The 124,676-nt window shown below is 43.7% G+C and overlaps 2 protein-coding genes across 2 annotated transcripts in view; one reads left to right on the forward strand and one right to left on the reverse strand.

Moving 5' to 3' along the window:
• The window catches only part of ATAD3A (ATPase family AAA domain containing 3A), a 100,513-nt gene extending 85,223 nt beyond the window's left edge, over positions 1–15,290 (forward strand). The window contains exon 16 of the mRNA XM_040428041.1: positions 14,742–15,290. Coding sequence (XP_040283975.1) covers positions 14,742–14,921 — 180 coding nt within the window. The 3' untranslated portion in view covers positions 14,922–15,290. The remainder of the gene's footprint in view (positions 1–14,741) is intronic.
• A 39,862-nt stretch (positions 15,291–55,152) lies between these two features.
• On the reverse strand, positions 55,153–121,625 carry TMEM240 (transmembrane protein 240). Its single transcript, XM_040428064.1, has 4 exons — positions 121,512–121,625; positions 120,497–120,603; positions 73,338–73,546; positions 55,153–55,301 (listed from the first exon to the last, which is right to left on the reverse strand). The coding sequence occupies exons 1-4, from the start codon at positions 121,566–121,568 to the stop codon at positions 55,153–55,155; spliced, it is 522 nt and encodes a 173-aa protein (XP_040283998.1). The 5' UTR covers positions 121,569–121,625.
• Positions 121,626–124,676: the final 3,051 nt, after the last annotated feature.

Below are 124,676 nucleotides of genomic sequence, written 5' to 3' on the forward strand. Positions count from 1 at the left end.
AGGGAGCAGGAGTCCTCAATGCTACTGCATTGAATGAAAGCGTTTGCATTGACTCTCCCCGCAGGCCGTCTTGCCTTTTGTCAGTATTTGCTTGATTGTGAGAAGCCTTTTTTTTTTTTTTTCTCCTCCTGACATTGTAGCCTCTGCAGCAGATCCGCAGTTCATGGGTGCAACTACAGAATGAAACCAGGCCTAATAGCGTCCCCTGTATTGGTGTATGACACTTTTTCTTGGCTTCTATCCATTTCAGTGGAGAGGTAGCATGCAGAGGTCACTCTACATTTTTTTTCAGAAGAGTAAAAATACTCCTCTTAGCATTTTGAAGGAGTGTTTTTAACCAAGGAGGAGTATGAAAGTTGCATTAATTCAAATAAATAATACGTAGGCCTACATAATGCTAAGAGGTTGCTGTTTGTGCAGGGAAATTATTAATAGTCTACTCTATAACTGTCTTCCATGCATAAATAGCAAATTTTAGACAATTTTGCATTTATCGGACAGAAGATAAGACCGAATCCCTAGCTTTCTTGAAGCACCATATCTTTCACTCAGGAACCAGAGCAGTAGAGCGTACAAAAGCAGTGGTGGTCTGGTGGCAATGCATGGCGAAGTGACCTCAGTGATGGGATGGAGATAGGAGCAGACTGGGAACTTAAAGTGGCCCTGGAAAAAATAAACTAAAAGTGGCCCTTTTGCAGTGGCTCCAAATTGATGGAAGGCAGGGCCAACACAAGTAGGCAGGGTCAGCAATACCATATTGTGGCACATTATACCACCCCAACAGAGCCAAATACCACAGCCCATGACAAAATACATCCCCAGAAACTTCCGGCAGCGAGGAGGGCTCAGGCAGCGCCCTGGGCACCAGGAAATTTCCCTGCAAGGTCTATGGCCAATCCGCCCGTGGATGTAGGAACGCAGAGTACCTAATGCTATGCCCCCTGCTCCTAGTCGCCTCCCCAACAAGTGTCTTTCATGAGTGTGCACATCAGTGATTCACGTATACTGTCTGTGGTCTCCGCTGGCTGCTCACTTATCCATTGACTGTAATCTATTTATATTACTCACTTACGGTATATAGCACTGACCTATTTCTCTGCAGTAAAGAGGCAGGGTGTTGTGTCCTTGGCTATATTCTTTATAGTTCAAGCTGCCCCCCCCCTTCCCCTTTCTGGGTTCTTGGTGTGTAGAACCTCCTATGCATTATGGCAGATGTGTGTCGGGGACCTTGCTTCATTCAGTCCAGCTGCACAGTCTCTGCAGGATGCAATTTATTGTATTTTTTTTATTACCACCACATGCTGCCCACCTCATAGCGCACTATAGTGTGTCTGTCCAGTTACAGTACTATTTAAACTGGAACCTGGCACCTCACTAATAAAATGGCAAAGTAGAGGTCTGCTGCACATGTGCCAGACGGGAGACCCAAGAGCCCCATACTGTGATTGGCCATAGTGGTAACTATGTTGAGTTGCCCACTGTAATAACTGCAAAAGTGGTCCACCAGGAATCTGCCTGGCTGGGCATATGGTTAGCCCAGGCCTGTCGGTAATTGTCAGTAATCGACACAGACTCATCCAGGCCATGAGGCCAATCATGTGCAGTCCACCAGCGGGAGGGCAGCCTGCTTCTTAGAGGACGTCTGGAGACTAGATGCATGTCAGTAAAGGCCTTGGAGCCTGCTGGACTGGTTGTTCGGCCATCTACAAGATGGAGTGGTGTGGCAGGCGCAGGCAGAAGACTGGAGGTGGGCCAGAACCAACAGCTAAGTGAGAGGCTGCCATGTTTGTTCCAACCACACAGAACACTGATTGTGGCCAGCGTCAGGACTCGAGGAGGAATCCTGTGTACTTAGGTGGCCGCTAGACTAGGCAGTTAGAGTAAATTATGCAATGTAAAGTGGCCAGGATGGGTGACCCACCCACCAGGAATCTGCCCAGTAGGGCCTGCCATTCACTGTGTGCTCATCAAGGGGATGGAAAAACTCATGCGTATTAATATGCTTGAGACTTTTTTTCAAAGCAAAAAGTTGGGAGTACTTTGCACCAAATTTAGCAACCAGCACTCATTGTTTGCTAAATTTGGTGCATCTAGAAATGCTCTATATTTTTTGGAGTGAATTTACAACTCTTTTTTTGGGACTTTTTTTTTTTTTTTTCTTGAAGGGGTTCTCCGGGAATTAAGAAAATGAAAATACTTAAATATTACTTTATTATAAATATATTCTCAAATACCTTTGATTATTTATAATGGCTTGTTTTGTCTGGGGAGCAATCATCAGGGGACACAAAATGGCCACTGTCCTATTAGTTCACAGAAAACCTGTCCTGATCACACATGAGGACAAGTTACTTCACAACACTGAGGTGAAGAGCTGCCTCATCCCCTTCTCTGCTCTGCTTGTCAGGGATTATCCTGAATACAGATGATAAGAACTTTAGCTGAATCTCTGGGGAATTTAGTTCATGAGGAGACATGAAGTACAGAGAGGACGGACAGGACAGACTGTGGTAATGGAGACTGTAAACAAGTGCTGCTGCTCATTAGCCACACCTCATCCTCCCCTCATGTATCCTCATCATCTCCATTCACACAGAGATTCACCTGTATTCAGGATCATGATTCCTGACAAGCAGAGCAGAGAGTAGGATGAGGCAGCACTATGGCTCATTGTGGTGAAGTCGCTTGTCCTCCTTTGTGATTTAGGACAGGTTTTGTGTGTACTAATAGGACAGCAGCCATTTTATTTTTCCTAATGATTGCTCCCTAGACAAAAGCCAGTCTAAGTAATGAAAAATATTTGTATATATTTATTATAAAATAATATTTATTTATTTATTTATTTATTACTATTTTTTATTCCTGGAGAACCCCTTTAAAGTCTCCATGACAAATCGGGAGTGAAACTCGCATGGGTTCCTGCACACACAAATTTGCCCTGGCATATTTTGGATCTGTCAGAATAACCCCATGCATTTTTTCAGGGCACCTATCAATTTTTTTATTTTTTGCATTTTAAAAGGATTTAGCAGTTTGTTTGCCCACTTGTGATTTCTTCATGGGGTTTTTCCCTTATAGAGAAGGTAGTGTGAAAATGCCTAAAAAAACACCAAGAGCTCCAGCCTGCTGCGTCTTAGAAAAGATGCCTCCTAAGGAACAAAAATGCTAAGAGCAAAAAAAAGTTGTGTCCGTTATTTCATATTTCCCACAGACCTTCAGCTAACATTTAAAGTTTGCTTCTTCTTTTTTTAAACACAAAAAAGCAGATGCAACAAACGCTGGTAAAAACACAAAAGTGAAGAAAAAAGCAACCTAAAAATATAAAAAGGCTAAGCTTGTAAGTCGTAATTCTGGATTGCAGGACGTGATAAATCTGTTCTTTCCCTTTCTTGAAAATAAGGAGCCCAACCCTAAAAATCAGCCCCCTACCATTATCCTTCCTCCTAGATTTACAGCATCCACTATGTAGGTAGGGATTTATAGACATTACTTAAAATGGCGTCTTGTTATCGTAGGAAAGGATGTTGATTCTAATATTGCTAATTCAAGAGCATTAAAGGTTCAGGGTGCGAAACCTGCAGGTAATGGATTACACCAATTTATATCCACGCCGGAGAGAACCTAGATGTGCCGCTAAATGCTGCATTATTTAGTAGCTCCTAGAGAATCGCGGAACACATGGCCACCTGTGCGTCCAGCAGCGAGCGGAATCTGTCCTGGTAAACGCAGGAACTCTGTCACTGTAACCTCCCCTCCTAGTCCTCCGCTGAGAGGGTAACCTTGTTAAAGGGTATCTCGCCTTCCAGCTTGGCTCAAGACTTGCTTTGTCAGCCAAGTCTGCGGAAATGGGTTAACGTGTCCGCGGGGGGAGATAAAAAGTATGAATATGAATGAGGCGGGATGCTGGTTTTTAGTACGCCAGCAGCTCTCAGCAGGGACAACCGCTCGCGCGCTCTCCCTCTCTTCCTCCGTCATCTTTTCTCATTCCTCTTCCCATTCCCAACACCCCCCCCCCCCCCTCTTTTTCACCTCCCCTGACAGGCAGGGACCCCGCAGCTTGGCTATTTTTAGAAAGTCATTCAGAAAAGCAGCCAAGCGCAGAGCATCGCAGTATTCGGCGGCGAGGTGCAGGGGTTTGGTGATGACTTGTGAGGGATGAACACTTTAAAGGTATTAAGCACGGGTGTTAATGCAGCCAGACACTGCAGCACCTCCAATAAATAGAGGAATTAACCCTTTTGTTGCTGCCTGAGGGTGAATGGCGACTTTCTAATCCATATCCCCCCCCCCCCCCCTTCCCGGTCTCACTAGTCCTTGCCCTATCTTTGCTGACATGGAAAATTTCAAGGGCATGGTGCTGCGTGGAGAAGAAAGTCGCAGGATAACCTTGACGAGCGTGGCTAAAACGCAGTGAAGAATAATCTTGACGAGTCTTTGCTGTATCGTGGTTATTTTTTTTTTTTTTTTTTTTTTTACGTTTTGATTTTCCTAGTTTTTAAACCTGCGTCGCTTTGACGTCAATCATTCGATGAAGATAAACCTCTTCACGCTTGGACGTGTTTGAGGACATATTAAAGGCACAGTAAATATCAGTCATTAAGGAGTTTGTGCTGAAGGCGGTTGTAGGAGATTAGAAAAAAAAAGGGAGTCCGCTCCTCATACTGCCAGAAATGACACCGCTTGTCCTTGGGCTTTGTGTGGTATCGCAGCTCAGCCCCGTGGACCGAGAAGGCCCAGGTTTGCTGCAGTTTTTGGAATATGTTGGTGTTATGGAAATAAAAGATTGATTATTATTAGATGGAGGTTTTCTGACTGCAGGGTTTTGTTTGTCGTCTGTTACCATGGAGATGCATAGAAAGTTTTCATCGGGTCATATTGCAGCATTTGATTATAGAGGCAGTAAGGCATTTAAAAAAAAAGTTGTGAAGGTATGCCTAGCCTTCAGGAATTATATTCTGTTTCTGGGAAATCTGGATGACCTCCAATATAGCAGCCATTTGTCCCGGAAGCCAAGTTTGTCATGTTATGCAGGAGCTGAAGATTTCCCTGCATTAAAGGGGTTCTGCAGTTTTTTTAAACTGATTATCTATCCTCTGGATAGATTATCTCTATCTGATCGGCGGGGGTCCCCCGAGTGTCAGACCCCCGCCGATCAGATGCTGATGATCTATCCAGCCGATAGATCATCAGTTTAAAAAAAACTGCAGAACCCCTTTAACGAGGCAGATTGTGGATGCCATATTGGTGGCTCAGTGGTTAGCAGCAATGGGTCCAAATCCAAAAAAGGATGACATCTGCATAGAGCAGGGGTGCTCAACTTGCGGCCCTCCAGCTGTTGCAAAACGACAACTCCCAGCATGCCTGGACAGCCTACAGCTATCAACCTACAGCAGGGCATGGTGGGAGTTGTAGTTTTAGAACAGCTGGAAGGCCGTATGTATGCTCTCCCTTGTGCTTGTTACGTTCCACAGGTAAGGACTTGGTTTACATAGCCGTTGGTAGAGCTCCCCCATATGTGTTGTCACCCACCTTTTTCTATACCCCATAAAATAAACACTTGCGTAAGTTGGCCATACCCATAAAATAACTGTTGGGAGACTCCTATCTCTCCCTCATCTATACATAGAGCTGCTGCCAGACAACTGGTGTTATCTCCCCAAGAACAAAGGGATTGGGCATGTTGAGATCCAACAGCCCAATCGTTATGTTCCCCAAAAGCAGAGTTCGAAGGCCCTTATACAAATTAGATGGTTGGCTGGTCCTGCTGAAATTACCATGTCCACCTGATACACATCTCAAATGTATGGCGGCTTTATATTCTCCATATTCTGCAGTTTCTACAGGGCTGAAAAGTCTGCGCATTTTGAGGTGTGACACAGGCTTAGTTAGCCCAACCCTTGAAACGCATTGCCTTTTTTCAGTAGACCTGTTCCGGCCAGCTGCCATTGGTTGACCTCTCTTGATGACAACTCATCCGGTTCCTTAAGTTTTTCTTGCATATTTCTGCCACAGTTTATTGAATCACCTTGGTCGACACAACAATCGTACCATTAGCTGTGCCGTGAAGGTCCAGGTAAAATAGAAATACACCGTACACCTCAGAGGGGCAGCAGCTAAGTGGTTTAGACAGGAATTGGTGATATTTTTGAGTTGGTAATCCCTAGTACCCGGTATGGGTTATGGCTCATTTGTTCTATAACATTCAATATGTTTTACACTTGCATATCTTTGTGTTCTTTTTTTCACCTGTCCTATAATCACTGCCTCTGTCCACTGAACCATCAGGCGATACTACTCTGGGCTGGATCAGAATAAAGCTCAGCATCATAATGGCCTCCAGCTGTTTTGCAGATTCTGTTCAGTTTTAGATAAAAACATGCAGTTGTGTCTATGTAATGGATGCCTTCAGCGCTTCTCCTTGCCATTTGTAAATGTTTAATGGCAATTAATTTTTAAACGCACGATTAATAATTGAGACTGAAAACACCATTTACATGCTGGGTAGTAATGAAGACTTCTGCCGACTTTCTTATATCCCCTTGTTTTGTTCAGATATTGTTTGGTTTTGGTAGATTTTTTATATATATATAATATTTTTTTTTTATGTAGTCCCCTATTATGTGTAGTAAAGGGGTGCAGTTATTTTGTGAACTCAGAGGGTTTGAGATTATTAAAGCCCCTGCTTGATACAGCAAAACCAGACATATCATACAAATACATGTAGTCAACCAAAACATAGCCGCTTTTTTCGAAAAACAGCACCACGCCTGTCCACAGGGTGGGTCTGGTACTGCAGCTCAGCCATACGAGCAGCCATTTCAGTGGAGCTATACTGCAGTGCCATGGACAACCCATGGACAGGTGTGTCTAAAAGAAAGCAGCCATGTTTTTCTAATCCTGTACAAGGCCTGCGCATCATGCCGAGGGCTGGCTGTGTCCCCCATGTGTCTAGTGATCATTGCATTTAATGCACATTCAGACACCTCTCTAAATGTCTCCAAGAGAAGAGTAGGAACGTAAACTAGGGGTCATAGGAAAGGGAGTATTGCTGCAGGATCAGACAGTGCATGTTTTTCCGTGGTGTGTAACCAAGGAGATGCATAGGTCTGCATAGTAGCTGTGCACCCAAAACGGTAGGAGATAGTTTGCAAATAGTTGCCTACTTGGTCATATCCTTTAAAATCAAACTGCAAACGAGCTGCATGCATTCAAGATGGTGTCAATGTACCCCTTGACGTACATAACAACAATACAGGTTATTCCCATTGCTTGAGACCCTGTCAGGGTGGAGTCGCACATAATGTGTTTTGGGGAAAAATGCCTTGTTTTTTATTATATTTTTTTTAAACAAAAATGCTGTGGCCAGATGTTCACTGAAAGTCGGGAAATTAGGTAGCGCACTACAAACGTCCTTTTATTTTTTATTTTTTTCGATCCATGGAATTATTTCCAGACGTCTATGGAAAAAAAAGCGTGTGTGAACTAAGGCTACTTTCACACTTGCGCTTGATCGGATCCGTTCTGAACGGATCCGATCATATTAATGCAGACGGAGGCTCCGTTCAGTACGGATCCGTCTGCATTAATAACTTAGAAAAATTTCTAAGTGCGAAAGTAGCCTGAGCGGATCCGTTCAGACTTTCAATGTAAAGTCAATGGGGGACGGATCCGCTTGAAGATTGAGCCATATGGTGTCATCTTCAAGCGGATCCGTTCCCATTGACTTACATTGTAAGTCTGGACGGATCCGCACGCCTCCGCACGGCCAGGCGGACACCCGAACGCTGCAAGCAGCGTTCAGCTGTCCGCCTGGCCGTGCGGAGGCGAGCGGAGCGGAGGCTGAACGCCGCCAGACTGATGCAGTCTGAGCGGATCCGCATCCATTCAGACTGCATCAGGGCTGGACGGAAGCGTTCTGCTCCGCTCGTGAGCCCCTTCAAACGGAGCTCACGAGCGGACAGCAGAACGCTAGTGTGAAAGTAGCCTAAGCCTTACTAGAGTTCGATTACTGAATAATTTCTTATTTCTCTCTTAATAACCAAGCCATGGTGCTAAATTATTCTGTGGTTTCTGTAGCTACCCAAGATCAGGGATAAGTCCCCCTCACTCAAGCCGGCCAGACACCTGTCCTCAGACCTGGAAGGAGATTCTGGAACGTTCTTCCAACCTGGTTTCCTATGAAACAATTGAAATGGTTCATTTTTTGTATGAAACCATGACTCGGTGGTCCCCACGTCGGTACTCTCATCCGGGTGCAACCTATAGTTCATTGCAAGCGTTAACTGGTCAGTGGAGTCCGCGGTCTGGTCCCGTAACCTCTGGACTCGCCGTACTCCACCCTGTTAGGTATTCTCATGTTCCTTGAATGCTTCTCTTCGTTCCTATGACCTTCAGCCGGAGATGAGAGGAGGGAGAACTCTCCCTTTCCATTTAATCTACATTACACAGCCGCTGCTCTGGAAAATCCCTCAAGAAGGCATTTTGTGGGGAGGGTGGGCATTCACCTGCCAGCTGCCGGAGTCAAACGGCTTACACAGAATTGCTGTCGAATGTGAATGCTCCAACTTCCCCAGCATTCATGAATAGAAATGGGGCTTCATTAGCTTCAGCATGTGTTCACTTTTACTGCCTGCACAGCTCATCTTTCCCTCATTAACCCCTTCAGGGTCTTCAGTATCTCAACATAGCTTGGAATGAATAGTCCAAAAAAGCCCAGTTGCCCGGGGCCCTATCTCTAGTGTGGAATTATTGGTTAGGATCTAGAGGTCTGATGTGTATTACCTTTCTATAGAATTCAGTAAGGTGTAGGACTTTATTCGATGGATGTTAAGGGCATTTCTTCTTACTATTCTAGGTCCATGTCCCTGTACGTAGGGGGCAGTATAAACGCAAGTTTGTTTTGGGATGGATAAGATATGGGTGGAATGGAACCGTGTTTCTGTGAACTAGAAATACGGACAGCAGCAGCTCCCTTTGTGGTGCCCTTCCATGAACGCCATTTTTGCTCAGTGTTTTTTAAAATTTTGAACACATGTACTGTCTTCGGTAGTCCCATAGAGTTAGATCTAAGCAGTAGGGTGCGTGCTCGACCTGCCACCCCAACAGGCCAGGGAAACAAGACGCCCCGTTCTCTTCCAGGTGTCCGACCTCCTCCAATCTGTTCGATATCACCATGTACTAAAGATAGGGGATAACTTTAAAACTTGACACAACCCTTTTAACTGGACACCCTTTTGTGAAGTTGCAGTCCTGAATTTCTTCATTTGTAGATAATTTGTCTAACCATGGATTCATGTAGATTGTACAGGTGTTTAGCAATGCTTTTGTAGCCTGTATGTGTCTCCATAACACACCTTCTGAGGTATTCTGAAAGTTCTCACTAACCAATGATTCTTTAGAAGACCAGATTTGACAGTAACCAGGCTTTGTGTGCCTTTATTTCATGGACAAAACACCTGTTCCAATCATATGTCCTTAAAGGTATTATCTAAGATGCCGCACTGGCCGGTACTTCCATCCTCATGTGACATACATTCGGCACATGATTCCAGCCCAGGATTAAAACCTGCAATTTAAATCTCACATTAACATTTGCCAGTTAGCTCTTGGATACTTAATTGACACAGAGGTTCACTTAATTTTCTCCCTTCACTGCAGATGTTTACTCAGTGTGCACAAGAAGACCTCAGTACACCCGACCGTATGTATTTTGTGGTCCGAAAATTGTGTATCCACAAAATACAGATACCATTCGTGTTGCATCCACGTTTTTTTGCAGACACATTGACTTCAGTGGGTCTGTGGACATGTTCTTTCTTTTTACAGAATGTTCTATATTTTTGCAGAAAGGACATACGGAGGCGGGTGTCCGCAAAATGTGGACCATGGACCGTTAAAGTCAGTGGGTCCACAAAAACCATTTTCGGACGGCATACGGACCTGTCATAAATTGTTGAAATCATGACCTGGTGAGTCATGATTTCAAGAATTTATGACAGACAACATCCGTATTTTGTGGATACACGATTTGCGGAGTGCAAAACAGATACGGTTGTGTGCATGGGTCTAATAAACTGTTTGTGGTGTGTGTTACTAGTTTTTTGTTTTTTTTATTGTACGTCTATAATTGTGACTTTGATAACATTCAGACCAGTTAATACAGAAATCCAGGAAATGCCATAGGGTTCACTTACTTTTTCTTGCAGCTTAATGTCCCTCAAGAGCTAGAATTGAAGGTTATGTAGGAGCACTATGAATCACATGCCCAATGATTGGAGAAAAGTGCTGATGGTGCACTCCTCCAGCTCAGCCACCCCACCATCTAATTCGGATGGACAGCGGACTCTTAGCACCTGGTCTAACTCTATGTGTTGTCTCTGACATAGACCAGTAGAGTTCAGTAGTCACTTCCCTGACCGTTCCCAATGTCTGAATGCAGTATGGTGCTACTTGAGCCCATTTCAGCTCCTCGGTCCTTCACCTTTTCTCATGTTCTTGCTGCAGCCATTGTGAAGGTAGAGAAGATGTGCAGCCCGTAAAAGTGACACACATCACACCGATACACTACACTGGGTACAAACACCTATTTTCAGCTTGGAAAGACTTGTCACTTCATTTCTGTATCATTCGTGACCCGAAGCTGAATGCACACAGTCAGCAGGAGCCCCCCCACTCCACTGACATTAGGAGAAGTGAAGAGAGACGCTAAGATAATGGGAGACATATTAACGAAAACTATCCCACTGAGAGTGGAAGTGTCAGCAGACCCGCCAGACAGTCTGTGCATGGTGATGTGACATGTTCATCATTCTGGAGATTGGCTCTCAGTATGAAGAAATGCATTCAAATGGGAAATCAAGCTGAAATATGGGTCTAATGCAGTCCTAGAGGTATCCACCCTGACAAGCCGGGCTCGATTACCATCTATGTGTAAATGTAGCCTTAAAGAGGGCGGTCACCTCTCCTGACCTGTCTGATTTAGGGTACTTTCACACTAGCGTGGCTGGATTCCGGCAGGCAGTTCCGTCGATCCAGCAATTTGTATGCAAACGGATACCATTTATACACTGATCCAGATGTGGATCCGTCTCACAAATGCATTGCAATACCGGATCCGTCTCTCCGGTTGTCATCCGGAAAAACGGATACGGTATTTATCTTTTTCACATTTGTAAAAGTCTGCGCATGCGCAGACTGCAAAACCGGATCTGTTTTTCCGGAACACTTAGGGCAGGATCCGGCATTAATGCATTTTATTGTAAAATAATGTCTGATCCGGCATTTCGGCAAGTGTTCCAGAATTTTGGACGGAGAAACTACCGCAGCATGTTGCAGTATTTTCTCCATCCAAAAACCGTACAGTTACTGAGCTGATACATCCTGATCGGATTGCTCTCCATTCAGAATGCATTAGGATAAAACTAATCAGTTTTTTTTCCGGTATTGAGCCCCTAGGACGGAACTCAATACTGGAAAAGAAAAACGCTAGTGTGAAAGTACTCTTAGAAAATACTTGCATTTTCCATGGAAAAACAATTCTGGAGCATCTTTTCTATTGTGCCATTGCTCTATTATTCCTTCTGGAAATGTATGAATAAATTGCCCAGTGGGTGGTACCATTCCCATGTCAATGACATTGTCAGCAATGATTGGACAGGGTAACAATACTCCTTTAAGGACCATAATGCATGGTAGCATAATATGGCATGTAAATTACTCCTGGAGGGGAGAATAAATTGGGTTAAAAATATTCTAAATTTTTCAACCCAGCACCTGGATCTGAATACTTTCGTAGTTTCATGTAATTAAAAATTTGATCTAGCCAGTGAGCTATTCAATATAATGTCAGCATAGCGCCACCTGCTGTTTGTTCTTTTCCTTCTTTGTCCACCTCACTGAGAAGGTCGCACATGCCTAGTTGAAATCTTCATCTGACACCAGCTATATCTTCTATAAGAAGCTGTGCCAGTTCCCTCTGAGCTGCCAGCCTAAAATAAATCTAGCAGAGAAATGTGTAAAGGGCTGGTTCAAGCTTTGTTAGAGATTGTCACCTACTATATATTGTCTAATTTTCATTTTTTACATCAATCCTAGGATAACCCCTTTAAGATGAGTAGTTTACATTACAATGGTCATCCATACTACAGCCAGCGTATGTCACCATGCTTTCCTAGACTCCCTCACCTTGTATCACTGCTTGATGCAGCTTATCACCATTCAGGGGTCTGGGAAAGCTGGGTAAAGACCCCCTAGTAGCTGTAATGGTGACTCACTTTTCCCGAAGCAGTGTAAGTAAAATGTCAAATTTGTAGGGTGCCGCAGCCTGTATTTATAGTCCTTCTTTTAGATGGTTTTCAATTTGTGTTACAGAAGTACGACTCCCAGCATCTGGCTCTCAGGGCATGCTGTGAGTTGTAGTTCCACAAGATTGGAGATCACCATTTTAGGGTGGTCCGTGCCGTCCTGGTTATGTTTTCTCCATTGTTCCGCAGGCTGCGGAGGGCTGGGTGGGTGACACTTTTATTTCCATATTAAATAATAGCTTTTGACCTGGAATGATTCATGGGGGGACGGGGCGAGCAGCAGGCGCTGAATCCTCCTGTGACACCGTCATTTACATGATGAAGTGAGGGGAGATCTGCACAAATCATTCCTCTCCGTTTTCTTGCAGCGACTGTTATTTCAGTATAAATGTGCCGCAGTTAGATACTGATTAAAGGGTCGTATGTCTCACGTCCGCACTTCACAATGGGACTGAAAAGGGTCATCACATCCTTCTGTGGACCCCGCTTTTTTTGTCCCCCGGGGTTCAGTTCATGCTGCTAAGACCCCCCTGTGATCAGTTGTTATCGAAATGATAACTTTGCAGCCGGAGAAAACGGTCATAATTTTAGGCTATGTTCACATTGCAGATTATTACACGCCGAGAACTGCATGGTGTCTGCGCTGAAACCACCTCCCATTGTTTTCTATGGGAGTCTACACCACCGTTCATGCAGTTGCGGACTATATATGTGTGGCTTTCTAGACTGTGCCAGGAATAGACATGTCCATTCTTGGCGCTCTTTCCTTGCGGACACCATGGGAAAAAACTGCAGCTGGAGTCTGCTCCTGATTGAGCTCCATTCATTTGGGGTTGACCGTGAGCGGCTGTCCGGCACTGAAATTGAAAAATGAGGCAGATACTGTGACGCCATATAAACGTAGCCTTGAAGGAACACTTCAGGAAAAACTGATACTGTGTTATCCCAAGTGCAGGGCCAGAGGGGGCGGAGCATGACACATATAATCCAAAAAATACCAGAGAGAAAAGACATGTGCTGCCCCTTGAAGGTCATCTCTAGCTTTAAGACATCGCAGTGGTTTTTCTGGGGTTTCTTTACATTTCCGATGGTCCCCACTTACATATAGTGTGCAGTGTGATACAGCTGTACATAACCGTGCGCTCTATAGCTGCACCTACTGCAGCTGGGATTTACAAAAATAATTTCCATGCGCTCTTTTAGGGAATTCTGGTTTAATAGAGAGGTCTTTTGTTCCAGATCCTCATCTATAGTCCAGACTAGAGAGCAGCCAAGATTGTCTCTTGCTCTGGAGGACCTGTCCTTGTCTACATTACACAGACGATTGATTGAGTTGAGTGGGCACTGTGTAATGCTTCATTTCCCCTATGGTGGTGCTGCAATGAAACTGAACTGCCAGGATTCCCCACAGATCACTGGAGGTTCCAGCAGGGGGACCATTCGAACATGTAGAGATTGTCCAAATTGGCGAACTACTTTAAGGCCAAAGGCGAGCATGTTAAATGCAAGAAACTTGCTACGTGTTGCAGTGCGAGTTCCCGTTCTGACCGCCGCTCCTCTGACAGAATCGCGCAGCATTATAATGCTTTATAGTGCTGTGTGTCCCTGCTAGACCTGTATCTACTGAATTACACTGACGGCAGAGGAGCGGAGGTCAGAATGGAAACTCACACTTCAACACGCAGCGAGTTTCTCACATTGAACGCACTCATCTATGTCTGCCCTGCGGGTGGATTGACACATGGCAGATTTTTTGCAAAAATTTCTGCGACTGTCCCTCTTCTTTTGAATGGGGATTGTGGCCGTCCAGTTTCTGCATCAAAGCATGCTTCATTTGAGTTCACCTTTTAAAGGGATTGTCTGAGTAGTACCGATGACCTATCCTCAGTCACTCCTGCCGATCGGCTGTTCGAGGAGTCTATGGCGCTCCAGTGAGCACCATGGTCTCCGCAGCTTTCAGAGTATGACACCGTCCTTTTATATAGCGGCTGTGCTTGGTATTGCAGCTGAGCCCCATTCACTTGAATTGGACTGAACTGTGCCTAGTCCATGTGACCGAGAGGCTGCGGCACTCATGTAGCACCGCTGCCTCTTCAAGCAGCTGATGGGCATCTCGCCAGGGCACTCCTCCGTGACACATGCCCAAGACTGCATCAGATCGGGTTCACATTGTCATTTCCGCTTTTCGGTTCCATCATAGGAAAATGATGGCGTGCTGGAGCCATCACATGTGGTCCCCGAAGGACCGCTTTGACATTTATTGGGGTCTATTTGGTTCTGTCATGGTTACCGTAAAAATAGGGCTGCATGCAAATGTGACCGAATTTGTGACAGGCTCAGAATGGAGCATCCAATGCAGATGTGAACACAGCCTAAGGTGTCTGTCCTATATATGTTGTCTATATGGTTATGTAACCATTTATATCGTATGTATTCCAGGCTGCAGCATATGCCTCAGAAGATGGTGTTTTGACAGAAGCCATGATTGATGCCCGCGTGGCCGATGCTATCCGGCAGCACCAACAGAAGATGGAATGGCTGAAAGCAGAGGGCAAGGAAGAGGGGAAGGAGCCTGGAAGAAACCCTCTCATTCCTCATTTGGAGGGGACACCTGTATGAAAGGTCTAGGTGGCCACTCAAGGGCCTCAGCTTCGTGACACACGAGATTTGCCTATCACTGCACATAGCCTATATCTGCGAGGACAAAGTGGAGCAATGGCCGCCTCCTAGTCCAGGAGGTTACAGTCCGGCAGAGGCTACAGTTCTTCCATTCAGGAAACCGCCATATCATCTTCACCATTCATTCCCTAATGAACTTGTCTTTATAATTTTTTTACTTGTTTTAGGGTACCCATAATTATTAATGTCTAAAAATGTCCGACGATCATTTTAAACCTGAGTGAAGCTGCTGCAGAAAAGTGATCTCTTGGTGAATGTAGAGAATATGTCATTGTTACATGCGTATATATATAAAGATGATGAACTCGGCTGTCCAGAGTTCTTTATTATTCTGTGTATGTAGTGTGCTGCCCAGTAGGACCTAAAGGCTATGTACACCATCGCGGGCATTTTACTCATTTTGGGCTAAAAATGTATTTTCACTTGATCTTTATTAAAATTATTCAGCCATTCTGTGGGAAAGGGTTAAAGGGGTTTTCTGATATTTTGATACTGATGATCTATCCTCAGGATAGGCCATCAGTATCTGATTGGTGGGAGTCCAACACCCGGGACTCCCGCCGATCAGCTTTTTGAGAAGGCACCAGCACTCCTGTCAGCGCTGAAGTTTTCTCGCAGCTTACCAAGCTGACCGCCGTATATTGTGTAGCGGCTGTGCTTGGTATCGCGCTCAGCCCCATTCACTTCAATGGGGCTTAGCGCAATACCAAGCACAGCCGCTATACAATGTACGGCACTGTTCTTTGTAAGCAGGGAGAAGGCCCGCTAACAGGAGCGCCAGTGACTTCTCCAACAGCTGATCGTCGGGGGTCCCAGGTGTCTGACTCCCACCGATCAGACACTGATGACCTATCCTGAGGATAGATAATCAGTATCAACATTTCCGAAAACCCGTTTAACTGTTTGTCTAGCTGTGTGAATTGTACTTTCGCTTTGTGCCCGTTATGTGATAAACCTTCTCTAAATTACTAAAAGGTCATAAACACTTATTTAAGCCACAGTCTTATCAGTAAGATGAGAATTGAGCTATAATGAGTGTTTAGAAGGTCAGCAATAAGGAGCCGTCAGCTGAGCTGCCTGACGGAACAAGGTAAAAATACAGTGCCTGCTACTAGAGAATCTCAAGGCTGTATAGAAAAAGGGGCTCAAAATTTTTACTAAAGACCAATTGAAAAACGGATTATTTTTTTTAGCTAAAAATAAGTACAGTGCAATAATAATAAAAAAAAGCCCCCAAATGTGTACATAGGGGAGATTCCACATGTTCTAACCATGGCATAATTGGACTGATCACATCTATTGCCCAAACTCTGTAATGTATCTGCTTTTCCAATTCTGTGTCGAAGAGCTGATTTTGCAGTACAAAGCTATGAAGGGGTATACTTCTTATACAGAAGAAGCTCATCCTTACAGACTTGCTTAAATGCAGAATTGTAAACTGCCTCCTCCATCTAATCTCTTCACAGCTTTTGCAGTACAGTGTTTGAACACTTAAAGGGAGTCTGTCAGTAGTTTCGATCATGCTAAACTACTGACAGAACTAGGTAGGGGCTGGGGAGAGCAGGACAAACATAACTTTTGTCGAGCTTTTATCAGTAAGCAGTCTGAATATGAACTTTTTATTATACTAGGTTCTGCTTCTGCAAATGCACTGGAGGCGGAGCTTCACTGTGAAGTGCTCTGGGCATTCAGCTGTTTCACAGCCCCTCCCCTCTGCTGTAAAACATCCAATCAGGAGAGCACTACAGCCATCAATCAGAGGAGGAGTTGTGAATGTACTCAATGCAGAGAGCACTGCACTTGCTCCAAAAGACTATACGCTCCATCTAAGGAGGTAGGGATTCTAGGCTGTCGCACGCTATTGACTGCACTGCACATGTGCTTAGACTAGCAGGTGCTTAGCAGCTGACCTCAAAGGATAGACACGTGCCGTCAAAGGGGACAGGGCTACATGGAGGAAGTCACGTGATTGGCAGATGAAGCGTCATGCCAACTGTGTAGTCTGGATGGTTGTGGTCATGTGACTGGGGGTCAGAAAGGGAAGTTGGAGTCCAAAGTGGAAATACTTTATTATTAGTAAGTGAATTGTTTTAGGGAGACCTAATTATATCACAGGTATATAGTTTGATATAACTGCACAACCCCTTTAAAAAGTATCACTTGGTTATACCCACTGAATCTCAGATTGAAAAGCTCATATCCTTAATCTAAACCAGGGATGCTCAACGTGTGGCCCTCCAGCTGTTGCAATACTACAACTCCCAGCATGCCTAATGGCTGTAGGCTGTCCAGGCATGCTGGGAATTGTAGTTTTGCAACAGCTGGAGGGCTGCAGGCTGGGCATCCCTGATCTAAACTGATCATTTTACCTGCTCCTGTACAACATAGACGGTTCTCGGATGTTCAGTCCTAATTTAAAGGAGACATTAGAAACCAGTGATCAATGTCGTATCATATATATGCAGTGTTACATAAAGTGCAAAGTGAATAAATAAATAATAAAGTGCATATATACATTGTAATGAGGTATAGAACTCAATAAAAACATCAAATCAAGGGGCGGAGACCCGAGAACAAGGAACCCAACAGGTGGATCCAATATGTTGCAGACTGTAGCGCCATTTTTGGCGTCTAGAAAGTCACAGTGCGCATACTCCAGGGGACGGCATGGGTGCGCGGAAACAGGAACAAAACACGCAGTGAGGAACCGCGCATGCGCACCTCAGAACTGTTCCACGCATCGCCATCTTTAATGAGGTTTCTATCAGAATTGCGTGCATGCGCACCGAAACAATGAGATGATGCCGCCATATTGGACTCAGGCGGGCTGCCCAAATGCTAAATACGAGCCGTGATGGAACTCATGTGGCTCCGACAGAACTGCTCACATTACCACCACACATAGGGGAGGACACACCTCCTAAGGGGGATGAAACCTTCCCAAACTCGGCACCCGAGACCAACGTGCACAATGCATATTGAATAAGTGTGCCTGGTGGTATCAGTGTATCACAGTTGAATCAGGGAATCTCCTGACGGGAAGAACAGATGTATGTGCAAGATATTATATTATAACCACACCTGGAATAAAGGCACAGTAACCAATAAAAAAAAACGTAGAAAAAAACATATATGTAGATCCAGCCGCTGGGCACTCTAGTTCCCGCTTCCCATATCTCTAATTCACTGTTCCAGATAACTGAAGAGAAAAGAGAAAAAAAATTACTTTTCCAGACACAATATATCAATATCTGTGTTCAAACTCAACCATTTCACAGGGGTAGGACCAAGCAGAAAAAGTAGAGGAAAAGGGGCAAGCCACCCCTCAAACAGCACTCCATGGATTATACAGGGAGTGCAGAATTATTAGGCAAGTTGTATTTTTGAGGATTAATTTTATTATTGAACAACAACCATGTTCTCAATGAACCCAAAAAACTCATTAATATCAAAGCTGAATATTTTTGGAAGTAGTTTTTAGTTTGTTTTTAGTTTTAGCTATTTTAGGGGGATATCTGTGTGTGCAGGTGACTATTACTGTGCATAATTATTAGGCAACTTAACAAAAAACAAATATATACCCATTTCAATTATTTATTTTTACCAGTGAAACCAATATAACATCTCAACATTCACAAATATACATTTCTGACATTCAAAAACAAATCAGTGACCAATGTAGCCACCTTTCTTTGCAAGGACACTCAAAAGCCTGCCATCCATGGATTCTGTCAGTGTTTTGATCTGTTCACCATCAACATTGCGTGCAGCAGCAACCACAGCCTCCCAGACACTGTTCAGAGAGGTGTACTGTTTTCCCTCCTTGTAAATCTCACATTTGATGATGGACCACAGGTTCTCAATGGGGTTCAGATCAGGTGAACAAGGAGGCCATGTCATTAGATTTTCTTCTTTTATACCCTTTCTTGCCAGCCACGCTGTGGAGTACTTGGACGCGTGTGATGGAGCATTGTCCTGCATGAAAATCATGTTTTTCTTGAAGGATGCAGACTTCTTCCTGTACCACTGCTTGAAGAAGGTGTCTTCCAGAAACTGGCAGTAGGACTGGGAGTTGAGCTTGACTCCATCCTCAACCCGAAAAGGCCCCACAAGCTCATCTTTGATGATACCAGCCCAAACCAGTACTCCACCTCCACCTTGCTGGCGTCTGAGTCGGACTGGAGCTCTCTGCCCTTTACCAATCCAGCCACGGGCCCATCCATCTGGCCCATCAAGACTCACTCTCATTTCATCAGTCCATAAAACCTTAGAAAAATCAGTCTTGAGATATTTCTTGGCCCAGTCTTGACGTTTCAGCTTGTGTGTCTTGTTCAGTGGTGGTCGTCTTTCAGCCTTTCTTACCTTGGCCATGTCTCTGAGTATTGCACACCTTGTGCTTTTGGGCACTCCAGTGATGTTGCAGCTCTGAAATATGGCCAAACTGGTGGCAAGTGGCATCTTGGCAGCTGCACGCTTGACTTTTCTCAGTTCATGGGCAGTTATTTTGCGCCTTGGTTTTTCCACACGCTTCTTGCGACCCTGTTGACTATTTTGAATGAAACGCTTGATTGTTCGATGATCACGCTTCAGAAGCTTTGCAATTTTAAGAGTGCTGCATCCCTCTGCAAGATATCTCACTATTTTTGATTTTTCTGAGCCTGTCAAGTCCTTCTTTTGACCCATTTTGCCAAAGGAAAGGAAGTTGCCTATTAATTATGCACACCTAATATAGGGTGTTGATGTCATTAGACCACACCCCTTCTCATTACAGAGATGCACATCACCTAATATGCTTAATTGGTAGTAGGCTTTCGAGCCTATACAGCTTGGAGTAAGACAACATGCATAAAGAGGATGATGTGGTCAAAATACTCATTTGCCTAATAATTCTGCACGCAGTGTATTCAATGTTCTCCAACGTACAAAAGTTTGCAAGGGCATATCAAAACATAAATAACAAAATTAGAATCGCAAGTAGGATAGTGTTGAATCGGAAAAGACACCCCCCTTTTCCGATTCAACACTATCTTATTTGCAATTCTAATTTTGTTATTTATGTTTTGACATGCCCTTGCAAACTTTTGTACGTTGGAGGGACGTCCACTGACCTCAAAACCCGTCTTAACAACCATCGCTACACGATCCGCAAAAAGCGGTCTGATTTACCAGTACCGAAACATTTCCTGGATCTGGAGCACAGTGAACGTGATCTGAAATGTTGGATCATGGATCATGTCCCCTTACCCAGGAGAGGCGGCAATAGATTAACGTTGTTGAAAAAAAGAGAAATGTATTGGATACACACACTCAATTGTCTCAAACCCTTTGGCCTCAACATTGAATATAATCCATGGAGTGTTGTTTGAGGGATGGCTTGCCCCTTTTCCTCTACTTTTTCTGCTCGGTCCTACCCCTGTGAAATGGTTGAGTTTGAACACAGATATTGATATATTATGTCTGGAAAAGTAATTTTTTTCTCTTCAGTTATCTGGAACAGGGAATTGGAGATATAGGAAACGGGAACTAGCGTGCCCAGCGGCTGGATCTACAAATATGTTTTTTTCTATGGTTTTTTATTGGTTACTGTGCCTTTATTCCAGGTGTGGTTATAATATAATATCTTGCACATACATCTGTTCTTCCCGTCAGGAGATTCCCTGATTCAACTGTGATACACTGATACCACCAGGCACACTTATTCAATATGCATTGTGCATGTTGGTCTCAGGTGCCGAGTTTGGGAAGGTTTCATCCCCCTTAGGAGGTGTGTCCTCCCCTATGTGTGGTGGTAACGTGAGCAGTTCTGTCGGAGCCACATGAGTTCCATCACGGCTCGTATTTAGCATTTGGGCAGCCCGCCTGAGTCCAATATGGCGGCATCATCTCATTGTTTCTGTGCGCATGCACACAATTCTATCCGATAGAAACCTCATTAAAGATGGCGATGCGTGGAACAGTTCTGAGGTGCGCATGCGCGGTTCCTCACTGCGTGTTGCTTCCTGTTTCCGCGTACCCATGCCGTCCCCTGGAGTATGCGCACTGTGACTTTCTAGACGCCGAAAATGGCGCTACAGTCTGCAACATATTGGATCCTGTTGGGTATGCCTATAGGTTCCTTGTTCTCGGGTCTCCGCCCCTTGATTTGATTTTTTTTGATGTTTTTATTGAGTTCTATACCTCATTACAATGTATATATGCACTTTATTATTTATTTGTTTATTCACTTTGCACTTCATGTAACACTGCATATATATGATACGACATTGATCACTGGTTTCTAATGAAATACACTGCGTGCAGAATTATTAGGCAAATGAGTATTTTGACCACATCATCCTCTTTATGCATGTTGTCTTACTCCAAGCTGTATAGGCTCGAAAGCCTACTACCAATTAAGCATATTAGGTGATGTGCATCTCTGTAATGAGAAGGGGTGTGGTCTAATGACATCAACACCCTATATTAGGTGTGCATAATTATTAGGCAACTTCCTTTCCTTTGGCAAAATGGGTCAAAAGAAGGACTTGACAGGCTCAGAAAAGTCAAAAATAGTGAGATATCTTGCAGAGGGATGCAGCACTCTTAAAATTGCAAAGCTTCTGAAGCGTGATCATCGAACAATCAAGCGTTTCATTCAAAATAGTCAACAGGGTCGCAAGAAGCGTGTGGAAAAACCAAGGCGCAAAATAACTGCCCATGAACTGAGAAAAGTCAAGCGTGCAGCTGCCAAGATGCCACTTGCCACCAGTTTGGCCATATTTCAGAGCTGCAACATCACTGGAGTGCCCAAAAGCACAAGGTGTGCAATACTCAGAGACATGGCCAAGGTAAGAAAGGCTGAAAGACGACCACCACTGAACAAGACACACAAGCTGAAACGTCAAGACTGGGCCAAGAAATATCTCAAGACTGATTTTTCTAAGGTTTTATGGACTGATGAAATGAGAGTGAGTCTTGATGGGCCAGATGGATGGGCCCGTGGCTGGATTGGTAAAGGGCAGAGAGCTCCAGTCCGACTCAGACGCCAGCAAGGTGGAGGTGGAGTACTGGTTTGGGCTGGTATCATCAAAGATGAGCTTGTGGGGCCTTTTCGGGTTGAGGATGGAGTCAAGCTCAACTCCCAGTCCTACTGCCAGTTTCTGGAAGACACCTTCTTCAAGCAGTGGTACAGGAAGAAGTCTGCATCCTTCAAGAAAAACATGATTTTCATGCAGGACAATGCTCCATCACACGCGTCCAAGTACTCCACAGCGTGGCTGGCAAGAAAGGGTATAAAAGAAGAAAATCTAATGACATGGCCTCCTTGTTCACCTGATCTGAACCTCATTGAGAACCTGTGGTCCATCATCAAATGTGAGATTTACAAGGAGGGAAAACAGTACACCTCTCTGAACAGTGTCTGGGAGGCTGTGGTTGCTGCGGCACGCAATGTTGATGGTGAACAGATCAAAACACTGACAGAATCCATGAATGGCAGGCTTTTGAGTGTCCTTGCAAAGAAAGGTGGCTATATTGGTCACTGATTTGTTTTTGTTTTGTTTTTGAATGTCAGAAATGTATATTTGTGAATGTTGAGATGTTATATTGGTTTCACTGGTAAAAATAAATAATTGAAATGGGTATATATTTGTTTTTTGTTAAGTTGCCTAATAATTATGCACAGTAATAGTCACCTGCACACACAGATATCCCCCTAAAATAGCTAAAACTAAAAACAAACTAAAAACTACTTCCAAAAATATTCAGCTTTGATATTAATGAGTTTTTTGGGTTCATTGAGAACATGGTTGTTGTTCAATAATAAAATTAATCCTCAAAAATACAACTTGCCTAATAATTCTGCACTCCCTGTATAGTATTTTTATTTGTATATTGATCAATTATGAATTGTACACAGCTTTTTGGCATCATGTTCACTGATTAGATGAATTGTTTGGCTTATATATTGGTCACTTGCACTTGTGTTCAATGCTTGAGAAAGGCTCTATTGTTGAGCCGAAGCGTTGTTTCCTTTTTGCCACATGGGTGAATAAATCTTTGGTTTTTTACCTGGAGTGCTGTCCGATTATTTATAATCGCACACACTGCATAGACAAAAATATTGGGACACCTACATATTATACCCACAGGATCTTTTATGGCATACCATTCATTCTATATCCATAGGCAGTATTATGGAGTTGGCCTCCCCTTTGCCGATAAAACCTCTTCCACTTTCTACCAGACACCGATGTTGGATGAGAGGGTCTGCAGTTCATCCCAAAGGTGTTTGATAGAGTTGAGGTCAGGACTCTGTGCAGCCAGTCAAGTTCTTCCTCACCAGACTCTTTATGGACCTAGCTTTGTGCTCTGGGGCACAGCCATGCTGGAACAGAAAAGGGTCTTCCCCAAACTGTTCACACAAAGTTGGAAGCATACAATTGTCCAAAATTTCTTGGCATACTGTTTCCCTTCACTGGAACTAAGGGGCCGAGGCCAACCCCTGAAAATCAACCTCCTCAGCATTATCCCTACACCACCAAACCTTACAGTTGGCACAGTGCAGGCAGGTAACGTTCTGACATTCACCAAATCCAGACTCTTCCGTCAAATTGCCAGATAGAGAAGTGTGATTCATCAGAACACGTTTCCACTGCTCCAGAATCCAGTGGTCACTTGCTTTACACCACGCCACCCAAGGCTTGGCATTGTGCTTGCTGATGTAAGGCTTGCATGCAGCTGCTGGGCAATGGAAACTCATGCCCCCAGTTCACAGGGAGGTTTGGATTCTGCAGTTATTCAGGCACCAGAGCATTGGTGACTTTTATGCACTATGGAGGAGATTTATGAAAACGTGTATAGTAGAACTGGCTTAGTTTTCCCATAGCAACCAATCAGATTCCACCTTTCATTTTCCAAAGGAGTTTTGAAAAATGAAAGGCATAATCTGATTGGTTGGTTGGGGTCCTGAGCAGAGGGGACAGCCCCTTGGTGCTCCAGAAGGTTGAGTTTGAATGAATTAGATTCAGTTAGCCCATCATGGGAGTCTACTGTATGTTCTTCCCTCCTACCTCTGCACCAGTGATGTTCAACCCCTGAAGGAAGGGATATTCTGCAGATGTCTACATGAATAGGATGCTTATTACTTTGTGTGTATGATGCAGAAAGAACATCTGCCAGATCATGGTAAAACTGTGCAGCAATTGACTCAATTTCTCTTTATTGTTTATCACGCTATTCCCTGACTTAGATTTTTCTGAGATCATGAAGCTTCCTATGTCAAAGACCAACAGACATGAAAATGTTTTAGATTAAAAAAAGATTGTTCCCTAAAATACACATTCACATATTCTACCCGGACCCTAAAAATGCATTTCTCTCTGGAGGACCCAACATTTGAGTGCAGCTCATTGATCTCAGCCAGAACTGTGTAATGCTTCATTTGTCCTGCGGTGGTGTTGCAGATAAATTAAACACTTCCTGCCAGGACCCCCACAGATCACAGTTGATTGCTCGGGGGGGTTGGGAGGGTATTGGCAGCAGCAGGACAACCCGTGTTCAAGTTATCATTAGGAGACCCTTCTAACAGTAAGTGATTGTCCAACGAGAAGAACCCCTCCTCTATTTCTCCATTATATCCTGGATTCTGGAAGAGAGTGCCAACTTTTACTGTTTGCACTCGTGATGTCACCGAGCTGTTCTAAGAGGATCCTGAATGGCAATTGTCAATATGCAGCAATACCAGACTGAGAAAGTAGTTGAAAGTAGTAGATTGCCTGGGATAGCAGGGCCACAACCCCTATGCCAACTTCAGTGGCAGACACTTAAGTTGTCACCAAGCTTTCTCAGAAAAAGCTTTTTAACCACATGAAGGAATAATTTTTATTTGCTTAGTATATTTAAATTTACCTTAAAATTCACTTATGGCTTGTGTCATCTTATGTCCTTAGTGATTTCTATTACTCATGCCTGTATGTATACTGGATTTTCTCAGTCGATTGCAGGAAACTCATGACTGTAATTCCCCCTCCCCCACGCACTGCCCAAATACTCATCCGCATTCAGACAGCGCTGCCAAATGAAGACAAATCTCTTTATTAACACCGGTATCGGCCCTGGATTCCTGGCCTTCAAGACACATTGCTCATCTAACCCCTACACAAGTCTTTCTGGCATCTTATTTCATGCCCCAGTGGCTGGTGAGCGGCAGATCAAGTTGGTTAGGGTGACAACTAAATGAATCCGGCTCTTATTTTCAGAAAACCTTGCCAACAATTTCACTTTTCTTTTTTTTTGTAGCGTCATAACAGGCGACTTTAAGGAGATGTGTACCACCACCAGAGAGCATTAGGGTATATGTACAGTATATGCCTGCCCTCCCCCTCCTGCCTTATAGTGTTGAGGTTACATATGTGCATTTATTTCATTTTTTAAATGATTTGTGTTGTTTGGCCTCCTGCACACGACCATGTAAATTTCCAGTGTATGGATGTGTAATTACCCATAAATGTCTCTAGGCCTATACGGCACTATCTTATGCCTCCTTCATATGGAGTGAACATCCCACACTCCATTAGACACCATATGACAGACATATAAGCACTTTGTGCCGCCATACAGACTTGTACCCATTGACTGGAGTCCTAATATGGCCAACTTGAGGCTGAGAATTATCGCTTTGCAAGAAAGCATGTATACGTGTAGGAAACGGACAGAGAGGCTGCTGGGCCTGGTCTGAGAGAGCTATCTTGACTGGCCCCAGGAGTCAGGGTTGCTGGGGGGTGCCCCGTTAAAATTTGCTGTGAGGCTCAGTCAGTTCTAGTGACGCCACTAACATCAGCACAAAGCTCTCCAACCCTAACCATTTGCTGAAATATGTCCGCCTAGAGTTCAGATGTAACACACAAAATGGGGTGACAAGCGACAGTTTTCAAATTAAGTGGCCACATAATTTTGCTGGGAAACCGCAAAATCACGCAGCCAAAACAATTGGCGGCATGGTTATTGGTGCCCTGTGTGGCTTTACTACCGAGCAGGGGCGTAGCTAGAAATGCATGGGCCCCATAGCAAAAATAATTTTATGCCCCCCCCCCCCCAGTGCCATCCACAGATCCCCCTCCCCTAAACAGTGCCATCCACAGATCCCCCTCCCCTAAACAGTGCCATTCACAGATCCCCCTCCCCTAAATAGTGCCATCCACAGATCCCTCTCCCCTAAACAGTACCATCCACAGATCCCCCTCCCCTAAACAGTGCCATCCACAGATCTCCCTCCCCTAAATAGTGCCATCCACAGATCTCCCTCCCCTAAATAGTGCCATCCACAGATCCCTCTCCCCTAAACAGTGCCATCCACAGATCCCCCTCCCCTAAACACTGCCATCCACAGATCCCCCTCCCCTAAATAGTGCCATCCACAGATCCCTCTCCCCTAAACAGTGCCATCCACAGATCCCCCTCCCCTAAATAGTGCCATCCACAGATCCCTCTCCCCTAAACAGTGCCATCCACAGATCCCCCTCCCCTAAATAGTGCCATCCACAGATCTCCCTCCCCTAAACAGTGCCATCCACAGATCCCTCTCCCCTAAACAGTGCCATCCACAGATCCCCCTCCCCTAAACAGTGCCATCCACAGATCCCCCTCCCCTAAACAGTGCCATCCACAGATCCCCCTCCCCTAAACAGTGCCATCCACAGATCCCCCTCCCCTAAACAGTGCCATCCACAGATCCCCCAGCCCCCTCCCCTAAATAGTGCCATCCACAGATCCCCTCCCCTAAATAGTGCCATCCACAGATCCCTCTCCCCTAAACAGTGCCATCCACAGATCCCCCTCCCCTAAATAGTGCCATCCACAGATCCCTCTCCCCTAAACAGTGCCATCCACAGATCCACCTCCCCTAAACAGTGCCATCCACAGATCCCCCTCCCCATAATAGTGCCATCCACAGATCTCCCTCCTCTAAATAGTGCCATCCACAGATCCCTCTCCCCTAAACAGTGCCATCCACAGATCCCCCTCCCCTAAACAGTGCCATCCATAGACCCCCCCTCCCCTAAACAGTGCCATCCACAGATCCCCCTCCCCTAAACAGTGCCATCCACAGATCCCCCGGCCCCCTCCCCTAAATAGTGCCATCCACAGATGCCTCTCCCCTAAACAGTGCCATCCACAGATCCCTCTCCCCTAAATAGTGCAATCCACAGATCCCCCTCCCCTAAACAGTGCCATCCACAGATCCCTCTCCCCTAAACAGTGCCATCCACAGATCCCCCTCCCCTAAACAGTGCCATCCACAGATCCCCCTCCCCTAAACAGTGCCATCCACAGATCCCCCTCCCCTAAACAGTGCCATCCACAGATCCCCCTCCCCTAAATAGTGCCATCCACAGATCCCCCTCCCCTAAATAGTGCCATCCACAGATCCCTCTCCCCTAAACAGTGCCATCCACAGATCCCCCTCCCCTAAATAGTGCCATCCACAGATCTCTCTCCCCTAAACAGTGCCATCCACAGATCCCCCTCCCCTAAATAGTGCCATCCACAGATCCCTCTCCCCTAAACAGTGCCATCCACAGATCCCCCTCCCCTAAACAGTGCCATCCACAGATCCCCCTCCCCTAAATAGTGTCATCCACAGATCTCCCTCCCCTAAATAGTGCCATCCACAGATCCCTCTCCCCTAAACAGTGCCATCCACAGATCCCCCTCCCCTAAACAGTGCCATCCACAGACCCCCCTCCCCTAAACAGTGCCATCCACAGATCCCCCTCCCCTAAATAGTGCCATCCACAGATGCCTCTCCCCTAAACAGTGCCATCCACAGATCCCCCTCCTCTAAATAGTGCCATCCACAGATCCCCCTCCCCTAAACAGTGCCATCCACAGATCCCTCTCCCCTAAACAGTGCCATCCACAGATCCCCCTCCCCTAAACAGTGCCATCCACAGATCCCCCTCCCCTAAACAGTGCCATCCACAGATCCCCCTCCCCTAAACAGTGCCATCCACAGATCCCCCTCCCCTAAATAGTGCCATCCACAGATCCCCCTCCCCTAAATAGTGCCATCCACAGATCCCTCTCCCCTAAACAGTGCCATCCACAGATCCCCCTCCCCTAAACAGTGCCATCCACAGATCCCCCTCCCCTAAATAGTGCCATCCACAGATCCCTCTCCCCTAAACAGTGCCATCAACAGATCCCCCTCCCCTAAATAGTGCCATCCACAGATCCCTCTCCCCTAAACAGTGCCATCCACAGATCCCCCTCCCCTAAACAGTGCCATCCACAGATCCCCCTCCCCTAAATAGTGTCATCCACAGATCTCCCTCCCCTAAATAGTGCCATCCACAGATCCCTCTCCCCTAAACAGTGCCATCCACAGATCCCCCTCCCCTAAACAGTGCCATCCACAGATCCCCCTCCCCTAAACAGTGCCATCCACAGATCCCCCTCCCCTAAACAGTGCCATCCACAGATCCCCCGGCCCCCTCCCCTAAATAGTGCCATCCACAGATGCCTCTCCCCTAAACAGTGCCATCCACAGATCCCCCTCCCCTAAATAGTGCCATCCACAGATCCCCCTCCCCTAAACAGTGCCATCCACAAATACCTCTCCCCTAAACAGTGCCATCCACAGATCCCCCTCCCCTAAACAGTGCCATCCACAGATCCCCCTCCCCTAAACAGTGCCATCCACAGATCCCCCTCCCCTGAATAGTGCCATCCACAGATCCCCCTCCCCTAAATAGTGCCATCCACAGATCCCTCTCCCCTAAACAGTGCCATCCACAGATTCCCCCTCCCCTAAACAGTGCCATCCACAGATCCCCCTCCCCTAAATAGTGCCATCCACAGATCCCCCTCCCCTAAACAGTGCCATCCACAGATTCCCCTCCCCTAAACAGTGCCATCCACAGATCCCCCTCCCCTAAACAGTGCCATCCACAGATCCCCCTCCCCTAAACAGTGCCATCCACAGATCTCCCTCCCCTAAATAGTGCCATCCACAGATCCCCCTCCCCTAAACAGTGCGATCCACAGATCCCCCTCCCCGACCCTCACAGGAGCACATTTATAAACTAATTAGTAACTTGAACTTTAATCATTGACATTGCTGAATGCTGATCTCTTTACTTGCATTGGATACCTTACTCTGTCTTAGCTCTGGTAACGGTACAGCAGGCAGTGCGGGCGGCGCTCACTCACTGAGGAGGAGCAGGCGCGTGACGTCAGTGAGTGAGCGCCGCCCGCACTGCCTGCTGTACCGTTACCAGAGCTAAGACAGAGTAAGGTATCCAATGCAAGTAAAGAGATCAGCATTCAGCAATGTCAATGATTAAAGTTCAAGTTACTAATTAGTTTATAAATGTGCTCCTGTGAGCGGCGTGGCCCTGTATATTCTAACCCCCAGGTAAGCGTGCCTGTCACCATGGGAACGCCTGGGGGTTAGAATATACCATCGGATTTGAGTTTTCACGCTCTCACTGAGAGCGTGAAAACTCAGAAACGATGGTATATTCTAACCTCCAGGCAAGCGTCCCCGTCACCATGTGAACGCCTGGGGGTTAGAATATGATCGGATCTTCCTTACTCAGTGGCCTGGCTGGAGCCTCCCCAGCCTCTGTGTCGGCCCGGCCCTGCGTGCACCCTGCTCCAGTCCAGTCCTGACTCCTCCCCAGCCAAGCCTGATCCGCAGACTGCCCGCACCCCGCCCACTACACTAGTGTAGTGGGCGGGCGGTCCGCGGCTCGGGCCTGGCTGCCTGTTTGTAGTGTGTGTGTGTAAAAAATAAATAAAAAAATCAACAGAAGGCGGCCCGGACGGGACCCCAGTGGCGTAGGGCCCCATAGCCACTGCTATGGTTGCTATGGCGATCCCTACGCCACTGCTACCGAGGATTGTCTAGAATAGATTCACCTGTAGCGGTAAGAAGCATGAGGGTATGGCTACATATGGTGGCCACCATGCGGCTGGGAAATATTCGGCAGTATTTTTTTTCTTTCTTAGCTTTGGCCATGTGGTAACCTACAAAACTGTGCATCAATTAGCCATGAACATAATACAAAATCTGCTTCTAATACGCTAGTAGAATACCGCCGTGGCTGCACAGTTTGCCACTCATCATAGCTGCCACATGTGGCTGCACTCTATTGTATGTAAACACAATTGTGGTCATTTACAAACATTTTTATGTCAGTTTTTGGTGTAAAAATTGTTGCAAGACATCTTTTTGCTACTTTTTTAACGTCCGTGTGTTGTTGCGCAGTGCTCACCACTTGGGATTGGCGAGGGCATGCAAGGGGCCAGGACATCAGCCCTGGAAAATTATACTAACGTTAACTCCTGGAAACAGATAAATGCTGGAGTAAAACTACTCCAGTCAGGAGCTGTAGTAGTATTTACTCCTGGCGCATGGACTGTCGGCGCACACCTTGTCATAAATGAGGTAAATCCTTCGGCCGAACAGAGGGGAAACAAAGAACGGTGTAAAAAGACAGGTTTTTTTAAGTGACCCCCAATCTTTCCCATTCCCTAGCAACAATCTTTTCAGTGGTGTGGCTATACAAAGTATACTAGAATGTTTCAGAATTTTTTACTATGCAATTACTGAGCTTTATTCAGAATAAAACGTAAAAACTTGTTCAGTGTGGAGACAGTTATAGTATGACCATCCACCATGCCACCCTCCTGACTGGCACTGGCTCTTTCGTTCCACTTTGTAGAAATTGAGTTATGTGCATAGTGGTTATTCTTTCCCCTTACCTAATTTCGGTCTCCACCCTTGTATTGTAGTGGGGCTAGACAACATCTCTACGCTTGAAAATATACAATGGGCTCCTTAACCTCTTCAAGACATAGTCAATTTCAAAGGGGTTTTCCGAGACTTAAATACTGATGACCTATCCTCTGGATAGGTCATCAGTAGGTTTGAGCGAATCGGGTTCGGATCAACCTACTTTCCGATGTTTCAGCAAATATCGTGAGACTTTGTCTCGCCTCTATCACGTGTCAATTAGTTTATTCGCATAAATTACTGTATCAAAATACTAAGCCGAACTCGGATTTGTGCCTCATTAACGAAGCAGAGTTCAGCTTCGTATTTTGATACAGTAATTTAGGCGAATAAACTAACTGACGTGATAGAGGCGAGACGAAGTAAGTCACCGTGATATTTGCCTTAACCCTCAGTATGCCGTGGAAGGAGGGAGTGTGGAAGGAGGGAGCTCCCCACGTCCCTGTCCCCATCGGGTCCCTGTGCTGCTGTGACGGGGACCCGATGGCTGGGATGGCAGCCCGATGCCTTCCGTAGGCATCCTGGCTGCCTTCCCTGTTAGCCTGGGAGATACAGCCCCCTGGATCTCACAGGCAGGAAGCTGTAAGTGTATTACAGTAATACACTTACAGCCAATGCATTACAATACAGATGTATTGTAATGCATTGGAGAGGGGATCAGACCCCCAAAAGTTGGGGGGGGGGGGAGTAAAAATAAATAAAAATAAAATAAAGTTTTGCATAATAAAAAAAAAAGCATTCTTTTCCCATAATTAAGTAATAAAAAATGTTTAAAAAATATTTAAAAAAAAGAAAAGTTGACAAATTAGGCTGTGTTCACACGGGCGAGATTTCCGCGCGGGTGCAATGCGGTAGGTGAACGTATTGCACCCGCACTGAATCCCGACCCATTCATTTCTATGGGGCTGTTCAGATGAGCAGTGATTTTCACGCATCACTTGTGCGTTGCGTGAAAATCGCAGCATGCTCTATATTCTGCGTTTTTCACGCAACGCAGGCCCCATAGAAGTGAATGGGGTTGCGTGAAAATCGCAAGCATCCGCAAGCAAGTGCGGATTCGGTGCGATTTTCACGCACGGTTGCTAGGAGACGATCGGGATGGAAACCCGATCATTATTATTTTCCCTTATAACATGGTTATAAGGGAAAATAATAGCATTCTGAATACAGAATGCATAGTAAAACAGCGCTGGAGGGGTTAAAAAAATGTTATAATAATTTAACTCACCTTAGTCCACTTGATCGCGCAGACCAGCATCTCGTTCTGTCTCCTTTGCTGAACAGGACCTGGGGTGAGCATTCATTACATGAACAGGACCTTTGGTGACGTCACTCTGGTCATCACATGATCCATCACATGATCTTTTACCATGGTGATAGATCATGTGATGACCGGAGTGACGTCACCAAAGGTCCTGTTCATGTAATGAATGCTCACCACAGGTCCTGTTCAGCAAAGGAGACAGAAGGAGATGCCGGTCTGCGCGATCAAGTGGACTAAGGTGAGTTAAATTATTATTTTTATTTTTTTTACCCCTCCAGCGCTGTTTTACTATGCATTCTGTATTCAGAATGCTATTATTTTCCCTTATAACCATGTTATAAGGGAAAATAATTCAATCTACAGAACACCGATCTCAAGCCCGAACTTCTGTGAAGAAGTTCGGGTTTGGGTACCAAACATGCGCGATTTTTCTCACGCGAGTGCAAAACGCATTACAATGTTTTGCACTCGCGTGGAAAAATCGCTGGGTGTTCCCGTAACGCACCCGCACATTCTCCCGCAACGCCCGTGTGAACCCAGCCTTAGGTATCAACCGGCTCTATAAAAATATCACATCATCCACCCCGTCAGGTGAACGCTGTAAAAAAAAAACACGGTACCAAAACATCCATTTTTTGGTCACCTTCCCTCGCAAAAAAGTGTAATACCAAGCGATCAAAAAGTCAAATCAAACCGTCATCTCATCCCGCAAAAAATGAGACCCTACATAAGACAATCAATAAATAAAAAAAAATAGCTCTAAAAAAATGGCAACACAAAAACATTATATTTTTCTTTTGAAAAATGCTTTTACTGAGTAAAACTTAACAAAATAAAAAAAATAGACACATTAGGTATCGCCCCGTCCGTAACAATCTGCTCTATAAAAATATCACATGTGCATGAGGCCTAAGACAAACACTCAAAAAAGGAAAAAAATATGGCTCTCAGAAAATGGCAACAACAAAAGATATGTTTCTTGTCAAAAATGCTTTTACTGTGTAAAACTTAACGAAAATAAAAATAATAGGCATATTAGGTATCACCCGTGTCTGAAACAACCTGCTCTATAAAAATATCACATGACCTACCCAGTCAGGTGAACGCTGAAAAAATAAATAAATAAAAACTGTGCCAGAACAGTCATTTTTTGTCACCTCGCCTTACAAAATGCGCAATATCGAGTGATCAAAAAGTCTTATGTAACCCAAAATGGTTCCAATAAAAGCGTCACCTCATTCCACAAAAAATGCAATTTGCAAACCACAAAAATGGCTACAGCCATGTGCATGAGCCCTAAAAAACATATTTCTGATCCGTGTCTGTTCCGCATTTTTAGCATATCGCATATGGACCCTTTTATTTCTATGGGTCCGCAAAATAATGGATATCATCCATGTGCTGGCCACATCTGTGTTACACACAAGAATATACATTTTTATAGCAGGTCCCACGAAAAATAGCAGGATGCACACGGACCGTATCCATATTTTGAGGACCGTGTGCAGGAGGCCTGAACGTCATTAACAATCAGCTCTTTTAGATACAGGTAGCATGGTGCAAACGCTCATGACATTCTTCACCCACTTGGGGGCAGAGGAAGTGGCAGGGGATATCTAGCCACATGTCTGTGGAGTGGACTATATTGCTATCAGGGATGCACCTAGCCTTTCTGCTGCCTGTGATCGCTTCACCTGGCCTCATTGGTGGTGCACCCCTGATTGCTATGTCCAATTAACACAGTGATGACTGAATTTCTAGAATTATGAATACAGTCAAATCATATTTTACACATATTTAGCGTGCCGTTTTTTCCGGATCCGTTGTTCCGTTTTTTGTTTCCGTTGTGTTTCCGTTTCGGTTCCGTTTTTCCATATGGCATATACAGTATACAGTAATTACATAGAAAAAATTGGGCTGGGCATAACATTTTCAATAGATGGTTCCGCAAAAAAAGGAACGGATACGGAAGACATATGGATGCATTTCCGTATGTGTTCCATTTTTTTTGCCGACCCATTGACTTGAATGGAGCCACGGAACGTGATTTGCGGGCAATAATAGGACATGTTCTATCTTTCAACGGAAAAACGGAAATACGGAAACAGAATGCATACGGAGTACATTCCGTTTTTTTTTGCAGAACCATTGAAATGAATGGTTCCATATACGAACCGTATACGGAACACAAAAAACGGCCCATAAACGGGGAAAAAAACGGTTGTGTGAAAGAGGCCATAAGCTGATAGTTCTATGTTCTCTACAGAACTCTATGACATCTAAATTGAATCTGCTTCTTAGGCCTCTTTCACACTACCGTTTTTTTTTTTCGTTTTGCGGGCCGTTTTTTTGCGTTCCATATACGGTCTGTATACGTAACCATTCATTTCAATGGTTCCGGGGGAAAAAACGGAATGTACTCCGTATGCATTCCGTTTCCGTTTTTCCATTTTTCCGTTCCGTTGTCCTATTATTGCCCGCAAATCATGTTCCGTGGCTCCATTCAAGTCAATGGGTCCGCAAAAAAAACGGAACACATACAGAAATGCATCCATAAGTCTTCCGTATCCGTTCCGTTTTTGCGGAACCATCTATTGAAAATGTTATGACCAGACCAATTTTTTCTATGTAATTACTGTATATGCCATACGGAAAAACGGACCGCAAAACACTGAAATAGCCATACGGTAGTGTGAAAGAGGCCTTAAAGGGAACCTGTCACCGGGATTTTGTGTATAGGGCTGAGGACATGGGTTGCTAGATGGCCGCTAGCACATCCACAATACCCAGTCCCCATACCTCTGTGTGCTTTTATTGTGTAAAAAAAACCGATTTGATACATATGCAAATTAACCTGTGATGAGTCGTCTACGTGAGATGAGTCAGGGACAGGACTCATCTCAGGTTAATTTGCATATGTATCAAATCGTTTTTTTTTTTACACAATAAAAGCACACAGAGCTATGGGGACTGGGTATTGCGGATGTGCTAGCGGCCATCTAGCAACCCATGTTCTCAGCTCTATACACAAAATCCCGGTGACAGGTTCCTTTAAAGGGCTGTGCAGCATTAGAAAAACAGCGCCACACCTGTCCACAGGTCATATGTGGTATTGCAGCTCAGCCACCAATGGAACTAAGCTGCAATACCAGACACAACCCATGGACAGGAGTGGCGCTGATTCTAGAAGAAAGCAGCCTTGTTTTTATGATCCTGCACAGACCCCTCCAATCTGTTTCACTCCAGCTGCTGTGAGACTACAACTCCCAGCATGCCCTGATAGGTATACAGCCACAATTTGAAGACCACTGATGTAATGATTGTCTAGATAAAGTGAAAGTGTGGTAAAGTGTCCCATGAACCTTTATATTTTCCTCTTTTAATTTAGTAAACCACAAGTAACAATAAAACCACAGACATCCAAAGAGCAAAAACCTCTTTTTATTACGGTCACATTTCCACGTGGTTTTGTTTGAACAATAGTTTGTTTCGGGCAAGTTCTTACAGCATTGAGGTTATTCCTATCACACGTCTTCCTGCGCCCACGTCCTTTCCACATGTGGGGCGCCGCTGGATTCAGAAGAGAAGGACAGACATGGTCATCAGTAACTTTAGAGGGACAATAAAGTTCAATGAACAAGAAGAGTCACGCTTTCCATTCCTGCCGTAAAACGATGCGTTCTTCCGCCATTTGTAAAGTGCTGTTCTGGGAAATCCCTGTTCGTGTTGGTTCCCCTTTAACCCTATATTTTTCACATGGGATTAACCAAAATAACAGTTGGGTATAAAAACATGCAGGTTAATCAATGGGACCTTAGCTTCTATTCCTTTCACGTGGACTAACGAGTATCAGGGCCTACTTTACATTAGGGCTGTTTGCACCAGATCATTACATTTATTCACATCCATTTCCCAGTAAAGGGCGTGAAACTGATGGGATTATTGGGACACGGCAACAATAATTTCTTATTTGCCATGAAGGTAATTAATAAAGTCTACTAAATTGATTTAAATGGATTAAAGCAGGGAAGACCAACCTGCGGTCCTCAAGCTGTTGCAAAACTACATCTCCCAACATGCCCTGAGAGCTGTAGACTGTCCTGGTATGCTGGGAGTTGTCGTTTTGCAACAGCTGGAGGACCGCAGGTTGTGCATCCCTGGCTTAAAGGAACACTGCAGGTACAACCAACTGATGCATTGTGTTGTGCCTAGTGCAGGGCCTGAGGGGGCGGAGCATGACACCTTTTCTGTTCTATAAGTCCCAGCATCATGTACCACCTCCTCGGGCCCTGCTCTAGGCATAATATAATATATCACTTTTTCCTTTAAGAGTGAAGTAATTGCTGGATTTTTTGTTAGATCCGTCTCTCTATCCGACATCATTCCTATTTGTTCTAACACGTGGCCTTCAGATCTTCTCAGTGATGCCCTAAAATCGTTCATCCCATTCCAAGATCATCAAAGGTATACATTCTGGGTGGCTCCATCCCTCTTCCTTAGGGCTCATGCACACAAACATATTTTTGTCAGTGTCCGTTCCATTTTTTTTGCGGCGCGTATGCAGAACCAATTATTTCAACGGGGCTGCATAAAAACGGAAATGATCCTGTATCCATGTGTCCCCAAGTCCGTTCCACAAAAAAATAGAACATGCCTTATTCTTGTCCATTTTGCAGACAAGGACAGGCATTGTTAGAATGGACTCCCCCCCCCCCCCCCCCAAAAAAAAAAAACGATGTAACACACACTTCACACAGATGTCCTCAGTTTTTTTTGCGGATCCGTGTTTTGCAGACCACAAAATACATACGGTCTTGTGCATGAGCCCTTAGGCATTTCCTATACATAAAAAAAAAATTAATCACAGAATAGAGTGGCCTTACTGGGAGGAAATGCTTAAACCCCAAATACTGTAGCGTATTTAAACCCGGGGGAGCAGATCCTTCACAAGTGATCCGTTGCTAACGGCAATCCCCAGCAAAAATGCATACAATGGAGGATGCCGGTAGCGGACCACATGTACCACAAAAACATCCTACACAAGATGAAATAATGTGTGGATGAAAATATAAGAGTAAATAGATCACTGCAGATGGTGAACCACACTAATATACAACCATTTGCAGTGATCTATCTCCTATACATAATTCCATGAAACAATGGAGGGGAGTCCAGGCCAAGGGTTATCTCTATAAAGAGGAGTGAGGGATGGGAGGGTATGAACATAAAGGTCCTCCCTTTACCAGCAAGCAGAGGCGCAGCCCCTTCAGGGGGTCTTATTTTTGTTTTCGCTGTGGTGCATAGTAAAAATACTAAATATTACTCGCTAATCCCCTTATGAAAAATTGTCTAGAAGGAAAACTGTCTTTGTTGCCCATAGCAACCAATGGCAATTCAGCTTTCATTTTTTAAGAGTAGAATTGGAAATGAAAGCTGTGCTCTGATTGGTTACTATGGAAAACAGACAGTTTTCCTTTTAGGCCCTGTTCATACTGTGGATTTTACAAAGGCAAAATTTGCCACGTATTTCGCAGCAGAAACCCATTTGTTTTCTATCACGGTTTTTCAATGTGAATGTCATTGACCTACTTCCATTGAATGGAGCTAAGTCGCGAGAAGACACCTACCCCAGTTTCCAGCGATGTCCGTCCAGACATCGCACCAACAAAGGACATGTCCTTTATTGAATCAATCAGAGCTATAAACCACGGCCACATGAACTGCAACAGGCCCTGGCTGTCCATAGCAACCAATCAGATCGATCCTTTCATTTTTCTAAGGAGCTCTCAAAAATGAAAGGTGGAATTTGATTGGTTGCTATGGGCAACTAAGCCAGTTTTTCTGTACACCCGTTTTGATAAATCTCCTTCTCTGTGTGAACAAGGCCTTAGACAGTTTTCATACATCTGCCTATCATGCATTCACGAAAGCTCAGCAGTTGATCCGTACAGGGATGACCAAGAATAGTATGCAAAAACAAAACCATCCATAACTAAAGGAAATCCCTACCCACACTTCTGATCTCCTTCTTCCCAGGATCTCTCATCAGAGGCCATATCGGCTAATTAGAAGTGACATGTAATAGTGTTACATGCATCCCATCCATGGACCACCAACAAGAGTATCTAAACAGTCTTCGGGTATGGGGTGGATTTTTGCTTTAAACGATATATCATAAATGAGGATGATATATATGACTCCCAAACACTATAATGAAGAATATAATACTATAATCATCAGTGAGGGATACTCTATCCGCTGGCTTTTGTACCATTTGTCTCACAGTATTTTCCTTTTAATAAACATAATATCTTATATAAAGTAATAAAAACCTAAAAGTAAATTATTATAATAAAAGTTTTATTCTACAAAGTGCCATTATGCTCATGCCACAGAGCGTTCTCGGTTTTTTTCAAGCTAAAATATAGACATTCAGGTGACCGGTGGTTCTCACGTTCCCTCCAAGATGCCAAACGCAGTAGCAAAACTAAAGAAACATGCTTTGCTTTATTTTGGACAGCCCATGGAATATCTGAGATATGATTACGGGAACTTGTCATCATACTGACGGGCTCCGTCAATGGACTGTGTTTTCATGTAAACACTTGGCCATTTCAGAGAATACATTTCAGGGGGAAATTTATTAAAACTGGTGACAAGAGAAAACTGGCACCTCTCCTATACGCAAATAGGGAGAGACCTGTCAACCAAGCCGAGCCAGGAGAAGCTGGAGGGGAGAGGCCAATGAACCAGCATGGGGAAGAACAATCACAGTAGCGATTGTTTGTCCCCAGCGGGGATAATGGCTGCATGCAAATGTAGTGCTCCCCTCGTCTGACGAGCAGGCAATGATCAGATCAAGAGGGACCAAAAGCTGATATATCTAATGGACAACCAGTGATCGGCTATTGTATCTACCATACCTAGGGTAATATCTAATTCCCACAACTGCTCTATTCCAGGTCACTCCGCCAACTAACTGGAGCAATCCTATTAATAACTTTAATTTAGGAATTAGCTATTTAGGGAAAACTCCATATTCGAGCAACATGAAACTCAACATTAAATGTCCAGTTTCCTTATGTCACACTGATATTGAGTTACATCTCCTGCTTCACTCATGTCTAAGGCTGGCCATACACATCAGATGTCAGCCAAACGCTCATTCAGAGGACAGCTTTCTCTCTCGACCCCCGACTCTCTCGTCTGATCATGCATGCAGAGTCAGACAGGCCCATCAGGGTACCAGAGGATCCTCTACTGGGCCCAGGCACTTATACCATAGTGGGCCCAAAAGGTCCAGGAGAAAAAAAATCCTCTTTGCAGCTGCCTTTAGAACTAATCACTTGCCACTAGGGTCTATTTCTTTGAATCACAACCTATTAGACTTTATTGATTTAAGGGGTTGGGCCCCGAGAATAATTTAATGTGTATGGCCAACTTAAAGGGAACCTGTCACTGGGATTTTGGGTATAGAGCTGAGGACATGGGTTGCTAGATGGCCGCTAGCACAACCGCAATACCCAGTCCCCATAGCTCTGTGTGCTTTTATTGTGTAAAAAAAACGATTTGATACATATGCAAATTAACCTGAGATGAGTCCTGTCCCTGACTCATCTCACATACAGGACTCATCTCAGGTTAATTTGCATATGTATCAAATCGTTGTTTTTTTTACACAATAAAAGCACACAGAGCTATGGGGACTGGGTATTGCGGATGTGCTAGCGGCCATCTAGCAACCCATGTCCTCAGCTCTATACACAAAATCCCGGTGACAGGTTCCCTTTAAAGCTAAAATCAGAATTTTGCCGGTTTCCTGTTTCCAGAGAGAATTATGGGAGACAAGATGACAGTAAGGGCTGTTTCACACGAGCGAGTCCATTGCGGGAATCACGCTCCGTGTGTGAGTGTGATCCTCCGCTCTGGACTTGCAGGAGCGCACGGCATTATCATGATTTATAATGCTATGTGCCTCTGCTTGACCTTTTTTCCACAGAATGCTAGTGACATAAAGCTGTCAGTATGATTCTGTAGAAATAAGGTGAAGCAGAGACACATAGCATTATAAATCATGATAATGCCGTGCGCTCCTGCAAGTCCAGAGCGGAGGATCACACTCACACACGGACAGTGGCGTACCGCAATGGACTCGCTCGTGTGAAACAGCCCTAACAGTCCTCAGGATAGGTCATTAATATCAGATCGCCATGGGTCCAACATCCGGGAATCCTGTCAATCAGCTGTTAGAAGAGATTGGGCCTTCCCTAAGCACCGCTTCCTAGGCCATGTGATGTCACCGCACATTGGTCACATGGCCTACTTGCACTCATCAGAGAGTCGGTGAACACGGCGGCTCCCTGTAACAGCTGATCAGTGGGGGTGCCGGGGACTCAGACCCCCGCCAATCTGGTAATGATGACCGATCCTGGCTTGTGATTTCTGCTGCCGTATCTGACAGCCGAATACGATAGAGGGAGCAATGCTGAACTCTGTGTTATATCGGGTTATATGACAGCCTCCTAAGTACACACTCTGATACAGGGAGATCTGTCAGTCATCCTGTGTGTGGGTGGGGTAACCAGTAGTGTTGGGCGCGAATATTTGAATCGCGAATTTTAATATGAATATCGCCACTTCGAGAAGTTGTAAAGATGTAGAATATAGTGCTATATACTCGTATTCTTGAACATTCTAGATTTTTTTTTTCATCAGTAACCTCCCTTCTTGCTTGTGGGCCAATGAGAAGGCTGCAATGTCTTTGTCTGAGCTTAGCAACATCCCTAGCAACCAATAGGAAAGCTGCCTACCCCTTACTATATAAGAACCTCCCCAGCAGCCATTTTCTGTCGTTTTATGGAGTTCTGAGAGAGAGAGAGAGCAGTGTCATTGCTGTGCTCTGTGCTTTACTGTTGAATTACATTAGATAGTTAGTTAGCTTATATATAATACAGATAGTTATTGGGAGATAGTCAGTGTAGGTTAGATAGTGATATAGTGTAGCTGATTCTAATGCAGATTCCAGTGCAGGGTGTTGGGTAGTGTGATAGGTTCTGCTGTCCATACATACATGCTACAGACAGTGCTGTGATGTCACAAGTTCACAACAATACTTAGTGCACCAATCAGTAATATTTAGTCAGACCTGCTAAAATGTGAAGTTGCACATATTGCACAAAAATATGCGCATCATTAATTTTCGATTTGCGCAATCGCGAATATATTGGAGCACTCTATCTGCATATAAAGCTATTGTGATGTTCTTCTGTGCCAACCATTTTCTCTAGTCTCAGGAAACTTCTAGCAGCTTGAAAAATGTAGCAACAGTCACCCACGCCTCTATTGCACGCGCAATATGCGCATATTACATTGCCGATTTTCGCAATCAAATAAATAATAATATATGACCAATATTGGCCCAAATATTCGCAAAATATTGAAAATTCGAATATTCCCCCAGCCGCTCATCACTAGTAATCAGTACTCTCACTGTTCCTCCTAGGAGTCCTGTTAAGATTTACTCTTTTGTTACTCAAACTATATAAACCAAGCCACTTCTTTGTAACAAATAGTTTTTATGCAGCTGCCACTACAGGAAGCTCACTGCATAGAGATTTATACAGGTCCTATTGAATTCTATTGTGGCAGCATAAAGTCATATTTACTGAGCTCCCTCTAGTGGTGGCTGCAGGCCCATCTTTACAATGGGGTATGGAGCTCACTGGTGGAGATTAATCAGTGTATTTATGTCAGTTTTATAGCATAAACACACAGAAAAATATAATTGTGTCGCACGGAATGTTAATAAATTCTGTCACTATAATGGTGGTTTAACACAACATTTTTTTTTTTAAAGCCAGCATTTTCTTTTCTTTTCTTTTTTTCTAGAACAGCTGTGGTCATATATTAGCTTCAAGTCAACAGGGAAATATAAAATGCATGACAAACAGCGTTTTTGATCAGTTTTCGTTTCAAAATGCAGCATGCTCGGAGGAGGGAGCGTGCATTCCATATTTTGCTATGGGGCCCTTTGATTTGTGTGTGTACGTCCCTGATCACAGCTCAGCTTCTCTGCCTCTATCATATGCTGCTCTCAGAAAGGGCAGCAGAAACCACAGGATAGGTTACTCTATTAAGAAATCCCAAAAATGCATACCCTACTATGGATAGAAACATCTATTCTCTTGATTAATGGATCAGGAAATTATTAAATGATGTTACATGAAGCTAGTGTAGGCCCATTGTGTTGTTTCCATGGGGGATCTGTCCTGTTAAAAGTTTTTTAAAGGGGTTATCTCATGAACACCTCTTCTGTAAAGACAGCAATCCTGCCAATCAGTGGATTCATGTTGGTCTGGCTCCTGATCGGCTAAGATTGCCTAAGGAAAGCTGCTGCTGACTACACATTTTCCCTACAGCGCACCTTCAGGAGAAATGTGGTATTACATGGCGACAATTTAAATGAATAGATGACCATAGCATTATGGACAGGCCAAGACTGCCAGAGTTGGAGCTACTTTTACTTAGAGGTTCTGTGCTCTGGCTCATAGGTGTTCTGGAGATAGGGAACCACCACTCTCTGATTTAATAGGGCATACAGAAAGGGGGTGTCTTGAGCTGGCAACCCTTATGAAGGTTTGTAAAGGTAGAACTAATTTTGGGGTATCCGATGCAGGTTCTGGTGGACAGAAAAGATCTTCGCCTTCATGAACTGTCTTGAACTGAAGTTTTCATTTCTTTAGAACTTGCGTCAGTCAACCCAGAATTATATTAGATGTAATCCATTATATAATTAGCCACCAAATTCTACTAATTAGTGAGTAATTACCTGACTGTAGACAGCTGCACTACCCTATGGCAATTCTGCTCGGAGAAAACCAGGGATAAAGCAAGTAGAGCTGAATTCGAAAATGTTGTGTTGCTGCCCTAAAATGACGCAAAGTAAATAGGGAAGGATGGCTCTTTTTAAAGTAATCAGAGATTGATAATGGAGAATATCTACTGGAAATTACCAATAGTCTATCATACTTGGGACCATTGAGAAACCAGAATACGGGATTTGCTTAACTATCTACATGGTCTTTGTCATCTGATCTCACAACCTATTTCTTTATATTTCTGCATTCAGGTCCTAAAAATGGGTCATCCGGCACATTTCTGGGAGCATTTACCCAGTACAGGTAATCTGGACCAAATGATAACTATCTGAACAAAAATTGGACAAAATCTGGAATAATCAGCAATAAAAAGTCATGTAACAATGTATACACGCACACATACTTAGGCCTCATGAACACGACCGTTGTTGGGTTCCGTGTTCGTTGTTCCGTTTTCCGTGATTTTCTGCGGACCCATTGACTTTCAATGGGTCCGTTGAAAACTCGGAAAATGCACCGTTTGTTATCCGAGTCCGTGATCCGTGTTTCCAGTCCGTGAAAAAAATATGACCTGTCCTATTTTTTTCACGGACAACGGTGAAAAAACACGGAGGCACACAAGATTGTCATCCGCGTCCGTGATCCGTGTCCGTTTTTTTCCTATCATTTTCAAGGCAAACTTGAATTTTTTTTCACTTTTCATGTCTGGTGAACCTCCAAAAATCAAGGAAGACACATGGGAAAAAAAACGGAAACGGATCACGGAACAACGGAACCCCGTTTGGTGGACCGTGAAAAAATACTGTCGTGTGCATGAGGCCTTAGGCGTATGTATCACCCAGGCAAGACATAAGACTATTATAGATATGAGGGGCAGAGAATACCAGTATATAGAAAATGTAGCCCCAGGCAGCAAGCAACTTGCCATTTTTAGACAGTTTTTCTCATCGTTTCAAAATATCTGTTAGCCTAGGGTAGTGAAATGGTTAATTGTAAATCCGATGGGTGAAGGAGTTAATTTCATTTTTATTCTCATGTAGTATAGAGCAGTGAAGGGGGCAATAGAAAATGTAGTTTATTCCTCAGGTACACGCTCCCTAAGCAGCCAGCTTGAAATAAAACTAGCATAATAACTGGAGCAGTGAGTGTGGAGATCTCTGGATCCATGTGAGGTACAGGGCTGGTTCTAGGTTTGTTAGAAAGAAGTTGTCATGTTCTATATGATGTCTGATTTTCCTTTTTTTTTACATTAATCATGGGATAACCCCTTTAAATCTTCTGTGAACCCTCTCAACAACGAAGATATGGGTCACATGGACCACATGGACCACCACTAACAGGCAGATTTGTTTCTTCTGTGATTATCACTGGTACTATCTTGGCTATTTTTGGGTACAATTGTACCATCAGATACCCCAATATAAAGAAAAAAATTTCCAGTGACAGGGGGTCTTTAATTGGTCAATCTGTCATTCAGTGGATTACAGAAAATACTATAGTGAGGGGTAAATCATTTCAGAAACAACCATGTTACATTTTGGACTGGAAGACAAAGGTAGATATGTGACCAGTTCAGGAGTAGGTTCTTCTGTGACAACCTATCACGATATGCAACTTTATCACAGTGATATCAGAGAACCCAGCCATACCTGGCCTCAAAAGCTGACGCCATTCACTTCATGAGGTTCTCATAGTGCAAAGAATACTAATGCGTACATTTCCCATTTATAACATTTCTACACACAAAATCTCCACAATTAGTCAATCATCACATGATCCCTCAAGTCTCATGTGAAAAAAATCCACACAAAATTTTATTGTTATACAGTACATGGGAACAAAGCAAGTGGGATTCATTTAAAGGGGAACTCAAGTGCAAAATGTAGGCGCTCTAATAAATAATTCTCCTGTTAGGCAGTACTAGCAATACACCCAAGCAAAGGGTGACCACCCAATCTCCACCCTGTATGGACATCAAGCATGGGTCTCAGCATAGGGCACAAGGGCCTTCCCATAGGGCACACTTCTGCTTCCTATACAGCAACCACTCCCACTCAGACCAGGGTTACACTCTTAGGCCTCATTGAAATTTCCGTGTCAGTGTCACGTCCGTTAAAAAAAAAGCGTACGTGTTTAATCTGCGAAGCTGTCCATGAAGGAACCATGGTTGGCCCGTGTGTCAGTTTTTACCATCCGTGTGTCATCCGTAATTCACTGACGTTGCTCAGGTGAAAATGAATTTCCAAAGAATATCCTATTAGTGCTTGGTGGGCATCACGGATCAAAGTAGTGCATGTCCCCGTGATTTTTTTTACTGACCCATGGTCAGTAAAAAAATGCTGAAATGTGAACAGACACATTTAAATCAATGGGTACTTGTTCTGTTCGCTGAAAATGCAGACAGCACACGTCAGTGAAAAACGGCTCAAGCACACAACTGTGGTTTTTGTCCGCATCAGATCCGCATTTTTTGAGGACCAGATGCTGACCCATTCACTTCAATGGGCCCAAAAGATGCGGACAGCACATCACGTCCGTTCCGTGCTATCCGCAAAAATGACAGAACATGTACGCTTCTTGTTGGTTTTGCAGACAAGGACAGAACAGTTTTACAGAGGACATAAATGTCCATTAGGGTTGGGTCCCACCTCCATCAGGGGCCAACTCATATCTCAAATAGAGGGCCCCAACATGAATGAAAAAAAATCTAATACTGTCTCGGCTATTTTTGGAAGTTCCATAACGGTGAATAGAGGGGATTGTGAATGGAGGGGATGCGACACTTAACTTTGTGTCCTCTCCACTATGGGAATGATCAAAACAACCAAGCTCGCTCGTTTGGCTATTTTTGGAAGTCGTATAGCAGTGAATGAAAAAGATGGCGCACATACGCGGTGTGCACAGTGGGGCCCTGATCTTCAGATAACAGCACACCTATTGGATATTTATGGCATGTGCCATAAATATCCAGATGGAACAACTTCTTTAACCATGAAGTGATATCTGCGCTGTAAATGGGCTGTCTACTTTGGAAATCTCTTTTTTTTTTTTGATGCCTTTGATGATAAACTTAGGGGGTCATTTATTTAACTGGGGTAAAGTAGAACTGGACAGCTCCTTTGGAAAATGAAAGGAGGAATCTGATTGGTAGCTATGGACAACTAAGCCAGTTCTACTTTACACCAGTTTGATAAATGACCCCCTAAATCCTGCCAGCCGGCAGCAGATGCTCAGTTTGCCCACAGCACCACCACAGGAGAGATTAAGCATTACACAGCTGAAAATGATCCATGTAATGGACATGCTGGGTCCTCCAGAGTGAGAGATACTGGGGCGCATTTACTAAAGTGTCGCCGCCTGTTTTCATGAGTAAGAAATCTGTTTACGACTGTCTTATTTTAAAAATCTCATTTACCAACTGTTTTTGCACCTGTTTCGGAGGCATTTGCGCCTGTTTTGTCTATTTTGAGTTTTAAGACAAATTCTGAAGTTTTCTAACTTTTGATCCTAATATCTGTCCTATTTATGTAGGTGTGCCATATTTTACACCAGATTTTGTCGTAAAAACGGTCTAGTTTCTACGCCACCCCAGGTCTAGAGTACTTTTTGTCTCTGTTTTGCTCCACAATTTGCCTACTTTCAGGGAGATGTGTGCCAAAATTCAGCTCACTTGCGCCACTTTTTCATGCGCATACTATTTAGACCAGTTTAGTGAATTTGAATCTGTCTTACAAGAAAATGACCACTAGAGGTCAGACTTAAACCAAAAAAGACAAACCAGATTTATGAAAGGATAATAAATGAGGCGAAAATTGAAGAGCTTAGTAAGTGTGCCCCACTGTTTGTAGCCACCCTCTCATATGACCAAGAGGGTCTTGTGAGGGATCCAGATATTTCAGGCACAGACATACATGGTCTAAGAACATACAAATCAGCACAGTATAAATATATATGGACATGAATATCCACATGGACTACAACTGTAAAGAAATAACAGTCCCTGAGGTGAAACAAAGTGTCCAAAAACGAATGCCCACATAAATATCAGTGTCGGCACACTAAAGGGTTACTACTAGAGATGAGCGAATTTCATATTTTGAAATTCATTCACACTTCGTTTGGGGGTTAAAGGTAAATTGTGTTATGGTTTCCGTTACCACGGACCATAACGCAATTCTATGACGGAATGCATAACGGAATATACATTCCGTCATAATAGAATTCTATGGGCTGCATAACGGATCTGTCCCGTTTCCGTTATACAGGAGAGGACTCCCCAGCATAACGGAAATGGGACGGACGCGTTTTGCAGTCCATAGACTTCTATTATGATGGAATGAATAACGGAATGCCTCTAAAGGGATTCCGTTATGCATACCGTCATAGAATTGCGTTATGGTCCGTGGTAATGAAATCCATAACGCAATTCACCTTTTACCACCAAAAGAAGTGTGAACGAATTTCAAAATATGAAATTCGCTTATCTCTAATTATAACAAAAAGAGATTGTCCAAAAAGGTTAATGGGAAAAGATGACTGATCATAACCAATTCTACATTGACTTGAAAAGGAGGAGATGGGGGAGATGTTTTTTGATGCTTTTTCATAAAAGTTTTGTGAATTTGAGGTCACACTTCAGTTATATGGTCAGTTATTTCTATCAGTTAAGCCTCATTCACATGTCAGTGTCAGTGAAACATGGATGCAACACGGACAGCAAAAAACGGACCCACGGACCCAACACGGATCCTTCACGGACAGCTTCACGGATGCATCACTGACCACCTGCTCTCGGATTTGAGCACGGACATGGACGTGTAAATGAGGTTTTATTGTTAGTCAAAACCAGGTGCGAGTCAAAAACAGAATAGATGCAAATCAAATCATTACACCTGGTCTTTGAGTAGGCTTCACTGTTGATCTTGGCTCACAATAAGGGCCTCATGCACACGACCATTAGATGTTTTGCTGTCTACAAATTGTGGATCTGCAAAACACGGATATCGTCCATTCCACATTTTGCAGAACAGAACAGCTGGCCCCTAATGGAACAGTCCTATCCTTTTCCGTAATACGGACAAGGATAGGACATGTTCTATAATTTTGTGGGCAGCATGGAACAGACGTGCACGGTGTGCTGTCTGCATCTTTTGTGGCTCCATTGAAGTGAATGGGTCCACATCCGAAAAATGGGTCCAAAAAATGTGGATCAGATGCAGACCCAAACTACGGTCGTGTGCACGCGTCCTAACTGATGGAAATAACTGTTGTGAACTCAGCCTTAGGGCTGAAGCACATGATCATGTGCGCCCTGTGCCAGCGCTGCAGACCGCAAATAGTGGTCCGCAATGCATGGGTACCGGCCGTGTGCACGCCATTTGCAGATGCGGACCCATTCACTTGAATGGGTTGCGATCTGCAAGAAACGTCCCGCACTGCAAAGAAATAGAACATGTTCTATTTTTTTGCGGTGCGGAGGCATGGACCGAAATCCTACCGAAGCGCTTTGTAGTGCTTCTGATCCGTGCCTCCACTCCGCCCCATATCTTGCGGATTGCAGACCCATTCAAGTCAATGGTTCCGCATCCGTGATATGGAATGCACACAGCCAGTGCCCTTGTATTGTAGACCCGCTGTTAGCGGCCTGCAATACGGGCACGGGGCACACACCGCTCATGTGCATGAGCCCTTACTGGTATATCACAGAATATATTTCATTGTAGTGCCATTGGAGATGTTTGGTTTGATTTTTTTTTTATTTTCATATTCCTGAAAGCATGGTGTGGGTTTTTTGAGATTTTTCAGAATCATGAAAAAACCCCTATAAAAGCAGTCATATTATTTTTAGTACATGTGGAGTCACTGGGGACCAGAGTTACAGTTCTGCTGGGAATGGCACTAGAACATTTTTGGATTATTTTTTTTTTATCCTGTTGTAGACCATTCCCGCAGAACTAAGGGAATATTGTCTCTCACTCATGTACCTCCCAAGAGGCCTAATTCCTATGGGACCCATGGCATCATTTTATGATTAGGCCCCTTTCAAGCTTTTTGAAAACATATTTTATCTAAAGAAACCATTAGAAATATGTCTATATGCCCATAGACAAGGGTGGCGCTGTTTCTAAAAAAATAAAATAAAAACAAGACCCAAGAGCGCCACCTTGGCCTATAGGCTATGGCTAGCATTGCATCTCAGCTACATGTAAGGGACCGGAGCTGAGCTGCAATTCCAGGCATGGCCCATGAACAAGAGTGGCACTGTTACCCTTTTTTTGTAATCTACCTCCTCTTTTATAGGATCGGTCATGATTAGTTTTTCCTAATACTCTGATTATAAAGGGCTGCAGCATATGCGGTTATGTAAGTACACAGAGAAGCTGTAAGGCGTGTTGTGTATGAATGTACCGCTAAATGTGCCGCGAAAAAAAATATATTATCTGGCTCGAAAAAACAATTATAGTTTCATTGGAATGCAGCAAAACTGACTTCTCATTGAGGAGTGTGACTGGCGATCTGGATGCAGTGTGCAGTTCCTTACGTTGCACATGAAATGCGTATCATGATTGGCGGATACTGTTGTCATGGCAACACTGGCCCTGCTTCCTCTGCAGCTTGTGAAACATCCCCGGTGTTTTCTCGGAATATGCATTTTTAACTATAAGTGCTTTTGTGTACCTACCTAAAGCATATTCCATCCTATTCATATCATGTTGCGGGGACCTATTTAATGTATGCATGTCTGATGTATGGATGTTTTCATATGTAAAGAGATTTAGCAGAGCTGAATTTGTTTCCTAAAGGAGTAGTCCCATCTTATGCTGTCAATGGACCATTCACACCACCATAGTTTCAGTCCGCATCCGATCCTCATTTTTTGCAGATCGGATGCGGTCCTGTTCATTTCAATGGGGCAGCAAAAGATGTGGACAGAACACTGTGGGGCGTCCACATCCGTATGTCCGTTCTGTGGCCCCGTTTTGCAGACAAGGAAAGGACATTTCTAGTGGAATTTGAAAAAAAAAATGCTGCTGGACATTTAAAGGGAACCTGTCACCGGGATTTTGGGTATAGAGCTGAGGACATGGGTTGCTAGATGGCCACTAGCACATCCGCAATACCCAGTCCCCATAGCTCTGTGTGCTTTTATTGTGTAAAAAAAACGATTTGATACATATGCAAATTAACATAAAAGAGTCATATCTTACTTGTGTGAGCAGAGAAGAGTCATATTTTCAAGCTCTGACTCATCTCAGGTTAATTTGCATATGTATCAAATAGTTTTTTATACACAATAAAAGCACACAGAGCTATGGGGACTGGGTATTGCGGATGTGCACACAATCCCGGTGACAGGTTCCCTTTAAGGAGGAAAGAGCGACAGAGAGACATGGGTCAAAAGTAGGGATTGTCCATCCAAAAGAGGGCACTTGGGAGGTCTGCTCCAGGACTCCTTCGCTCCCAACCACCCATTGTGTTGCATGGGTGGATGGCTGCACACTGTGTAAGGAAACACTGTAAAGACACAGCAGAGCTTAAAGGTGTTGCCCAGAGGCTGAAAATGCTTTTTAAGGCCTCTTGCACACGAACGTGTGCGCCCCGTTGCCGTATTGCGGAGCGCATTTGCGGATCCGCAATACACGGGTGCCGTTCCGTGGGCATTCCGCATCACGGATGCGGACCCATTCACTTCAATGGGTCCGCCAATCCGGAGATGCGGAATGGAAGCAAGGAACGGAACCCTACGGAAGCACTACGGAGTGCTTCCGTGGGGTTTCATCCTGTACTTCCATTCCACAAAAAGATAGAACATGTCCTATCTTTTTGTGGAACTGCCGGATCGCGGACCCATTAAAGTGAATGGGTCCGCGATCCGCTGCGGCTGCCCCACGGACTGTGCTCGTGCATTACGGCCCGCATTTTTCAGGCCGCAGCACGACCACGGGGCGCACACGTTCATGTGCAAGAGGCCTAAAGCTTGCTCAGATTAGTTTAAAAGGGTTGTCCGGGTTCAAAGCAGAACCCGGACATATCCCCATTTTCACCCCTCCAGCGCCTCTAACATGAGCATCGGGCAAGGGCTTCTTTGATGGGCAGCGTTAAGCCTGCCCATCAGTGCTGGTGACGTCAACGGGTGCACTGCTAGGCAGAAGCCTCCGCCTAGCTTATCCTATGGAGGGCCCGGTACCTTACTGGATCTCCATAAAAAGCCTTTGTCCTGCGCGATTCAGCGCAGGGCAAAGAAAGATTGGAGCATGAAATGCTCTGATGCTCATATCAGGGGGGATGCCTGGGTGAAAATAGGGATGTAGAATAAGTATATAGTAAGACTGGCAAATTGAAGGATTGACATAAGCAGTTAGTCCAAGTCCTACAAAAGAAATTTCACTTTAAAGATACTGAGAGCACTGATTTCAAGTGAAGTGGCGAGGGATTATTACATGTGTCTCCTAGCAAACATACTCAACATTGAAGTAGTGGAGGCCTCACCATAGATTAAAGAAACATTCTTAATTCCCCCAGTGAATGGGGGGGAAACCACCAGCATAATCACGGTGGTAGCCATTATAAAGGTTGTCACCATGACTTTCAGACTACTGTTGGTTCCCAATGACAGTATAGTGGAAAGAATTAGGTTGAGACTATGATGACAACTGTAAGTAGACATCAGCACAACCTAACTGAATGAGAGAAAGCTGGGAGTGTCACTCACCAGCGTCTGCCCACAAGCCCCTTACGTAAGTCCTGAGCCAGAAGAATAGCCATGAGACACAGAAACTGATGCTGAGATATGGAACAATTTCCTTGGGAGCTGTTTTAGCTCTTCCTGTGCCTCTTTGTCCTTAACCATATTTCTTTTCATAGCACAGGAAAAGCTATGGCAGCTCTACAGTTTTTGGATCCCACCAAACCATGCCTCATAAAAGACCATCAGAAAAATGCTTGGAGTGAGTACTGACTTTCCAGGATCTTCTGGATTAGGAAGACTATTAAAGGACTAAAGAAAATCTGAGAACATTTCCAAAGAATCATACATAACAGCTAGAAACTCCCCTCGAAAACCCCAAAAAACGACAGTATCTCATTAATGGTAACAAAAAGCTTCAATGTATGCCGATAAAATAAGATTGTTCCATTAATGTAAGAACCATGTAGCAGTTTAACAACTACCAACACAATTTTGTGAAGCCCAGTAAACATAATTAAGGTCTAAGCTTTGGTTTCCTGTCAATCTTGAGGACCTTTCATACCAAGTGTGATCACCTGAGCTTCTTAAGGAGGGAAAATCCTGAACTAAAACATGCTAGAACCTGATTTCAGGATACTTCTCATAAATAATGGGCAGAGTCAGGATACGGGCGGGGATTATTAAGCTTGAGATTCCCTACTATTTGGAGCTAAAAAATCAAGCTAAGGTCAGTTGGAACCTCATGGGACTAAATTCCTATTTGCTAATAGGTAACAGCTTGGGTATAGGGCATAGGCTGAGCATACTTGAAGGCATTCAACACCATGCATGGCTGACCAGCTTTTTCCAATACTGAGTGCTTTCCTAAATTCATGCTTTGGTACAAATGTGATGACTTGTAATGTATCATATAGTCGTTCTTAATTTGGTCAAAATCTTGATTCCTCCTTTTGTAAAAGTCCAATATCCATTATCAAGAGTTAAGGTCAAGGTCCTCTAGATGAATGTCATATCAGAGGTGTGAAAATAAAGTGCTTTTAATGAAAAATAGCTTAAACTTATGCCTTGGCTAGGACTAAAATGCAATTATGTAAAAATTCTAGATTAGCAAATCTAAATATGGCTTCAGCTTTCAACCACAAAAAAAATATATATTTTTTTTTAGGACAGTTATAAGCAAACAATAAACCAGTTGATGTGCACTAGGTCTATGCAATGGGACTACACAAATAGATATACATGTACGTACATACAACGACAGCACGCCCATTAGATGCAACCACAAGTAAACCTTTCAAAAAATCTGAGCGCAATTATATACCCAGCTAAATGACACCAACAAAACAGGAACTCGTGAGGGATACCAAAATCAAAGACAAAAGTTCTAAAAGAATTATCAGAATGTCAGAGAACTTTCATGCAAATCCTAGGGAGTTCTGCTACATTCTCATGCAGGTCCATTAACACCACCACCAATTCAGCATCATCTTCAGACCATTTTATGTCCTCACAGGAAACAAATGCAAGAAACATACATAAGGAATGAACACAAAATGTTGAAATTCACGTTTCCATTCAGATTTAATTATCACTGCATAGTTATGGATGGCACCCTATAGTTTCTATGGAGAGAGGCCTGTAGGGTCCAGTAACTGATGCAGAAGCCAAATGAACACCAACGTTTCTGCCATGATAAACCATAGTGGCAGCCATAGCAGATAATAGTTTTAAAGATGCAGTCCACTTCCTCAAAATATGTAAAATAAGATAGTCAAATTCATAAAAGTGCCAAAAGTAAAAGAGTAATTACAGACACTACCAATATTGGGATTGGTGGGGCACGAGAATGGGATCTTTATGCCTTAGGCATACAATTATTATAGAGTGGGAGCTTGAACATAGGAACCGCTGTGTCAGCCAGAAGAGAGGCTGTAAGAGCATCTGCTCTGGCGGACCAAGTCCATTGACCACCATTCAATTGAAAGACTGCCATGTGAGATCTGTCCACAGATGGTGGTTGAAAAGCTGGAATTGTAAAAAAAAAAAGGAGTTGTCCCATTTCAAGTCAAGCCTAAAAAGCTAAGGATAATGTCCTTATTCTGTCAGTAATAATTGCCCATTATGGACAAAAATATCGATCTAAAATATATCTGACTGAAATTACTTCTTGAAGGCTCACACAAGTTAAAAAAAAAACCTTGTTTGAATAAAATATTAAAAGTAAAAAAAATTCCAAAAAGTTTTAAATCCATTGTAATCAGTTGACATGTTATCCTATACTATGGGACCATTGAGCATAGCATATTACCAAATGTTAGAGGCCTATCAAGTTTCCAGTGTGCCATAGCTATGGCCTTTTTTTTTGTTGCTAATTTACCTTTTAAGATGTCTTTTATATATGATTTTCAGTTTTGTGTTACATTATACCTATCCACGGGATTGATTTTCATATGAAAGTCTGGTGTCAAATCCACTAAAATTGTGTATGTGACTGTATAAAATGGGTTGTGATGCTATTTCTATAGAAATATTAGAACAAATGCATATTTTGATGTCCACATAAAAAATCCTGCCTACATTTTACCAAAATTCCCAAAATTTTGTTTGTAAATTTGGCCATATATGTGTTTTGAATATCTGTCCACTTTTGTGATTCCAACTCAAAATTAACTTGAGAACAGAAAAGTTGAATACTTTGTGCTGCTGTTTTAGGATTTGGAAAATGACGCTCACGATAACAAAGACCACAGATAGTTGAAACTGTCAGACACTTTTAACATTTTCCACAAAGATTGTTTTTTACACAGAAATTTTTAAAACATAGAAAACTAGTTGATTCCACAACTTAGAATGTGCTCAGGGACAAAATAAGTGTGATTTGTAAAAAATACGACTTTCATATTTTAAGATCAGTGGAGCTGCACTTTTAAAAAGCTGCTTTAGGTTCTGCTCACACGCAAACAGTAGGACAAGGTCTACAGGAACAAACAGGTCAATGAGGACCATGGTGTTACTTGGTACTATTGTCCTCACTGGACGTTCCTTGAATTGGCACAAAAATAGACACATTAATTTACCTACGAACCAGTGACTGTAAGGACAACTTATGGTTTTTCCTCGTAGTACCCATACCAGATCTTACAATTAATGACAATTAGCAATAAATGACACTCAACTCCTCCACTCCTCCAACACTACAGACACACACAAAAGATAGAGAAAGTCTTGAGGTTTCCACACCTTGCACTTTTGAAAGTATTAATGACACGTCCTTTTATAATTTCTGTTTTTCTGGTCTTTACATATTTACAGAAGTTCAACGCTAAAATCAGATGCCCCAAGACATGTACCAAGGTCCGAGTTTTCCCTTGCACTCTTACGTTGAGTCCTTCCCCTACCAGATAAGGGTAGGAGCAGAAGGTGTGAAGGAAATAAAATTGGTTTCCTACTGTCTTCCCATTTCGGAAAAATGAATTCACTGGTTTTTGCTTTTCTTTTTCCTCAATAGGAAAGAAGAGTTCTACATCCCCTGTCTGTAGAGGATACTGTCTGTAGATAGCCCCTCAGAGATGCCGAGGACTTGGATGGCCATTATGATACAGCTTTTGCTTGATGTGAACCATGTTTCCACTGGTGTCGTCATACTGCCGCGGGTGACGTTTTCGAAAATCCCTTAAGTTACAAAACTTGGGAATCCACGACCAAGAGTTGTCTGTGGAAAAAAAATGAAATATCTTAGTCATTATCATTAATCAGAACAAGCCTAAATAAAAAAAATAGGTTATTTTATTTGGGAAAGGAAAGTGCAATGGAAAAGACAATGAGGCTTAAAAGTGCTGAAGGGAAGAGGGGGCAACCAGCAACAAGATGGATGGTCTTTTTAAAATATTAGTGGGGTGTCAATTTAGCAAAACTGAATAAAATTATATCTATGTGAACATGTATATTTCATTAAAAGGGTTGTCTAATGAGAGTTAAACCCTTCTGAGTGGAGCTTCACAGCAAACAGTAGGACCACGGAAGAGTCACCTGGCTGTTATAGTGGCCATTCAGATAAATGGCAGTCCGTGAAATACAATGTCAGCTTGGGTCCACTGGAACAGAAGCTGTTATTACAGAGTGGACCTCCATCACCAGGGATTTGGATCACAGAATTAGGTCTCTGCTCTATGATGTCTATATGTCCTAATAGAGAATATGCACATGTGACAACCTCTTGGGATAAAACACAAAATGGCTGCCTATGGAAGCCAGAATAATGGGAAAATGATATACTGAAGGGAACCAAAGGGATCCCAGTGCATCTGATATGGTAATGTTCTAGACACAAAAGAAAAGGACAAATTATCCAGGACTATACAAAACAAAATTTCCTTAGACAGGCGAGGCAGGTCCTGGAGCACTAGTGATGTCGAAACTCTCCATTCTGTCTTTCCCGCAAAATCAATTCTGACTCTTACAAGGCTTCCATGATTTGGTGTTTCAAAGATATCTGTTTAAAGATCAGAAGCCTTCGGACCAACAATTTACTTCCAGAGTAATAAGAATAAATGTCATTCTTCTAAGCTTAAAGTGGTTTTAAAGCAATTATCCTTATCTCAAAGGAAGAATAATGGAGATTCCTCCTTGGAAATTGTAGAGGTTAATGACCTTGACATAAGATCTGTTATTTCATCGTCTAGATACTTCGGTTTTGTTAAATGAAAAACTGCAGGTAAATCAAAGAAGATTAACCATGTACAGTATATTCCACATGGAACATACATAACGAGATTTGGGCCATCTTAGGCCATCTCTTATTCTGTGGGGTTCAGGTACAACAGCCAGAGTTGTTGAACTAAATACTGGAATATATAGAAAAGAGGGAAACCCATAGTCAAAATTTTTGGTACCCCTTTATGGCACTGGGTTTTGATACCCAAAAAATAAAGGGCCACTCCTTGCTCTTTACACAACCCTTGGACCAATTGGAGAGTGATCCTGCACAAGTACCACCACCTAGTGTAAGAGGAGATGGGACTAACCAAAGCTGGGCACCTCTCTCCAAGAACCCTATAATAGGAGCAGCACAGTCTGCGTCTATCACAGGTTCACTCCTGGACTGAATGCTGCAGAATTACACAATAATATAATTTTTTACATTAGATTTACAGGAGTTATATATATATATTTTTTTTTATCTCATCTCGCCCACAGTGGCAAGGCTTACAAGAATAGCATGACCATCATTTTTTATACTTGCTGCGCTCCTGGTGTATTTCAGTAGCGGGCACTTCCAGGATCATGTGCCATACATTGGGCACGTGATCCTAATCTAGTTTCAACCCACAACAACTCATACTGTGTACCCCTACTCAATGAGCAGCCAGTTGTCAGGAAGGAAGCTCCTCGAGCCGTGTAAACCCGCCATAAGTATTCAATTCTCCTGCAGCATCACCATAGAAGAAACTAAGCATCACATGGTAGCAGGCTCGGACTGGCCCACAGGGGTACAGGAGAATCCCCGGTGGGCCCCTGAGCAAGGTGGACCCCTAGTCTCCCACGCCATGCACAAGTGGCACATAACCCAGTAGACTTACTGCACTACATACATATATTTAATGCAGGGCACCACAACCAGCAGATGTTCATATAAAAAACTTGTTAAATTATTTATTATATTGGAATGTATCCATACGGTGGGCCCCCAAAATAAATTTTAATTGTGAGCCCTAGGTACCCCAGTCCAACACTCATGGAAGCCATTAATATTAATGGGCTTGGAGTGTGCAGAGAGCTCAGTGCACTGAACATGAAGGAACTGCATCCTGGGAACTTGTGGTCTTGGTGCAAATAGGATTAAAGCTTCGATTTCTTGGTCAGGCATCCTCTGGGTATGTCTGCACTGTTTTCCCTATATAGTGCTGTTAGCAGTTTGGCGAGGTCAAAACTGCTGACAGACTTAAAGTTTGCAAGAATACTAAATATTCCCTAAAGTTAATTTTATCATTATGGAAAATCCATCCATCCTCACTAAAATGATGGTGAAAGAAAGTATACACTGCCCTCAGCAGAATTGTTCCTCAAAGTCTTAGTCAGATCTTCATACACCCAAGGCTGGTTTTATAAAATGTGGTCATCTACAAACAACTTTTCTCATAATTGCAGCTCATGTAATGCCACAATGTAGTGCTCTACTTTGTACCTAGGCTTCCCATCCAGAAAACCCTAGTAAATGGTGGCCCTACTCAATTGCCCAGTTTGTCACCCCATCCCCCCCAAACTTCAGTTGTGCATACAGCAGCCTGAACCACCTTGGTGTCCAGATCATGCCACATGAAAACATATTTCCAATTGTGTCTTTGTAACAAGCACTGCTAAATATATTTATTCAAAATTTTTGGTTGCCACATTTTCATTCTTGAGAAAATGGAATAGGAGAAACACTTGACTACACAATTAGCCACAGGGGTTGTTTGTAGTCTGTAACCATAGAGACCTACAGGTCTGTATAAGAGCTGTGTACACAACACAGCAGGATATCTTTTTCAATCTGGACTGTGTGCCAAATTCCTTCATTTTTATTTCAGAAGCACTAAAGCGATAGACCAATGGCTGCGAAGGTGGACATATACAAAATTCAAAGCATAGGTAGAACACGGTTAAACAAATGTATTGATATGTTGCAAGAACACTTCTCCTATCTACAACTGCAATCTACTCTAAAAGAAACTAATGAGAAAAGTACATGTAATGTCAACTGTCTTCAGCCTAGAGCCCTCGTAGGGCGACATCTGTGATTTAATCTAGTTGCAAACCCTATTTAGAAAAACAGGGACAGGAGGTTAACGTTATCTCAGCAACAGGGGTCTCGTCTGTTGTTCCTTTCTAACAACTTAATTTGTTTTAATCTTATGTTTTCTTATAATTACTAAGCACCAGAACGCTGCAGAAGGGTCTTCACATCTGTGACTGCATTGCATTGCATGGATCTGCCCCCTCTAAGGACAGCCTCAAAATCAGATAGATCTTAATATGAATTGTATTGCATTATTATTTAGGCACTGTATATCACTGTATGAAGGTAGTACACAGCCGAGTCCCATTATTATGACTACTTGCTTCTTTCAATGTCAGCAGCTTGTAGCTCAAGAAGGAAGCCACGTGTTGTCAGCTGGCTTGGTGGGTATATAAGGTGTGTGATAAGCTGTCTGCACTCATATCCCTCATTGCTGTCATGGGTGAAAGGGGCAATTTATCAGAGTTGTGAAAAGTTATGATTATTGGATATTGGGCAAGGGGCAGGGAAGCACATAGCCTTGGTGCTGCCCGAAGCAAAAACTGAAACGGCAATTCCACACCCCACACCATCCCATGCCAAATTCTTGACCTTACCACTTCCCTCCAGCCAGAGGTGTAACTTGACCAGCATGCACTTTCTATAATACTGGTGTATGCGGCACAAGGGTCTTTGGGCCCCCTTCGACTGCTACCTCTGCAACTCCTATAGTTACACCCCTGAAGAGACCAGTCCTATATGGAGACTTACTGGAAGTACTTCATGGTATGGAAACTTAAAGCTCCATGGGAAACTAATAAGCAAAGAGAACCATCTTGCTAGCGCCACCCCTTGGATGTAGTTCCCTATGAGTCAAAATCTGACTTTCCAACAAGCCTTGGTAATTGGATTAGGATTGGCAATATAGCAAAGCCAGAAATTCATCCGAAGATAGCTGTTTAAGGGTGCTTGCCCATCATAAGTACGGAGTAGAATTCCTTGTCAAATTCTAAGGCTTGTTGGAAAGTCGGATTCTGACTCGTAGGGAGCCACTTCCAATAGGTGATGCAAGCGAGATTATTCCCTTTTTCATTTTTTTTACAATAGTAATAATTACTTCACTATCACCCAAGACAAATATATGTGATAATTCTCATCATATTAAAGAATATACCTATAGGGAATAAAATCTGACCAAGGACAACATCTGTATGGAGTTAGTAAGTTCTTCCCATGTTTGGTGGGTTTCTTCCAGGTAATCTTCTCCCACTTTAAGTACATACTAATAGGATCATTTGCTTTCTATGAAATTGTCCCTAGTGTGTGTGGCAAATTAGGTCGTGACCTTCATTAGGCAAAGGGACGGATGTGAATGGTGAGAATTTCTGCACTGCGCCGCGGAATATATTGGGGGATATGCAATCAATAGAAATAAAGCAATAACATCTGACTGCTGTTCTACTTTACTTGTGGCCTGCCTGAACCGGCCTCAAAATGTACATTTGCCTCTAAAAGAACATACGCGTGCAGCACTGACAAGCTTTGCTACTGGAAGCATTTGCCTATAGGAAGAGAAGCAGCAATAGTTAATTCAGCAGAAAGCGCAGATCTGGAGGCCCTGTACCCAAATATGCCCCCTCGTTTATCTGCATTGTCAAGAATGTTTTCATCTCAAATCTGAAATGCCGTCATAACAAGAGACATTATCGGCTTGATGTGCATGCCAATGTGAGCAGAGGCGAACGCAGATGCGCACAAACAGCTCCTCCTATCAGCTGCAGCCGTACACTACATCCACACTATAGCAGAGCTAGGAAGAAACCCATTTTTAGGTCGATGATGTGGGAGATATAGTTGCATCGGCCACCTGTCTATACTGGAATTCACCAGGGTGACCTCTCATAAAAGCTAATGAGAAACTAATAGACTTTTAATGGAATTTAGAAAAAAATAAGGAAGAAAACGAGGTAACAAGAGGTAACAAGAGTGTCCTATAATTGTAACTATTGTCAGCTCTCGTGTTAACACTCTCATTAAAATCTGCAGCGGCAGGATGGTGATTTATACTTCCTTTCATTTATTCTTATCATCTTGAGGAACTAAAATTAGAAATGATTATCTGCTTTTTTTTCCCAAGGTGGTGGTGTCTCAAAAGAGGAAAGTCTCCTCCTTCTCCAAGTCAGAAATAAGATATATTATTCAGAAACATGTTGCCTAATATAAAATTTGCAGACATTCTTTAAGAATGTACGGTGGTGCTTGAAAGTTTGTGAACCCTTCAGAATTTTCTATATTTCTGCATAAATTTGACCTAAAAAAGTATTAAAAGTAGATAAAAGAAAACCAAATCAAATGAGTAAAAAATGTTAAGATTGATCATTTATTTAGGATTAGCAGATAATTTGAAGGTAACATAAAGCCCGTATTAGACGGAGCGAATATCGTACCGAATGTCATTAATGCGAACGAAACTGAACAAGCCCAGCGAGATGTAATAAGTATCAGTGATTAAATGACGAGCAAGAAATTGCGTGTTTCTCGCCAATTGTGATCTTTCATCCTGCTAAAAAATTATCGCTTGGTCACAGATCCGTTCGTTAGAATTGTCTAATCGCTTACAAATCAGATAGAGGTGTGGTACTTTGTAGCAAACAATTAACGAGCAAAAGTACAAACGAACATCGCTCTGTAATATACACATTTTTGGTCGCTAATGCCCGCAGCAGATCGTGCTGTGTAAACGGCATCTGCTGCCGGCAAACAACTAGTCAGTATGGGGATGTGAAATAGCGATCACTGCTCCCCATACTGGGGAGGAGATCGCTGCATGTAAATGCAGAAATATCCTCCTCCAGCGAGCAGCAGATTGTCAGGAAGGAACGCTTTCTTCCCAACAATCTGCTGCTGTATCGTCTAGTGTAAAGGGACCTTTAGAGTCAGATTTTTTTTTAATCAGTGGGATGACAATCAGGTGTGAGTGTGCAAACTGTTTTATTTAAAGAACAGGAATCTATCAAAGTCTGAGCTTCACAAAACGTTTGTGGAACTCTATCATGGCACAAACAAAGTAGATTTCTGAGGTCCTCAGAAGAAGAGTTTGTGTTGCTCATCAGACTGGAAAAGGTTTTATTTGGTTATTTATATTGACTTTTAGGACTTTTCTGAAAATCATGTAGTTTTATGTCAAATTTATGCAGAACTATAGAAAATTCTTAAAGGGTTCATAAACTTTCATGCACCACTGTAGTAGGTTTTTGGACGTACTATGGGGGAAAATTATCAAGCTTCTTTGTCAGTTTTTCAAGTACTGGTTTGCGCCACCAAAGTTTCCAACTTTTTGCTTGTTTTATATACTCTTGCTTATTTTTTAAAAAGTAGGCAAGGCATGGTTGGGAGGGGGTGGGCTGAGGGCAGGACCTGCAAGACCCAACATATTTATCAAGTTAACATGTGTGCTGGAAAACTTGCGCACATAACACCTGAAATCTATTTCAGCTCCTGGCTGGAGTAGATTTAATTTCTGGTGCATGTGTAGCGTGGGATGCACCACAACTATTTATATGTGTTAAATAATAGGGTCACAATTAGAGCTCCTGTATAGGGTTTCATAGAGGCATTCATAGAGGGAAAATGTAACAACGCTTAAGTATCAGTTACAACCATGTGCAGGGACTGGTCCAACAAAGTACTTCTGGAGTGCTCCGACTCTGACTATACAGGGAGTGCAGAATTATTAGGCAAGTTGTATTTTTGAGGATTAATTTTATTATTGAACAACAACCATGTTCTCAATGAACCCAAAAAACTCATTAATATCAAAGCTGAATATTTTTGAAGTAGTTTTTAGTTTTAGCTATTTTAGGGGGATATCTGTGTGTGCAGGTGACTATTACTGTGCATAATTATTAGGCAACTTAACAAAAAACAAATATATACCCATTTCAATTATTTATTTTTACCAGTGAAACCAATATAACATCTCAACATTCACAAATATACATTTCTGACATTCAAAAACAAAACAAAAACAAATCAGTGACCAATATAGCCACCTTTCTTTGCAAGGACACTCAAAAGCCTGCCATCCATGGATTCTGTCAGTGTTTTGATCTGTTCACCATCAACATTGCGTGCAGCAGCAACCACAGCCTCCCAGACACTGTTCAGAGAGGTGTACTGTTTTCCCTCCTTGTAAATCTCACATTTGATGATGGACCACAGGTTCTCAATGGGGTTCAGATCAGGTGAACAAGGAGGCCATGTCATTAGATTTTCTTCTTTTATACCCTTTCGTGCCAGCCACGCTGTGGAGTACTTGGACGCGTGTGATGGAGCATTGTCCTGCATGAAAATCATGTTTTTCTTGAAGGATGCAGACTTCTTCCTGTACCACTGCTTGAAGAAGGTGTCTTCCAGAAACTGGCAATAGGACTGGGAGTTGAGCTTGACTCCATCCTCAATCCGAAAAGGCCCCACAAGCTCATCTTTGATGATACCAGCCCAAACCAGTACTCCACCTCCACCTTGCTGGCGTCTGAGTCGGACTGGAGCTCTCTGCCCTTTACCAATCCAGCCACGGGCCCATCCATCTGGCCCATCAAGACTCACTCTCATTTCATCAGTCCATAAAACCGTCTTGAGATATTTCTTGGCCCAGTCTTGACGTTTCAGCTTGTGTGTCTTGTTCAGTGGTGGTCGTCTTTCAGCCTTTCTTACCTTGGCCATGTCTCTGAGTATTGCACACCTTGTGCTTTTGGGCACTCCAGTGATGTTGCAGCTCTGAAATATGGCCAAACTGGTGGCAAGTGGCATCTTGGCAGCTGCACGCTTGACTTTTCTCAGTTCATGGGCAGTTATTTTGCGCCTTGGTTTTTCCACACGCTTCTTGCGACCCTGTTGACTATTTTGAATGAAACGCTTGATTGTTCGATGATCACGCTTCAGAAGCTTTGCAATTTTAAGAGTGCTGCATCCCTCTGCAAGATATCTCACTATTTTTGACTTTTCTGAGCCTGTCAAGTCCTTCTTTTGACCCATTTTGCCAAAGGAAAGGAAGTTGCCTAATAATTATGCACACCTAATATAGGGTGTTGATGTCATTAGACCACACCCCTTCTCATTACAGAGATGCACATCACCTAATATGCTTAATTGGTAGTAGGCTTTCGAGCCTATACAGCTTGGAGTAAGACAACATGCATAAAGAGGATGATGTGGTCAAAATACTCATTTGCCTAATAATTCTGCACGCAGTGTATAATGGTCCCCAAAAATCCACCAGAAGATACCCCTATTTGAAATGAACTGTGAAGCCAATCACAGTCAAGCAGATGAGATCTGTTACAGACTGAGGATCCTGGAGTGGGTTAAGTCTCTCTCAAAATACATAAAACTTGAAGCTCCTGGGTGCCAATGCAAAATCTGTATCATCTACCATGTATAATTTACCAGTGGGTTTTTAGGCCTCCTCAGGCACCAGGGCCCAATTGCGGCTTCTACCTGTGCACAACCTAATAGAGCTATGCTCCTGTCTATGACTATGAGCCAAAGAGGAAAGGACATACCATTGGTGCAGCCTGTTCAGCTGGGGTCGATAGGCAAGGAAAGAGGGGGGTTGCCATTATAAAAAAGGGCACAAAGGTTTCCTTATACTGATCGATAGATTCTGATCCATTAGATGAAGGTGTATATCCACCCCTGAGCAGAGGGTAATTCAGCAGCTCTTGTTGATCAAAGCTCATCCTTGAGGTTTATAGAAGCCAGACCAGCAGTGATCAGTTGGAAACCCTTAATATAGGAAGGAGTTGTCAACATGGGACAACCATTTTAACCACACCCATGAGGTCCTGCAGAAAAATGTCCCCATTCTCCTGCAATTCCAGTCTTGCAGGGGGACCAGAAATGTTCACAGCCCACAGGTGACCAGGAAATATAATATACGGCTGCTCTGATTTTGGTGCAGTGCATTCACTTAAACTAAACTTTCATTGCTGTCAGGCAAAGTATGTGCCATGGTTGATTCCAGATACTTTTCAGACATTTGTGTCCTCAAGAAACGAGACACATCATGACATCTTCAAGAAACACTTGATGACAAGTCCTCCTGGGCACAGTCTGATTCATTGAAGTAGATCATATGAACAGGGAAATCCTTACATAATGATATGAGAATGTTGGAATCAAAGAGATGTTGTTCACAGTACATTTATATATTTTGTGAAATATATATTTATCTTCTTAATGCATTGTGAAGCAATACTAATACTTCTATTATCTATTCCTAATAATTAATTTTCCTACTTGTCAATAGTCCGGAGTTTTATCTGGTCTCATGAGGGATGGGGTTTAGGGTTGCACCGGGTATCGAATTATCGATACCCAATCAATACTTTTGTACCGGTATAGATTAGATACCGGGATTTGACATTTACCAATACTAGGCTGCGTTACTGCACAGCCTAGTATCAGAGAACATGGCGCGCACTGCTCTCAGCGCGCTCCATGTTCTCGGCAGCACAGGGGAGAAGGAGTCTCTCCCTCCCTCCCCCTGTGCCACTGCTGCCAATAAGAAGAGAGACGAGAGGATGAGGGGAGGGGCTGAGGCTACTGCGCCACCAATGATGATAACTAACCCATTAATACAAATACAGGCGGCGGGTGGCGGCACCAAAATCACATAGCCAGCACCTGGCCTCTATGACAGGGCGCTGCGATCCGCAGCAGTTAATCCATCAGATGTGGCACCTGAGGGGTTAACTGCTGCGGATCGCAGCGCCCTGTCATAGAGGTTGGGTGCCGGCTATGTGATTCTGCCGCCAGCATCCGCCTCCTGTATTTGTATTAAAAGGTTACTTATCTTCATTTAGTGGCGCAGTGCGCCCTCCCCCCAAGCCCCCAGTATGATAATCATTGGTGGCGCAGTGCGCCCCCCCAGTATTATAATCATTGGTGGCAGTGGCCACAGAGTCCCCTCCCCTCAGTTCATTGGTGGTGCAGTGGCAGCTTCTGATCAAAGCCCCAGCTGTGTAATCCTGAGGCTCCGATTGGTTACCATGGCAGCCAGGACGCTACTGAGCTCTATTAGGGTGAAAAAGACAAGGGATGAAAAGATCCCAGGTTCTAGTCCCTAAGGTGACTAATAGTTATTAAATAAAAAGTTTAAAAAAAAGTAAAAAAAACGAACACCAAAATATTAAGTTTAAATCACCCTCTTTCCCAATTTTACATATAAAACATATAAACAATAAATAAATAAATATATTGCATATCGCCACGCCCAAAAAAGTGCAAACTATTAAAATATAAAAAAATCTCCTATGCGGTGAACGCCGTAACAGAAAAAAATGAAATAAAAAACGCGCAATTAGCCATTTTTTTGTCACCTTGTCCCCCAAAGGATCAGACTGTATGATTATGGGCCGAACGTTCCATAAAATGCGGAATGCACGCAGCTTTTTTGGTGTTTTATTTTTTTCGTGTGGTATCGATTGGTATCGAGTATTGCAATACTTTTTTATGGTATCGAAATAGAAAATTTTGGTATCGTGACAACCCTAATGGGGTTTATTGAGTATTAAAAGAGACATTTCTGGGAATTTGAAGGTTGTCCTCCCCATTCAAACGAATCAAGAACCTACAAGAAATTAGCACTGCTAGCTCCTTTGATGTCGGTGTGCAGAACTGTGCCTTTTAAGGCTGGTTTGATTTACTAATCCAGTAGGTACCATAAATTTTTTGGCAGGTTTACACTGCTCGATTTTCAGGCAGATTATAGGGAACGAATGTCACTACGAATGGGATAGGCTGTTTGACAGGCTATCTAGACCAGCACCAGATTTATCACAGTGGCCCAGGCTAGATAATAAATAGGGTTCCAGCAGGAATAGACACTTTTGTCTAACTCTATGCCAACTACTGTCTGGCTTATTCTGAGACATAATTTTACACCAGAATTGTGGCACAATTTGGAGAAAAAAAGCACATCTCCGATCACACCCTGTTCCAGTGATTCTCCAGCCTTCCCACTAAGCCCCACTACCTTTTGATCAAGTTGGAAAAAAGTGTAGAAACCCTAACTGTGCCAAACTGCACCAAAATTTAGACAATTTGTGCCACTTTTTAGACAGATTCTAGGCCATAGTTTTGTTTGCAGCGCTTTTCCTACGTTTAGCATTTTTTTGTGGCATTTTCTTAAAAAAACAAAACAAAAACACTGCATTCAGATATTGGCTGGAAGTCTGTTAAACCCTCCCCATAGGGAGTAGCTCCCTGCAAGTGAAGTCAGTGGGAGCTGAGACTGTGAAGGAAGTAGAAGAAGGAAGCTGCCCTGGGAAATTACCAACCAGCTTGAGACAGAGCCTTACTCCAGCCTCTGAGGAAGCAATTGAGACTATATTGGAGTGTACCAGCCATTTAGAGGAGGTGTGTGCTAAAAAGTCTTTTGAGGTAACCTACATCCTCATTGCATGCACCAACACCTGCATTGCTGCAATATTGACTTGCCCTACAACTCTTCCACAGGGACCTTGCCTTGCACCCTAAAACCTACCTACAGCAAGCGCACCCCAAGCCATCACCAGGCAGAAGAAACCCTCAATACCATGGTGTGTTTCAAGGAAAAGAAAGGGTTGTGCTCCTCCCTTCACTGTAGTGCACAGGCCCTGGGAAAGCTGGAGAAGGATTACCACTATGAGTACTACAATCACCATCCTCACTGTGGCCAATACATTAAAATCGGAGTATGCCGGTCTTAACCACTCGCCTACCACCATATGGCTGTTATCTGCAACCCGATGTTCTGCCAGTACAATGCTATGGAACCAGCAATAGACAAACAGGCCACCAAAATGCGCTCCAGTTCTTTGAAGTCTTGCATTGAAAAGAAACAAGATATAAAGAGCACATTAGGGGAATCATTCCAAACGGCAAACATATATAAACGTGTGGTAAAGTGCATTTTTTCTCGAGGCCATATGAGGAATGTAGAAAATAGGCTACTGAATCAAAGCATTTTCGGAAAAAAAGCTATTTTTATTTTCTCCACCTATTTTCATTCGTTTAAAATGTCCCAATTTTCCCAAGATGAATACAAACTTTAAAAAAGAATTTTTGTGAACTTTAAAAAGTTTTTACTTTGTGGGTGTTTCTAATGTTTTAGTACTGTACAATCTCTGGCAGTATAGTCTCATTGAAGCAGCAATGGAATAGAATAGAACAGACCTCCAAAATACGCTCTAGTCCTTTAAAGTGTAACTGCTGTTTACATTTTTTATACCCTAATGGTATAGTACACCCTGCTGTATAAATGCTTTTCTGCTTTACAATTTAATCATTTTCAGTTTTACCTGATAATAACTCCCAGAAAGGTGTGCCACTTTCCTCTTCTCACAGGGTTGTCATGTGCAGCCATCTCCTCTCTATTATAAACAAGAGACGGGAGAGCACTGGGAGGAGGAGCTCGCCCTGAGTGCCTGGGCAGTGGAGGGGGAAAGGGATGCTTTACATGCTGCTATCTCCTGAATGGTAGCAGCTAGAAACATGCAACTGGTCTTGTTTAAAATGACAGCTAAAGTCCAAGCAAAAGAGGAGAAATCACAGTTAGAAATCGAGTCGGAAATAATCGCGGGTAAAATCTGCTTTTATTTTCACTTTCAGCTTCATTCACAGCATCCCGATTTCTATCAGCGATATCTTCCCCTGTACTGAACATATTGCTGTCATTCTGGTATTGTCTAAAGCTTGGAATGTCAGCTTTCAAACAATATCTCTAGCTGGTACCAAACCAGAGATATGAGCAGCTAAAGCAGCCCCCCCTGCCAGTGTGGAAGAGAATGAGGGAGCAGCTGCAGAGCTGACAGAGGTGACTATTAAGAGGCTAAAACAAATGCTTACCGATTTCATGTAATTGCAGGGCTTGTCTCTGGTTAGGCTTCGTTCACACGGGGCAGGAAAATGGAAAGGATGGATTCGGCACATAACTGAGCCGAATGGAGTCCACAGGCCCCATAGACTATAATGGGGTCCGTTAGGTTTCCGCTTAGAAGAAGATTTTTGAAGCGGAGACAAAAGTCCTGCATGCACCCCCATGGGCTCCATTCACCTCAGTTATGTGGAGTCAAAGAGGAGTCAAAAGTGGGCGTGAATTGCAGCTTTTTAACCCTTTCCCAATGTTCCCCAGGTCATGAGTTGGTGCCATAGTCAGCAATGTTTGTGATTGGATGATTGGAGGCAACTCAATTGCGACCATGGCATCTGAGTGGTCATTTACTGGAAGACCGATGATTGAACGCCCCCTTCACTCTCCCCCCACCCCCCGCTCATGAGGAGATCATGTGAGCCATTCGATTTTTATTGCAGCCTGGGGCCTTGTGAAGCTATAGTTAAGGCCTCATGCACCTGCGAGCTGCGTTGTCTGTGACCGGCCGGGCGCTCCTCCTACTGGTAAGTGAAAGGTCTGTGCTATAAGCAATGCGCCGCACAGACCTTTCACTTACCAGTAGGAGGAGCACCCGGCCGGTCACAGACATCGCAGCTCGCAGGTAAGTATAATGCTTCTAAAAATTGCTAAGCAACCATGGCAACCAGGACTGCAGTAGCATCCTGGTTGCCATGGTTACCGATCGGAGCCCCATCGATTAAACTGGGACTCCGATCGGAACTCTCCACTGCCACCAATGATGGGGGAACGTGATTTTAACTAGGGGGGGAGATGTGAGGCCGCACTGGCCACTAATGATGGGGGATTCGGAACGTGATTTTAACTGGGGGGGGGGGGGGGGAGGGGAGGCCGCACTGGCCACCAATGATGGGGGATTCGGAATGTGATTTTAACTAGGGGGGGGAGGTGAGGCCGCACTGGCCACCAATGATGGGGGATTCGGAACGTGATTTTAACTGGGGGGGGGGGGAGAGGGGAGGCAGCACTGGCCACCAATGAATATAATATTGGGGAGGGAGGGGGGTCTGCCCCCTCCTGCATGGCAGCACCTGATCTCTTACGGATCACAGCCCCCTGTAAAAGATCTGGTGCTGCCAGGCAGCAGGGGGCAGTCATGTACACAGTTTGTAGGATATTCTAACTTGAAGCGTCCCCATCACTATGGGAACGCCTCTGTGTTAGAATATACTGCCGGATATGAGTTTCACGATCTAACTCAAATCCGACAGTATATTCTAACACAGAGGCGTTCCCATGGTGATGGGGACGCTTCAAGTTAAAATATACCATCGGATTGGAGAAAACTCCAATCCTATGGTATATTAACTCCTGACTTTACATTGAAAGTCAATGGGGGACGGATCCGTTTGCAATTGCACCATATTGTGTCAACGTCAAACGGATCCGTCCACATTGACTTGCATTGTAAGTCAGGACGGATCCGTTTGGCTCCGCACGGCCAGGCGGAGACCAAAATGACTTTTTTTTCATGTCCGTGGATCCTCCAAAAATCAAGGCAGACCCACGGACGAAAAAACGGTCACGGATCACGGACCAACGGAACCCCGTTTTGCGGACCGTGAAAAAATAAGTAAGTTTACAGTGGTAAACCTGGTAAATATAATGATCACATTTTCAAAATAAATAAAATCTTTACCCGTTTTCCTCCTTTTACAAACAATAAAAAATATATATCTTTGGCATCTGCGTGTCCATAAATGCCCAAACTATTGAAATATAAAAATATGTATCCCGTATGGTGAAAGGCATAATGGAAAAAATAAAAATGAACAAATTACCACATTTGGTTGCTTCGCCTCCCAAAAAAATTAATAAAAAGTGATCAAAAGTCATAAATACTACAAAATGGTATCAATAAGAAATACAGATCATCCCCCAAACTATAAACACTCACACAGCTTTGTATATGGATGTATAAAAAAGTTAAGGGTGGCAGAATATGGCAATGCAAAGAAAGACATTTTATTTTATTTAAAAACATAAGGAAAAATATATAAATTTGGTATCACTGTAAGGATAGTTTCACACTAGCGCTTTTAAATCCGGCAGGCTGTCCTGGCAGGGAACAGCCTGCCGGATCTCTCACCATTCCGGCATTGCCAGAAGCTACCACGTTGGCATCTGGCCCTATTCGTTTTATTGGGGGATTCAGCCGCAAACTGGCAAATATGCCGAGAATCAGCCTGACTAAAACCTCTGCGTTTGCCGGATTGCGGCCAGATCTCCGCCGGTCCCCATTATTATACTTAATGGGGCCAGTTGGTATCAGGTAGCCTCCAGCAGTGCCGGATCCAGATGGCTGACGCTAGAGTGAAACTAGCCTAATTGTAGTGACCTACAGAATAAAGTTAACATGTAATTTTTATCATAGTGAACACTGTAAAAATAAAACAATGGTGGAATTGCAGTTTTTGGCAATCCTACAAAGTTTGGGCTTCCCGCTACATTGCATGAAAATGGAATATTAAATAATGCCGTTAGAAAGTACTAACTTGTCTCTTAAAAAACAAGTCTGCATACGGTTATGTGAATGAAAAAATAAAAAAGTTATTGAGTTTGGACGACAGGGAGTAAAAAAACGGAAAATGGCTGCATCAGGAAGGGGTTGAAATGATTTGACCAATTTATCAGCACAGTGCAATATTTTGATAAATTTGACTTAAAAAAATACAGCATCAATAAATTCCCCAGTATGTAGCCCATTGGGCCTTGTATCAACTGTAACGCTATTCATGTAATTTACATATTCTAGTGTACAGGTTAAAATTTCCAGTGTACTACCTGTAATCATCAATGTCAGAGAGGTGAGACTAGGCTATGTCATCAATGTCAGAGAGGTGAGACCCGCTCCTATCTCCAGAACGGGCCCCCGAAGTGGAGGAGGGCGCTCTACACAAGAGTGCCTACCCTCCATCCACCGCTATGGGAATTCTGAAAATAGCCAAGCATTGGCTCAGCTATTTTTAGGATGCGCTCTACAGTATATTCACCACTATGGGACTTCTGAAATAGAGAGCACGCCACACATGCACAGTGTGCTTTACTTCACTTCTAGGGAGGCCCGTTCCGCAAAAAAATAGGACATGTTCTATCTTTTTGCGGAACGGAACTACGGGACGTAACCCCACGGAAGCACTCCGTAGTGCTTCCGAGGGGTCCCGTCCCGTGCGGCCATTCTGCGATTCCGGATTTGCGGACCCATTGAAGTGAATGGGTCCGCATCCGTGATGCGGAATGCACACGGAACTGTGGCCGTGTATTGCGGCCCGCAATTTGCGGCCCGCAATACGGCCACGGGTAACACACGTTCGTGTGAACTTAGCCTGATACTGATGGCTTATCCTAAGATAGGGAATAAGTGTCTGATTGGGGGGAGTCCAACCGCTAGGGTCGCAGCTGATCACAAGCATGGTGGCTCATGCTCCCCAATGTGAATGAAGTGTCAGTCACGCATCCGCACTGCTGCTCCATTCAGCTCTTTGCTGGTGATAGATGACGGCTTGTACTCAGCTACCTCCAGCTGTCCTATTGAGTTGAATGGAGCGGTGGACACATGTCTGCTGCTCCATTCAAATGGGGAGCACAGGCTCCTGTTCTTACAGTCAGTCGGCATCCCCTGTGGATAGGGGATAAGTTGTCTCAATGGGAAGTTTTTACTAATGTGATTGTTCCTAGATGTAGTCATGAAATGCTCCAAAATTTGGCATACTTCTGGCACATAATCCGAACATTAGAGGCACTCACTGAAAATAAAATCCAGCATTTATATTTTGCATTGCAGTGGTGGCCTGCCCTTCTTGCATCAGGTCAAGTGGTTATGTGATGCAAGGAGGGCTAGGTCACTGCTGCAGCCAGCCATAGGCTGCAGCAGTGTCAAAGCGGATGCTGACCATGGGCGACCTGAGCAAGGCAAAGGCAGTAGGTCCCAAATAAGCTGGGACCCAGCAGCAGAGCACAGGTAAGTATGCTTCCCTTTGCAGGTCTGCTCAAACTCCCCCACAAGGTGAACAGAGATTTGAACTTCATAAACATACTTTTTTTTCAACCCACTGTCTATATAATTTTTTTTGCCTATTTTTTGGATCAACATGGATTTGAACCTCAAAAAACGTAGATTTTTATTCCAACATTGCCCATTTTCCAATATTCTCTCTTTCTAATGTCATACTTTCCTCTGTGTGCTCTATTCTAAAGGTAGCAATTCAATCAATAATATGCACATACAATTTAAAGGGGTTGTCCCATGCTACGCTGTTTGCATAGCTCTCATTTACTACAATAGGAGTTATACTGTAGGAGCAGCATAGCACTGGCCTGCTCGTCTGTTTCCATAAGCCCAGCCTCCTAGGAACATCGCTTAGTCCCACCTCACCGTGGTAACAGCGAGAGGGGAGAACCCCTTTAAACGGGTCATCCAGGATTATAAAAGCATCGCTGCTTTCTTCCAGAAACAGCACCACACATGTCCAAGGGATGAATCTGGTTTTGAAGATTAGCTCCATCCAAGTGAAAGGGACTGAGTTGCAATACTAAACACAAACTGTGGACAGATGAGGCACTATTTTAGAAAGCAGTCATGCTTTATAATAATGGACCTCACCTTAAATCAATAATACTTAGTCACATTTTGCAGTTGAGTTGCTGCTTTTGCTTGTAAAACCACAAGTGAATAAGGCCTTATAAGTCTATCTTAAATTTAAATAAATCAACAACTAGCTCAAAAGGAATGTATTCTGCTTCTTCTGGATCAACACAGCAGGAAAATGCAATAGCTTGTTCTTGATGGATTAGTGTTTTAAATCTGTATAACTGTGACCCACACATTGAATGCAACCAAATCACTCTGCCACAAGAAAGTGAGATATGCTAGAAAATTTGAAGGTGTAAGGGATCATAATGGCTAAATATAAGTTATGCAGAAGTCTAGTCTCTCCCGCTTTGGTGATGGTAGTCCAGTCTACTAAATGGCTGCCAGGGGGTCAGTTCATAGATAACATGTGTTTTTGGAAACAATGTGTAAACCATGTACTTACCATATCGTCTACTGGTCCTCCATGCTCTTACAGCATAATGTAGAACCCCATCCATCCAGACCAAGAACCAGCTTATACAAAATCCTAACAAGAGTCCCAGCATCAGGTCAATCTCCTGCTTAGTTACATTGTCGGTGACAAAGTAATTCTCTGATGAGTCCACCACTGACTGGTCTCCGTCGTACGGGATGACATAGTGAACGTGGTACCTGAGAGAGTGGTTGAGGTGACAAAGAAAAGTCCATAGTTAGAACAGGATAGAATGAAACATGTCTTATTACTCAATGAGCTAAATGAGAAGAACTTGGAAATGGGTTTTCCCATGAAAGACTTTTAAATCATTTCAATAAGAGATGACGTATGGGTTATGTTGAGAGGTTCAGTGGTTGGGACCTCAACTAGACCCAAAGACTTTGGTTCTATTACAAATATGATCAGTTTTTAGCCGCCCATCACTGAAATCAATGGGAAAAGTTTCTGACTCATAAAGTCATAAAAAGCCTGTTGTGAGAAATTTCACTTAACCGTCAAGCTACTTACCCAATAGAAGATAACACTGATATGCAGTAAAGTATGGCACTAGTTCTCAAAAACTAGAAAGACAAAAGTAAAGCGTACAATGTGGCATTAATGATGCAGGTACAATGAAACTTCTCCAAAAGACCAACTATTTGAGAAGACCATCCCTTGTCCTGACTAGATTTCCTGTGACAGATTTTCAGTTCCACCATATATTAAGCATAGAGGGCCATCTTCTTTGAGAAGACCACCGCTCCTAGAGGACAACTTTTAATAAAATTTGGTTGGTCCTCTCAACACTGTATTGCGATCAAGGACTTATAAATAATTTCTGAGCAGGATATCTTGGCCTCCAATGATTACTGTACTGACTTCCACAACACAGAAGAGCTGATCAGTGGGGGTGCAGGTTAACGGACCCCCACCGATCCTGAGGATAGGCCATCACTTAAAAGGGGCTGGACAACCCCTTCAATATTACTTCACAGAGACTGCCTAAGACCGTATATATGGCCTATAACTATGTTTCTGGCAAGTTTGGATTACATACCCAATGATGTATTTAACACTACGTATGGTGGGATATGACATTGTTAAAACATAACTTTTAATGAAAATAATTAAAATAAATGGTGCAACATTAAAAAGCAGGATTCTAAACATAAATCACAATAGTAATTGCCAACAGTATGGAAGAGATTAATTGCATATTACCAGTCCTGTAGAGTTGACCTGTAGATGCAGTCAATGCACAAGGTTTTTGATAGAATATAATCAATTCCACAGTATGGTCACAAAATAGGGGTGCACTTAGCCGGTGAAGCTGCTGTCACGTACGTTCCCGTGGCAGGTACCAGGAGATTGAAGAGACTGGCAACTCGTGGGTTAAATTGACAAGTTCACTGTGGATCTTATTGTGTCTGTGTTTTGGTGAATGCCACACCGCTTGCTTCAGGTGTTGCTTGTTGGTAATTTACTTTTCCTATAAGTAGCCGCTTCTCACTCTTGGAGGTGCGGATTATAGATTTTATTTCTGCCTTCTAACTAGCTGGTCGGTTGTACTCTGTGGGGCTTCTGGAGTTGCCAGTTTTCTACTTTCAGATACATCTTGTCTTTTCTTATTGTTTTGTGTTTGTTATATTCCCTGTTGTTTGTATCTGGGCGTGAGACAGAGACTTCTATTTGTCCATCTGGGGAGGAATGGGTTGTCTCTGGTCCTAACCTCATTCCAGAGCCTTATAAGGATATAAGGGCTAGGTATCCAGCATATGAATATTCCTACCTTCAAGGTCTATTCATATTCATAGGTAGTTAGGGCCCGGATTAGAGTTGTTTAGGAGGTGATCTGTTTCTTCCCTAGTTTCCAGGCCCAGTTACTGTTCCCCTTCCCTCCTGTGTTTAGTGTGGAGTTTTTCCCCCACACTGATCGTGACATTATAAACCGCCGAATAACCGTCATTTTGTTGTCTGTATCAGTTCGGCCATGGATGTTATCGCTGCACTGACCGGACAGCTACAGGGGCTGTCTCTGGAGGTGGATGACGTACGCACGACAGTCTCACAGATACAGAGACCACAGTTGGCTGATCCTAGTAGTGGTTACCTGACCTGTCCTGAACCTAAAGTTGCTCTCCCGGGGGGGAGGGGGAGTGATAATTTTATTTGGTTCAGGGAAGCGTGCAAATGGTACTTTAAGTTGCGTCCACACTCATCTGGGGACGAGAGCCAGAGAGTGGGTGTGATTATTTTGTTGCTTAAAGGGGACGCCCAGTCTTGGTCTTTTTCTCTGCCGACCGGATCACAGTCTCTCCGATCAGTAGATGCATTTTTCGGAGCTTTAGGTCTCATCTATAATGACCCAGACAGAACCTTCTTGGCCGAGATTAAATTACGCAGCCTGCATCAGGGAGAGTGTTCGGCAGAGATCTATTGTTCCGAATTTAGGAGGTGGGCTACGGATACTGAGTGGAACGATCAAGCTCTCCGTAGCCAGTTTTGTCAGGGATTATCTGAAAGGCTGAAGGACGCTTTGACCTTTCATGAGAATCCTGAGTCTTTGGAAGCCGCTATGTCTTTGGCTGTACGTATTGATAGACGCCTGAGAGAGAGATCTAAGGTACCGTATTCCTTTGACTCTTTGGGTGAAGAGACTCCTGAGCTTATATCTGGGGATGAACCCAAGCAAAAGTAGGAGTCGCAAGCAGGGAGTATGTTTTTTCTGCAGTCAAAGGAGACATTTTGTCAATATATGTCCAAGCATTCAGCGGCAAAAACAAAAACCAAAAGGGGCGTCTAAATCCCATCTGACTATCGGAGGTGTGAGTGGGGAGTTAGAGAATGTGCATTTGTCCTTTGCTGGTAGTACCCGATTTCTCCTGACGAGGTGTTGCTAGAGTCAAAAAGTGTGGGGTCGGGGTGAACCTGATTGATGCTCAGTTTGTCTGCATGCACGGGCTATCACCAACACATTAAAAAAAGACATTCCTGTATTTGCTATTGATTCTGCCCCTCTTACTCAGAGGTGCTTGTCGCAAGTTTTGCATGATATTAGATTAAGAGTGGGTGACTTTCATCAATAAGTTATCTCATGTTTTGTATTGGAAGGTTTCCCTGCACCTATGGTTCTGTGTTTACCGTGGATTGCCATGCATAATCCAACTATCGATTGGCAAGCTAGGCAGATTCTGGATTGGGGGGACTATTGCATTGATAATTGTCTCAATACATCCTTTTCTGTGGTTACTACTAAGGCTGTACCCTCCGAGTTTGCCGATGTGTTTTCTGAGAGTGCATGTCAGGATTTACCTTCCCATCGGTAATATGATTGCCCTGTCAATCTTACTCCCGGGGCTAAATTGACAAAATCTAGGTTGTATAATCTTTCTGAGCCTGAAAGGCAGGCCATGAGAGAATATATTGCCGAGAGTTTGAAGAAAGGGCACATAAGACCTTCCAAGTCTCCAGTGGCTGCAGGGTTCTTTTTTGTAAAAAAAAAAAGATGGAGGTCTTCGGCCAGGTCTGGATTTTCGTGAACTCAATCAGATTACTATCCGTGATCCTTACCCTCTTCCTTTGATTCCCGATTTGTTTAACCAGATTATTGATGCCAAGGTGTTCTCCAAGTTGGACTTAAGGGGGGCATATAATCTGGTTAGGATCAAGAAAGGGGATGGATGGACGACGGCTTTTAATACTCCTCAGGGGCACTTTGGAAACCTGGTCATGCCTTTCATGTTGACCAATGCCCCGGCGGTCTTCCAACATTTTGTGAATGACATCTTTCATCACCTGGTGGGGAGGTTTGTGATTGTGTATTTGGATGACATTCTTATTTATTCTCCTGACATGGAAACACATCAGAATCATGTGAGACAGGTGTTACAGATTCTAAGGGATAATAAATTGTTTGCAAAATTAGAGAAATGTGTTTTTGCGGTACACAAGGTGCAGTTCTTGGGCTACCTGCTGTCATCTTCGGGTTTTCGAATGGATCCTGAGAAAGTCTGTGCTGCATTGGACTGGGATCGACCCGAAAATCTGAAGGCTCTTATGCGGTTTTTAGGATTCACCAACTATTACCGAAAATATATTAAGAATTATTCGACAATAGAAAAAATCCTTAATGGACATGACTAAGAAAGGGACGGATGTCTCTGTATGGTCTGATTCGGCGTTGCAAACCTTTTCTGCGATTAAGGCTTCTCTTCTGCTCCCATATTGGTGCAGCCAGATGTGTCACAACCATTTATTGTGGAAGTGGACGCATCCAAGGTGGGGGTAGGAGCAGTTTTGTCACAGGGCCCATCAGCTGATAAATGGCGACCATGTGCATTTTTCTCGAGAAAACTATCCGCTGAGAAAAATTATGATGTGGGTAACAGAGAGTTGCTGGCCATTAAATTGGCTTTTGAGGAATGGCGTCATTGGTTGGAAGGGGCGATTTATCCGAATTCGGTATTTACTGATCACAAAAATCTGGCTTATCTGGAGTCGACAAAACGACTGAACCCAAGACAAGCCAGATGGACCCTGTTTTTCACCAGATTCAATTTCACTGTCACCTATCGTCCTGGGATTAAGAATGTCAAGGCGGACGCCTTGTCACGTAGTTTCCCTGGAGGTGCTGATTTTGAAAACCTGAGTCCCATACTGTCTAAAGGGGTGATGATATCCGCCCTCTACCCTGACCTTAAGGTGAAGGTGTTAGAGGCTCAGGGAGACGTACCAGACTCGTGTCCCTCTGGGAAACTATTTGTGCCACTGAGATTGCATCACAAGGTGTTGGAGGAACATCATTGTACGGTTCTTACAGGACATCCTGGGAGTAGGTCCACTGCCAACCTCATATTTCGTAGAATCTGGTGGCCGGGGTGGCGTAAGTGTGTTAAGGACTATGTGTCAGCCTGTACTACCTGTGCACGTGCCAAGGTGACACATACTCGACCTTCTGGATTTTTACTTCCATTACCCATTCCGTCCAGACCATGGACTCATGTATCCATGGACTTTATCACTGACCTACCTAATTCTTCAGGAAAGACAGTTATTCTGGTGGTAGTTGATCGCTTTAGTAAAATGGTACATTTTATTGCATTAACAGGCCTACCTAATGCTAAAACCCTTGCACAGGTATTTGTTGACAACATTGTGAAACTTCATGGCATTCCCTCTGACGTTGGTCTCAGATCGTTTGTTTCCAGATTCTGGAAGGCGTTCTGTACTTGTCTGGGAATTCAACTGTCCTTTTCTTCGGCTTTTCATCCTCAGTCGAACGGACAGACAAAGCGCACTAATCAGAGTCTGGAGACTTACTTCAGATGTTTTGTATCTGAGAACCAGGAGGAGGAGTGGTCTTCCTTTTTGTCTTTGGCAGAGTTTGCCATAAACAATCGTAGTCAGGAGTCCACTGGTGAGTCGTCGTTTTTTGGGGCCTATGGATGTCACCCGCAGTTTGGCACATTTTCTGGTTCTAATACTTCTGGTATCCCTGAGGAAGAATGTTTTTCGTCATCATTGTCCTCGATATGGCAAAAAATTCTAAATAACTTGAAAAATATGGGCAACAAATATGAACGTGTGGCTGACAGGAAACATATGAATGGTCCAGACCGGAGTGTGGGTGATTCTGTGTGGCTGTCCACAAGAAACATTAAGTTGAAGATACCTTCCTGGAAGTTGGGTCCAATGCTCATTGGCCCATATAAGATCACGGCCATTATTAATCCTGTAGCTTTTCGTCTTGACCTTCCTCAGGCCCTGAAAATTTATAATTTGTTCCATAGGTCTTTGTTGAAAAAATATGTGGAACCTTTACAGCCATCTTCCATGCCACCCGCTCTGGTCATGGTGGACGGTAATTTGGAATTTGAGATTGCGAAAATAGTTGACTCTCGAGTTCTCCGTGGATCCCTTCAATATCTTGTCCACTGGAAAGGTAATGGACCGGAGGAGAGGATGTGGGTGCCGGCATCCGACGTTAATGCCAATCGTTTAGTGAATGCCTTTCATAGATCTCACCTGGATAAGGTCGGTCCTGGGTGCCCGGAGGTCACCCGTAGAAGAGGGGGCACTGTCACGGACGTAATTTACTTTTCCCATAAGTAGCTGCTTCTCACTCTAGGAGGTGCGGTTTATAGATTTTCTTTCTGCCTTCTAACTAGCTGGTCGGTTGTACTCTGTAGTGCTTCTGGAGTTGCCAGCTTTCTACTTTCACATAAGTCTTGTCTTTTCTTATTGTTTTGTGTTTGTTATATTCCCTGTTGTTTGTATCTGGACCTGAGACAGAGACTTTCATTCGTCCATCTGGGGAGGAATGGGTTGTCTCTGGTTCTAATCTTATTCCAGGGTGTTATAGGGATATAAGGGCCTAGGTATCCAGCATATGAATATTTCTTCCTTCAAGGTCTATGCATATTGATAAGTAATTAGGGCCCGGATTAGGATTGTTTAGGAGGTGACCTGTTCCTTCCCTAGTTTACTTCCCTCCTGTGTTTAGTGTGGAGTTTTTCCACCACACTGATCATGACAGCTGCGGATGATGAGAGCAGGTGTTGACACTTTCTCAGTTATACCCTAAAAGGATAGTGGGGGATAGGGTCTAGTTACATCCTGCCTGACAAACAGAGAGCACCCGCCCTGATAGGGGCAACCCCGTCTGGAACCTGACCCTAGAACGGCCAAGTCCCTAAGTTGTCCCTAATTACACCTCTCCCAACACACAGTGTTTCATCCCATGAATTTGGAATTATCAGGAGAAGAAAACAAGGCGACTGCTTGCAACTACCACTAGTACCACCAATGGTGAGAGGGTATTAACATTACTTCGCCTTATTACCAGCCTTGCCCATTGTCCTTAGGTGATCTAGGTGATACGCGTTTCATGCCCTGCAGTTCCTTTTTTCATTAGCCTAGCCCACTGGCTTTAGGCTCTCTAATGAACCCCCTATATATATGTCCTTTTGGGAGGGTTCTAATGGTCTCTCTGAGCATCTACATGAGAGTAAGGGGGAGCTTGATAAAGACCATTAGGTTGAAACGTTGCTGCACTAGGTGTAATAAAGATATTGATTGGATCCCTTTGGAGTGCCGTGGCTTATTCTACACATTCTTTGGTATCTACATGAGAGTCCCATTGTCTCTGTCTTTTGAGTACTTTTTGTAGGTGAGGCATCTTTTCTTCCCCTGATAATTCCCAATTCATGGGATGAAACACCATGTGTTGGGAGAGGTGTAAATAGGGACAACTTAGGGACCTGGCCGTTCTAGGGTCAGGTTCCAGACGTGTCACCCCTATCAGGGCGGGTGTTCTGTGTTTGTCAGGCAGGATGTAACTAGATCCTATCCCACACTATCATTTTAGGGTATAACTGGGAAATTGTCAACACCTGCTCTCATCATCTGCAGCTTCACCCGCTAAGTGCACCCCTATTTTGTGACCATACTGTGGAATTGATTATATTCTATCATAAACCTTGTGCATTGACTGCATCTATAGGTCTAGTAATATGCAATTGATCTCTTCCATACTGCTGGCAATTACTATTGTGATTTATGTTTAGAACCCTGCTTTGTAATGTTGCACCATTTATTCTCATTCTTTTCATTAAAAGTTATGTTTTAACAAAGTCATATTCCACCTTTAGCAGTGTTAAATATATGTAATGGTGTAAAGGTTAGTCACCTTGGATCATTTAATAGGTGATTTTTTGTCCTAATTTTTTGAAGCTCTTCATACCCAATGATGGAAGGACCGTCAAATATCTTAAAGGGCTGTTTCACTTCAGCAAATAGCATTTATCTTCTAGAGAAACTTAATACAAGGCACTTACTCATGGATTGTGATTGTCCATATTGCCTCATTTGCTGGCTGGATTCATTTTTCCATCACATTATACACTGCCAATTTCCATGGTTACGACCACCCAGCAATCCAGCAGAGGTGGTCGTGTTTGCACACTATAAGAAAAAGCACTAGCCTATGTGCTCTACCACAGTCCCGGCCACCACAGTGGCTGACGCTTTCTGCTATAGTGTGCAAGCAAGACCACCACTGATAGATTGCAGGGTGGTCGTAAACATGGAAACGAGCAGTTTATAATATGAAAAATAAAAACATAACTACTAAAATAAAGCACCATGCATCACCAATAAAGGACAAAAAAATTATTTAAGCAACTGAACAAAAAAAGTTGTTTTGAACCCACAAAAATGTGTCTGGTCATGAGTGGGGAAAATGGCTCCATCTTGAACTGGTTGAATTTTTTTTACTAATCTTGGTTATTTCTCCCAAAATATATTCCTCTCCTTAGATTCCAATAAAAACTGCTCTATATATCCTAGGAGATCAGCCATCCCTCCACCATTCTTCTCATAAACCTTAGCCTAGACCTGTCTCTGGCTGTAAGGCAACGGATGCAGCAGGAGCCCTCCCCCACTGCTTTGTTACTAACTGGAGGCTAGACACAACAAATTGTGCCCGTTTCCCTGTCATCCAAAAAGGGAAAGAATCTAGAGCAAATTATACAGTTGACTGTTTCAGGAGCATGCACATCCATATAATGCTCTGCTCACATCTGCGATTCGCTTTCCATTTCCACCATAAATGGTAACCACGTCGCAATGACAGATCTGTCACATAGCAAAAACCAGTGACTCCTGTCAGGCCCATTGACTTATAATGGGGTCTGTCTAGTACCTCCAAGGTGACGGTGTCCATTGGTTTATCAGGAAAAATGCTTTGCATCATAAACTACAGAATTTGTAACGAAGACTCCTGTCTCCAGCCCAGATGTGGACAGGGCCTACATACATCAGCCCAGATGTGGACAGGGCCTACATACATCAGCCCAGATGTGGACAGGGCCTACATACATCAGCCCAGATGTGGACAGGGCCTACATACATCAGCCCAGAACCTTCTCTCCTACTACTCTGCCTCTATGTCAGTGTTCACTGTGGTTCTCGCATCCCGCTGACAAGCCTGCAAGACCAGGATGAATGCCATCCAGATCTCGCACATATTTCATACGGGAATACAAGTATTTAATAAAACAAACAAGAAGAGCTGACAGTTTCTCTTTAAAAATTGTAACCCTTTTACTACCAAGGACATAATTGTCACATTCTGATAATGGGGAGTGAAAGGCGATCAAATGTTAAATGTTTTTTTTTTACTTTGATTGTGACCAACACCACACTTCTAGAAGGGAAATCCCAGATTCATCACTGAGATCATCTATGCAACGAGGGTCTCCCTGACACAGCTCCCCTAGTGGTAGACCATGTGTGTACATGAAATCTATGTCTACTATACAGCAGTGTTATAAAACGTAAACAGTAACAGTAATATAAAATAATAAAGGTATATGTGGCGAAAAAAGGGGGAAAGGCGCTCATAGGATAATATGAAATAGTGAGGTGAATCACACACGAAGGGTGCCAATTAATGTGCTCACCTTTGTGTGTTGTGCATCAAAGGCACCACACTTGTTGGATCAGTGGGTCGGTGCTGCCGGTATCTCTCAATCCTCGTGGGTGGAGGGGCCAATTCTCCAGAGGAGTGATGTGAGGTTCAATAGGGGGATATGTACCAGGACAGTACACAATTGTGATACCTCTTGGCGCAAACACGACTCCAGTGGATAAAATTAAATTCTTTTTTTATTTATGTTTAGGGGGACAACGCGTTTCAGAGTAAATATACTCCTTTTTCAAGTCTAAAAGAACAACATAATATATATAATATAATCATATATATATAATAATATATAATAAATAATATAAAATATTATATATATTATGTTGTTCTTAAAATAAATAAAAATAAATACAATTTTTTAATATTATCCACTGGAGTCGTGTTTGCGCCAAGAGGTATCACAATTGTGTGCTGTCCTGGTTCATATCCCCCTATAAAATAATAAAGGGAAGATTTAACTATTACCCAGAGGCGTAACTATAGGGGGGTGCAGCAGGCGCCGTTGTGAATAGGCGACCCATAGTTCCCAAGAGAAGCTGGGGGTGAGGAGAGGTAAGGTAATCCCTTTCTCTGTCTGATCCCGGGGGAAAGGGAGGACATTTTTGGAGTATAATTGGCACTTGTAATCGTGCCAGCGATCAACCGCTCGTTTGTCAGCTGGTTGCATATTTTATTTGGAATGAAAGATGCATGCTTACCGGCAGTACATCTCCTTGTGTGACCTTATGGTGACTTCAACTGAATGGGGGAGGAATAAATGTGGTAGCGATCATTCTGCCTCCGTAAACTTTGCATCGGGTCAAAGCAAACGAGCGCCGATCAACTCGTTCATTGTTGATCAGTGCTCAATCTTCCTAAAAATCAGGCAACATAATAGCCTTACATGGGCTAAGAATTGGTGCAATTATCAGGAAGGAGCATTCCTAGGAACATTCATTCCTGGTTGTTGCCCTGTGTAAATGTGATCAACCGATAAATAAACAAATGTTCATTCGTCTGGTGATCACACCGAAATTCAATGGGTCACATTTATCATTTGTATACTCCAACCTGGCATGAAAATCTAGCAAATTTTACGTTTGCGACTTTTTCAACTGCACTTCTGCAAAAATGTTTGCGCAAGTACCTTTTCTCTGCCAGCCTTTCCAGAGGGTGGAGAAGGTGAGGAGGAGCCAGGGCCGCTAGCCCCGGCACATTTATCATATTCTACGCCAGTTTTCTGACATAGAAGAACACAAAATTCTATGCCAGGCAGGCAGTTCTGGTGCACGGACTGCCGAATGCTGCACGTAATCTATAACGAGGCGTATGCCTCATCATAAATCAGGCACAGCATCCGCCAGAGCACCTCGTTGATATAGCTCAGTGCACACCACCAGGCTATGACAAATTTGGCCCAATGTTCGCTGGGATCTGCTGCCGGCACTCAATGAATCTCTGAGGACGAGGGTTTGCAGCAGTGATCACTCCTCCCCATGCAGAGGCCATGCTTGACTACCTTGAGACCACCACAGGAGATGAGACAAGTGTATGAACCCATGAGAAGATTGGGTCCAGTCAGAGAGTGCCTTCTTCGTCTATGTAAGGGGTCAACAAGCGCCGGGCCCTCCTGTACCTGAATATTAGGGTGTGATGCATAAAGCAGCACATGGAAAGGGCCTTATTTTAAAGTTTTGAAGCTTATGAGGGGGCGTCTCGGAGGAACTGGCACCTGATGCTTGTATCTACAGCAAATCCTAGGGTACAGTCAGGTAATTGGCTGCACAATTTTGCTGGTTATACTGCAGCTTTATCCACAAAACCGTGTGCCCATTAACAATAAAGTTAATGGCTACGTGGTTTTTCAGGTACAATTCAGTACTACCTACAAAATCATACGGCCACAAGCAATCACTCTGAAAATCATGTCTCCCACATGTGGGGGGTATTCTTTCGGCCACATGCTGCCTCCACTATGTGGAACTGTGCTCTTAATTGAAATTGTATAGCAGTATTATTTTGCCAATGTAAAGTTTGGTATTTTTGTGCCTTGCACTGCTGAACATAAGTATTTTAACACCTGAGAATTCTGGCTCTCAAAGACCTGTTACTGTGCCTTTAAAAAGTCCACCTCTACTTCACTCATTAATCTAACTTAGTAGCACCTGTCTGAGCTCTTTAAAGACACCTGTCCACCCCACAGTCAGTCAGACGCCAACTACTACAATGGGCAAGACCAAAGAGCTGTCAAAAGACACCAGAGACAAAATTGTGGACCTCCACAAGGCTGGAAAGGGCTACGGGGCAATTGCCAAGCAGCTTGGTGAAAATAGATCAACTGTTGGAGCAATTGTTAGAAAATAGAATAGGCTAAAGATGACTGTCAGTCTCCATCGGACTGGGGCTCCATGCAAGATCTCACCTCGTGGGGTATCGCGGATGATAAGAAAGGTGAGGAATCATCCCAGAACTACAAGCGAGGAGCTGGTCAATGACATGAAGAGAGCTGGGACCACAGTTTCAAAGGTCACTGTCGGTAGAACACTACGTCGTCATGGTTTCAAATCATGCATTGCACGGAAGGTTCCCCTGCTCAGGTCATCACATGTCCAGGCCAGTCTGAAGTTTGCCAATGACCATCTGGATGATCCAGAGGACACATGGGAGAAAGTCATGTGGTCAGATGAGACCAAAGTAGAACTTTTTGGTCTAAACTTCACTCGTCGTGTTTGAAGGAAAAAGAAGGATGAGTTGCATCCCAAGAACACCATCCATACTGTGAAGCATGGGGGTGGTAACATCATGCTTTGGGGGTGCTTTTCTGCAAAAGGGACAGGACGACTGCACTGTATTAAGGAGAGGATGAATGGGGCCATTTATTGTGAGATTTTGAGCAACAACCTCCTTCCCTCATTTAGAGCATTGAAGATGGGTCGTGGCTGGGTCTTCCAACATGACAACAACCCGAAGCACACAGCCAGGATAACCAAGGAGTGGCTCCGTAAGAAGCATATCAAGGTTCTGGAGTGGCCTAGCCAGTCTCCAGACCTAAATCCAATAGAACATCTTTGGAGGAAGCTGAAACCTGACAGATCTAGATGAGATCTGTGTGGAGGAGCGGGCCAAAATCCCTGTTGCAGTGTGTGCAAACCTGGTCAAGAACTACAGGAAATGTTTGACCTCTGTAATTGCAAACAAAGGCTTCTGTACCAAATATTAACACAGATTTTCTCAGGTGTTCAAATACTTATTTTCAGCAGTGCAAGACAAATAAATTCTTTAAATACAATGTGATTTCCAGATTTTTTTATTTATTCTGTTTCTGAGTGGGAATTGCATCTACAATGTTAATGTTAGACCCCTCCATGATCTCTAAGTGGGAGAACTTGCAAAATCGCAGGGTGTTCAAATACTGCTGTTCCTCGCTGTATCTATAACTATATCTTATATTTAGTAACTATAACCTGTGTATGGAGCTGTTTAGGTCACTGTATATTTGAGCACTGTATGGTTGTATGTACTTATTCATACATTATATAGTTATTCGATTACTTTATATATGGATCTGTTATTTGGTTACTGTATGTTGATACTTGAGCACAGTTTAATAGTATGTATGTATTTAAACATAATAAATTAAAACATAATTTACACAAAATAAATTGAAACATTGCAGCGTATGGTAGCAGGAGTACAGCTGTATAGTATGATTTTTTACTTGATCCGTCTGGCGGTGTATTTCTATAGGCGAAGTCTCCATTGCAGTGTCTCTCCGCAGCTGCTCAGCAGGGGATTAATGGCACAGAGTGCTGCATCCATGGCTGCAACCTCCCCGCCACACTGCAGCAAGATCCCTCCACAGGTAGCGAGGGTTATGCGGAGATAGCAGGGCTGTCAATCAGACGGGGATTAGTATTAGGTCTTGGCAGAAATGCTGGGAACATACAAATGTTTGCTGTAAACAAAGAGCTGCACGGCTGAGCAGATCATCAAGCAGACACCATTTAGAAATGAGTGAATGTGACACACCTGCACAGGCAGAAGCCTCTGTTTAACTAGAGACTAGAAGCGCAGAGCACACAGCGGGCCGACAGATTGCAGAGATGGGGCTGCTGCACTGGAAAGCAGGTGTTCAATATAGATCCTGTTCTGAATGCACCCTCTACTAAATATTAGATGTGTTCCAGTAACGGCAAGTGCTGAAGACAGACCAGCCAGATAATATGAAATTACAGATCCAGAGAAGGCGTTCCCTCTCCCTAGCCGCCCTGCAATTTTTGTTTTTGACAACCCCTTTAACAGGGGCGTAGCTACAGGGGGTGCAGAGGCCTGAGGGGGGCCAAAGACCCTTCTGCCGCATAAGAAGCCACCATCATTATAGAAAGCGCATGCTGGTCAAGTTACACCTCTGGCTGGAGGGAAGGGGTTAGGCCTCTTGCACACGAACATTTTTTTTTCAGTATACAGAACTATTCATTTCAATGGATCCGCAACCAAAAAATACGGAAGGTACTCCGTATGACTCCCGTTTCTGTATTTCCGTTCAAAGATATTGTCCGCATAACGGATAGTACTGTTCTATCAGGGGCCAGATGTTCCGTTCCGCAAAAAACGGAATGCACACAGACGTCATACGTATTTTTCGCAGATCCGCTTTTGTGGACCGCAAAATACTGAAAAAGCCATATGGTCGTGTGCAAGAGGCCTTAGGGTCAAGAATTTGGCAGGGGGGGGGGGGGGCGTTCCAATTTTTGCCTCAAGCAGCTCGAAGGCTATGTACTTACCTGCCCCTGGTCCCAAAGCACTGAGGGAAGGGGGCCCCAAGCTGAACTCTTGCACCAGGGCCCATGTGCCTTCAGCTACGCCCCTGCCCTTTAGGCCTCTTTCACACTACCGTTTTTTTTTTTCCGTTTTGCGGTCCGTTTTTTGCGGTCCGTATACGGTCCGTATACGGACCCATTCATTTCAATGGTTCCGCAAAAAAAACGGAATGTGTTCCGTATGCATTCCGTTTCCGTATTTCCGTTTTTCCGTTCCGTTGAAAGATAGAACATGTCCTATATTTGGCCGCAAATCACGTTCCGTGGCTCCATTAAAGTCAATGGGTCCGCAAAAAAAAACGGAACACATACGGAAATGCATCCGTATGTCTTCCGTTTCCATTCCGTTTTTTTCTGAACCATCTATTGAAAATGTTATGCCCAGCCCAATTTTCTCTATGTAATTACTGTATACTGTATATGCCATACGGAAAAACGGAACGGAACGACGGAACGGAAACGGAAACACAACGGAACCAAAAAAACGGAACAACGGATCCGTTAAAAACGGAACGCAAAACACTGAAATGGACATACTGTAGTGTGAAAGAGGCCTTAAGGTAAGACCTCATGTCCTCATGATGCCATGGCAATATTTTAGCTCTGCAAAATCTCCATGTAATGTGGTGCCCACAATGTTAGGCCTCATGCACACGAACATGTGCTGGCCGTTCCGTACATTGGGGACCGCAATTTGCAGTCCCCAATGAACGAGCACCATCCATGTGGTTGTCGCAGACGGATCCAGACCCAGTCAACTTGAATAGGCCCGTGACCTGTCTGGACTAGAAAAAAAAATACATGTTCTATTTTTTTGCAGTGTGGAGGCACAGAGAGAAACCTCCCAGAAGCACTCCGTAGTGTTTCCGCGGGGTTCCGTGCCTCCGTTCCGAACCACACCTTCTGGATTGTGGACCCATTCAAATGAATGGGTCCACAGCCATGATACGGTGTTCCCACAGTCCCATAATAAAATAAATCGAGCCAGCAAAGGAGGCAATATAGACAATCACATGTAAGAACCTTCTATTAACTTTGTCTACATGATAAATGCCATTTACTGAAGTGAGACAACCCCTTTAAGAGGTACTAAACGTATAACCAGATTCAGTAAAAGTTTTTTTTAAGTACCATGATTTTGGGCCTATAAATTAGCATTTTATTTCTATTGGAATATATGCTGGAAGCAATAATGATTTCTCCATTGTTTTTTGTGTTGTTTTTACGCCTTTATGATCTTCATAAATAAAATATTATGTTTTGTCCTGGGGTTGTCCAGTACTTTGATACTGATTTCGGGGGTCAGACACCCAGTACCTCCACCGATCAGCTGTTCTGTAGGATCTCTGATGCAGGAACTGCTCAGCTCCATCCATTGTGTAGTGGACAGAGCTGGTTACTGCAGTGTAGCTCATATTAATTACAATGGAAGCAGCGCTGCAGTAACCAGCTCCAGCCACTACACAATGGATGGAGCTGAGCAGTTCCTGCATCAGAGATCCTACAGAACAGCTGATCAGCGGGGTGTGGGGTATAGAACGCCTGAGATCCTAAGGATAATCCATCAATATAAGGCCTCTTGCACACGACCGTATGCCCTCCGAGATATGCGGGCCATATGTCCCGGAGCGGCATTGATCATGCGCACGGGAGCGCACAGCATCATAGATTACAATGATGCTGTGCACGTCGGGCCGCTCGTGGGGCTATTGTCCCACACTCATATGATCATATGAGTGCGGGACAATAGCCCCGCGGGCGGGCCGACGTGCATAGCATTATTGTAATCTATGATGCTGTGCGCTCCCGTGCGCACGATCAATGCCGCTCCGGGACATATGGCCCGCATATCTCGGAGGGCATACGTTCGTAGGCAAGAAGCCTAAAAGTACTGGACAACCCCTTTTATTTCAATAGTTATGTCTATTGTCTTATTTTTGCATTTTTTAACAATTATTTTTGTTACTTTTTTTTAAACATATTTGTTAATCTACTTTAAGATCAAAATTAGAAATGCCTTATTTTAATATACCGCTCTATGGCTATATGTTTATACATATTTTTTTTCCTGTCGGTGCGGGACTTGGAACTCTTCGCAAGAAAACTGTGTTTTAAGAAGTATTTTAGTAGGGGTGATGATCATTCTGACCTCTCTCCTCTAGAAATACAAACCCTGAATGATCTCCAATCGCTATTAGACGAACAAGAATCGGATACGTCCAGATTCCCCATACATTTGCACCGCCGTTCCCAACATTGGCCCCCACGACATCTTGCCCAGCAGTTGACATATTTGTTAAGTTGGTCAAACAAGACCTAGAAAAACTAGGTGATATTAGATCTCATGACAATTTAAGCAAAGATTTACGGCTTGCATTTAAAGAACTTAAGAATATGAAAGATGTCATTATTAAACCTGCAGACAAGGGGGGCAATGCTGTGGTCTGGCCGGTGCGAATGTATGAAAAGGAGGTGTTCTGCCAATTAGGGGATGGGTCCTGTTACCAGAAAATGGACTGCAATCCCACGATACAATACAAACTGGAATTGGACGGAATACTTAGGAGTGCATATGAGAGTGGCATAATCAGTGCTAAAATGTGGGAGGGCCTGGTTACAGATTTTCCAGTCCTCCCCACATTTTACTTACTCCCTAAGGTACACAAAGACTCTAGAGTACCATCAGGGAGACCCATAGTATCTGGGATTGGGGGTTTGTGTGAGACTATCTGTGTGAGACCTTACCCTCCATTGTTCGTGACACCACCGATGTCCTTAAGAGACTCAGTGGGATGCATTTGGACAGTGATATGCTCTTGGTCACGTGCGACGTCGAGTCCCTGTATACGTCTATCTGCCACGACCACGGACTACGTGCGTCGTGATTCTTTTTGGAAACAACCAACTTGGATAGAGATTTAATTGACTTGGTCATGACATTATTAGAATTCGCATTGAAACATAATGCGTTTACGTTTAAAGATCGCTACTTCCTACAGCTCCGGGGAATGGCTATGGGGGCGACTTGTGCGCCCTCATATGCTAATGTGTTCCTGGGGCTGTGGGAAAGAGAGAGAGTCTTGAATTTGGAGGGTCACGACGCTGTGGTCTCGTGGTCGAGGTATATAGATGACGTTTTGTTTATCTGGCAGGGCTCGACGTCACACTTGGAGGGGTTTCTACACGATCTCAACTTGAATGATCAGAACATCAAACTTACGTGGATTTACAGTAGGGATCGTGTAGATTTTTTAGACCTTGCGATCACTGTGGAGAATGAGGGCTTCCTGGGTTTTGATATACATAGGAAACCCACTGCCACCAACTCATTGCTATTCTCCTCTTCCTCACATCACCCACGGGTTTCGCGTGCTATACCCACTGGTCAATTCTGTAGGGCTAGGCGGATATGCTCCAGTGAGGCCAGTTTTGAGCGAGAGGCAGAGGATCTATCGAGAAGATTCCTGGAGAGGGGTTATAGTAAGAAAGTGATTAGGTAGGGATATATTAGGGCTAAGAACTCTTCCAGGGATAACTTGTTAAATTACTCTCCCCGCAAAAAAGAAAGAGATCATGGTTTCCCTAGATTTATTACCAACTTTAATGCTCAATGGAGACAATTGCAGGATATTCTCCAAAGACACTGGCAGGTCCTTCGAACTGACAGGGACCTAAAGAATGTTATTTCTGAGAGACCATTGGTCACCTGGAAGAGAGCCAAAAATCTTAAGGATCTACATTGGGATGACCACAAGGGCACTCAAGACGAGAGTTTTGGAGCATATTCGTGATATTAAGGCGGCCGCTGAGATCACTGAATATGACAAACTTAAAAAACTGAAACCACTGTCGAAAGACTTTAGGGAAGCCCATAACTGTAACCCTAGAGGTATCTCTTTTAAAGGGATTGACCGTGTACGACTGGGGATTAGGGGGGCAACATAAAACGTTGTCTCCTCCAAGAAGAAACAAAATGGATGGTTCTGCTCAACACTGTGACTCCTCACGGATTGAATGAGGCATTGAGTTTCAAATCCTTTATTTAGTTAAGTTTCTATGTTGATTTTTTCAGTGATTTTAACTGTTTCTTTACTTATACAGTTTTCTGTGTGGCCATATAATGTGATGACTGGAGAGTTGTGAGGAGAGAGATGATCAACCATATACATTGTGAACATGGAGATGGACTACCATGGAAATATTAAGACGGACCTTTATATTCATGATTTGTACCTGATACACTTTGTCACCATTATGTATTTGTGGGCCTGGTGTCACTGTTATGTATTTGGTATCCTAATTACACTATGGGTATTGTATCGCTGATGTGATTTATGATGTTAGGGCATTGCTGCCCCAGTCACACTGGCGATACAACTTTCTTTCATTTAAATGATTAAGGAGAATTATTTTAGTATTTTTGTTGTTTATCATTTTTATGCACGTAGCACTTTATATGGGAGGATATGTACTGCCGATCCGTGCGGGCTGGCAGCATGACCACCTTGTTTTTGCTAATTCGGTTTTGCTCCGCACCAAAATTATCAATTATGATATTTTCACTATGATATTATTAAATATATTCTCTGTATTAGTTCTTCATGTACTAAGCAATCAATCACTATTGTCTGTTATGTAAAAAAAAAAATTATCATGTATTTTTTATTTTTTGATATTGGGGTTTGAGGATAGTAGGATACAATCATGATATGTGTGATTATCTAGTGTATATGATGTATTTTTTATGCCATTTATGCTCTCATGATCATGTACGGTATTCATCTATAATACTTCTTGTATCATGATTATATCAATGTGATATCATGTCTTTTGGTCAAATTATGGTATATTTATAGTGCCGAATGATATGTTATAAGATAATTGTGATATTATGTATTTACTTTCCTTTAATAGTATTTATGCTTAAATGTATTCAGATGTATTCAGCTCCGCAATAACCGCGATGTTGTATATCCATCCTCTCTTAATGGTATTTATGCCTAGATGTATTCAGCTCCCCACTAACGCCCTCTGAATAATTGATATCCCCTATGTAGGTCCTCCATACAGGGCTCCCCAGTGCGAAGGACTGGGGTTAATATATTAGATATAGTTCGGACATCCCTTTGATCGGATAGTCTGATGCAGTGATATGCTGTGATGCGCTGTGTGCCGGGTCACGTGGGGACGCCGCTACGTCTCCTTGGGAGGCGGGCTGGAGCGCACAGCTTGCGTTCCACCCCTCCTCCTGACGAGTGCGGCGTCGCCATGATGTACTCGGCGTGCATCATCAGGCATGGAGTATCAGCTGTTGTAATTACCTATCACGATCATATGCCCTGGAGCTACATGGTGGATACAAATAGGGGGTTATGGTCACACTTTCATTTACCTCCTGACGAAGCTGAGGTGAAACGTGCGTCGAGGTTCCTAGCCTGTCCCTGACCCTCCATCGTGTCTCATGGTATGCCTTAAATTTTTATCTGCTATCCACAGATGAGCTCCCTCATATCCTTTATAACAAGGCTTGGTGTGTGTGGTCTCACTCATGTGAGGGCTCTACATATATTTTTATTTTCATCCTTTGCACTGCTAGACTCTAGTGGCTGAGATTCATCTGGCGGTTATGCACCAGGGCGACGATCACATTAACTAACATTTGATAAGTCATATTTTATGTGCTATTGTATTGTGAATCACCCTGCTGCATATTATTGGCATACTTGACATGTGATCCATCTGTTGGCGGGTAGCAGAGACACTGGCCAGTGGATTGCGGCATCCGGTTTTTCTGCTGACTCTTCATATTCTTTTCTTGTTATCTCTAATATTTCAGTAATCATGATATGTTTATTATAATTAAATAAAGTATATATATTTTTTGAATACATTGGGCATTCTTTTATTGTTTGTTCAACAACATTATAGGTTTATATGTTTATACATAAACCTATGTATAATAAAATCCATAGGGAATACCTAACATTATCAGTGCGCAATCTCATTAAAGGGGTATTCCCATCTCAGACAATGGGGTCACATCGCTAAGATATGCCCCTATTGTTTGATGAGTGCAGGTCCCACCTCTGGAACTCGCACCTATCTCGTGAACAGAGCTTTGAAAGTCACGGAGGGCGCATTGTGCTTCAACAGCCAACGCTTCCATAAATTTTTAAGGAAATAGCCGAGCCAGCGCTCAAAATTAGCAAAAAGGCAGCACTCCCACATGTAAAAAGGAAAAAGATTTATTCACCCACGCAGGACGCAACATTTCGGCTCAACACAGCTATTTTTGGCGGCCCTATAAAAATGAATGGAGGGCATGCACGGTGCACCCTCCATGACTTTCAAGGCTCCATTTACAAGATAGGTGTGGGTCCCAGGGGTGGGACCCGCACCTATCAGACAATAGGGGCATATCCTAGCGATATGCCCCCATTGTCTATGATAGGAATACCCCTATAATGCTGATGAGGCAGTGTGAATATCTGCAGTCAGGTTGAACAATCTAAACAGTGAAAGGGACCCTCCATAAAAAGCATTGCCAAGTGGCGTCAACAGACTTTGAGGGGCCCCGATCTGTGCATGGTTAGTAGATATGGGTTCAGGGTCAAGGAAAGCTCTTGGCTTTGCCTAGGTTCAGTGCCGGATGCATCACCACCAGCGCTGAACACTACTGGTGTCTCCTGGAGATAAGAGCGTGACCCTGCCTGCGGCATGGCAGACTGGTATCCTTAGAGAGGACACTGCTACAGAAAGTAATGCATAATGTAATTGTAAAGGGACAGACGGTCCCAAAGCAGCCTAGTAGTCATGTTATCCATCGATGGCACACGAAACGTCATTACTGCACACGAGGCTGGTAATGAGAGGTTTTATCTAAACCCCAGAGCTACCGAGTCCTACAAGAAAATATGTGCAATTCTACTTAATGGAGGAGATCCTTTTAAAGAGGTGACGTGACGTGTATTTTAGTGAACACTGGTATTCTTAAAAAAATTATAAAAATAAAAATAAAAAACAGAACAATTCTGGAACATTTTCTCTTAGAGCTCTACATTGTACAGTTCCTCTTTTATTCCTCCTAGAAATGTATGAATAAATTGACAACTGGGTGTTACCAGTTTAAAGGTGTGCCTCTACATTGTCCAATCCATCTCTGTGATTTTCCAATCAGTGCTGACAATGTCAGACCAAGTAGGGAAAGAGGACTGGTAATGGCCAGTTGCCAATGATTCATAGATGTCTCAGAGGAATAAGGCCCATTGCAGACGAGCGTGGCGTGTCCAGATTAGGTCCGGATGCGTTGCGCTGTCTGTGGCCGGCCGGGCGCTCCTCCTACTGGTAAGTGAAAGGTCTGTGCGGCGCATTGCTTATAGCACAGACCTTTCACTTACCAGTAGGAGGAGCGCCCGGCCGGTCACAGACATCGCAGGTAAGTATAATGCTTCTAAAATTGCTAAGTTACCATGGCAGCCAGGACTGCAGTAGCGTCCTGGTTGCCATGGTTACCGATCGGAGTCCCAGTGATTAAACTGGGACTCCGATCGGAACTCTCCGCTGCCACCAATGATGGGCATCTACACCTGGTGCCGACCCAGACTTAAAGGCCATACAGAAGTCAGCGCATGCTTGCTGAGATATATGTACATATACAATGAGAAATAGCAACAGCATAAGCTTATGAACAGGTAAAATATACTTTTTTTTTTTTGTGAAGATTTTAAATGTCCAGGTCAGACGTGCGCGGTGTGTAGATAGTGAGACACGGAGATATTTAAGAAGATATGATGTTGAGTCAATATTTGCTTTTGACTGTATTTTGTCTAAGGGAACAGCTTTTGCTCATTTTAGGTTTTTTCTTGTTATATTGCAAATGGAGGTATCAAACAATATATATACATTTATATGCAGGATAAATGCAGACATTTATCCTGCGCTGGTTGCAGACCGCTATTAAACTAACCAAGGGGGGGGGGATTTTAATTAGGGGGGGGGGGAGGGGAGGCCGCACTGGCCACCAATGAATGTAATACAGGGGACGGAGGGGGGTGTGCCCCCTCCTGCCTGGCAGCACCTGATCATCACTATGGGAATGCCTCTGTGTTAGAATATACTGTCGGATCTGAGTTTTCACGAAGTGAAAACTCAGCTCTGAAAAAGCTTTTATGCAGACGGATCTGCGGATCCGTCTGTGTGAAAGTAGCCTACGGCCACGGACCGCGGATGTCAATCTTGTGTGCATCCGTGTTTTTTCACGGACCCATTAACTTGAATGGGTCCGTGAACCGTTGTCCGTCAAAAAAATAGGACAGGTCCTATTTTTTTGACGGACAGGCAACACGGATCACGGCCACGGATGAACAACGGTGCATTTTCCGAGTTTTCAACGGACCCATTGAAAGTCAATGGGTCCGCAGAAAATCACGGAAAACGGAACAACGGACACGGATGCACACAACGGTCGTGTGCATGAGGCCTAAGTCTCAGACACAGGATGAGGCAGAGAGACTTCAGCTTCATTCCCTCCTCCTTCCTCTCCTATCTCTGTGTTACTAAGTTTGAGCCTTTTAGTGGCTGAAATGGTTTCTGAACATTTACATAGAATCTGCAGACGGGAAAAGGCTACATGTACCAAAGACAGAGGAAACAAAGCAGATCAGATCAGATACACAGATACATCTTAAAGGGAAAGTTCAGACATACAGTATCTGTCATGAAAGAGTCATGGTGAAGAACTGACTGGTAAAACCCCACCAATCAAGAGAACAAGGGGGTTACTTCTCTTTTTTTCAATGATCATTCATAGGGTTGAAGTTCGGGTTCGCCAGGTTCGGCCGAACTTCAGGTCAAAGTTCAGGTTTGGGACCCGAACTTGACCCCAAACCCGGACCCTATTTAAGTCAATGGGGACCCGAACTTTACTTTATTATTTTCCGTTACAACATGGTTATAACGGAAAATAATAGCATTCTTAAAACAGAATGCTAAATAAAAACTCATCTCATCTACTTTATCATGCAGCCGGTATCTTCTTTTCTTCAGGACCTGCAAAAGGACCTGCAGTGACGTCACCGAACCTGAACTTCAGTGAAAAAGTCCGGGTTCGGGTCCGGGTACGAACCCAAACTCTGCAGTTCGGCTTCGCTCAACTCTATTATACTCATACTCGAATTAAACTTTCTATGGAATTATGACCTATGTAAGTGATTACTATATTTGAGTGAAAGGATAAGTTTATAGGGGAAAAGAATGATGAAAGGAGGCTCCAGTGCCCTGTTGTGCCGCCTCTAGTCTGGATACAAGATATAATGGTTGGGCATGGAGGCATACAGGTTCTGTATGGTATCCTGCGGCACATTTTCCCATAGATGCTGCAGCTGGGCCTGTAGATCCTGCATGCTCATAGGTTGCAGAAGCTGGCATCATAGAAGCATGTATATGATCAATGATCTCTCACCAAGAGGTACACTACCCAAAAGTGGTCTCTGAGAGTCTTAGAGCAGCAAGGGCAGCACTTTTACGCCCTCTTGTGGCAAGTCCCAGTATCTAATCACACCACTATTGTAATCATTTACATATCTGCCTGAGACATAACTGCATGCTGAGTTTAGCAGCAATCCGGCATTTCTAGGGGCATTATTTTTTTTGTCAATGAATGTATGTTGTTAGTTTATTCCATTCTCCCAATGATTAATGAATGGAGCATGGTGAAGTCAAAGTACGGCAGCCCCTTCAGAGTTTTCTTTCTGTGCACGCCACTGCTCCTGACTTGGCTCCGTGCAGATATGGCACCTCTGTCCCATTCAGTGGCAGTTTTCTTCCCAGCACTGGGTCTGAGCGTCATCATGCAGAGAAAATGCAGAAGAATGGCACAGCATCCATGTCAGGGGGGGATGGGCCCCTTATGATATATCCTGAGAATGTGCTATTTGTGACTAAAATATTACATTGGGTAGATCTATTGAAAACTCAAGCACCTTCTTGCAGAACGTATAGAACAAACCCAAGGTCTGTAATTATAATCAGTTTTGCAGGCACGGTCATGTTAAATGCCAAGCCATAATCAATACGTAAAAATCTCTGTGCCCTGGATGCTGCAGTCCAATGTGCAACGCCAGACCAGTAAATCTTCTACATGGACCGTAAGAAGAGTCCAAGCATCTATGTAGAACAAACTATGCAGGTAGGTCAGCATCATACTTAGTAATTGGTTAACTTCGGGCCACCATAAAACTACCCCAAACCTACTTGGGGCCGCTCACTTATGGGCAGAGCTTCCACAAGCCCTGACCATTTTCGATCCGGGATAGCCCAATTTGCTGGGATTGTCTCCGAAAATTAGGGGCAGCCCCTGCAAATTTGGGACTGTTGGCAACTACACCGCACTGAGATGCCTCTTAATAAATTAGGCGCATCTATGGCACTCTGTGCGCCATCCAGTCTTTACCGTAAGTTATTGTAAGTCCAGCAGGCTGTACTAAGCTCCACCCCTCAAACTAAGCCTCGCCCCTTTGTCACCCCTTTAGAAGAATGGTGAGAAGCTTAATAAATGACTAATTATTGTGCACACATGACGTCCGCCATAATTTGCGACTTATTTATGCCATACTACACTCTGTGCAGTCTTACAGGATATATCAGACATTTACTATATCTAATAGGTAATATCCAACTAAAGAATCACAGCTCTACATGACCCGACTATTCGGCATGACCATAATACATATATTATGCTCTTTACAGACTTTCCCCTCCACAAGAAAACAGCTGAACGGCATGTTGTAGATATAACAGAACCTATCCTCACCTTACCGATCCCTGCTGTTGAGGTGGATCGCCGGTGTAGCCGTGAATTGTTGAGCGGCATCCACAGCCATTTCCTGCCATGTCGAGAGCACAGCGAGGGCCCTGGCATCGTTGGAAAGGCGGCAGCGGTGGATCAGTGAGTAAAAGGTCTGTTATTTGTTGCAGCATGCGCAACCCGGGAGTGAGAGTTTCTCTTGCACTTAAAGAGAACCTTTCACTTGTATAAACTATGTGAACCGAGTATGCTGCCATGTAGAGCGGCGCCCGGGGATCTCACTGCACTTACTGTTATCCCTGGGCACCGCTCCGTTCTCCCGTTATGTCCTCCGGTATGTTTGGTTATAGTAGGCGGAGTCTGTCCTTGTTCTGTGGGCGTCTCCTTCTCCTAGGCTGTAGCGCTGGCCAATCGCAGCGCAGAGCTCACAGCCTGGGAGAAAAAAACCTCATTCATTCATTTTCAATGGGCCGGAATGTGTTGTCCGCATCCGCATTTGCTGATCCGCACTTCCGCATCCGTGCTTCCGTTTCTGCAAAAAAATAGTGCTATTCTTGTCCGCAATTGCGGACAATATTAGGCATTTTCTATTATTGCGGAATGCACATTGCCAGTGTTCGTGTTTTGCGGATCCCCAATTTGCGGATCCGCAGAACACTTACGGATGTGTGAATGGACCCTTAAATGCATTTAAAGAGAAAGACCCTAGTGACTCCAAAATCATCTGCAAATGGCGTTGCCTTTTGTTGAAATTTAGAGTCTGTTATTGTGTCAGGAGTATCCCCTGTGCCCATGTCTGAGATAGACAGAGATAGATAGATAGATAGATAGATAGATAGATAGATAGATAGATAGATAGATAGATATGAGATAGATAGATATGAGATAGATAGATAGATAGATAGATAGATAGATGATAGATAGATAGATAGATATGAGATAGATAGATAGATAGATAGATAGATAGATAGATAGATAGATAGATAGATAATAGATAGATAGATATTAGATAGATAGATAGATAGATAGATAGATAGATAGATAGATAGATAGATAGATAGATAGACAGACAGATAGATAGATAGATAAATAGATAGAGATAGATAGATAGATAGATAGTGAGAGATAGATAGATAGATAGAGATAGTGAGAGAGATATAGATAGATAGATAGATAGATAGATAGATAGACAGACAGACAGATAGATAGATAAATAGATAGAGATAGTGAGAGATAGATAGATAGATAGATAGTGAGAGATAGATAGATAGATATGAGATAGATAGATAGATAGATAGATAGATAGATAGATAGATAGATAGATATAGATAGATAGATAGATAGATAGAGATAGTGAGAGAGATATAGATAGATAGATAGATAGATAGATAGATAGATATGAGATAGATAGATAGATAGACAGACAGACAGATAGATAGATAGATAAATAGATAGAGATAGTGAGAGATAGATAGATAGATAGATAGATAGATAAATAGATATAGTGAGAGATAGATAGACAGACAGACAGATAGATAGATAGATAGATAGATAGATAGATAGATAGATAGATAGATAGAAAGTTTCTTGGTAGAGATGGTGGAAATGGATTAGGACGGTCATACTCTGGAGGTTGCACACAACCCTACATGTTGTCTACCAGCTATGAGCGGCAGTTTGATGTCTCGGGTCTATAGTATAACTGCTTCTATTTGAAGATTTCAAATCTTAAAGAATTTTGCTAAGTTTAAACACAAATCCGTCATACGGCCACTTATCTGTCTCGCTCATTCATTCCCAGTGACCTTGACGTATCCACCAGAAGGGCTTCTCATATCTTGGAGGTAGTCATAATACCCAGCAATGCTAATGAAATAGATCAATGTGAGTAGAAACCTGCGCGGCTTTAGACATCTATTGATCTGATAGTTAAATACTATGAAGCCTCTACTTGCTTTTAATGTATAGTTTTCCCTGGAGATCCGGCCCTGTTTGTGGCTGAACCCTCTAACCTCATGAGTGAATGTACTAGATTCACTATTAAAAAGAACAATCGCTTGGTGGTTAAGCCCCTCGGAAACAGAAAGACATAAAACACCATCTGGAACCAAAAGGTTAATTCCTTGGGGCCAAATAATTCTGGAAGACGGCACTGAAAATAAATGAACACAAACACACGACTAGATTTACAGTGGGACCTGTAGACACACACCCTGTGGTACATTAAAGGGGGTGTCTAATGAAAGCAGACACCTTCTATAGGCTCTTTCGGCATAAAGACATCATAGAGAGGGATCCCCCGTTTCATAGCCCCCTCTGTAAACATAGCCCCTAACAAAGAGTTCACCCAGCCTGCGGCCCGCCCATGTATTGCATCCTTGGCCATTCCTTTTAAAAGGTTGACAACTAGGTGCTCACCATAAGGAGTAATGGCGCCCCCTGAATCTTGAAGAAGGCCTATCCCATGATTAATGTTAAAAATGATAATCAGATCATATAGTCCATGACAATCTCTTTCTAACAAAGCCAGAACCAGCCCTGTACCTCACATGGATCCAGAGATCTCCCCATTCATTGCTCTGCTAGATTTATTTTAGGCTGGCAGCTCTCTCCCTATCACAGCTCAGGGGGCGTGTCCTTTCTGCCGCAGCTCTCTCCCTATCACAGCTCAGGGGGCGTGTCCTTTCTGCCGCAGCTCTCTCCCTATCACAGCTCAGGGGGCGTGTCCTTTCTGCCGCAGCTCTCTGCCTATAACTGACACATCTTCTAATAGTAGATCCAGCTGCTGCCAGTTAAAGGATGGAAGTGAGTATGCGCGACCACCTCAGCAAGGTGGACAGAAATAGGGAAAACAACAAACAGCAGGTGGTGTTATCCTCTTCACCCGGTGCTGCACTAGGCACTATCAGCATACAGTTTCAGAACATAATGCACATAGGCGCGCACTATGACCTGACACTTTGCGATATCAGGACGCAGTGCACCACTGGCGCCAGGACACAGGCAGTGCTGAAGAGCCAGAGTGGTGGAGGTGTCAGGAGGAGGAGAGGAGAAGTGAGTCTTTTTTTTGTCTGCTCTGAGGTCAGCATTTTGGGGACAGATGGGTTGGGTGGGGGTTATAGGTGGTCTAATTTGGGGTCTGTATAAATTTGAGGTCTATGTGAATTTGGGGTCTGATGTGGGGTCTGTATGAATCTGGGGGCTGATTTGGGGTTTAATCTCTACTGATCTGCGGTTGTCCAACCATGTGACATTTATATTTGATAATTTATTAGAATGCTACAAACAAGTAGTGATAACTCTCATCTCACTGTTCTCACCACTAGGGGAGCTCTTGGCATCATTCCTGGGCTTGGCCGCCTCAGGTGAAGCTTAGGGGCGGTGAGTGTGACTTATGTACCGGTATGTGCTGTACGTGTGATATATGTGGATATTACACGTCTGTAACACAGAAGAGCGGGGATCCTGTGTGGGCTTTGAGTAATGCACTTCACCACTGTGTATCGGCCCGTATATCTGGCCAGGTTTGAGACCCCTGATCTAGCTTATGTTACTGACTACAAAAAAAGGGGTATACAGTGCAGAAGAAGCCTGGGAGTGAAACATACGTTGTGGTCGCCAATGCTCTGCTTTGGTCGGTATTTACCTATTATATGTCTAGCAATGTATTGTGTCCTTTTTTTTGAAGCCTGTAATATAAGGTAGATTTTGGTAGTGATTAGGCGCATTTAATTTGTAGACTATGTTATTCATACCATAGCATCACTGCTGCGGTGTAGTTCTGTCCCTGTATATGGTATCGCTTTCATGCAATTTTACGCATTTTATGTACAACAAAGATGTATATGATTTTTGCAACATGTCTTTCCTGTGAGATTTTTGGAGGTTTTTATTATATTGACATGGCGCAGGATGATTTATATTTTTTATTATTATTTAGTCCCGAGCTTTGCCGAAATACCAAGTATAAGTGAGCTTATCTGGTGTCTTGGCTTCCATTTATACCAGACACCATGATTTTGTACCAGATCCATCATACAATAACTGGCAGACCCAACTGACTCATGATGGGGTCCATTGGGGTACCCTTGATAGTTTCGGAACTGGTGAGATGGATTAACTCCCATTCACTTCTATAGGGGCTAGGGAAACACACAGCACAGTGAGCTCGGCTATTTCCATCAAACTAGCCACCCTTTACTACGTGCATGCAGCGGCCAGTGAGATATGGTGAGGCAGGTGGGGGAGGTGGGTGCGGGATCCAAGATATGGGACCCACATCTATTAGATATTTATGATTTTTCGTGTGGTCAGGCCATAAATGTCTGAGATGAGAATACCTTTATTAAGGAGCTTTCTGGTTTTATAAGATAAAGACGTTATCAGCTTCAGAAAATCCATTTTCCAATGCTCTTATGGAATTCAGAGTTAATACAGCCTCCTCATCTAGTAGCCAGAACGAATTGCCACTACAAAGAGCACCCCTCCCTGAAGGACCCAGCAGGCCCATGTTTTACATGACTAGCTTAAAAATATCCATAAACTCTGCCGGCGGCTTACTGCTATTTGCTGGGCCGCACCTGGAACTTCAACCTGAACCAATGGCGAGTCCAGACACAGCTGCAAATTCTACGTAAATCGTGAGAACTCGCTACGGCTGCCAACGTGCACTTGTAATGGCACCCTCGTGCTTTTTGTTCATGAATGCAATTTACTCATTTTTGTCTAAAAATCTTATTTTTTATTACCTTTTATTGAAAATATTGAGCCATTCTGTCACAAAGGGTTAACTGTTTTTCTAGCTGTGTGACTGGTACTTTTACTTTCACTTTGTGCCATCATCTAATAAACCTTATCGCTAAATTACTAAAAGGTCCTAAACACTTATTTAGACCCCATTCTTATCAGCAAGATAAAAGCTGAGCTATAATGAGTGCGTATAATGTCAGAAAGCAGAGATAAGGAGCCTGTCTGCTCCTCAGGTGACAGAAAATCCACAGGGTGCTACTACAGCATCTCAGCTCTGTACAGAAAAAAGGATTCCATATTTTTAATAGACCAATTGAATGTTTTTTTTTTTTATCTCAAAATGAGTATAATGCAATATTATTATTTTTTTATTCCCCCCAAAGGTGTACATAGCCTTTAACTCTCATATCATATAGATACAAATGTAACAAAGCTTCATCTGTGATCTATGGGCAGACTCTGAATGGAAACTCAAATGTTTCCATTCACTGACAACAAGATGAAACTAGAACTTGATGAATTGAAGCACAAGCAACCACTGCAGAGGACATGAGAACTATAATCTAAAAGCCATATCTCTCTTTACGTCTGCACATACATGTGATAGTGGACAATGATATATAAGGCTTTGGCTGTCTATAAAACACAGTCAGGTTCTGGGAGTATGATGGAGGCTCCCAGCTCAATGATATCATTTTTGGGTTTTGTTATAGTCTTTATCTATGGAGAGACGTAGGGTGATTCGGCTTTATTGGAGCCACTGTAAATATTTCATCGGTAAATTGCAGAAATAGCAATTTAATAACATAATGTTCTAATTATTATCGTTTCCCTGAAAGTATCCTGAAGATAGGTCGTCAGTATTATAATCTCGGAAAACCCCTTTAAATTAGTTATCCACATCCTTCATACAGGATAGATGATCACTGCAATGCATCAAATGTGATTTTTATTACAGATTTGGACCATATGGCTTCTGCAGCTTGCATGTATTTGAATACATAGAAAGCTGCAGAACATTGCTCACTGTCTAAAGCTCATCTGATGGAAACATGAAAGCAGCGGCAGCCAAATAGTCCAAAATGTGTAAGAACTCACTGAAAATACTTTTTTATTACATATTTGACACAATGCACTAAAAAAAAGTGATTAAAGGTATCCATAGCCTTTAAAGGAAACCTGTCACCTTGAGAATGCTAATTATTCTGCAGGCAGCTATAATTAATATTTTTTATTATTTATTATTATTATTTGAAAGCACCATTAATTCCATGGCATTGTACATCCAGACTGGGTTACACAAATATAAAAATGCAATAAACAAGAAATTATTAACAGACTGGTACAGAGGGGTAGAGGACCCTGCCCACAAGAGCTAACAATCTACAATACAGAGCAGGAGGAGCTGAGCAGATTAATATATTGTTTTGTGGGAAAAGATTCAGTAAAACTTTTAGTTTATACATTTAAATCCCTGCTCATTCTGAGCTTTGAAGTCCAGGAGGCGGTCCTATCAGTGATTGACAGCTATCTCTGTATACACAGTCATAGAGGGAAGGCTGTCAGTCACTGATAGGACCGCTTCGTCATAGAGGGAAGGCTGTCAATCACTGATAGGACCTCCTCGTCATAGAGGGAAGGCTGTCAATCACTGATAGGACCGCCTTGTCATAGAGGGAAGGCTGTCAATCACTGATAGGACCTCCTCGTCATAGAGGGAAGGCTGTCAATCACTGATAGGACCGCCTTGTCATAGAGGGAAGGCTGTCAATCACTGATAGGACCGCCTCGTCATAGAGGGAAGGCTGTCAATCACTGATAGGACCGCCTCGTCATAGAGGGAAGGCTGTCAATCACTGATAGGACCGCCTCGTCATAGAGGGAAGGCTGTCAATCACTGATAGGACCGCCTCGTCATAGAGGGAAGGCTGTCAATCACTGATAGGACCGCCTCGTCATAGAGGGAAGGCTGTCAATCACTGATAGGACCGCCTCGTCATAGAGGGAAGGCTGTCAATCACTGATAGGACCGCCTCGTCATAGAGGGAAGGCTGTCAATCACTGATAGGACCGCCTCGTCATAGAGGGAAGGCTGTCAATCACTGATAGGACCTCCTCGTCATAGAGGGAAGGCTGTCAGTCACTGATAGGACCGCCTCGTCATAGAGGGAAGGCTGTCAATCACTGATAGGACCGCCTCATTATAGAGGGAAGGCTGTCAATCACTGATAGGACCGCCTCGTCATAGAGGGAAGGCTGTCAATCACTGATAGGACCGCCTCGTCATAGAGGGAAGGCTGTCAATCACTGATAGGACCTCCTCGTCATAGAGGGAAGGCTGTCAGTCACTGATAGGACCGCCTCGTCATAGAGGGAAGGCTGTCAATCACTGATAGGACCGCCTCATTATAGAGGGAAGGCTGTCAATCACTGATAGGACCGCCGCCTGGACTTCAGAGCCCAGAGATATAACTTATACTGAATTGTTTTCCATAAAACTATATATCAATCTGCTCAGCTCCTCCTGCTCTATAACCTGCTGCCTGCAGCTCAGACAACGTGACAGGTTCCCTTTAGTCTAAAAGACAGGGTCAGACAATGGTTATCATGTTACCAGCATCTAATCTTGGGGAAGCATTAAAGGGTAACCCTATTATACTAGGTACCTGACCTGTCTTGCTCTGTTCAATTCTTCAACATGTATAGACATCATACCTCCAAAAAATGTAATCTCAAATTGCGGGACATTTGAAGCTCTGCCAGTTCCATGTAAGACTCTTACACTGTCTAGAATTCCACCCTTTAAGCAAATCAACCCTGCTCCATCCCATCCAACATAAAAAATTAAGTAAAAAAAAAAAAAAATGAATAAAATAAAATAAAAATGAATACAAAATAAAGAAAATGTACTAATAGTTTTGATAAAAAAATGTTTAGTGTCTTCAGATCTTATGCTGAGCTGTGGGTCTCCATGGTTACCAAAATCCCGGGTGGTATGATCCTGCAGTTATGAGTTACTCTCACAGCTAACCTACACTAAAAGAGGGAGGAATGGAAAAGTACCAGAACCACTGGCAATGATGCACTGCTCTGTATTGATCGTTTTCATTCCCAGTGAAACGGAAAGGTAGAAAAATAAAGAAAATTTATAGTTATCACTAGGTAGCCTAGGAGGTTCTAGGATATGAGAAACAGCATGCATGGGAAAGATGCCGAGGGTGCACTACTCTGACAAAAAGACCAGGTCAACTAAACATGGTCTAAGCCCCATCCCCTTAATCCATCCCATGAAGAAAAGAAAGGGACCAGAAGGTGAAGGATCCTTATTTACTCTGGCAGATTCCATCAGAGATATCTTGAAGGAACTTGCCTACAATCTTGAAGAAAGATCAATGGATTTAATTGTTGTGTCATTAATTATGTCTGTAGTATAACATATATTTTTTTTTATTCCCTGGGGCCGGTCATAATGGAGGCACACGGTTCTTTCCTGTAAAGGAGTTACATCAGCGTATGTGTGCCTTATGACAGCTTCAAAGAATGGAAGTTAATGGGCAGAAAAGTCCATCAATACGTCCCCCTCCAGAATCTTATATGTGGATATAATTATAGTATTGCTATACTATCTTATCTACTCCTGTAATAAAAAAACTGATCTGTCATCTCTCATTTCCCCCTCTAATGATAATGACTCTGCTTATTCTGTCCCAATCTAAACAGCAAAGCTGATAAGTGATCTGCAGAGAACGGGATGTGTCAGTTTATGGTGGGCTCTCTGATGACCAGTATGGCCTCCTACACATATGTCCGGCTATGCGGCACAGTTCCGATATGAAGCAGAAAATGCCGGAGGGAAACTGAGCCAGAACTGATGCCATAGTTTTCTATGGGTTCGTGAAAATACATCCAGTGCATCAGCTGTAATTCTGGATGCCAAATAGCGCCAGACAGAAAAAAAATGCTGCTCGTTCAGTTTTTCTGTCCAGCGCTATAAGTGTACAGATGCCGGATCTGTGCACTGAAGTGCTGTGCACATATATCAGTTGTGTCTGGCTCCAGCATAAAACAACTGGCCAGGGACAACTGATATATGTGAAGGTCGCCTATGAAAACTGGATTATTTTAGGAGTATTTTCTATATGGGTAGTCACATGAAAAAATAAAAATGCTTAAAGGGATTGTCCCACAAATAATATTATACAGTTTTAAAACCAGCACCTGCATCTGAATACTTCTGTAATTGCATGTATTTAAAAATGTAGCATAGCCACTGAGTTATTCAATAAAATCTATCTGTACAGCACCACCAGCACCACCTGCTTTTTTTCTTATTACTTTGACCTGCTCACTGAGAAGGCCGCACATGCTCAGTTTTATCCTTCAACTGCCTCCTGAGCTGTGATAGGGAGAGCATGGACACACCCCCTGAGCTGTGATAGAGAGAGCATGGACATGCCCCCTGAGCTGTGATAGGGAGAGCATGGACACGCCCCCTGAGCTGTGATAGGGAGAGCATGGACACGCCCCCTTAGCTGCAGCAGAAAAGACACTCCCCTTGAGCTGCCAGCTTGATATAAATCTAGCAGAACCATGAATGAGATCTCTGGATCCATGTCAGGTACAGGGCTGGTTCTAGGTTTGTTAGAGAGAGATTGTCATGTCCTGTGTGATGTCTGATTTTCATTTTTTACATTAGTCATGGGATAACCCCTTTAACATTATATTTGGATTATAATCCTGGTTTAAATGATGTCACGTCCTGATTCCCATTAAACCTATAAGTGGGTATTTATAGTGCCTCAGGATGGGGATATAGGGGGAGATCTATCAAAACTGGTGTAAAGTAGAACTGGCTTAGTTGCTCATAGTAACCAATCAGATTTCACCTTTCATTTTTGACAGCTCCTTTGAAAAATAAAAGGATCAATTGGTTGCTATGGGCAACTAAACCAGTTTTGATAAATCTCCCCCATAGCTCCCAACATGAAAACTGGTAAATATATAACTGACAGAACATCTCAGCGCATCTTATAACCTGCGCGTATGCGCTCATTATTAAGGGCCAGTTCACACAGAGTTTTTCACACTGATTTTGGAGCGTTTCTGCGTAAAAAAAAAAACGCCTTAAAACAGCCTCCCATTAATTTCAATGGGAAGCAGCAGCGTGTAAAAAAGAAGCAGCATGTCCTATCTTGGGGCAGAATCAGCGCTGAATCTCCATGAAAGTCCATCCATTTTTGTGTGTTTTCCGTGCGTTGTTTGGCGCAGATCTGCTTCAAAGACCTTCAGCTTTGTATTGAAGTGAACACTTTTTTTCGTGCTGAAAAAAGACGCGTGTATTCCGTGGCATTTTTATTTTTTTATGCATGTATTTAAAAATCAGTCATGTGAACTAGCCCTTATAGTAACAACAACACCAATCTAACTTTATTTATAACATAACGGTGAACGCCGAGCAGCTTCATTATGACCCCCGTACGCCGCGTATTGCTTAGGCCATGTGTTCCCAACCGTCCGTATACTGATGAGTTATTCTTTCACCTGTCCTACATCATCACTCCATTACTAAAATCTTTTTTTTCTCCTCCCGCAGATATTGGAGTGATCCAGATTTAGTTGATGGGCAGCCAACTGCACTGTATCTACGTTTTCCACATCAATACTCATTTATGGCTTGGTAATTGCAGAACCGCATCCCCTGCCCTTATCTATCACAGCGACCCAAGGAATTATAGTTACATTAAAGCTGTGTCATTTCTTCTCCAAGACCATGTATCATCTTCAGCCCGTTCTGTGTGAACACGTGGACATAGCGGGCATACTGGCAAATATGGATTTGGGGAATGCATACGATGAATGCCAATGCAGGATGCCCATAAACAAGTCACGCCCACCTGTGGCAGCCAATGGCAGCAGGACTTTGCAGTAAAATCATGAGGTCTGTGGCTGCCGCGGTTGTGCGTGGCATGTTGCCGCATGCATCCAGCCGCGGTGTAATTTGTTATTATTACATCTATAAGGGCTCATGCACGCGACTGTATGTATCTTGCGAGCTGTAAAAAATACGGGTGACGTCCGTGTGCATTCCATATTTTGCAGAACGGAACAGCTGGCCCCTAATAGAACAGTCCTATCCTTGTCCGTAATGTGGAGTAACTTCCATTTTTTTGCGGACCCATTGAAATGAATGGTTCCGCATACGGTCCGCAAAAAAAAACAAAAAACGGAACGGACACGAAAAGAAAATATGTTCGTGTGTGTGAGTCCTAGAGCACAGTCGTAAAAACAAATCGTTTGCACCTTGTGGGACTACAACTCCCAGCAGATTGCGTCTAACCTGCCGTTCTGTAGACGCTGGGACAGATTTATTAATCCTGTCTGATATTCAGACAGTGTAAACCTAGACTAGACAGTCCAAGTATGACCAGATTTATCACAGTGATGGATGCTGGGTGATAAATCTACTGCACCTTTAGGCCTCTTTCAGATGGGCGTTGCGGGAAAATGTGCAGGTGCGTTACGGGAACACGGTTAACATGGTTATAAGGGAAAATAATAGCATTCTTAATACAGAATGCATAGTACAATAGCGCTGGAGGGGTTAAAAAAAAAAAAAAAAAAAATTTAACTCACCTTAATCCACTTGCTGGCGCTGCCGGCATCTCGTCTGTCTCCTTCTTTGCTGAACAGGACCTGTGGTAAGCATTGATTCCAGGACCTGTGGTGACGTCACTCCGGTCATCACATGATCCATCACATGACCCATCACCATGGTAAAAGATCATGTGATGGATCATGTGATGACCGAAGTGACGTCACCACAGGTCCTGGAATGAATGCTTACCACAGGTCCTGTTCAGCAAAGAAGGAGACAGACGAGATGCCGGCAGCGCCAGCAAGTGGATTAAGGTGAGTTAAATTATTTTTTATATTTTTTTAACCCCTCCAGCGCTATTTTACTATGCATTCTGTATTCAGAATGCTATTATTTTCCCTTATAACCATGTTATAAGGGAAAATAATAATGATCGGGTCTCCATCCCGATCGTCTCCTAGCAACCGTGCGTGAAAATCGCACTGCATCCGCACTTGCTTGCGGATGCTTGCGATTTTCACGCAACCCCATTCACTTCTATGGGGCCTGCGTTGCGTGAAAAAGGCAGAATATAGAGCATGCTGCGATTTTCACGCAACGCACAAGTGATGCGTGAAAATCACCGCTCATGTGAACAGCCCCATAGAAATGAATGGGTCGGTATTCAGTGCGGGTACAATGCGTTCAACTCACACATCGCATCCGCGTGGAATACTCGCCCGTGTGAAAGGGGCCTTAGGCCCCTTTCACACGAGCGAGTTTTCCGCGCGGGTGCAATGTGTGACGTGAACGCATAGCACCCGCACTGAATCCTGACCCATTAATTTCAATGGGTCTGTGTACATGAGCGTTGTTTTTCACGCATCAGTTCTGCGTTGCGTGAAAATCGCAGCATGTTCTATATTCTGCGTTTTTCACACAGCCCTGGCCCCATAGAAGTGAATGGGGCTGCGTGAAAAACGCATTGCATCCGCAAGCAAGTGCGGGTGCGATGCGTTTTTCACTGATGGTTGCTAAGAGACGTTGTTTGTAAACCTTCAGTTTTTTATCACGCGCGTGAAAAACGCATCAAAACGCACTGCACCTGCGCGGAAAAAACTGAACGCAATCGCAGACAAAACTGATCCGGACCTAATCCGTCACGCTCGTGTGAAAGGGGACTTAGGCTGGTTTCACACGGGCGTTGCGGAAAAATGTGCGGGTGCGTTACGGGAACACCCGCGATTATTCCGCACGAGTGCAAAACATTGTAATGCGTTTTGCACTCGCGTGAGAAAAATCGTGCGTGTTTGGTACCCAAACCCGAACTTCTTCACAGAAGTTCGGGCTTGGGATCGGTGTTCTGTGGATTGTATTATTTTCCCTTATAACATGGTTATAAGGGAAAATAATAGCATTCTGAATACAGAATGCAAAGTAAAATAGCACTGGAGGGGTTAAAAAAAAATAAAAAATTATTTAACTCACCTTAATCCACTTGCTCGCGTAGCCCGGCATCTCCTTGTGTCTCCTTTGATGAAGGACCTGTGATGACGTCACTCCGGTCATCACAAGGTACGTCACATGATCTTTTACCATGGTGGTGTGTTTTGCTGTCCGCAAATCGCGTATCCGCAAAACACGGATGGTGTCTGTGTGCGTTCTGCAATTTGCGGAACGGCACGGACAGCCTTTAATATAACTGCCTATTCTTGTCTGCAAATCGTGGACAAGAATAGGACATGCTATATTTTTTTTGCGGGGCCACAGAACGGAGCAACGGATGCGGACAGCACACGGAGTGCTGTCCGCATCTTTTGCGGCCCCATTGAAGTGAATAGGTCCGCATCCGAGCCGCCAAAACTGTGGCTTGGATACGGACCAAAATAACAGCCGTGTGCATGAGGCCTATAAAACATGCTGCGTTTTTCACGCAATACAGAACTGATTCTTGAAAAAAAAAAACAACACTCATGTACACAGACCTATTGAAATGAATGGGTCAGGATTTAGTGCGGGTGCTATGCATTCACGTCACGCATTGCACCAGCGCGGAAAACTCGCTTGTGTGAAAGGGGCCTTAGACTGGACTGCAGTTTTTTTCTACTTAGCGCTAGAATCACGCGACGGAATTTTGTCGCAATTTTTGTGTATCTAAAGCCACACCTCTCAACCGCTAAGCCACACCCCCTTTCAAGGCAAAAAAAGTGCCCATGCGGTACAAGACCTGTTTTGCCAGGCACATAGTAATCATGGTATGCAATAGTAAACCTACCACATTGTTCTTTTCTGTGAAAGAAAGAAGGAAAACCGCATCCAAAAATGTAGGGGGTCATTTATCAATCTGAAATACGCCTATATTAGGTGTATTTTAGGTTCAGATTGCGGCGCAACTAGCAATCTGCGACTTCTCCCTGCTCAAACCAGATCTAAAATTGTGGGCGTGGCATGGGTGGGGAAGGGGAGGGGCCAGCAGGCCCATCTCACTTACCATTTTCTACACTAAAAAATTGTCTAAATATAAGCCAGGTAGAAGCGGCGGACGATTCGCCGAAGTTACGGAGAGGCCGGTGCCTCTTCATAACTTTGGCGGAACCACCGCTAGATATAGGGGTTATTAAGACAGCCGTCTAAAATGCTGGTCTTAATAAACGTGCCCCGTAGTCTTTATAGATTCCACTGCATCGCACTCAGCCAGAATCCTATAGCGTACTGATGAGGGGCAAGCACCCCGAAACAGCTGTCTATGGATGGATATTTGGCTGGCTATTTTCCCTTGTCATGTCCTTGTTAAAAAGTCGGACGTTGACTCACATGGAGACACTTTCAAAAGGTGGCGCTAGCGAGGCGGTTCTCTTTCCCTGGTAGATAACTCTTTGTATATTTTTTTCCCATGGAGCATTTCCAATAAGTCTCCATAGACAGCTGGTCTCCGTAAGGGGATCCAGCATCCCCTAAGCAGGATTACAACCCAATAATGTGAGTGACAATATGGCTGGTGTGTTGGGGACATGGGCATTGGCAAGTTCAAGGTCCTCATGTCTGCCTGAGCAATTCTCCTATAGAATACAGGTGGGAGTGAGAAAAGTTTTAGACAAATCAACTATGTGATAGACGGAAAACCTAAGAAATAATGGAACCTACTGAACTACTATGCCGTGCAAGGTTCACAAAGCCACATTTTGCGCAAAACTGTGAAGCTTTTTGTACTTTTCTGCCTTATTTTAAAAATGTACAGTCGTGGCCAAAAGTTTTGAGAATGACACAAATATTAGTTTTCACAAAGTTTGCTGCTAAACTGCTTTTAGATCTTTGTTTCAGTTGTTTCTGTGATGTAGTGAAATATAATTACACGCACTTCATACGTTTCAAAGGCTTTTATCGACAATTACATGACATTTATGCAAAGAGTCAGTATTTGCAGTGTTGGCCCTTCTTTTTCAGGACCTCTGCAATTCGACTGGGCATGCTCTCAATCAACTTCTGGGCCAATTTCAGACTGATAGCAACCCATTCTTTCATAATCACTTCTTGGAGTTTGTCAGAATTAGTGGGTTTTTGTTTGTCCACCCGCCTCTTGAGGATTGACCACAAGTTCTCAATGGGATTAAGATCTGGGGAGTTTCCAGGCCATGGACCCAAAATGTCAACGTTTTGGTCCCCGAGCCACTTGGTTATCACTTTTGCCTTATGGCACGGTGCTCCATCGTGCTGGAAAATGCATTGTTCTTCACCAAACTGTTGTTGGATTGTTGGAAGAAGTTGCTGTTGGAGGGTGTTTTGGTACCATTCTTTATTCATGGCTGTGTTTTTGGGCAAAATTGTGAGTGAGCCCACTCCCTTGGATGAGAAGCAACCCCACACATGAATGGTCTCAGGATGCTTTACTGTTGGCATGACACAAGACTGATGGTAGCGCTCACCTTTTCTTCTCCGGACAAGCCTTTTTCCGGATGCCCCAAACAATCGGAAAGAGGCTTCATCGGAGAATATGACTTTGCCCCAGTCCTCAGCAGTCCATTCACCATACTTTCTGCAGAAGATCAATCTGTCCCTGATGTTTTTTTTGGAGAGAAGTGGCATCTTTGCTGCCCTTCTTGACACCAGGCCATCTTCCAAAAGTCTTCGCCTCACTGTGCGTGCAGATGCGCTCACACCTGCCTGCTGCCATTCCTGAGCAAGCTCTGCACTGGTGGCACTCCGATCCCGCAGCTGAATCCTCTTTAGGAGACGATCCTGGCGCTTGCTGGACTTTCTTGGACGCCCTGAAGCCTTCTTAACAAGAATTGAACCTCTTTCCTTGAAGTTCTTGATGATCGTATAAATTGTTGATTGAGGTGCAATCTTAGTAGCCACAATATCCTTGCCTGTGAAGCCATTTTTATGCAACGCAATGATGGCTGCACGCGTTTCTTTGCAGGACACCATGGTTAACAATGGAAGAACAATGATTTCAAGCATCACCCTCCTTTTAACATGTCAAGTCTGCCATTTTAACCCAATCAGCCTGACATAATGATCTCCAGCCTTGTGCTCGTCAACATTCTCACCTGAGTTAACAAGACGATTACTGAAATGATCTCAGCAGGTCCTTTAATGACAGCAATGAAATGCAGTGGAAAGTTTTTTTTGGGATTAAGTTAATTTTCATGGCAAAGAAGGACTATGCAATTCATCTGATCACTCTTCATAACATTCTGGAGTATATGCAAATTGCTATTATAAAAACTTAAGCAGCAACTTGCACTGCTCACATGACCTTGGATTGTCCTGCTAGCCAATCCAAGGGCAGCAGGAAGTGTCCAGAACTGATTTGTTTTTGTTGAACCGAAGGGTCACTTTAACGTTAGCAGAATGCCATGATTAATGTAAAAAATAAAAATCAGACATCACATAGGACATGACAATCTCTTACTAACAAATCTGGAACCAGCCCTGTACCTCACATGGATCCATTCATTGCTGCAATTGTATGGTAAGTCATTTCTCAGGGGGGGTGTCCTTTCTGTTGCAGCCATCTCCCTGTCAAAGCTCAGGGGGGTGTATGCTTTCTCAGAGGGCATGTACTTTGTGTTGCAGATCTCACCCTGTAACTGTCCCAGCTTCTAACAGTAGATATGGCTGGTGGCAACTGAAGTATGAAGCTGAGCATGTGCGACCACCTCAGTAGGTGGACATGCACCTTACTATACAGATTAAACACTGCTGCTTTATAATGAAGTAAAGAGAAGCTCTCATAACTGGAGCATTTTTGTAGAACTGGAGCATTTTTGTAGCAGGAAGTAAATTACAAAAATAAGTCGTTTTTCAAGCTGAATTATATCAAAATAATATTTAATGGTGGCACAACCCCTTTAATTATCACTCATGTCAGTACACTTATGGCCAGCTTAAGGGCTCATGCACACGACCGTATAACACGGATCTGCAAAAAATACGGATGACGTCCGTGTGCATTCAGTATTTTGCAGAACGGAACAGCTGGCCCCTAATAGAACAGTCCTATCCTTGTCCGTTATGCGGACAATAATAGGACATGTTCTACTTTTTTGCGGAACAGACATACGGAAATGGAATACACACGGAGTAACTTCCGTTTTTTTGCTGACCCATTGTAATGAATGGTTCCGCATACTGTCCGCAAAAAAACATAAATAAAATACGTTTGTGTGCATGAGCCCTTAAGTGGAGATCAGCTCCACTACGTGAACAGCCCATTGATTTCAATGGGAACTATGTAAAGCTTCATTTCCTCTGTGGTGCCGCTGCAAGGAAATTAAACACTTACTGACGCTTTCGTCCCAAGATACCAGCTGACTGCTGGGAGTCCTAGCAGCAGGACCCCCTATGATCACTAGTGACCCTTCTAAAATATATGCTCATTGACTGACATAGAGAAGTAATCAACCGCAGATAATAAAAATGAGCAATTGGGATTTTTGGGGATTGAGACCTGTTCATAGTTTAGGTGTTTTTTTTAGGCCTTTAACCAAAAATTTTAATAAAAGAATTGCATATGCATTTTATTTCATGTGGTACGAAACACAAAGTTTTGCAACACAGGCAACACTGAGCCAAATATACAAATATAACAAAAATATACAAAAGAAAATATGTGGAATGTTGTGTACACACACAAAAGATATATATATATATATATATATATATATATATCCCAAAGTACAGAGAGAGAGAATTGCATCTAGCACTAATATACAGTAAGTGCCCCCATCAGTCTGGAGTGAAATACATGGTCCAATCAGCTCTTGATGTATTTACTGCACCGCTGCAAATAAATCCTGATGTCCTCCTTTGCTTTCTATGAGACCGAGGATTCTGTTTTTTATTTGTTGAAGTGCAACCTCTCTACTGGGTGACAGCTCTACAACGCATTGCCTTCGTCAATATTATCGATGGATTTGTGCACATAACCTACAACTGGGCGTCTGCCCTGTGACTCCAGTTAAGTAAATGTCCCCCCCATAAAATGCTCCATAAATTCCTCAGCTGACCAACCCATTGGACTTCTCCATAATCTTAGAATAAAGAGATTCCATGTGATCCAATTAGTTAAATGTAGATGGCTACAAGTCTTTAAGACATGGGTAACTGCTGCTGACATCCCCAAGCACAAGTGATATGAGAGGCCACCAAATGGCAGAATCTATGATGTATGGCAGAAGTCTCCAGAGCATTGCTCTCCTGAAGCTATGAAACTACAAATGATGGGTGGGGGGTTCGATAGCTGCAGGGTGAAAGGTTGGAGAGTGGAGACAACTGATTTACAGAATAATCAAGCAAATGCGTGGAAACAGATGAAAAAAAATCTATGGCACAAAGTATCATCTTTAATGGATGACTATACCTTGAGTAGGACACTACTCTGAGAAGCTAAGACTAGGTGGTTGCAAAGTGGAAAACTATCTACCCTGATTAATTATAATTGCCAGTCACCAATTCTATTCAATTTGTGTTCGGTGCAACATTGGTCAATCCAGTTTGGGTGGTTGCGGGGTGAATGGGCAGTTTTATTTCACAATAAGGGTCTACAGAAACTATAACCATGCAGATGAACCTGGCGAGCTTGAGGAGTTGAACAAGTTTGCTCCACTTGAGTGTCAGCACATCCATAGGTCATCATGCTTCAAACCAAAAGCCATCATGAGTCCAAGGTAAATTTACTGCAGCCTCCATCAGCATTCAGAGACAAATGTTAGCAACCAAGCTTGGGATTCCCCTGATTCACAATCCAGTTGAGGCATTGGTATTGCATTTTCTGTTTAAAATGGATTCCATGCAGAATAACCTTAGCGGTAACATAAAGGAATGATGCATCAGAGTTAACCTTCAGTGCATTGCTACACATCCAGACTTCAAGGTCCCGGTGTGAAAGTGATGAGCAATAAGTTAAATGAACTGCATTGTGAGCATGCAAACAGGACGTAAGAAAAAGGGTGGTGGAAAGAGGCTGCTTCACACATACAACATGGAACGTTCAGACCCCGAAACCAACATTTGTCAATGGCTCTGAACCTAACAAAAGTGTGACCACGCCATGGTACAGAAAACATCACACACGGAATCGATCAATGGTGCTAAGAGTTACTCAAGTGTGATCTGTCACAGGTGCTGAATCTTACACAACTGTGATGTCCATAGAGCTGGACCCAACACTAGCATGAAGTGTACATAGTACTAAACCAACTCAAGTGTCATCTGGACTGTACACAAGTGTAAGGTGTCCATAGTACTAAACCAACTCAAGTGTCATCTGAACTGTACACAAGTGTAAGGTGTCCATAGTACTAAACCAACTCAAGTGTCATCTGGACTGTACACAAGTGTAAGGTGTCCATAGTACTAAACCAACTCAAGTGTCATCTGGACTGTACACAAGTGTAAGGTGTCCATAGTACTAAACCAACTCAAGTGTCATCTGGACTGTACACAAGTGTAAGGTGTCCATAGTACTAAACCAACTCAAGTGTCATCTGGACTGTACACGAGTGTAAGGTGTCCATAGTACTAAACCAACTCAAGTGTCATCTGGACCGTACACAAATATAAGGTGTCCATAGTACTAAACCAACTCAAGTGTAATCTGGACCATACACAAGTGTAAGGTGTCCATAGTATTAAAACAACTCAAGTGTCATCTGGAATGTACACAAGTGTAAGGTGTCCAAAGTACTAAACCAACTCAAGTGTCATCTGGACTGTACACAAGTGTAAGGTGTCCATAGTATTAACAAACTCAAGTGTCATCTGGACCATACACAAGTATAAGGTGTCCATCGTATTAACCAACTCAAGTGTCATTTGGACTGTACACAAATAAAAGGTGTCCATAGTACTAAACCAACTCAAGTGTCATCTGGACCGTACACAAGTATAAGGTGTCCATAGTACTAAACCAATTCAAGTGTCATCTGGATCATACACAAGTATAAGGTGTCCATAGTACTAAACCAACTCAAGTGTCATCTGGATCATACACAAGTATAAGGTGTCCATAGTACTAAACCAACTCAAGTGTCATCTGGACTGTACACAAGTGTAAGGTGTCCATAGTATTAACAAACTCAAGTGTCATCTGGACCATACACAAGTATAAGGTGTCCATCGTATTAACCAACTCAAGTGTCATTTGGACTGTACACAAATATAAGGTGTCCATAGTACTAAACCAACTCAAGTGTCATCTGGACCGTACACAAGTATAAGGTGTCCATAGTACTAAACCAATTCAAGTGTCATCTGGATCATACACAAGTATAAGGTGTCCATAGTACTAAACCAACTCAAGTGTCATCTGGATCATACACAAGTATAAGGTGTCCATAGTACTAAAGCAACTCAAGTGTCATCTGGACTGTACACAAGTGTAAGGTGTCCATAGTACTAAACCAACTCAAGTGTCATCTGGATCATACACAAGTATAAGGTGTCCATAGTACTAAACCAACTCAAGTGTCATCTGGACTGTACACAAGTGTAAGGTGTCCATAGTACTAAACCAACTCAAGTGTAATCTGGACCATACACAAGTATAAGGTGTCCATAGTATTAACAAACTCAAGTGTCATCTGGACTGTACACAAGTGTAAGGTGTCCATAGTACTAAACCAATTCAAGTGTCATCTGGATCATACACAAGTATAAGGTGTCCATAGTACTAAATCAACTCAAGTGTCATCTGGACTGTACACAAGTGTAAGGTGTCCATAGTACTAAACCAACTCAAGTGTCATCTGGATCATGCACAAGTATAAGGTGTCCATAGTACTAAACCAACTCAAGTGTCATCATGACCATACACAAGTGTAAGGTGTCCATAGTACTAAACCAACTCAAGTGTAATCTGGACCATACACAAGTGTAAGGTGTCCATAGTATTAACAAACTCAAGTGTCATCTGGACTGTACACAAGTGTAAGGTGTCCATAGTACTAAACCAACTCAAGTGTCATCATGACCATACACAAGTGTAAGGTGTCCATAGTACTAAACCAACTCAAGTGTAATCTGGACCATACACAAGTGTAAGGTGTCCATAGTATTAACAAACTCAAGTGTCATCTGGACTGTACACAAGTGTAAGGTGTCCATATACTAAACTAAGGCTACTTTCACACTTGCGGCAGTGTGACCCGGCGGGCAGTTCCGTCGTCAGAACTGCTAGCCGGATCCGCCGATATGGGTGTGACTGAAAGCATTTGTGAGACGGATCCGGATGCGGATCCGTCTCACAAATGCATTGCAAGAACGGATCCGTCTCTCCGCTTGTCATGCGGACAGACGGATCCGTCTTGTATTTTTTTTTCACATTTTTACCGGTCTGCGCATGCGCAGGCCGGAAGGACGGATCCGGCATTCCGGTATTTTGAATGCCGGATCCGGCACTAATACATTCCTATGGGGAAAAATGCCGGATCCAGCATTCAGGCAAGTCTTCAGTTTTTGTCGCCGGAGATAAAACCGTAGCATGCTGCGGTTTTCTCTTTTGCCTGATCAGTCAAAATGACTGAACTGAAGACATCCTGATGCATCCTGAACGGATTACTCTCCATTCAGAATGAATGGGGATATACCTGATCAGTTCTTTTCCGGTATAGAGCCCCTGTGACGGAACTCTATGCCGGAAAAGAAAAACGCCAGTGTGAAAGTACCCTAACCTACATAAGTGTCATCTGTCCATGGTGCTGAACTGTGAGATGTCTCCATATTACTGAACCTTACACAAGTATAAGGTGTCCACAGTACTAGGCCAAGGATCAGCATCCACAGGCACTCCAGCTGTTTGGAAACTGTAACTTCCACAATGCTCCATCCATACACTTCTATGGGAATTACCAAAACCCTGAGCAATGCACATGCTGGGAGTTCTAGTTTCACTACAGCTGGAGTGTGAAAGGTTGTTGTACAAGAAGAAATAAGTGTCATCTATACATGGTTCTGAACCTTCCACAAGTGTGAGCTCTCCACACTACTGACCTTTACACAAGTGTGATATCGGAAGTGTACGGTATCTATAGTGTTTGACCAGCCTGAGTGTGATCTGTCCATGCTGCATAACCTTAGAGGAGTGTGGTGTGATCTGTCCATGGTGCTGGAAGCAGGTGCATCCCCCATTCATTCCTAGGTGGTCTGTTACAGACAGGCAGCCTCAGATGCAAGAAAGAGAGAGAGAGAGAGAGAGAGAAAGAGAGAGAGAGATAAAGTGCAAGAGGCACTCACCTTCCACAGTTGCAGTGACAGACCCGGTCTTCCCCTCTTAAATGCGGTAAGATGTAATTGTGAAATCGGTCCAAAAGAGCGTTCATGTCCATCAAGCAAGCTATTGCCTGTAAGAGCCCATAACCAAGGCATCGGGTCAACTCTAGATGGAATAAAACATTGACTCTAGTTTGCTGGCTAAAAAGACTGGAGCAGTCTTCACAATGCTGACACTAAAGGACACAATGCACAGTGACAGACACACACAGTGACAGACACACACAGTGACAGACACACACAGTGACAGACACACACAGTGACACACACACATAGTGACAGACACACACACATAGTGACAGACACACATAGTGACAGACACACACACACAGTGACAGACACACACAGTGACAGACACACACAGTGACACACACACATAGTGACAGACACACACACATAGTGACAGACACACATAGTGACAGACACACACACATAGTGACAGACACACACAGTGACAGACACACACATAGTGACAGACACACATAGTGACAGACACACACATAGTGACAGACACACACACACACACATAGTGACAGACACACACACATAGTGACACACACACAGTGACAGACACACACACATAGTGACACACACACAGTGACACACACATAGTGACACACACACAGTGACACACACACACAGTGACACACACACACAGTGACACACACACATAGTGACAGACACACACACACACACAGTGACAGACACACACAGTGACACACACACACACACACACACACACACACACACACACAGTGACAGACAGACACATGGACAGAAACACACACAGTGACACACACACACACACAGTGACAGAGACACACAGTGACACACACACACACAGTGACAGACACACACACACAGTGACAGACACACACACACACACACACACACACAGTGGCCAACACACTGTGACAGACACACATGGAGTCACTATGACATTGCTACAGATACATGAAGTGAGCAGAGTTCCTCTTACCATGACAATGGACGCCCCCAGCACCATAAAGATCATGGTGTTCGCGCTCATGTACATATATAGGATATTGACCAGGTTGTCTCTGTTTCCCCTAAAAAAGCCGGTTCTCTTCTTCTCTTTCCTCCCTCTTCTCCGCAAAGGTCAGAATTGGTCATCTCCCCTCCCCCCCAAAAAAGAGCTGCAATCCTTGATGTTGAAGAAGAAGCCGAGGATCCAGTAGTCACATATGGCTGTATACAGTCATGTTGGGAAAGTGCTGCACCCCCTGAAGGATTAGTGAAGCCCCCTCCCTCCCTTTCTTAGGGAAGTGTGGGGGTCGTCTCAGTCTTGATCGCCCTTCTTTCACTCCCCCCCCATTAAAAAACAAGGTGTCAGGCTTCTTCCTTCCGCCTCCCAGTTTTTAGGGCTGCGAGGACGGCGAACCCCCCTTCTCTGCATCAATGGATAACTGAAGGATCGCGGCTGAGGGGGTACAGGAGGCTGGGCAGAGGATCGCGGCTGAGGGGGTACAGGAGGCTGGGCAGAGGATCGCGGCTGAGGGGGTACAGGAGGCTGGGCAGAGGATCGCGGCTGAGGGGGTACAGGAGGCTGGGCAGAGGGGCAGCGCTTCCCCCGGGCTTCATGAAGGCTGATCACTTCTTAATCGCTGCTCCCCCCCAGAATCAAGCATCTATGGGCGCCCAGAGACGGCTGGATAGCGGAAGTGGGGGGGCCGGGGAGGGGGACGTGATGCAGCCTGCACGCCCTGCTCCCTCTTGGTGACATTGCAGCCACAATTGATATTCTGCACCATGCAGTCCCAGCCACTGGGCTTCCACCTACTAAAATATGCTAATGCCACCAGCCATTGTTTTAAGTGCACAGCAGCTAGAGAAGGTGGCACCCCCTTCCTGCCACAAGCTGGTTGTCCCCATACGTGGGCACTGCTGCAAGGGGTTAAAACTGCAACACTGGGAGTGACAGATTGATTCAGATCAGACCTTCCATGGACTGCTAGTGAAAGGGTTAAATAGGGAGCTACAACTTGCACACAAAGGGGTTAAGGGTGGACTTTAGCTTCCTCTAGTGTGGGTACAGGTGCAGTGCACTGGGGAAGTGCAGCAGTCAGATGTGCCAGGGAACTCTGTGCAGGAAGGGTGAATCCCGCAGGCAGAGGTGTATTCTGCATGGGGGTTACTCGCTGGGGCCATCTACTGGTGATCTGGGGATTATACAGCTGTAGCTGCTGCACCACATCTAATCTGGATTACCAGAACAGGGGTATTATGCCCACCATGCCTGGCAGAGCGGTGACTCTGCGTAGTTTTCACCTGTTCACTGTCATTTTTTTGTGTGGCCACAGGATTAAGGACCAGGCACCCCTGTCCTTTGGGTGGCCTCAGCTGTCAGGGCCGGAGAGGGCAAATGGCCCAAGGACTACGTCAGGAGAACCTGCAGCCAGACTTAGCAACCCGTCTCTGACGCTTTTCTTGGACCTGTCCACTAGGTTACAGCCCCAGCGTATGGTGGTATTATAAGCATAGGTGCACCTAGCCTTTCTGCTTCCTGAGGCGAAAACTGAAACGGCCCCCCCCATGCCAATTTCTTAACCTAACCCCTTTGCCATAATGAAAGCGCTCATTGCCCATGGCCCTTCTGCTGCCTGAAGTAGCCTCATTGGTGGTGCACCCCTGTGTGGCCTTTTACTTTGGGCACTGCTGTTTGCAGCGGTTTTTGCAAAAGTTTAATATATTGTAGCTGTTTGATTACCATCTTTCCCCTGGATCCAAAGCAGGGAGGGGGTCTCACAAATGTTTATATTTTTTTTTTTGAGACCTCCACAACCTTTATAGGAAACCAGCTTTACAGCATGAATATCACCGAGGAGGTTAGATTCTGAGGGTGAGAAACACATTGGTGATGCGGTGGAGGACCTGGGTCTCCTCAGTAGATTCTTCTATATGATCACCTTCGGGGGGTACACCCCTCTAATGTGTTGTTAGACCCTATGCAGAGGGTTATAACAAACCTCGAGTCCATTATACAGAGATTGCCCCAGCTGCTGCAGGGGGGCACATAGAGGCCATACACAGTTAACTACAGTGTAATGAACCCCCCACAAAGCAATTGTGGTGGACACAGGACACTTGCGGCTGTACGAACACACGAAACACTGACTGGACAGTGCCAGCATAAGGTGCCCACTTCACTGACGAGTAAATGTTTGTTTTGTTAGCAATTTATTCATACAGGAGGAATAATAGAGGAATGGCCCAAGGCAGAGTTCTAAGAAAGGATGCTCCAGTGTTGCTATGGGCAATACAAACATTTGCTAAAACAGAGATGCCAGGAGCGGTGACACGTCCTCTGTGACATAATAAGCCCAGTATAAGAGTGCCCACAAGACCGACCTCATCTCTTCTCCCGTCGGTCACATCATTTTCATTGGCAGGCCATGCCAGTAATGTGGTCTATAGGACTGTGCACGTGACCCGATTATTCTCTGCGCCTGGTATACTGGACATGCCCACCCCCATATGTCCAAGCCCTTTCTCCCCCTCTGCTCCATGTGCAGGTCATGTATCCAGCTTCTACCAGGCTGAGCTTTATTCACCTGCCAGAGAGAGAATACTTTGCAGCCCAAGATGGAGGACGGTGACAGAGTATAGAGTTCTCTGGTGTGAGACACAGGCAGACAAGCCCACCCTCCCACAGGCTGAGAAAAAGCAGCTGGAGCTTTAAAGGGGCTGTCAACTGCTTTTCAAGTGGTAGCCAATTAAGGATAAGCCATCACTATCTCATCAGCAGGGGGTTTGAGACCCCACCAATCAGATGGCTGCAGTAGCTCCAGGGTCAGAAAAGCTGATCAGCGTGGGGCAGGGAGTCAGACCCCCACCGATCCTGAGGATAGGCCATCACTTGTAAAGGAGTGGACAACCCCTTTAAAGAGACCCTGTCACTGCAAAATCAGGGCTATCTGCAGGCACCAGGTTATAGAGCAGGAGGAGCTGAGCAGATTGATATTTGATATATAATTTTGTAGGAAAAGATCCAATAAAACTTGCAATTTATACATTTATATCTCTGCTCTTTCTGATTTCAGCTGTACACAGAGGCTTATCAGAGACTGATTGTATACACTATGTCAGAGCTAGCTGAGATTAGGAGTCTGATAAAAGAACTGCT

The sequence above is a fragment of the Bufo bufo genome, chromosome 1, assembly GCF_905171765.1.
Source record: "Bufo bufo chromosome 1, aBufBuf1.1, whole genome shotgun sequence".
NCBI lineage: Eukaryota > Metazoa > Chordata > Amphibia > Anura > Bufonidae > Bufo > Bufo bufo.

What these genes read in the sequence shown, in the direction of transcription:
- TMEM240 (XM_040428064.1), bottom strand. Translation starts at nt 121,568, where the DNA reads ATGTACATGAGCGCGAACACCATGATCTTTATGGTGCTGGGGGCGTCC. An exon ending in TGTCACTGCAACTGTGGAAG is followed by an intron (nt 73,547 to 120,496) that starts GTGAGTGCCTCT and finishes CCACTCTCTCAG; the next exon opens with GTACCACGTTCACTATGTCA. An exon ending in GAGGACCAGTAGACGATATG is followed by an intron (nt 55,302 to 73,337) that starts GTAAGTACATGG and finishes TTTTTTCCACAG; the next exon opens with ACAACTCTTGGTCGTGGATT.